Genomic DNA, 141,645 nt, shown 5'->3' on the forward strand with positions numbered 1-141,645 from the left:
AGTTGTTCGGCACACTTGTGGAGAAGACTGAACTCAGAGCAAGCGGATGCCCCCGAAAGCAGGCTCTGTCCCTTTAAATGGGTAGAGGCAGTGGGGGAGGGGAACTGGCCGGAGCTGGCATTGTCCAGTTTGAACTGAGCACCGGAAGTGAAGGGGCAGGGCCAGGGCCGTGCACTGAGCCCCGGGCCATTGTCCATCTCCGACCAGGGCAGTAGCCAACCCCCTGGCCCACCCTCTTTATCTCCTAAAACCGAGGCTTCCTCTTCAAATGAGGAGACCCCCTATTCCAGTTCTTCCGCCAGCCCCATTATGGGGACGGTAACGCACTTTAGGATGGTGATTCTGAGACAAGGAGGGTCTGGAAATCTCAGAGTGTCGGGAGTCCTGGAGGTAGTGCCTCCACCCAGCAACCCACTCAGCCCCTCTCCCTGCAGTGGATGGAAAGGCGTGGGGGTGGGGTGGGGACGGGGTGGGAGGGCACTGGTGAGAGAGGGACACACTTCCAGGCCCTTTGGGTTCCTCCCGCTCTCGCTGGGAGCTCTACCTGAAAACAACTTGAGACACTTGATTTGGAAAGGAGGAAAGAAGGAAGGGTTCTTTACACCGCATCAATTAGGAGCGCTTTCTCTCTTTTAGTTGGGGAGATCCAGAAAACTCTTTGAGTCCGAAACTCCAGGAGGCAGAGACGCTTAGTTGTAGTGAGCCGCAGGCTGACTTTGATAGGCAGCGCCTTGGTCAGGACAGGAGATCCGCGCTGCGGGATCTACAGCCTCTGCCCTGCTCCCCCATCCCCGACTTCCTAGTGTCCAGAACTCCAGGTCTATCTAAGCACACGGGGGTGGGGGGTGAGAGCGGGTCAGCGCCAAGCAGCCGGGTCAGTTCAGAGGCCTAAGGGGGAAGGGGGGAGGGGCGCTCAAGGACTGGGGGAGGGGGAGGGCTCATCCATTTCTCCCTTGACAGGTGGTTTGTGTTTCTGATTGGCCAGCGCCACCAGGCTCACACCTCCCTCCCCCAACTCTCTGGAATGTATAATTATCTGCGTGGGGGGTGGGGGTGGTGTGTGAGTGTGTGTGTGTGGGAGCAGTCACGTGGTTTTAAAACTAGCCCCCCATGTCCCCTACCTGTATCTGCTTTGGGGACCCCACTGAGTCCTTAAAGTGCAGGATCCCAAATTCTGGGGTACGCAAGATTTCCAGGGCAGACGACCCCCATCTCCAGATGTGTGTATATGGAGGGGGTATCAAACCTCAAGGTTCTGAGAAGGGACACCCCAGAGGTGTCAGAGACCAGAGCGTTGGGGGAGGGCCAGAATCGGAGCCAGAGGGAAAGGGAGGGGAGAGAAGAAGGAGGGGAGGGGAGGGGGCTGCCCGCGGGGGGTTGGGTCATTGTCTTTTAGAATTTGGGAGCCTTTGAAAAGCCGTGGGCCCTCCCACCGCTATTGTGCGGGGGAAGATGTAGCAGCCTCTTCTCCGAACCACCCCTTTGCCTGCGGACTTCTCTGGGGCCAGCAGCCGCCCGACTAGGGGCCCGGGGCCACGGGCTCAGCAGACGACCATGGGCTCGGTGTCCAACCAGCAGTTTGCAGGTTCGAGCTCGGGACTTAGCGGGGACACCTTAGGGTGCAGGGCGCCCAGGAGCCACGTAGAAGGGAGGTGGGGAAGTATCCTTCGGGCTGCCGGTAGTACCCCAAGTTGGTGCGTTTTCCTGCTTCACGGGGCCATCTCGGGAGTAAAGAACCCCGGAGTCCCAGTGGCGTGCGCGCCGAACCTGCGGGGGCGGAGGGAGAGAAGAGGAGGGGCCTGTCGGACCGTGTGTCCCCCGGCAACGTGCTGTGGGAACAGGAGCAAAACTTTCGGGGCACCTCTGGCCTCGGTGTAAGCTTGGGAGCGCGGGTGGTGGCCGGGACAGTTTTTTTCTCGGCATGCCCACTCCTGGGTGTACACCGCAGGCTGGACACTGGGGTCTCCCGGCTAGGTCCGGAGAGGGCCCTTCGTGGCCCTCCAACTGAGCGACTGGCCCTTCCTATCTCCAGGTGGCTGCACCAAAGCGGCGGAGAAGGCGCCCGAGGAGGCGCCGGCGGACGCGGCCCGGGCAGCAGACGAGCCACAGTTGCTGCACGGTGCCGGCATCTGTAAGTGGTTCAACGTGCGCATGGGGTTCGGCTTCCTGTCCATGACCGCCCGCGCCGGGGTCGCGCTCGACCCCCCAGTGGACGTCTTTGTGCACCAGGTGAGACTGATTCTGGTAACTTTGCTGTGGAAAAGGGGAACTAGGAGCGCATATCCGTGGGTGGGCGGACAAGCTCGGCTGTTGGATTGAAGATCAAGGACTCATTGTGTGACCCCATCTTTGCCCATGCACCCCAATTCTAAGGCCCCATTTACTACAACCTGGCGAGAGGGGGATGCAAGCACTGATTATCAGTACCCCCGCCCCCTTCCGGGAACCCCTCCGGCTTACCACGTGTCTATTACCTCTTTCCCCTGGGAAGAGGGCAGGGGGCAGAGAGGTGACCCCATGTGGCAGAAACTAAGGTTGTATTGTGCTTGCGGGTGGGGGGAGGGCGAGCAGGCCGGCCAGGAAAGCACATGCCGGGCCTGAGCCGGGCGCCCAGCGCCTTTAACGTCTGAATTGTAGCTCGGAGGGCGGGAGAGAATGAAGGGAACTGGTTACCAGACCCAAAGGCGTAAAGCTGAGAAATCAGCCGCGTCCCCTGTTTAAAGCCGACCTCATGCGAGAGGTCATCGGAAAACTCAGGCCCTGAGGCCTGGGTAGGTTTCACAAATTCCTGAAGGATCCATCTGGGGTCTTGAAAGCTCCTTTAGAAGATTCGTTACAGTTCAGGACTAAGGGCTTTGCTGTCCAACTCCTGCCAGGAAGGAAAACCTTAAGGAGCCCAGGCTTTTACATTCCTGGGACGGGCTAGGAGGGAGTTGGGTCGGTGCAACCCCAAGTTCTCAGTTAAAGCAGGACAGCACAGTATGGGGTGAAATTCAGTGTCGCAGGTCAGGGGGTGGAGGGAGGCTGGCCTCTGGACCTATTCTCCTCAGTTTGGCATTTATGGCCCCAGACAGCCATTGATTGCTGTCCTAACATTCCTAGCCTCAAACAAGAGCCAAAGACTTTGGTCTCCCTCCTCCCAGGCTTCTCTTCCCATAATATCCTAGAGGTATTGCAGGGATCCTGGGCCACCAGCTTAGGAGTAAAAGAAGTTGTTGCATGTGCCCATTCCATCTTTGGTTGGGACTATTTGGAAACAAAAAATTGCTAATCCCTGGCCCTGTGGGTTGACACCCAGGCCGGGCAGGGAGGGGTTACTTCAGGGAGGTTGGCTTTAGGAGCCATGGGGGAGGGGAAAGGAGGATGTGGGGATTAAGGGTTGGAGCCTGAGGGATGGCATTCTGGAGGGGGAGGGGTAGGGAAGGGAGATGCTGGGTGGACGGTTGGAGGCAGTAGAGAAGTCTCCAGTCATGAGTGAGGAGGTAGAGTAGGGGAAACTATGAAGATAGAGGATTCAGGGAAATAGGGACCCACTGGTTACTGTTAGCTGTTAGTACCATAGGGTCACTGGGCTTCTAGAACATTTGCCAAAAGGACCTGCAGGAGGAAGCTTAACTACCCTTTTGCAGCCCCTTTCTTCACGGCCCCCCAACATTAGACAGCTAGTATCTGGCTGGTGGCTTTGCCCCCTCCTCATTTACATATGTGAATGATAACCCACAGGAAGTAATTGTGGGAGAAAGAAGGGAATTGGCCTCTTTAGATCTATTAAATCACTTTATTACAGGAACCAGCTTTGAATGGCCCTCCTCAGCAGGGTGGCAAGCCTCCCCCACTCTCCCATTTATCTGATCACAAAGAGATTAAAATCTTTCCTGGTATGGGGACAGACTGGACAGCTTCCCCAATTTTGGGAGGCTGAAATAAAAGAGTCAGATCCAACATTTTCTTGTCTCCCCTCAAGGCTGCTTAGTAGGGAGGGACTGAAGGGAATGTATTCCCTGATCTGGATTTCCTTACTCATCAATTGGAAATCTGTGCCTCAGCAGACTTATCCTTAGGATCCAGAACAATTGGAAAATTATTGGATATCATGGAAGACAGCAGGGGCCAGCTTGGAGACACTCTGGACTTCAAGGTGTTGGAACATCCAGGGAACCAAGAGCTGAATGAGTTATCAGGAGGGAGCTGAGCTGGAATAAAGAATCAAGAATCTGTCCCCTAATCTCCACTCTCCCAATGGTGGTCAAAAAGGATAATAACTGGTCTTTATTTTGCCTCTGGGGTTTGGGCTGGTCCACAGACTGCACCTTAGTAAGTTAGGCTAGTAATTTGAAATCCCTCTCTGGAAATCTAATGGCAGAGGAAATTTGTAGTTGCTGGATAACCCCTAAAAATTGTTTGCTGGGGGAGGAAAGTTACTGAAATGGAGAGGATCAGAAATCTTTAGCTGTTGTTTTGGGGCATCCTGGGGTTAGGGTGAAATGGTAAGGACAATGGTCCTAAGGTAGCATTTGCCAGGAAGAGGGGATTATAAGCCCTTCTAACATCCTTTTAACTATTATTCTTATACTCCCTTCCACATACTTTATTATGTACCCTTGGAGTAAATGTGTGTGAGAAAAAGCTTATCTGTGGCTCCCCTACTCAAAAAAGATTTTTGTGACACCCCTTTTATCAGCTACAGGTCATTGGATCTAGAAAATCTCTGGAATCTGTGGCATTAGGGGAATGTAAGAATCATAATAATGGCAAACTTCAAGCCCTTAAATCAAGTTTCAATCAAGGTTTCTTGACCTCAACACTATTAATGTATTTTGAGCAGGGTAATTTCTCATTGTGGGGTTTATTTGTTCATTATAGGAAATATAGCAAGATTCTGGCTTCTGTACCTTAGAAGCCAGTTGTACCCTTCAGTTGTGACAACCAAAATGTCTCCAGATATTGCCAAATAGCCCCTGGGAGGTAGAATCACCTCCAGTTGAGAAACCATTCTAAAGAGAAAGCAGAGCAACAGAGCAAGAAAGAGCTAAACTGTTTCCTATTTCCTGGAGATTCACCAAGAATGCTAAAATCCCTGTGGCCATTTTAAGAGTTCTGGCTTAACTCATGTTTCCAGTGGTTCAAAACCCAAGCTACCAAGATTTGTAGAAATTCTTTAAGTGAGGAAAAAAATGTCTTTTCCATAGTGTCTAAGTACCCTGGTAGCTAAAATGCTGTATTAGAAGGCTGAGCAGCAAAAAGAAAAGCATATAGTTGATCAAGGAAACCTCATGGCCTGCTGTTTTGGAAGAAAATTGAGGGTTGGTGAGAGCAATCTCTGTCAGGGTCTGGGTTAGAACTATTGGGTTCAAAGGGCACATGGGCTCTTTCAAAGCCGCCTGGTTTTTTAACTTTGCACCTTTGATTCCTTGCTTTATTTCTAGTTATTGATGCATTTCTCTTATACTCTTAACCAATGTGTAAGCTCTTTGAAAAGAGGAACTTGGCTGTCTGGGTCCAAGTGTATGAGTGAATATGAAAAAGTAAAGGAGTCTTGAGCACAAGTTCCCTGGCGTCATTAATTGATTCTTTCCCATCTTTTTTTTTTCCCCCAACCCAGTACTGGGAATGGAACTCAGGCCTTGTGTTTGCTAGGCAAGTGTCTACCACCCAGCTACATTCCATTTTAATGGGAAAAGACAGGTTAAAAATAAATCACCTTGGTTTTTCAGAACACTGGTAAGAAGTCCATGTGTTAATTTGGGCATCCCAGAATCTTCTGGGATCCTTCTCTTTCTGAGTAGACATACTTTCTAGACAATGTCCCATGTAAAGTCTATACCACCATCCTGAGCAGAGCATCTATTTGATGAAAGCTTCTACTTGTTGGTTTGTGACACTATTGCCCGTCCCATAAGGGGTTTTTAGTGACTTTTACTGGGGCATTGTTGTTCCTCAAACATTTCTAATCAACCACCTACTTACCCTACTGGAATCCATGTTTTATTTTTTTTAAGAGACAGGGTCTCACTGAGGTGCTTAACGCCTCGCCTTTGCTGAAGCCCGCTTTGAACTCAGGATCCTCCTGTCTCAGCCTCCCAAGCCTCTGGAATTACTATGTTTTATGGAGGAACTGCTCTGGGTACAACCACGCCTCCCTTCTTGCAGAAGATATGAACAATAATTTTGTGTAGCACTGGTCTGAGGGGTGGAAAGAGTTGGGGGAGAAGGAGGAAACTTCCAAGAATAGTATGTAATTTTTAGCATCTTAGGTTGGAGTTTCTGAATTCAGACAGGAAACCAAAGTCCAAGAAGGGAGATGACTCTTCTATATAGCAGTGTACAAGAACTGGGTTTTTGGCATAAAACCCCAGGAACCTTTTTATTTCCACACTGAATTCCTTAAGCAAGGTGGAGGTGGGGTGAGTTCAAAATAAGCACCCTATCCTTGCAAATCCTTCATCTTAAGGATGGAGGAAGGCAAGATGAGCACAATAAGGAGCTCAGGAGGTAGATCTACACACACACATGTTCACAGTTCAGAACCCTTCAGTCTCCTCAGCCTAGGCTCCCTCTGGTTACCTTCTGCACATGCTGGTGCATAGCACCATCTGGTGGAGAAGTATTGACAGAAGCCAGTGAGCCTGGCCGCCCTAAGGCAGGGTGTTGGTAGCAGCTTTTGGTTCTGATCAACTTTTTTTCCATCCTTCTCCAAATAAACTGGTTTCTTGGTGAACTGATTGGGTTTCTAACCTCTACAAAACTCTACTTCCAGAAATGAAGCTCAAGGAGAGCTCTGATAGGACAGGGCTTAGTTATTAAAATTACTTTTATGTGCTTTGCTTCTTTTTGTGTGTGTGATTCTGGGTATTGAATCCAGGGATGTGTACTCTACCACTAAGCTACATCCCAAGCCCTTTTTTCAGACAGGGTCTCTCTAAAAATTCCTGGGGCTGATCTTGAACTTGCAATCCTTCTGCCTTGGCTTTACAAGTTGCTGGGATTTACAGGCATTATTCTATTAGAGTTTAAAATGAGATCTGTGATTTGCATTATATCAGGTCATGCTGGCTAACAGGCTGTTTGCAATCAGCCCAGCTCTTGCCTTTCACTATGACTTTTCTCAGGGTGCGTATTAACCCCTCTGTTTCCATGTGAACTGTAACATGGGGGTCATAGCTTGCCACATGAATTTGATATGGGGGTTAAGTGCTTAACCTATGGTAAGCATTAATTAATAACAGTTATTTTGGATATTAGAGAACTTAATTTGTTCAACAAATATTCGTGTACTGCTGGAAACCTAGATCTGAGGGTAGGGACATATACTGGATAACTTTGAACTGGAGTGACTCTGGGGGTTGCAGGAGAGCCAAGAACCCCTGTTTTGGGCTCCATGAGCTAGAGCAAGTACCCTGAAATTCTGACTTGCAATTTATGTGGGAAGAAACAATATGACTAAGATCAGCAGTGATCCAGTTGGAAGGAACCTGATTTGTGTCTCTCTTTTTTTTTTTCTTTTTAGGGATTGCACTCAGGGCCTTATACATGCAAGGCAAGCACTCTACCAACTGAACTATACCCCCAGCCCAGAGCCTTAAACTTTTAAAATTCATATTTAATGAGTGACCCCCAAGCTTCATATCTCTACATGTTGGCAGAAGCTGTTCCTGGAAAGGGGTGATGGATGTTTGTGGGGGAATTGGGGAGAGGCAGTCAATGAGGTATTAAGAAGGGAGCAGAAGGTGGAAGTACCACTAGTGGAGGGAAATCATACCTTGCTACCAAATAGAGATGTTTGCTGCAAGTGCCTCTACCTACCAAGGCAGCCTGAGCAGTGTGCCCAGGCAGGCTGCCCACTTCCTAACTTGAACAAATTGGGAAAGGAAGATGGGATTCCTGTCTTTCTCAACTTCTCCCCTTTAAAATATTTGTCTGAATGAATAATTAAGATTCTAGCAGGAAAGATCTGACTGAAGGCATCCTGTTGGTGGTGGTGGGGATATCCTCTTTTTAGTTAGACCTAGGAGATATGGAGTGGGCAGGCCTGAGAAGGGAAGATGGCTACTGGATTTGACTTCGGCACATTTGGCAAGACTGACTGGGGAAGAGAAGTGTTTCTGTATCTGTTTTCCCTACTGTGACCATAACCCCAACCTGGAGAGGAAGGGAAGAACTGATCCTGTCGAATGTGGGGGAAGGGGAGAGCATACTGGGGATCTGCTCCTTGGAACTCCAGGAATCTGACCACCAGAACCAACCAGTGTCAACTCTTTGTTTCCTGGGGCTGGGCTCTATTGGGGGAGCTCAGGCCATGCCCCTCCCCCCAAGGCCTTTTCTCTTTGGAGGGGATGGGGAGAGGGCGGGGCCTTGCTTTGTGTGTGGTTGGGGGTGGAATGGGGGTAGTACAAGAATTTCAGGCTCCTTTCAGATTCAGGCCCTGGGAGGCTGGCTCTGTTGGGCTGCATGCCGCCGAATACCTATCTGATAAGAGAGGAATTCAAACTATGTGTTTTGGAAAGGAACAGGGGAGGGGGGCAGGGAGCCACCCCTGGAGACCACCAGTTTAAATCTTGGCCAGCCGGTTAGGTTGAGGTGCCTGCAGGGGTGTTTTGTACTCTTTGTAAGTCTTCTTAACAGACCTCAAGTCTTCCAGTGATGACTAGACCTAGGAGGACTTAATCTTATAGTGCCTGTCCCCATGTATGGTACCCCCTTGCTTCTAAAAGTGATTCAGTAAACTGGAGCTTGCGGAAGAGATATTTTTCTGGTTTCCATAGATGGTTAGTGAGTTCATTTTGAGTCTCTTGACACTTGGTTCTCCCTGTTACCCTGCCCCCAACCAGCCTGAAGAGGTGGGTAATTGCCACTCACCCAGGATTTATGTGTGTTAGGAGGCTAAGTGTTAACTACTTTTCATGCATAAAACCTCATGGTTCCACCATAAAATTAAGTTTATGCTCCATTTTATAAATTAGTATGGAAAGGAGGGTGAATTATCTCAGACTTTTAATCCTTGTTTTTAACCACTCATTGCTGGATCACAGCTGGAATTATCTGGAGAGAAGGCTAGTCTTTTTCCTTGAATACCTTCCAATTCACTGACATATCTCTTGTCCTGGCTCAGTGATAGACAAGTCCAATCAAAGGTTAAATTTCTGTGCAACAGGGAAGAGGACAGGTCCTTTGGCCACTGAGGTGTTTTTATTTCCTGTTTGAATGCTCTTGCCCTGTGTCCACATCAAGCTGGGGCTGTGTGTTGGGAGGCATTATATCCCTGGATGTTCCCCTGAGGATAAAAACAAGTGAAGGGGATGTTTGGGATGTATTTCAGTGGTAGATCACATGCCTAGCATGTGCAGAAGCCCTGGGTTCACTCCCTAGCATCCTTATTCCTCTCCAGGGGAAAAAAGCTACAAGAATCCTGTAGCTTTGGAATATTTCTATGATGGGATAGTTACAAATAATAATACATAAAGTATTTACTGCATACTTGATATTTCCATATAATTTTCATTAGAGCCTATGAAGTTGAAAGAAAGGCACTGTTTTTTTCATTTTCTGGATCTGAGGCTCAGATGTGAGTGACTGATAAAAGGTCACAGAACCAGTAACTGGAAGGACAGCATTTCATAAAGCAGGATGTGGATGGCTCCTAAGCGTTTGTTCGTGACCAGTACCCTTGGTAGAAGTAAGTTAGCCACATGTGGGGGTGTATACATCTGTAATCCCAGAAACTGAGAAGCTGAGGCAAGAGGAACACAAGTTCAAGGTCAGTTTAACAACTAGTGAGATCCTGCCACAAAATTAAAAATAAAAGGGCCATAGATACAGTTACCATGTGTGCTACCACACCTGGTCCTTCTTGACGTATTTGATACACTCTGGTTGTTTTACCCTAATAAGTTTTAATGAAGACTCTTCTGGAGAGCGCATGGGAGATACTGTCACCTCTACTAATGTGGTATTGATGTATAAGTGGCATGGTAGTAACTGAGTTTTAAGTCAGGAACTCTGGGTTCTTCTAATGCTTGTTTTGCAAGTATCAGGTTTTTTTTCAGTTTTGGTAGAAACATGCATATTTTCATGGGATTATTCCATACAAACTGTTCTAAATATTGCTTTTTAATACTGTTATCTGGGGCTGGGGATGTGGCTGAAGCGGTAGTGCGCTCGCCTGGCATGCGTGCAGCCCGGGTTCGATCCTCAGCACTACTTCCAAACAAAAATGTTGTGTCCGCCGAAAACTAAAAAATAAATATTAAAAAATTCTGTCTCTTAAAAAAAAATACTGTTATCTGGTCACTTTAAGTCAAATAATTAAAATTGCCTCCTTATTGCCAGGTGTTTGGGCACATGTTTATAGTCCCAGCTATTCAGGAGGTTGGAGTATGAGGATCAGAAGTTCAAGGCCAGCCTGAGCTGTGAGAACCCATCTCAAAGAAAACCAAACAAATAGCCACCAAAACAACCAACATGACTCCTAGCAATAATATGATTCATCTCACACTAGTGGAGACAAACACAGAGACAAAAAACTACCTCTGTTCTTTAGTTCATCCAAAAATGTGCTAGGCATTATCTGATGTACCAACATGAGCAACAGGGCTTACTTGCATGGTATTCATTATTGTGGCTGTACCAAATTTTATTAAACTGTTCCCCATGCCCTCTCCTCTCAGAAGAGTCTTCATTACAACTTCATCTTATGAGGGTAAAACAGCCAGACCTGTGTCAAATATGTCAAGAAGGACCAGGTGTGGTGGCACACAATGATAACTGTATCTATGGCCCTTTTATTCTTAATTTTGAGACAGGATCTCACTAGTTGCTAAAGCTGACCTTGAACTTGTGTTCCTCTTGCCTTAGGTAGTAAGTTATTTACCTTTTTTGGGGGGCAGGCACCAGGGATTGAACTCAGGGGCACTGAGCCACTGAGCCACAACCCCAGCCCTATTTTTTGTATTTTATTTAGAGGCAGGGTCTCATTGAGTTGCTTAGTGCCTCGCCTTTGCTGAGGCTGGCTTTGAACCTGCAATCCTCTTGTCTCAGCCTCTCTAGTGGCTGGGATTACAGGCATGCGCCACCGTGCTCGGCAATTTACCATTTTTAACACCAATGATATACCGAATATGTCATGCTAAATCTTCCTAAAAATTAAACCTACTAATACTTATCTAGTTCTTCTTTATTTTTTTTTAAATTTTATTTATTTATTTTAAAATTTTTAGTTGTAGTTGGACATAATATCTTTCTTTTGTTTATTTATGTGGTGCTGAGGATCAAACCCAGGGCCTCACACATGGTAGGCGAGCGCTCTACCACTGAGCCACAACATCAGTCCCTCTAGTTCTTCTTTATATATATTTTTCCTTGACATTTAGGTGTTTAATTCCAAGTGGATAATTAATTTGTTTCAGCAAAATTTGACTTGTTTTCCTCACCTACTGATTTCTCCATATAGTCTTGGATCTCGCTGTGACTTTCAACTTTAATCCTCTCATCTGCGTGCTTGGATCATGCTTGGATCATTGGACCTGCTTGGATCATTATCCTTCAACTTTGAGTAACACTTATGTATAAAAATACACTCTACTGTCATGTTAGGAAAAAAAATAAGGTACCAGGGAGACGGAGGGCTTGTTGATGTTTATATACATGTAAAATATAGTCTTTGATTCTGTAAGTTTATTCTAAGTCCATGGTTATTCTACCTTTAAAATTTTGGGTTAATGTTTAAAAATCTGTGCATGTCTCCATGGTTAAAGAAAGAAGGAAAGAAAAAGATTATATAAGAATAGTACAAAAAGTTCCCATATAACCATTACCCAGATTTATCAATTAGTTACATTTTGCCCCATTTGCTTTATCATTCTCTTTATCTTTGTACCGTTTTAGGTTTGTTTGTTTATACTTTTTTTTTTTTTTTTTGGTACCAGAGATTGAGCTCAATGGTTTGAGACAGGGTCCTACTAGTTGCCAGGCCTGGCCTTAAACTTTTGATCCTCCTGCCTCAGCCTCCTGAGTCCCTGGGATTAAAGGTGTGCACCCCTGCGCCAAACTGTAATAGTTATTTTTTTAACCATAAATTGCAGTATTCAGCATCTTTGTCTTTAAATATTTCCATGTGTATTTCTTAAGAATAGGGACATTCTCTTATATCATCTAAGTGCAATGATCATAATCAAATTTGACATTGAGACATTTATCCATATTCCATATACAAATTTTGTCAGTTATCCTAATTTTTTCCTATTCCAGGAAAATCCAGAATCTTGCATTCCATTTAACTACACAGTTCTTGCTGTTTTTTCCTTCATGATCTTGACATATTTGAAGTGTGTATATCTGGTATAGAATATCCCTCTATTTGGGTTTGTCTGATGTTCCCTCAGAGTTAGATTCAGAGTGAGCAGTTTAAAGTGATATGTCTTTGGTTGGTGCATTGAACCAAGAAATAGTGTCCCTTTTCAATGTGTCCCATTATAGTTTCAGTAATGCTAAACTTGAAGAATGTGGCTAGGGTGGTGGTCTAAGTCTCGTTGGCTATTACTTCTTAACATTTTTTAATAAAGCATACATTAAAGCTTTGATATTAAATACTGCCTAATTTTGCATTTTGTTCCCAATATTCTAGTTACTTATTCTTTTGGTGGTAATATAAGAACTGAGGCATTATGTGAATACAAAATGTTTAAGGGCTTTATAGTGCTACCTTTATTTTCTTCAATTTTGTATTTGTTGATTTCTTATAAATGCTTACATTTAGACTTTTTTTTCCCTTAGGACTTTAAATTGGCTGCAAAGCAATGTTTTGGCATATACTTATCATCATAATCTTTGTTAATGTAATGTAGATTTTTGTTGTTCTTACTTATGGTGATTCTTGGTATTTAGTTCTTGTTGCTTAAGGGGGAATGCTGTCACTCTTGCTTTCCTATCTTGCAGGAACAGGTTTGTGCACTTTTGAGTTTTTTTGTTGTAATAATGGAAATGAATGGTAACATCTACCATGTTTTCCTTTACCAGAGTAAGCTGCATATGGAGGGCTTCCGGAGCCTGAAGGAGGGCGAGGCAGTGGAGTTTACCTTTAAGAAGTCTGCCAAGGGCCTGGAATCCATCCGTGTTACTGGCCCTGGTGGTGTGTTCTGTATTGGGAGTGAGAGGCGGCCAAAAGGGAAGAACATGCAAAAACGCAGATCCAAAGGAGACAGGTATGGCTTGGAAGCCAGCTTGTGTAGTCTTCTGGGTCATAAGGGGGTATGTTCTCCCAATCTGTCACTTGTATCAGGTTGCCAAAGATAAATGAAGCCTATGGTCCCTGGTAATCTTGCTATTGGATTTAAAACGTCTTAGCTCTGAGCAGATTCTATCTTTTTTATTTTTTGTTTTGAAATAGGGTATTGATAACTTACCTAGGACCTTGCTAAGTTACTGAGGCTGGCTTTAAATTTGTGATCCTCCTGCGTCAGCCTCCTGAGTCACTGAGTTTACAGGTGTGCACCACCATGCCCAGCCAATATCTGATTTTTCTAAAATTCTTTCTAAGAGTATGGTAGGCCGCCATCTATTCCCCAAGTTGCAGTCTGCAGTTGGGGTCAGTGACTCGACTCTAAGTATCTTAGTATTTTCAAATTGACATGAATCTGAAGATGACATATAGTTAGATTTGGAAATGACTTAGAGATCATCTAGTTTATTTCTTCATCTGTAAGTGGGGAAACTGGTCTCGGCAAGGAAGGTAGTGACAGTCCTGGACCCAAGCTCAGATGGTTTCCCTCTGGGGAGCACTCTAACCTCTTCTCATACCTTTGTCTCACCTTTCCCACATTGCTTTATACCAGGTGCTACAACTGTGGTGGGCTAGATCATCATGCCAAGGAATGCAAGCTGCCACCCCAGCCCAAGAAGTGCCACTTCTGCCAAAGCATCAATCATATGGTAGCCTCATGTCCACTGAAGGCCCAGCAGGCGCCCAGCTCCCAGGGCAAGCCAGCCTATTTCCGGGAGGAAGAAGAAGAGATCCACAGCCCTGCCCTGCTCCCTGCAGAGGCCCAGAATTGAGCCATAGCGGGTGGGGGCTATTCTTTTGCTATCAGGAGTTCAAGGAGCAGGCATCAATCGGCAGAGTGGAGAAAGTGGGGATAAGGGTGGGTTGGGGGTAGCTGGCAGTGCCAAGTTTCTCAGGCCGGGGTTCCCCTGCATCATCCCATCTTCCCTTTCAGTGGGGGGAAGGGGCGAGGCAAAGGAACTCCAGCCATGCTCTATCGAAATGCAAGTAAGGGCTTTGGGGCAAAGCCACCTTAAAACCTGTGTGCTTTATCTGATTCTTCACCCCAAAACCTCTAGCTTTTGAAAGTGGCCTGGATGATAGGGAGGTTGTTTTCCTTTCAAAGAAGGAAATGTAATAATATTTCCCTTGCCAGGGCATGAAACAGTTAACACAGAAGATCAGATGAATGGACCCAACCCACAAACTACCACATTCTGTGGGAGAATCTCAGGAGCAAAGCAGGATTTTCACATCTTGTTACCTTCCTCATAATCCAATCTTGGGATATAGTGCTGGAAACTGTCCCAAGTCATGGGTTGTGAGGATAGGCAAAAGGGGTGGTTGGGGAAACAGCTGCAGACCCACTGCTCCTAGCTCACTCCCACTCTTTCTGGGCCAATGTGATTTTATTTATTTGCTCCCTTGGATAACTGCACCTTGGGTCCCACTTTCTCCAGGATGCCAACTGCACTATCTGTGTGCGAATGACGTATCTTGTGCATTTTAACTTTTTTTTTCCCCCCTTAATATAAATATTCTGGTTTTGTATTTTTGTATATTTTAATCTAAGGCCCTCATTCCTGCACTGTGTTCTCAGGTACATGAGCAATCTCAGGGATAAGGCGGCAGCAGCTCCAGGTCTGCACAGCAGGAATAATTTTTGTTGTTGTTTTTATCACCATGGAGAGCAACCATTTGGAGTGCACAGCCTATTGAACTACCTCATTTCTGCCAATTAGAGCTCGCTTTTCTGCTATACTGTCCTCTTGAAACCCCCTCCACCTTAAATGTTTCATAGGAGACTAGGTTTTAATTGAGTTGCCCCATGACTTGATCTCCTTGTACTGGAAGACTGGAAATTAGTCTAAACAAAAAAAAAGTGGTGCAGGGAAGTTTGAGAGGTGGGGGCCAGGTTAACAGGTCCAGAGAGGAAGCCAAAGTTAAGTGATGGTTGTCTAATGATAAGGCATGGAACTTGCTTTATAGACCCATCCTTCACCAGATTAGCCTAGGCCTACCATGTACAACAGGGTGTATATGTGTTTTTTTTTTAAAAAGGAGAGTAAGGTTGAGTTCAAAGACCAATACCCTTATCCCACCCTGTGCTGTACTAGGAAGGCTATATGAACAAAGGGCTAAAATCCTTAACCTTCCAAAACTCTTGGCTTCCAGGGAGACCCATAGCAAGGACTCTATGTGGCGCCCAGAGCCAGTGTCCTGCCCTGCTGCAATAATTATGAGTAGTGTCAAGGTAGCTAAAAGAGGAAAGAAAGGGGGTTTCGTTTACATGCTGTGAGATCACCGCAAACCTACCTCACTGTGTTGAAACGGGATAAATGCAATAGAACGCATTGGGTGGTGTGTGTCTGATCCTGGTTTCTTGTCTCCCCCAGATGCTGCCCCCCTCTAGTTATTATATTTGTCTGGGCTTTGTAGGACTTTACTGCGTCTCTGAGTTGGTGATTGCTAGGTGGCCTAGTTTGTGTAAATATAATGTGTTGGTCTTTCTCCATGTTCTTTTGGGGTTTTATTGTTTACAAACTTCTTTTTGTATTGAGAGAAAAATAGCCAAAGCATCTTTGACAGAAGGTTCTGCACCAGGCAAAAGGATCTGAAACATAAGTTTGGGGGGCCCTCTTCTTGAAATGGGGGTCTTAAACCATCTTTTATGTTCCTCTTTCCCTGTTTGCTATTTTGGGTCAGATCTTCTGTCCTAAAAGCCTGACTCTTATCCTACCTTCTTCCTCAAAAGAAAACCTACATACACATTTAATCCTTTGAGTGTCTCTACAACTCTTAAATGACTTATGCAGAATTCCTAAAGAAGCTGGGATTCCCTGCCCCTTGTTCCTAACCTCTGGAGTCAAGACCAGCTCTTGATGCAATTCATGCCAAATACCACACTACTGTTTGCATGGATCAAACCTACTTAATCTGTAATTCTAAAGTAGAGAGAAGCAATTGGGGGCTTTCCATGTACAAAGTGGGGTCAGGAGACCAGGAAAGAAAATATGAATGTATGTTCAAGTCACTCAGGAACTTTTATTCAGGTGCAAGAAACTTATGTCAAAGTGGCCACAAGATTGTTTAATAGGAGACGGACGAATGTAACTCCATGTTTACTGCTAGAAACCAAAGCTTTGTGTGAAATCTTGAATTTTATGGGGGGGGAGGGAGGGAGGGAGGGTGGGAAAGTATGTACCTATCTGTTCTTTCCCTGATCTCTTCCCCTCATTCCTGAAATACAGGAGACTAAGCCCCCTTGGGCTTTGGTGACCCCCACCATTGGGGTGTTTTTATATTATGATTTGATTTTGCTGTACCCAGATACTTTCTTCCTTTCCTATTTTCTAATCATTTTATAACACACATTCTGACTCTTCCCTTCCTTCTCCTCTCCCTGGGAAAATCAATGAATAAAGACTTATTGGTACTCAAACTGTTTTCTCCTTGTCAGATATTTAGGGACCTTTTCTCCTCCCCATAGCCTTACCTTCTTAGATTGGGACTCAGAAGTCACAGAAGAACCATTAAGTTTTTCAGTTTACCACTTTGTTAAGAATGAATCTTGGAAAGTTCAGTCCTCAGCACCTCATTACAGTGGGTTTTTGTTTCTAGTTAGGTCTCTTGTCCTTTCCTTGGAAGCTGCCACATTCAAGAGGGGATTAGAGGCTTGGCATGCATAAGAATGGAGTTGCCTCTGCCACTGGCTGGGATGAAAGGACGGGGCCATGGCTTGGGGCATGAGACCCTAATAATACTCGTCCCTTACTCCTCAAAGCCCTTTACAAATCTTAATTAATTAACCCCTTATAGTACCCCGAGAAGGGAAATATGATGGGGAACTGGGGAAATTGGGGCCAAAGGAGAGTCGCTGACTATAAGCCAACATTTTCTTTGAGCCAAAGTTTGCCCGCCTTCTAATGAACATTGGCTTTTTAAACATCTCCCCCTAAGGGAAGGGTTTAAAAAACTTGATTAAAGGGAAACCAAGTATTAACACAAAGTTGAGGAAACAAACTACATTAAACCTCAAACCCTGGTAACATTACCAGAGCAAGGGTTAGAAGTTTCATACATCCCCTGCGGGTTGGGCGTTTGTAAGCTTAACTGTATCAAAAGTCAAAGCTAACAGTGGAAGCTCATAAAATAGCAAACTGCTGTTGAATTAGTCTTCCTGCAAAATTGGACTAACCTGCTAGCCTGCATCTCACTCCCCAGGAAGGGCAGATGAGTATTAAGACTATTCATGAGTGGGTTACTTATCTCCAGAGCTTTCTTTAATCATTTTGCTCGGTGAAAAATGACCCTTTCAGGCTGGGCAAAGCCAGCCTTAGCAATTTAGCGAGGCGCTAAGCAACTCGGGAAAACCCTGTCTCTAAAATACAAAAAAAAAAAAAAAAAAAAAAGGCTGGGGATGTGGGTCAGTGGTTAAGCGGCCCTGGGTTCAATCCTCGGTATCAAAACAAAAAAAAATCTTTCATCTGAAAAGACTAGAAGTCACAACATCTATTCCTTGCCTTGTTTGTGAAGCAAAGTGAAGTAAAACGGATTTTGTTGAACCCGGTATAGTCCCAGTGACTCTTAAGCAATTTACCAAGATCCTGTCTCAAAAAAGGGTGGGGATGGGATGTAGCTGAGTGGTAAATTGCCCCTGGGTTCAATTCCCACTACTCTACCTCCAAAAAAACAGGTTCGTTGAGAATGTGAGATTCTCTTCCACTTCAAACATTCAGATGGAAGTTGTTTTATGTATTAAAGCAACTACTGGTTACGTTAGACACCTAAGTTCTTTACTTTTTGTCATTTTGAGAAAATACAACTACCAGTTTCTTCTGTGATTCAGTACCCTAAAATTCCTGCAAGATTTGGTACGGAGCCAATTCCCTTTAATTTTCTACGTTGGTTCATTTCGGACGTCCGTTATTTTACAAGTCCTTCTTTAACAGCAAAGTCGTTTCTGCCCTTCCCTCTTATTTCCGCGGCTGTATGTGGGTTTTGACAGTCTGCAAATCACAGTCTGGGTGCCTAAAATCAGCCTAAAAAGGACTGTAATTCAGGTCGTCTGTAGGATTGGCTAGTGCGACTACCATCTTCCCAAATGATAAATCCACTAAATAAGACGCAATACGATAAAAATATGATCTTGAACACTAGGCTGAGAGAAGGGGTTCTGATGAAGCCCAGTCCTGGCGCTGCCTTACCCCAGTTCTCCGCAGCCTGCTGTTAGAGGTGGAGAAGCCTCTCCGTTTTCTAAGGTAAGGCTCCCTTAATTCTTGCCCTGTGGTACATTTCCGAAACACATTTTTGCCGAGGCCTTGGAATCTTGGGGGTCAATAGACCTCCCAGCTCCGGACGCCGGGCCGGCCCCGCCTTCCCCAGCACGTGGCCGGGAAAGCCACCGCCTGCCGCGCTCGGTCACGTGAGCTCGACTTTCGTCCACGCGCCGACGGAGCGTGCGCAAAGGGCAGGCGTGGCCCCTACCACCCTCCTCCCGCGCCCGGTTCAAACCGCTCCTCCCACTCAGCCGCAAGCGTCAGGCGCGCCCCGCCCACTGGGTGACGGGAGGGGCGTGGTCCAGCGCCCAACGATGACGTGTTCTTCCAGCGCCACGTCGTGAGGAAGTATAGGCGCACTGGAGCAGTGGGAGTACACCCAGCTGAGCGGCAAAGCTGCAGGACTTGAGAAAGAAGGAGAGAGGTGACAGCTGCGGGAGAGATACAGGTACAACTAAGGGAATAGATAATTATGGGACCATTGAGTTATCAGGAAACGGGTGTGGCAGGCGAACGGACTAGTGACTGGGATCGCAAAGTGGGAAATGGCTTGAGAGAAGGAGAAGGAAGGTATGGGGCATGACCAAGATATAGGTACCATGACGTGTCAGGAAGCAAACATGGATATTCAGAAGAAATTAGTTCAGATAATAAGGAAAAGAAAATGGGAGCAAAGTCCACAAGGCCAGGAGAATCAAGCAAAGGCTTCTTGCCCCAAAGGTCCTATTAGTTTATACAGCTGTGCATGATGAAAGATTAGAGACTTAGGCCATTGTCTTTGGATTCTGATGCTGGCTGCTTTCCACAGTCCAGGTGCATCTCTAGAAGCCAACTGTAGCTATTTGCAAATGCTAGTGACGTCTTATTCTCTTTCTTGTTTATCCAAGGTTACCTGGCTAGTGTCTTGTTCTGGGGTAATTTTTGATTGGACGAGAACTATGTCATGGATCAAGGAAGGAGAGCTATCACTTTGGGAGCGGTTCTGTGCTAACATCATAAAGGTAAGCAGTGGGCCAGTGCATCATTTGGCCTTTTGGTCAGTTGGGTAATCTTGTATTCAATCCTATTATTATTCAAGTTGAACAATCTATAGTAAAAAGTGGACTTTATCAAGGAAACAATCTTAGAATTGTAAGGTAACTTCCAGTCTACATTTCTATTAAGTTATTGTTCCAGCTGACATTTTCAGGCAGTCCAAGCTGTTCCAATATCATTGGTTAGCATAAACTGTTAGGTTTTCCTTATAGAGAGATGAAATTTGTTTCCTTGGAGCTTTGATCCTAATACTGTCCTCTGGGTTCAGATAGGAAAAGTAATTTTTCTTTGATGTGATATTACAGCATAATGGTTAAAAGAGTTTGGACCCTGGCAGGCAAGCATGAACGAAGGTCCTATTTATTAACCATGTGACTCTTAGTTATTATGCAGTTGTTATGAGGATAAAGTGAAACATACACATAAAGCACTTGGCACAATGTCTAACATTTTTTGGGGGGTTGTAGATGGACATAATACCTTCGTTTTATTTATTGATTTTTTTTTTTTTTTATGTGGTGCTGAGGATCGAATCCAGTGCCTCACACATGCTAGGCAAGTGCTCTACCACTGAGCCACAACCACAACCCATAACATTACTATTATTTGGATACTATGATTGCTATTTCCCATATCCCCCTTTGCATACCCAAGTCTTCCCTCGGCTTTTTCTCCAGGAATCACAACGTGTTATGTCCTCTGCCTAAGATAGGTTTGAGATTAGAACCACTTAGGTTGGATTTGTTTTTCAGCCATAGACTGTCAAGCAGTAGGTATATGAGTAAATTTGTGAGTCAGAAGCTCTTATTCCCACCACATGCTCACATACCAAGTGGTTTCAAGCAGGCCAAAAAATGGAAATTATGGGCTGGGGATATAGTTTAGTTGGTAGAGTGCTTGCCTTGCATGCACAATGCCCTGGGTTCAATCCCCAGCACCACAAAAAAAGAAAAAAGAAAGAAAATGGAAATTATCTCCTCGGGAAATTGTGGCAGTCACATGTTGGGAAGAATAAACTGGGGCTGGGAATGTAGCTCAGTGGTAGAGTATTTGCCTAGCATGCTGAAGACCTGGGTTCAATCCCCAGTACCCCCCACCACAATGATAATAATAATATAAAAATAAAAGATTAGAACAACACTGGGCCTAAATTCCTGTAGCAGTGTTGGCTATACCCGGGGAATGGGTACCTTTTTTTTTTTTTCCCTGAGATGAGGGGTCTTACTATGTTGCCCAGGCTGGGTGCAAGCCATTTTCCCATCTCAATTTCCCAAGAACTGGGACTACAGGCCTTTGCTACTGTACAAGGCTTGGTGTCTCTTTCATGTGAAGGATGCCATCTCCATTTGACTATGTCATCAGGGTTCTTCCTTTGCCTTCCTGTTGGAGACTCATGAAAACAAGGTTGTAGTAAAGAGCATTTGGTTAAAAGATGAACTCTGAAAAGAGACAGACCCTTATTTAAATCCCTACTTTGCCTCTTCTTAGCTGTGTGACTTGTGTTATTCACTTGACCTTTCTGAACCTCAGTTTATTCATGCATAAAATGAAGGTAATATTGCTTACTTTATAAAGTTATATGATAAGATGATGTAGAAAAAGCCCAGCATGGTATTTGGCATGTATTAAGTGCTCAATAAACATAAGTAAAATAAACTGAAGTACTTAATGCAGTTTTATTGAACTAAAAGTGTAAAATACTCAGTGACATTTTTCAGGGATTTTGTCATATAGCTCAAAGCTATCAGTGTGCAGTGTAGTGTCTCCCCTCATCCCCAGAGAATATGAGATTGGTTCATCATTTGTCTTCTTATTCCACAGGCAGGCCCAATGCCCAAACACATTGCATTCATAATGGATGGGAACCGTCGCTATGCCAAGAAGTGCCAGGTGGAACGGCAGGAGGGCCACTCACAGGGCTTCAACAAGCTGGCTGAGGTGGGTGTAGATGGCAGAACTCAAGGTGAAAATCTGTGGAGGGTTGGATTATTGCTAGAAAAATGAGACCCTGAGATTGAACCCAGAGGTGTTTATCCACTGAGCTACATCCCCAGACTTTTTTGGGGGGGTACCAAGGATTGTACTCAGGAGCACTTGACCACTGAGCCACATCCCCAACCCTATTTTGTATTTTTATTTAGAGACAGGGTTTCACTGAGTTGCTTAGCACCTCACTTTTGCTAAGACCGACTTTGAACTTGAAGTCCTTCTGCCTGAGCCTCCCGAGCCACTGGGATTATAAGCATGTGCCGCCTCACCTGGCCTCACCCCTTTTTAGCTTAGGGACTTGCTATGTTTCTAATACTTCCCTCAAACTTGTGATCCTCCTGCCTTATCCTCCTGAGTAACTGGGATTATAGCTGTGTGCTACCATGTGTGGCCAAGAGTGTTTTTGTTTGTTTGTTTGTTTGTTTTAAAGCCAGTCTCAGCAAAAGTGAGGCGCTAAGCAACTCAGTGAGACCCTGTCTCTAAACAAAATAGGTCTGGGGACGTAGCTCAATGGTCGAGTGTCCCTGAGTTCAATCCTCAGTACCGCCCCCCCCCCCCCCAAAATATGGAATATTATATCTTTGTGAAATTTTTTCTTGATGCTGGGGTTGGAATCTAGGGCCTCACACGTTCTAAACACATCTACCTCTGAGCTACACACTCACATTTTGTAACTAACTTGTAAGAAGAATAGAAATATGGTTTATAGTCCCCAGGTTCCAGTGTCCTGGCATAAGAGCAAGCCCTGATGTTAGGGCATTAATAATTTTTGCCTCAAAAAAATGGGGTATTGGGGTTTCTCCAGCACTCTTATAGAAGTCTATAGATTTACTAACCCCTGCTTCTCTTTTGCAATTAAGTAAGGCAGTTTTGCCTAGTACTTAGAAGCTTGAGCTCTGGAGTACTTAGAACTCACTGATATAGGCAAATTTCTTAACCTTGTAAAGACAAAGAACTAATTGGCACCCTTGCACTCCACTTACTGGCTTTGTGACTTGCAGTAAGTTATGCAGCTTCCCTTTGCCTCAGTAAAACAGGGTGTACAATAATCTCCATTTTAAGAGATGGATGTGAAGATTCAGCAAGATGGCATACAGCATAGGGCCTAACCTAGGGAAGAGCTGAAAAAAATTGAAACTGTTGTAGGGGTGGGTTCCAGCCTAGGTGTGCCATCCAAGATGGCTGCCTTGCAAGGTCTTCAGAGCCTGAGTCTAGTCAAATATCAGGTTATTAATGGTACTTTCCCCAAGGTATTACTGCATTTGTTTTGTCTGTGTACCTGTAAAGGATCAGAGAGTTAGTTCTACAGCTTTGTTTCTTCTTTTTTTCTTCTTGGTACGGGGAATTGAACCCAGGGGCACTTAACCACTGAGCCACATCCCCAGCCCTTTTTTTTGGGGGGGGGGGGTGCTGGGGGTTGAACTCAGGGGCACTCGCCCACTGAACCCTATTTTTTGTATTTTATTTAGAGACAGGGTCTCACTGAATTGCCTAGTGCCTCCCTTTTGCTGAGGCTAGCTTTGAACTCATGATCCTCCTGCTCACCCTCCTGAGCTGCTGGGATTACAGGCATGCGTTACCACACTTGGCTTCCCCAACCCTTTTTATTTATTTTGAGATGGGGTCTTGCTAAGTTGCATAGTGCCTCCCTTGCCAAGTTGCTGAGTGACTCTGGCCTGGAACTTGCAGTCCTCCTGTCTCAACCTCCCAAGCCGCTGGGATTAAAAGCAGGAGCCACTGTTCTTCAGTTGTGTTTGAATGTCTTTTATCCTCATCTTTAACCTCCAGCTCCCCATCTCATTGTTTTTCTTGACTCAGGATTGTTCTCCATCTTTAGTGATCTGGGTTAGAGCAACCCCAGAGGACTGAGTAAATTATGTGGTTTTTTTCTTACTTGCTTTTTTTCCCCTCCCGAGGCTGGGGGATAGAACCCAAGGCCTCATGCATACTAGGCAAGTGCTCTACTATTGAGCTACATCCCCAACCCAAGTTTTCCTTCTTTTTAAATTGAAATATGATTTCATACAGTGCAATACACACACTTCAGTTTTTAATAATTGAATTCATCTAACCCTGTAAAGATATAGAACCATCTCTGCAGAAAGTTTCCTATGTCCCTTCCCAGTCTAGACCTGTTCTCCCTTCTCCTTTCTGTAACTATAGACTGATTTTTCCTGTTCTAAAATTTCATATAATAAAATCATACAGTGGAGAATTTTGACATGATTTTTCAGCTTTACGAGTCTGTTTTACCAGGTATAAATTAGGCATGAAGACAGTTATGCCACTTTTAAGTGATTGTTTGAAAAATCAGATGAAGGGGCTAGGCATGGGGGTGCATGCCTATAGTCCCAGCAGGAGAAGGCAATGCAGGAGAATTTTAAGTTCAAATTCAAGGCTAACCTGGGCAATTTAGTGAAACCCTTTTTAAAATAAAAAAGGGTTGGGGATGTAGCTCAGTGGTAAGAGCTCTGGGTTCAATTCCCAGGACTGAGGGGGTGAAAAAAAGAAAAGAAAAATCAAATGAAATAATATACATGAAAAACATTTGCTGGGGCTGTAACTCAGTGGCAGAGCACACTTGCCTAGCATATGTGAGGCACTGGGTTTGAGCCTTAGCACCACATAAAAATAAACAAAATAAAGGCATGCTATCCATCTACAACTACAAAAAAAATTGCCAACTCTGAAATGTTGCATAATTGTCCAATTATTGCTTTAACCTTTTAATTTATTAGTCTCTCATAATATCAGAAAAATTAAGTTGTGCTGTGAATATCTTATATTTTATATTATTTGTTAGCCACCTTGTTGTAGATGGATTGTGATCCCTTTATTCAGACCAGGAGATTTTAACCCAGAGCAGTTAAATAATTTGTCTCTGGTCCCATAACAAGTCCATGATGCAGCCAAGGACCAGAACCTAGGTCTTCACACTCTCAGTGGAGAGTTTTTTTTTAGTGCACCACAGTAGCATCTATGTAGTCACATTCACTAAGACTCACATTTTTTAGTTTCTTTCTTTTTTTTTTTTTTAGTTGTAGATAGACATATCATCTTTATTTTATTTATTTATTTTTATGTGTTGCTGGGGATCAAACCCAGTGCCTCATTACATGCTAGGTGAGTGCTCTACCACTGAGCCACAACCCCAGCCTATATTTTTCACTTTCTTAAACAGAAACTTTCTGCTTATTTGGTTATTCTCACATAGCACTACTATTATTGTAGCTTTACCCAGGTTTGAGGAGAAAAGTCTGTCTCCCATCTCAACTCTGAGTCAGGGCTGAAGCATCTCTTATTTCTTTTCTTCTCTTCCTGCGTCCTAGCTCTTTACCTTCTCCCCTCTCAGACTCTGCGCTGGTGTTTGAACTTGGGCATCCTTGAAGTGACAGTCTACGCGTTCAGCATTGAGAACTTCAAACGCTCCAAGAGTGAGGTTGATGGGCTACTGGATCTGGCCCGGCAGAAGTTCACCTGCTTGATGGAAGAACAGTAAGATGCTATCTGAGGAGAGAACGTGTTCTTCCTCCACTTGCAGCCTTCCCCTGGCATTCACAGCTCTGTTATCTGAGGCTTATTTAAGGGCCTCTAAGTCCTTTTAATGTTAGATCTCTGGTGGCAAGTATCAGAAATGCAAACTAGTTTTTCTTTTTTCTTTCTTTCAAGGGGGCATTTAATGAAGGATATTGAGATATTTCACAGAATTTAAAGACAATTACAGCCAGCCTCAAGCAAAACTGAAATCAAGAATTAAAATCCATTTGGTAGAACCTCTTCATACATTTTCTTTCTCCTCTCTGCAGACCATATTTCTCTGCTTCAAGAGAACAGCCCAGAATGAGCTCGAATCTTATTTGGCTCACCTTGATCAAATGTTTGTCCTAGAAACAATAAATTGTCACTAGGGGAATGGAAGGCAATATGAAGAAGTCATTTGTTGCTGCATATAGATCCCTATAAAGTTACTATGCTCCTCTTGCATAGTCTCTTGGGAGGGCTGGGAGATGCTTGAGTCCTCTATTGGGAAGTGTCAATACTATCACAACAATAACATTACGTGTCACAAAGTTTAGGCTTACTTAGGGAGCAAAGCCAAAAAGGGGGAAAGAGGATGTTTAATGGAGATTTTTTTTTCTTTGAAACATAGGTCCCACCAGGCTCAGTGGCACACTCCCATAATCTCCACAGCTTGGGAGGCTGAGGCAGGAGGATCATGAGTTCAAAGCCAGCAAATAAAATATAAATATAAAATATAAAAAAGGGCTGGGAGTGTTACTCAGTGGTAAAGCGTTCATGGGTTCAGTCCCTTGCACACAAATAGCATGGATCCCTCTTCAGTCACAATTGCCCAAAAGTCTTAATTAGCAGCTGATAGCTGTTGTCTGCCCAGCTCATACCTAGGAGTAGGAAGATGAGAGAACAGACCCTAGGTTCCAGCAGTGATGGGCCTAGAAGAAGCTTCTGGGAAGTTGCTTTTGCCATTTCTGTCCCTTTGTGGGTGGTGGAAAGCATAGCTGGGCTTCCCACAGTCTGTTTTAGAATGGTGAGACCCTGGGCTGCAAACATTGCTCCTTGGTTCCTAGCAGAGTTCATTCTGCTCAAAGTCATCATTCAACTCAGAGTCATCATGCCCAGGTTCTGAAGATGGAGGTGTGGGGAGAAACATTCTTTTGTACTATATACTAATCTTATTTTTGTAAATGCTTAGTGTGTGCCAGGCCCTTAACCTCAGATGTCTTCTCATTTAATGGTCACATTACCTCATAAGAAGGATATTATTAGCCTTGTTTTAGAGAGGAAGAACATAAAAACCAGAGAAGTTAAGGCATATATTCTGAATCACACAGCTATCAGAAACAGGCATAGCCAAGGTGTGTCCCTGGATCTTACTGGCCCCAGAGATGAGCTGTTGTCTACTACATGTGCGCTAAAAAAATAGGAAACACCCTTATAATTCTTATAAGATCAGAACATATGACAGTGGAGGTAGTACTGAGATTGCTGTAATCAGTACTAGAGAAAATGGACATAGCTTACCATGAAAAAACAGAGAAAGTGTTTATGCAAGGTTAGCAAGGATGTGAGGGTACTAGGGCTTGAATCTAGGAGTTCTTAATTCAGATTTTGCTTTGGTTTGACTGTATGTCAGCTGTAGCTCTAGATTTTGCTTCACACACCTTGAAGAAATGTAGTTGAAGGTTATATGTGGTGGGCTATGTGGATGTGGCCTTCAGCTCTGGATCAAGGTGCTTTAAGAACTGCCAGAGGGGCTGGGGATGTAGCTCAAGCGGTAGCGTGCTTGCCTGGCATGTGTGCGGTCCGGGTTCGATCCTCAGCACCACATACAAACAAAGATGTTGTGTCCGCCGAAAAACTGAAAAATAAATATTAAAAATTCTCTCTCTCTCTCTCTCTTAAAAAAAAAAAAAAGAACTGCCAGAGATCCATCCCCATCCTATAGTGTTGAGCTCCTATTTCTGAAGAAGGAAGGATTCGGTTTCTCCATAGCATTTCCAACTGAGAGAAGCTGGGTGAATAACAGTGAATTTGTTCTCATGTGTATGGAGACTGGAAGTTACTGTGTGGAAGTGCTATAGTATGATTAAGAGGACAGGCTCTATAGCAAGACTCCCTGGATTCAAATCCTGGCTATTCATTCAACTGCTGTCTGAACAAATTATCTAATCTCCCTATGCCTCAGTCTCCTCATCTGTAAAGGGGAATTATGGTGGTATTATCTCAAAATTGTTTTGAGAATAGAATGTATATAAAGTACGTAGACTACTGTCTGATACTTAGGAAACATAATTAATGTTAGCTGCTACTTTCATAGCATATTTCACCAGAACATAACAAAACCAATAATACAACTCCTGCCCTAGAGCAGTTTGCTTACTTGTCAAAGTGGGACAGACACATCATAGAATGCATAAAATGCAACTTAATTTGCCAACAAGGACTCTTAGGTTGGTATAATGTATGATCAGAGCTTGAGTTCTCTAGCTGGGTGTGATGGTGCACTCCTGTAATCCCAGTGACTCTGGAGGCTGTGGCAGGAGGATCACAAGTTTGAGGCCAGCCTCAGCAACTTAGCAAGACCCTGTCTGAAAATAAAAAAGTAGACTGGGGATGTAGCTTTTTCACCCCTGGATTCAATCCTGGGGTGAAAAAAAGACATTTGGGTTCTCATGGCAGATAAAGCATGACATTTCAGTGCATATTAACACTTGATGACTGCATGACCTTAGACAGTCCATACCTGACTATTCTTTCTGATCCTCATCAGTGTAGTAAAAACTCCTTTGAAAGCTGTTGAAGAGAAATAATACACTGAAATAATACACATAGAACAGTGCCTGATGGAGGAAAGCACTTAGAAGCTGGTGTTTGGTTTTTATCTAAGCTCCTTGCCCTCTCCAACTGAATAGGTGCTTTGTCTCAGCACTGCCTCCTTTTTCCCAATCAGGGAGAAGCTGCAGAAACATGGGGTATGCATCCGGGTCTTGGGTGATCTGCATTTGTTGCCCTTGGACCTCCAGGAGTTGATTGCACAAGCCGTACAGGCCACTAAGAACTACAATAAGTAAGTGCTCAGATATTCCCTCAGAAACCTGTATCCCTCTTTGATTTCCTGCTGCTTTTAGGGAGACATCCTCAGCCTTTCTTGGTCTGTAATTGGTATAGGGGCAATGAGGAAATAATTTGGGATGCTAAAGGACTTCCTTCTTCCATCTGTAGGACAGACCATTGATGCTACTAAATAATGTTATTAGTGTGTATATTAATACATAGACACACTTTTTCATATTTTCCCCACCCCATCCCCAAATTAACATACATGTTTTTTTTAGACCTGATAAGCATTGGGATGGAATTGCAGCAGTCCTCATCCTTGTCTCTCTGAAGATACATCCTTCAAGAAATTATTTCTTAAGATAGGCATAGTGGCACATGCCTGTAATCCCAGCAGTTTGGGAGATTAAGGCAGGAGGATCACAAGTACAAGGCCAGCCTTGGCCACTTAAGCAAGACCCTGACTCAAAACAAAAAAGGCTGGGAACATAGCTCAATGGTAAAGTGCCCCTGGGTTAAATCCCCAGTAACACATACAGAAAAGAAAGAAATTAATTTTTAGAAATGCTTTTTCTTGCCAGGCATGGTCGTACATGCCTGTAAATCCCAGCAACTCAGGAGGCTGAGGCAAGACGATCACAAATTCAAGAAGGCCTGCCTTAGCAATTTAGCAAGGCCCTAAGCAACTTAGACCCTATCTCAAATAACAAAGACTGGGGATGCAGCTCAGTGGTTAAGCACCCCAGGGTTCAATCCCTAGTACCAAAAAAAAAAAAAAAAAAGAAAAAGGAAAAAAAAGAAAGTTGTTTGCTAGGGATTGAATTGAGGATTCTGCATACACTAGATAAATGCTCTGCCAGCAACCTATGTCTCCAGCCTAATTTTCTACCCATTCCTTTAACCCATGGACATATGATCTTGGCAGGTCATACAATTAGAAGGTGAATAGAGTAATAAGTAAACTTCATTATGTGTGGCTTTGGAATATAATATGTGCTTGGCAGTGCATTTGTTTTTCATCAGATTTCCTTTGCTGTGCTAATGTCACTGGTTCACATCCTCTGCAAGCTGGTTGGCAATAGAAGAGGAGAGGTTAAGAGGGCAATAGAGACCATTTCAAACTTTTCATCTTATAAAACTAATAAGTTTATTCCAAGAAATCTTGGAAATCACAATCCCACCTTTCAGAAGTATGCACAGTTAACATTTCATATTCTATGTCCTTTCAAGATAGGGCCACTCTAATCAGGGACTCCATCCAAGTCATCTGTCTCTGTAAATTGTCCTGTTCTTCCCTCCTCAGGTGTTTCCTGAATGTCTGCTTTGCATACACATCCCGTCATGAGATCACCAATGCTGTGAGAGAGATGGCCTGGGGAGTAGAGCAAGGCCTACTAGATCCCAGGTACCTTGAGTTCTTTCTCCTAGTGACTTACAAGAAGAACAGATCTTCCTGCACCATGTATTTGGCCATGGAAAGATTTAAAGGGATCTCCCAAATGTAGAGGTTAGAATTATTATGGCTTACTTCAGAATTTGTCTGAGTTCACCACACACCAAGAAGCTCCAGAGAAACAGCAAAACAGGTGATGAGGCCATACCATTCAATGAAAAATGACACCTACCTGGCCTCTTGGCAGTATTTTTCCAAGACTGATTGTTGTATTCCACCACTAAACACTCAAGGTCACTCCAGGTGAACTGGGCTGCACAAAATAACCACACAGAGAAATACCTTTTTCTTTGGGTCCTGTGTCAGCTCCTCCACCCTTAGGGGGTCTGTGGAAAGAGAGAGGAAAAACACATGCTGAACCCTTTTTTTTTTTTTTCTTTTTTGGAGAAGCCATTCAAATGAGGCAAGGGATAGGATTACAAAGGAACAGGTGAGTGTAGCTCAACCCCTCTGCATGCGGCCTACTCCTAGGACCACTCCCAGGGCCACACCTTATTAGGCCGAGTCACAGTTATGGCACTACCACTCCAGATCCCCATGGTGCATCAGGACTTAAAGGGGCATGCATTTGAAGTGGCTCCCCACAAATGATTTTTCAGGAATGTACTGTGTTGGGGGGAGACTCTTAGTTCTCTCACATTACAGTTTCACACAACATTAAGGTTTTTTTCAGAAAAAGAAAGTTGTTGCCAGCTACTTGGGAGTCTGAGGCAAGAAGATCACAAGTTCAAAGCCAGCCTGAGCAACTTAGCAAGACCCTGGATCAAAAAAAGGCAGGGCGGGGCTGGGGATATAGCTAAGTAGTAGAACACTTGTCTGGGTGCTAGGTTCAATACCCAATACTGGAAAAAAAAAAAGTTCCTGGGGGGCGGGGAGAAAGAAAGTTCTTAATCTTTAGCGACAGAGTGGGATTCTAATCATTTGAGCTGGGAGGGACTTTCAAAGCCATCTGTCTGATGTTAATATGAAGTAACCTTTAGTGATAGATTAGTAAACGGGGCTGGGATTATGGCTCAGAGGTTCATAGATCACCTAGCATGTGTGAGGCACTGGGTTCGATGCTCAGCACCACATAAATATAAAATAAAGACATTGTGTCCACCTATAACTAAAAAAATAAATAAATAATAAAAAATAGATTAGTAAACAAATAATAGCATTAGTAAATATTAGTAACAAAATAACCCAGACAACATGTTATAGATTTAGTCATTAACTTCATGTGTGAAAAATTCAAGTCTTTATTTATTTATTTTTTGTAATTATTGGGGATTGAATCCAAGGTTTTGTGTAGCTAGGCAAACAGTCTACCACTGAACTACATCCCCAACCCCTTTTGTCCATTTTTTGGATGAGAAAACTGACAACATTGAAGTAACTGACCCAGGGTAATTCTGCTAATAAGTGCCAGAACTGGGACCCATATCTAAAGCTGTCTGATTCTAGAATGCTTCTCTTTTATCTCTATTGTATGAAATCTTGGGACCTAGGAATTTTTCTGATTCCCTTCTCAAGTATAATTAGAAGTATAATTTGATTGACTGGAAACTAGATTAAAAGTCAGGAAGTTAGACCTGGGGATGTAGCTCAATAGTAAAGTACTTGGCTAGCATGCGCAAAGGCTCTGGGTTCCAATCCCAGCACTGCAAAATGAAGGAAGGAAGGAAGGAAAGGATGGAAGGGAGGGAGGGAAGGGAGGAAGGAAGCTTGGTGAGAGTAGAAAAAAAGAAGAGGAGAGTTTTCTTGTTTTTGTGGTGCTGGGAATGGAACCCTGGGTTTCACACATGCTAAGCAAGTATCCTACCACATAGCTACAGCCCCAGCCCTACAAAGATAGCTGTTTATTTTTTATGTGTTTATTTTTTTGCTTTGTTTTATTTTGAGAAGACAGTTACAGTACTGGGAATTGAACCTGGGGCATTCTACCTAAATATTTATTGATTTATTTTTTGCTGTTAACAGCTTTCATTTATTTTTTCATTTACTAAATATTTATTTTTGAGAAAGGATCTTGCTAAGTTGCAGTTCTGCTTCAGCCTCTAAAGTTGCTGGAATTGCAGGTGTTTACCACCACATCCAGTAAGAGAATGGTTTTTAAAACTATTTTATGAAGCTAGGTATAGTGGTGCATGCCTGTAATCCCATGGCTTGGGAGGCTAAGACAGGAGGATCTTGGATTCAAAGCCAGCCTCAGCAAACAGCAAGGCGCTAAGCAACTCAGTGAGACCCTGTGAAAAATAATGATAAATGTTTATGTTAAAAGGAAACAAGCTTTTTAGCTCTTTGGACTTGCTAGGGAAGGCAAATGATAAGTGCCCTAGGAAGGAATAAGCAGTTATCAGGGAATGAGGCAAGAGAATGAGGAGCTCCATTGGTTTCCAGACTACTGATAAGTTCCAGTAGAAAGTGACTGGATTGTGGTGGTGCTGCTGGAATGGATAGAGCAGGCTTGTCCAGAGCTACAAAGCAGGTAAAATCAAGAGGACTAGCTGGAGGTGCAGCTCTGTGGTAGAACACTTGCTTGGTATACATGAGGCCCTGGTTTTGATCCCTAGCATCACAAAAAGACTAGGAAAAGCAATCATTTTGGCCTGGGATCACAGTTCAATAGTTGAGTGTTTACTTAACATACGTTTGGCATATACAGAGAATTCAGTGGACTGACTGGGGAAGGATGTGTGAAGGGTGTATTCAGTGTTTTTTTTTTTTTTAATATTTATTTTTTTAGTTGTAGTTGGAAACAATATATTTATTTCACTTATTTATTCCTATGTGGTGTTGAGGATCGAACCCAGGGTCTCACACGTGCGAGGTGAGCACCCTACCACTGAGCCACAACCCCAGCCCCATGTATTCAGTGTTTTTAACAGCGAAGAGAGGAGCCCTTCACTGTGCTATACATCCCTGGAGATAATCCAGTTTAAGGATCAGGCTAGAACTTTGGTTTGGAATCTGCTATAGATGTTGAACAGAGATGTCAGATCAATAATTGAAGGGTTGGGACTGGAGATACCAGCATGAAGGTCATCTGTGTGTAGGGTAAGAAGGGCATTTGGTTGAGTACCCTTGAGTTTAATCCCTAGTACCAAAAAAAAAAAAAAAAAAAATCTATACGATCTGGGCACAGTGGCATACACTTATATGTAATCCCAGTGAGGGAGACCAAGGCAGGAAAGTTTCTTGCTTTCTTAGCTTCTTCTAGGGAAGCTAAGGACAGTCTCCAGTGAGAAGAGAAACTCTAGGATGGAGTTTTGAGAAACTGCCTTTACTGATTGGGTAGAGTACAATGAGCCTTAAAGGGAAAAAGAGGGCTGGGGTTGTGGCGCTTGCCTAGTATGTGTGAGGCCCTAGGTTCAATCCTCAGCATCACATTGGGGGAAAAAATTTTTTTAAAAAGATAAATAAATAAAAATAAAGTGTCTCCATCCATAACTAAACAACAACAACAAAAAAAAACTGGGCATGATGGCGCACACCTCTATTCCCAGCAGGAGGATTATGAGTTCAAAGCAAACTGCAGCAACTTTGTGAGGCCCTAAGCAACTAAGAGAGACACTGTTTGAAAAAATAAATAGGACGGGGGGGATGTTGCTCAGTGGTAAACTCCTGTGGGGTTCAATCCCTGGTACAAAAAAAAAAAAAAAAATGCTGAGGCAGGAGAACCAAAAGTTCAGGGCCAGCCCAGCCTCAGCAATTTAGCTGGGCTTTAAATAACTTAGTGATTCAATTCCCTATCTCAAAATAAAAAGAAAGGCTGGAGATACAGCTCAGAGATAAAGCACCCCTGGCTTCACTCTCCCCAAAAAAAGAGAGAGAAAAGAAAATGAGCTGTTGGAGAAAAAAATAAGATACTAACTGAATGGGGATGAGGGGGTCAGTTGGGAGGATTAGGTAGGAGAGGGATGTATGAGTGGATGCAAGTCTTTGATAATGTTTTTAGCTTGGAGTGATTTCATACTTGGTCATTATATTGTGAGGCTTTTTAAAATTTTTTTAGTTGTAGTTGGACACAATATCTTTATTTTATTTATTTTTATGTGGTACCGAGGTTTGAACCCAGAACCTTGTACGTCCTAGGCGAGCACTCTACTGCTGAGCCACCAGCCCCATATATTGTGTTTTATAATTAATGTGTTTCAAATCCTTTGCATGTATGAAATAATATATTAAAAATAACAACAGAAAGCTTTTTAGCAAGTAGATTTACTATTCATTCATGTACAGACCTAGAACTCTGATCTCATCTCTTGTTCAGTATACTTTACCCTCACACCACACTGCAGTATCCACTGACCTTACCTCCTGCTTATTGTCCAGCAAGTTTCCCCCAATCCATCTTCTCTGCCCTAGTTTGCTAAATAATTTGCCTCTGTAGGGTTCTCATGCAGACAGGGTATGTGGGCTGGGCAGTATCACCAGGGTCAGGAGGGTGATGTCTCAACCCATTAGCTCCTGCAGCTTGATATGCAGTTCAATCAGAGCAAGAGGCAGTTCTTTTTACATTATTCAAATTTAGACAAACCTGCATTTATATCAGAAAATCAGAGAATTTATTATAATTAGGCTATCCCTAATAGCTGCATTTTCCTTTTCTCTCATCACCATTCAGCTCTTTCTTTTCTTTTCTTCTAGGTATATATTTTTTTTCTCTGGCAATCAAATCAATAGATTGTTTTGTGACTCTGGAATTATAGAAGGAATAAGATTGAGTCTGAAGGATACTTCTCTTCCACTGAGTTACTTTGAACAGATGACTTGACTTTGTATAGGCCTCTATATTCCTTATAAAATAATAGTAATAAGCCAGGCATGGTGGTGCACACCTGTAATCCCAGCAGCTTGGGAGGCTGAGGCAGGAGGATCACAGGTTCAAAGCTAGCCTCAGCAAAAAGCGAGACACTAAGCAACTCAGTAAGAACCTGTCTCTAAATAAAATACAAAATAGGTCTGGGGATGTAGCTCAGTGGTTAAGTGTCCCTGAGTTCAATCCCTGGTACAAAAAAAAAAAATTGCAAGCCAGGTCAGGTGGCAGACACTTCTAGGCTCAGCCTCTTGGGAGGCTAAGGCAGGAGAATCACAAATTCAAGGCTAGCTTGGGCAAATTAGTGAGACCTTGTCTCAAAATAAAATGAAAAGTGTTGTGTATGTAGCTCAGTGGTAGAGAGCTTGTCTCACATGTATTAAGCCCTTGCCTTCAATCCCCAGTACCACAAAAAATAAAACTTAAATCCAGTTATGTCAAAAATATTTATAACAGATGGAATCACCCTGTGAACTGTTTTTATCCTGAATTCTGCTTTTTCACTTAATGTTATAATCTGAATCCCTTCCCATGTCCCATGTTTTTAATAATTCTTAATAACATTATTTTTACCAGTTACCAAGTATCTTACTGTACTTTAGCCATTCCTGTATTTGTTTCTTCTATTTGTTGTCTTGTTGTCAATGTATTCAATTTTCCAATTTCTCATTATTACAAATAATGCCACAATGAATTTTTTTTTTTTTGGCGGGGGGGTGCACTATTGAGGATTGAACCCATAGCCTCATACATGCTTGGCAAGCACTCGACCACTGAGCTACATCCTCAACCTGAAATTCTTTTTTATTTTTATTATTTCAAGACACTTTATTTTCAAAACAGGTCACAACATTAAGCTTTTGGCCCAATTTGCCATTGTATAAGCTACACATGCTTGCTGGGCAGCTGAAGGGGCACTCTTCGGTAGTTTGTTTGAAAAGTGAATAAAAATCCACATAAAACAAATATTCAAATAGTTTCCATAGGAACACAGATAAGTGTGATCCTGTTGTGGGAACAGACAGGCAAGACACTGAAGACAGCAGGAAACAGATTTATTTGGCTGTAGCCAGGTTCAGAGGGCAAAGCTTTTGCTGTAATCAATCAATCCCCCTGAACCCCAAGTTCAGGCAGTTTCAGAACTTTATACCTAGTATGTAATTGGAATGGCTCAGAAGTTCACAATCTGCAGAAGTTCACACAAAAGCAGCCGTTTCTTTCACTCTTCTGGTCAATTTAACCCTTCAAGGACAGTGCCTAAAAAGGAGAGAGCTGCTTCTCCCCTTTCTTCCCTCCCCTGCCAGCTGTTACCATGGAGAACAATAAGTAGCATCTTATCTTTGAAATGTAAACATCTCTGTGAAGCTGCAGCCCAAGGCCAGAGGCCTTATTAAAGGATCTTTCTTATTACACTTTGAATTTGCAAACACACTTCCACAAGCTATTATATATTGTTACTATACTAGATAGTCCATAAATGTTTGTGAAAAAACTAGTGAAGGGGTATTCACAACCTGGAGTGCTGATCTCTTTCAGGCCTGTGGCCAAGTAAGATAGAGCAACAGGCAATAGGAAGCTTAACTACATTGAACTCTTTTATAGAGATTATTGTGCTGATAGTCCTAAGATCAATTATGGTGAAGATTTCTGGAAAAGCTTAATTAAGATTTTCTGTGGAGGAGGGAGGTGCCACTATAATCCCATCTTCTAGTCTTCCGTGTTGCTGCATCTGTGTCAACCCTATTCTTCAAAGACATTTCAAATCTAACAGTAATTAAGGTAAATGGTCGCCCAAATCCCTTTATTCAAGCTAAACTTGAAGTTAACACCCACAAGAACGGTGTGTACACACTGATACTAGTGGAAGCACGTGCTGCTGAGAGACGTTTCATTCTGCTTTCTCAAGCAGAAGACACAGGTTGAGTGTGAGGTCCTGCTCCTCCACTTCAGGTACGAAACCGTGGTTCTGAATTTGCTGCTTGAGTTGCCATGCCCAACCTGAAATTCTTGAGTTTAATTCTTGTCTGCATTTTGGATTGCTTCCTCAGGATCTGGGTCTGGAGATCTCCATTTCATTTCATTCTTGCCAAGATTGCACTTTTGGTTGGGGGAGTAGCTTTGGTACTGGGGATTAAATGCAGGAATGCTTTAACCACTGAGATACCCACCCCGAGCCCTTTTTATTTTGAGACAGGGTGTGTAAATTTTCTAGGCTGGCCTTGAACTTGTGATCTTCCTGCCTCATCCTCTGAAGTTGTTAGGATTAGAGGTACCACCAGTATACCCACTGCAGAGATTTTTAAATGTCAACTATTCTAATTTGTTCAAAGCCGGTATTTTACTGTTATTTAATATATAGTATTTCTGAGAAGTCTTCATATAGTCAGCAAGTGCCATTCATTGGTAGATTTTTGTTGCCCAAAATCTACAGATGTTTCATTTTGATTTTGTCCATTTTATCTTTCCCCTTTTAGAGTTATTTCTTTTCTAAGAGCATTTTGCCCACTGCCTGAATTTTTAAAAATGCTCTTTTTGTTTTGTTTATGTGGTACTAGGGATTGAACAAGAGAACTGATCATTTTGTTTGTTTAGAATCCTGAGGACTAATGCCATCCATGGTTGCAATCCTAGAGATTTGGGAAGCTGAGGCAGGAGGATTGCAAGTTTCGAGGCTAACCTCAGCAACTCAGTGAGAGATTGTCTCAATAAAAAATAAGTGAAGAGGGCTAGGATTGTGGCTCAGAGGTAGAGCTCTCGCTTAGCATGGGCGGGACCCGAGTTTGATTCTCAGCACTACATAAAAATAAAGGCATTGTGTTGTGTCCATCTACACCTAAAAAATAAATATTTTTTAAAAAATAATAAGTGAAGAGGTCCTGAGAGTTTAGCTCAGTGGTAAGAGTATATACTTAGCATATACAAGGCCAAGTTCAATCCCTAGCACACATACACACAAAATCCCAAATAATATGGATGTTTTTACAATGTTTTAGAATCCATATGACTTTAAATAAGGTTTTAAAAATTCTCTTTTTGTTTTGTTTATATGGTACTGAGGATTAAACCCTGGGGTGTCTACCACTGAGCTACATCCCAGACCCTTTTTAATTTTTAAAAAAATATTTTATTCCCTAGTATTAGGTGGACACAATATCTTCATTTATTTTTTAATGTGTTGCTGAGGATCGAACCCAGTGCCTCATGCATGCTAGGCAAGGATTCTACCACTGTGTCACAAACCCAGTCCCCCTTTTTAATTTTTGAGACAGGGTCTTGCTAAATTGTTAAGGCTGGTTTTAAATTTGAGATCTTCCTGCCTCTGTCTTCCAAGTCACTAGAATTACAGGTGTGCACCAATATATCTAACTGAAAATGCTCCTGATACTGAATCCAAATAATAACAGAAGTATATAAAGAGAGATGGTCTTTCCATTCCTTATTTCTTGTACAACCCAGTGTTAATAGTATGACATGTGGCCTTTTAGACTTTCTTCTTCATATAAATGTTCATGCATGTGTTTGAGTATAGAGATATGTGTTTGTTTTTCACATTGTATATCTTTTTTTTTTTAAAGAGAGAGAGAGAATTTTTTTTTAATATTTATTTTTTAGTTTTTCGGCGGACACAACATCTTTGTTTGTATGTGGTGCTGAGGGCCGAACCTGGGCCGCACGCATGCCAGGCGAGCGCGCTACCGCTTGAGCCACATCCCCAGCCCACATTGTATGTCTTCTAAAACTTGCTTTTTCCAGGTAACATTAGACCTGGGGCATCTTTCCAAATTGGTACATTTAGATTTATCTTTATTAAAAAAATTAAATAGTTGTGTAGTATTTTATCAAATTGCTGGATCATAGTGTATATAATGTATATGCTTTTTTTTTTTGAGAGAGAGAATTTTTTAATGTTTATTTTTTAGTTTTCGGTAGACACAACATCTTGATTTTATTTTTATGTGGTGCTGAGGATCAAACCCAGCGCCCTGCGCATGCCAGGCAAGTGCGCTACTGCTTGAGCCACATCCCCAGCCTGTGTATATGCTTTTTAGAAACAAATTTTAATTGAGGGGTAACACATATTGTAGAGGGTACATCTTGTGTTAGTCTTGCAGCTAAGTGACTTTGGGCAAATTATTCATCTTCTCTGAGACTCAGTTTCCTTATCTATAAAACGAGGATGGAAATATTGAATATACCAGGCATGGTGATGCACACTTATCCTAGATACCTGGGAAGCTGAAGCAGGAGGACTGCAAATTTAAGGACAGCTTGGGCAACTTAGTGAGACCCTGTCACAAAATAAAACATAAAATGGCCTGGAGATGTAGCTTAATGATAGACCCGCCCCTAGGTTCAGTCCCTAGTACACAAAAACAAAAACAATAAAACAAATACCTTATGTAATTTTTTTTTAGTTGTAGGTGGACATAATACCTTTATTTTATTTTTATGTGGTGTTGAGGATCAAACACAGTGCCTCACGCATGATAGGCAAGCTCTCTACCACTGAGCCACAACCCCAGCCCCTACCTTATGTAGTTGTGAGGATTTAAAATTATTCATTATGATATGTCAAGAGTTTTGTACAACCAATAAAAAAATAAATAAAATTATTCATGGGGTTGGGCATGTATCTCAATGGTAGAGCACTTGCCTAGCATGTGAGAAGCCCTGGGTTGATCCCCAGCACCAATAAAATAAATAATTTTTGAATTTAGCAAACATTTGTTGAGGGCCTTCTCTGTAATAGGTAATATTGGCAAGGGTTTTTTTTTGTTTTTGTTTTGCAGTGCTGGGTATTAAACATGCAACCTCACACTCAAGACCTCACGCTTGATAGGCAAACTCTACCACTGAGCTACATCCCTAGCTCTAGAGTGTATATTTGATAGTGGTCTGTAAACTGGAACTTTATGCATGAAAATTCACCAGAAGAGTACTACAAAAAGGAATGTGTACTTCTGTCTCCTGTTTACCCTAGTGATATCTCTGAGTCTCTGCTTGATAAGTGCCTCTATACCAACCACTCTCCTCACCCGGACATCTTGATACGGACTTCTGGAGAAGTGCGGCTGAGTGACTTCTTGCTCTGGCAGGTACGTGGTTTCCAAGCACCACTATGTTTGTGTCAGGCTAAGAATTACAATTGTACCCAGACTGAATGAAAGTGGTTTGTCCCCACTCTCAGCCATGCTGGGACCAGGGAACTTGGGGCAGGGGGCTAAAATCTGGAGATGTATCTGTAGGCTATGCCTGGCAACATTTGCTTTCCCTTCCACATCTGACCCTGGCTTTGCAAACCTGTATGCTTCTTGATTTCCAAAGTGTAAGGTATCCAGTCTAGAGGGAAACTCAAGGCCACCCAACCTTAGTGAATATTTCACTTGTGTCCCTATTCAGCCAATGGGGCCTTGAAACACTGGTGACCTGCTATTTATCCTAGCACCTTTGGGCTAGATCTTATCTTGCAGTTACCAGCCTCTCCTTTTCAGAATAAAGGTCCTTATGTATGCAAGCTTGGCCCATGCAGGATTTAAACTACATCCACATCCTGAGGGTTTTGCTGTTTCCTCTTGGCTCAGTTACCTCAGCATAAGCGGTCTCCCATATCCAGTTAAGTTTGGTTTTGCTTAAAAATAAGATTGTTTTTGCTGCTACTCGATCCTTGGGTAGCACATGACTAGGGAAAATCCTTTTTCAAGGAGAGGTTGGAGGAAGACTCAACTTGGAAGCAGTTCACAAGGTTAAAGTCCAGAAATTTCAATGAACCACAGTCTACATGAACTAATAATTAGCTGCTGAAGATGCTTTCAGGTATTGGCTGCATTGAAGGAATTATAATGTACACCTAATGGTTCTGTGGCCCACTCTGCTCTTCAGATCACATTTGGAATTTATGGGCACTGAACTTTAAAAGACTACATTGGTGAAATAGAGGATTTAACAGAAGAGGCCGATCTAGAGAATAAAGAGTCTCATGTCTTAGTAGAAATGATAGGAAGATAGTGGTCTGGAAAAGGTAACAGTTTATTCCCTAAAAAAAACACAAAGTTGAGTTTTTCCTCCTTTGTGCTGGAAAGATAGCAGTGACCAAGTTAGAAATGATCCCTGCTGTTTTGAAGCTTAAAATTTGTTGGCAAAGTCAAAATTCTGAACAAGTCATTAAAATCTGTGGAATGACAGGTCTAATCTAGCCTTCAAATATTTGGAAGAATATTACTTTGAAGAAATATACTTATCCTAGAGAGAAAATACCTGGGGCCATGGTATAAGTTGTGGGGAAACAACACTATTGTTTGTGGGAAAACAAACACTATTTTAGGACAGCAGGCTAACAACTAACCTGCCATGAGGCACTGAAATCCTTACCATTAAAAGTAGCAAGTGGTAGCCATCAGAAGTTCCAGTGGCTCATGCCTGTAATCCCAGCAACTTTGTTCAAATCTAGCCTCAGCAATTAACTAAGATCTTGTCTCAAAAAATAAATATAAAGGTCTGGAGTTGTAGCTCAGTGGCCGAGTGTTTGCCTAGCATGTGTGAGGCCCTGGGTTTCATCCCCAGCACTCTGGGGGAAAAACAAAGTTTCCAAAAAAGTTCAGTGATTATTATTTAAGTTTGTCCTGTTCTGTGCTCTACTTTATGTACATTTAATTTATATAGTACCCTAAATAATACTCTTATTATCCAACTTCATACTTGAGGAAACTGAGGCCCAAAGAGGTTAAATAGCTCACCCCAGTTCAAATAGAGCCAGAATTCAGATCCAGGAAGTCAGAATGCAGAACCCATGCTTTTAATTAACCATGGTGCCATGCTGCTGCTACTTAAAAATAACAATGTTATTTGTTCATTGCTGGCTTTTATCAGACAGTGTCTCTTAGATGACCTCTAAGAGCCAAGAGCCAATAACATAATCCAGATGTTATTTCATATTCCTAAAATTGGCTCTTAGAAAAATCTTGGTGGAGATGTTGATTGAGACTTGTTTTAGTTCTGCTTGCCACAGGCTGGTGATCTCACTGCCTCAGATTACCCCTCCCCCATCCATGAGGGAATCAGGGCTGGTCAGGGAAGGCACTGCAGCTCAGGATGCCTATGCTATCTCATTTCTGGGCTTCCTGCTCAGCCTGTTCTTCCACTGGGAGAGTCACCAACATTGTAGCCCAACAGCACATTACTAAACCATACCCTTGGCTGGGGATGTGGCTCAAGCGGTAGCGCACTCGCCTGGCATGCGTGGGGCCCGGGTTCGATCCTCAACACCACATACAAACAAAGATGTTGTGTCTGCCAAAAACTAAAAAATAAATATTAAAAAATTCTCTCTCTCTCTTAAAAAATAAATAAATCATATTCTTCCTTCCCTATCTTTCCCAGACCTCCCACTCCTGCCTAGTGTTCCAACCTGTTCTTTGGCCAGAATATACATTTTGGAACCTCTGTGAGGCTATCCTTCAGTTCCAGATGAACCATAGCATGCTTCAGGTAAGAGTTTGAGGCCGGTCTGTCTGGAAGGGATTGAAGAAAAGGTTAGCACTGATGGACCACCATGCTGTATACCAACATCTTCTGATAAGCATGTTGATATATCTCATTTAATGCTCCCAAGAACCATTGAGATAGGTCTTATTAGCCTCCCGTATACAAATGAGTAAATAGAAGGAAAATAGTTTAGTCAAGGACATATATGCAATAAGAGATAGGAGTTAGGTTCTAGGTACAAGTCTAACCTCTTAAAAACCCAAGAAAATGTTTCTTAGAGAGATTGATCATAATAAGCCTTTAAAAAGAGTAGCTAGGTGCAGTGATACATGCCTGTAGTCCTAAGAGGGAGAAGCAGGAGGAATGTGAGTTTGAGGTCAGCTGGGACAACACAGCAAGACCTCTGTCTTCACTACCACCACCACCACCACCACACACACACACACACACACACACACACACACCCCAAACAAACAAACAAACAAAAAAACAGAAAAATTGTTTAACATTAGTATACAAAATCTAGGCGTTTTCCAGAAAGGGTTAAGAAGAAAATAGTATTGTCTTTCTATTGCATGGAACTATATTGTGCCAAGACTTGTAGTTCTACTTCAATTTTGATCACCAGATCTTGAAAGGGTTTTCCTTAGGAGGTAGTCACCTGCATCTGATTAGCACTTAATAATAATGGGTGTGGGTGATGGTGGCTCACATAATGGGGATTTACTATGGTGATTTCATGTACATTTTCTTATTTAACTCTTCCAAACAATTCAACAGGTTTGGTGACCTTTTTTTTTTTGGTGCTGGGGATTGAACCCAGGACCTTGTACACTGATCTTTAAAATATGAAAACAGATGGGTAAAGAGACTTTAACTGTCCCATACTAAGTAACTGCCACAGAACTAGGAACCTGAACTTTAAAATCAAAGCAGATGCTACTTCTTAAGTCTTTAGAGATAATGGACAGGAAAAAAATAATAACGTTAAGTCAGGGCTTCTCAACCTCCTTGGTCTTGGGGCCTTTGGGGAATCTAATGAAAGCTGTAGGCCATCTTCCTTAAAAAACAATTGCAGACTAGTTTTCCATGAAATTTCATTTATCGCTCAAATACATAGAATACTTTCAAGGGATTTATATAATGAATCCCAAGTTCAAAACTCCTGGTATAAGTCAATAAATCACAAAAGTTTGATCATTAGTTTGATCACTGAAACTCAAAATATGAGGAAAGAAGTTTAGAACAAATGAAAACAGGAAAGTCTCAATTATTCAGTCCTGAGGAATGAATATCAGATTTTTTCACAAGACCAAAGCTCCCTCAAAAAACTTTTTTTTTTTTAATGAGGTAACTTTTTTTTCATAGCTTTATCTTATTCATTTATTTTTTATGTGATGCTGACAATTGAACCCAGGGCCTCACATGTGCTAGGCAAGCGCTCTACCACTGAGTCACAACAACAGCCCTCAAAGAACTTTTAAAACCCTTTTTATGGAAAACTTTCTGAAATGTGTCTCGAACATAATTCATCAACACCTCCTATAGACCAGGCATTCGCTTATGATGATGATGATTAGAACAGTCACTTCTAATGATGATGTTGATGATGATAATGGTAACTGCCACCTTTAAACAATTCACTGTACAGTGATACCCTTGTAAAGTGGAACTGTGTTCTCTAAATTAGATGGTCCCAAAATATCTGGCTTCAGGATTTTTTGTGTATTCTGTGCCTTCCTTCTTTCATTTCCTACTGCTGTCAATGGCTAATTTTGACAGCATCTCTCCTCTCTTGCCTTCCTCTTTACCGTTTTAGATCAGCTATAGGCAAAGAAATCACTTAACCAAGCATGTTAGAATTGTGTGTATAAAATAAGAGCAGATTGGCTCTGCATGCAACCCAGAGAAGCTTGGTGCATGAGCTTTTATGTATGGATACTCTTGTGGATGAACCTCCAATTTGGCTGCCCAGGAGTCTTTTTTTAGTAATTTCAGGTTTCACAGATACTTTTCACAGGGTTGTCAGAGTAGTTACCTCAGGTTTCATCTATTCTGTAAATTTTTGTTGAATCCCTAGAAAGAGTCAGGCACAAAGACAGAGGAGAGTCACCAATTAGCTGGCCAGACAAGGTCTCTACCTTCATGGAGCTTATATTCCTAGTTGTGGAGACACAACTAGGAATTTATTTATTTATTGTTTACAATAAACAAGAAAACAAATAGAAAATTCCTGATTGTAATAAGCCAATAAAGAATACACAGAGTGATGTGCTAAGGTAATGGATGAGTGCAAGGTACTTACTGAAGTTGTGATGTTGGGGTCTTGGCAGAACAGTCTTAAAAAGCCAGTGTGCCTAAGTGGGAGGCATGAGATGAGACTGGAAGGAGTCAGACTTCTGATGGTGCAGAACTTGGTAAGCCATGGGAACAAAACCGATGGCCTTAATCATGGGCATGATAGGATCTGATTGGTATTTGGTAAAAATCACTTAGGAGTTTCAAGGGCAGGACTCAGAGGCAAGAGACCAAATTTCTGCTATCGCCAGAGTTGAGAGAGATGTGCCTCTAGGTAGGGTAGTGGCAGTTAAGCAGGGGAGGACTGAAGGTTAGGGATAAAAATGAACATTAAATCAAAAACAGCTCTGGATGTGGTTGTACATACCTGAAATCAGGAGAGGCTGAGGTAATTGACCATAATTTTGAGGCCAACCTGAGGGTCTTAGCCAGACCTTGTTTCAAAATTTAAAAGACTGGGAGGGCTAGGGAAGAATGGAGGTACTTCGGATTAGACAGAGGGGAGTAAAATGTTTTAATCAGCTTTTTTGCTGCTGTGACTAAAAGACCTGACTAGAGGTCAGGTAGGGGAGGAAAAGTTTATTTAAGGACTGAAGGTTTCAGAGGTATCAATCTGTAGACGGCAGACTCTATTCCTTGGGGCAGGACATCATGGCGGAAGAGTGGGGCAGAGGGAAGCAGCTCACGTAGTGATCTGGAAGCAGAGAGAGAGAGAGGTCTCCACTTGGCAGATACAAATATATATCCCAAAGCCATACCTCCATTTCCTACCTCCAGCCACACCCTACCACTACCAGTTACTACTCAGTTTAATCCCTGTCAGGGGATTAATTCACTGATTGGGTTAAGACTCTCACAACCCGATCATTTCTCCTCTGAACCTCTTGCATTGCCTCACACATGAGCTTTTGGGGCATATCTTGCATCCAAACCATAACATAAAATGAAGGGTAGGGGTTTGGGGGTAGGGATGATAGTAGAATCAGATAGATAGATGATAGAATGAATCAGACATTACTCTATGTGCAAATATGATTACACAACCTGTGTAACTCCATATCATATACAGTCAGAAGAATGAAAAGTTATACTCCATTTATGTATTTTGTGTCAAAATAAATTCTTCTGTCAATTAGAATAAATAAAAAATTTAAAGGCTGAGGATGTAGTTCAGTGGTTAAATGCCCCTGGGTTCAATCCTAGTACTGCCCCCCAGCCAAAAGAAAAAAGAGCAGAAACAAATGAAACTAAGTATATCAAGGTGACAATACCCCTGTACCAAAAGAAAGAAGTTCATTCAAGTTACCTGCATACAGTTCTCTGATGATATATCTTTAGTGAAATCTACTTGGGATTTAAACTGGAAAACAGATTTAAATATTACTTAAGAGGTCTGTTGTTAGTGCTAATGTTGATGATATAATTCTGGAAATCTTAGTTTCTTGTAAGATAAAGCAATTCAGTACAAACACTAATATTTTTAGAAACCAGGATATATAGGTTGTGATCTATGCAGTTGAATGGATAGCTCTACCATTTCCTTGGATGGGATAGAGTCAGGAATTCCATTTTGTACCTGTGAATCATAAGTGCAGACCTTCATTGAGCTCCTACTCTTACATACATCCTTTACCTAGATTCTGTGAGGTGCTATAAAGTACATACTATCATTGCCCCCAGTTTTGGAGTAAGGAAACTGAAGTTATAACAGAGACTGAATTAAGCCTTTCCAGCAGGGTCCCCAGGGTCAGGGGCTGGCCTGGCTTTCTCTATCCAGCAACCCTCAAAGCTCTTTTCTAGAAACATTTGCACATTAGCAGAAGTGCTAAGGGGTGAATCCAGACTGATAACATCCTTCTCACGAGTCTGGCCTCAGACCTGAAAGACCTTTCCAACCTTTTCTCTTAACTCCTTGTTACATACCCTGTTTTGTGGCCCAACTGAATTCTATTGTGAAAATTTGAGCTTAAAATTGATCAAATTATACTGTTGTGTGCATGTATGAATATATTATAACAAATCCCACTGTTATGTATAATTATAATGCACCAATAAAAAGGGGTGTAGAAATCCGAGCTGCTCTGTTTCTAGACCCAACCAGTGTGTCCCTGTTCTCTGCAGGAGCAGAGGGCAGGGGTAGGTTCTGGACATAGAGCAGCTTACGGGATGAAGGGCACAGCTACAAGTTGTTGGGAGCCAGACCTAGGTATCTGAAGGACCATGACAGTCACCAGTGGTCACCTACCTGATGTTGGGAGGCTGGCAAAGGGAGAAAATCTTGGCTATGACATAGTAGGTATTGTCAACAGGGAGATAGGAAATCAGGCCAGGGAAGATGGGGGCAGTTCAGAGCATCTGGTCCTCAATTTGCATGAATGTGGGTCCATGAGAGCTCAAGATGGGTAAACAGAGGTAAGTAAAAGATGTCTGTCCACCTAACTCTAAGCCTGATAGAATAGATGAAGAAGACATGTAGTCCCACAAAATTTCCTTCAGTGCACTGGTCATAGTTTAAACCAGGCTGATGGACTATTATGTTCACAGTGCTCTTCATACAGTCACTGTTTTCTCAGGAGAAGTTAAGAGCTCCAGCTATTGTCTTTGGCATTTTGAATCACAGCACTGCCTACTTAGCCATCTGCCTAACTAGAGTACCATTTTCCTCATCTATAAAATGAGAGGATTATGACAATTATAATATCTACCTCAGATATGTGATAAGGATTCAGTAAGCTAATACATGAAAAGTGCTGCATGCAGTGGCTAATATGATCTACTGCAAGTGTTTCTAGGCCCCTAATCAGACTTTTCCTGTCTCTAAAGAAGCTATATACACATAGCCCCTGCTCATCCCATCCTCAGTACAATTTCCAGGTAGATTCTAGGGGCACTTGAGATCATCATGCTTCTTGTAGGAGGTGCTCTCTGCTCTCTTTATTCAAGGGCAGCCCTCACAGGTGTGGTCCCCAGGTTGCTGGCCTGAGCATGCTGGTTGTAGCTTTAAAGAAGACTCTTCATTGGTTTATTCTTGGCAGTTCTGGGGTCTGAACCTGGGCCCTTGCGTGTGCTAGGCAAACACCCTCACCACAGCCCTTAAATGTTTTGAAGCCCAGGAACTACAGCCTCTCTCCAGGCACCAGCAAGGAGGTGGAGGACTTGAGGATTTACATCCTAGAGGGTCTATTACATCTTGTTCCTTGATTTTTCCAAAAAGAAAAGCAAAAAGGCCTAGTGTCTCTGGGGAAATTGATAAGTTAGGCCACATTTCTCAAAGTGAGTTTCTTGGAGCCCTGTGCCAAGATTGTATAAGGGCTAAACAAAAGGTCTCTGAAGGAATTAATATACTCACCCAGGTGTGGTGGTGCACACCTGTATGCTACTCAGGAGGCTGAGCAATAGGATAGCAAGTTTAAGGTCAGCTTCAGCAACTTAGCAAGACCCTGTCTCAAAATAAAAAGAGCTGGGGGTGTTAGCTCAGTGGTCAAGTGCCTCTGGGCTCAATTAATGCTTAGTCCCCCCCCAAAAAAAAGAATTAAAACTCATTTCCCTTCTGACATATGGTCAGGAAGAGAGACATTGACCTTCAGGACATGTTAGCTTTGGTTTTCTGGAGGGTGAGTACCTGAGAAGAACCTCAGTTACCTCTGAGATTAGGAGAGTAGACCCAGACCACATGGGGATAGACAGGTATCTAGAAGCAGATCATGAGCTTCCCCAATTCACCCTAGAAATTACAGGTTATCCATAGAAGCAGGACACATTTCCATCATCCTCCCCAAATGCCACCTTGGAGAATCCAAAGGAACTGTGTGACCTAGGCCAAATCCCTTCCCAGCTCATCCTTAGTGTCCTTGTCTGTGAAATGAGGCTGTAACAGATTGTGTTAGCAGTGGTCTCAACTCTGTCATCCTCACAGTGAGGATGTGATTCCTGGCAAGTAGGGGTCAGGCTTTACCTTGGCTACAGCCTCCCTGTCCAACATCCCATCAGAAGCCATTGTTGGGAGGAATCCTGAGCCTCACTAAGTGCCTTTAACCAACCCTGCATTTCTTCCCTCTAGGGCTAGGTGCCCCCTATCCTTTCTGTCCTGTCAGAACTTGGCCTGGGTAGCCCTGGCCACCAGCAGTCGTGATAAAATTGCTGATAGTTAATATAGGCTCTAGGCTGGCCATTCTTTATCTCATTGCTTCTCAAACAGTGCAGTCGGGTGGATACCATTATCCCATTTTGCAAATAAAGAAATAGCTTTTAGAAGCACTAGCCTGGCATATGCAAGGTGCTGGGTTCGATCCTCAGCACCACGTTTAAAAAATGAATAAATAAAGTAATGGTATTGTGTCCAACTATAACTAAAAAATAAAATTAAAAAAAAATAGCTTTAGAGAGGTAAATGAAGCCTTTGGACAGGAACTTCTCAAATATCCATGTTCTAGGCTGATTGACTCTACCCTGAGCAAGTTCTTCCATTTCACGGCACTTTACCTCTTATTCCCACTGAGAGGATATTCTCCTCCTTGCATACACCCTACTTCTGTCCAAATATTCTCCCCATTGGTTGAATATCAGCTCAGATTCTGCCTGTTACTGGGTGCAGTGGCACATGTCTATAAGTTCAATTACTCAGCAGTTTGAGGCAGGAGAATCACAAGTTTGAGGCCATGGACAAATTAGCAAGAAGATCCAGTCTCAAAACTAAAAATTAGAAAGTGCTGACGATGTTCCTCAGTGGTAGGGTACTCCTGGGTTCAATCCCCAGAACTAGGGGAGAAAATATAAAATTTTGCCTGTCCATGATGTTTCACTGCTCCTTGACCTTCATCAACCCTAATTGCTTTCTCTGAGCTTGTTTGACCCCATCTCTTGCCTCCCTGAGGACCTCTTCCACATTCTGCCTTGTGTTATGGTACTTTGTATTCATGGTTTTGTCCTGTGCACCTTCATACTTACAACAAAGTTTTATAGGTAGAGCCCAAAGTTCATCCTTACTAAGGCCAGAAAAAAGCCCTTTAGACAAGATGGAGAACTTCTCAAGATGGAGAACTTTATAGCTCTAGTACCCTTCAATGCCTTGAGACAACCCAGAGCCTATGGGAAGGAGATTCCTTTGTCTATTTCTTTTTTTTTTTTTTAAGCTACATCCCCAGTCCTGCCTGTCATAGTGTCGTGTGACTGGGATTACAGGGAGGCTGAGGCAGGAGGATTGAGAGTTCAAGGTCAGCCTTAGCAATTTAGTGAGGCCTTAAGCAAGATCCTAACAAAGACCTCTTAGAAAATAAACACACACACACACACACAAACACAAATAAAAAAAAAACAAACAGTTGGGGATGTGGCTCAATTTTTTTAAAAATATTTTTTAGTTGTCAATGGACCATTATTTTATTTATTTATATGTGGTGCTGAGAATTGAACCCAGTGCCTTATTCATGCTAGGCAAGCACTCTACCACTGAGTCACCACCTCAGCCTGAGGTGGTTCAATTTTAAGCCTTAGTTCAATCCCCAATGCCCAAAAATAAAATTATATTTAAAAAACAATCCCTAGTCCTTCTCTTGTTTTGAGACAGTGTCCCACTAATTTTCCCAGGTTGACCTTGAACTTGCAAGTCCTTCTGCTTCTGGAATCGCTGGGATTGTAGGCCTGGGCTACTGTGCCCTGCCTCTTTTGTCATCTTTGTTCATACAGTAGATCTTTATTGCTAAAAGATCTTAGCAAACCTCCAACAGACAGACAGCACCTCCCTCACAGCTCCATTGTGAGGGTCAAGTGAGAAAACAGATAAAGTGCTGTGTACATGTAAGACATTCTTTAAAGGATGAAGACAGGAGCCTGATGCAGTGGCTCATGCCTGCAATCTCAGCTACTCAGACTGAGGCAGGAGGATCACAGGTCTGAGGCCAGCTTAGTAACTCAGCAAGACCCTGTCTCAAAAAAAAAAAGGGGATGTAGCTCAGTGGTAAAGCCCTTCTGGGTTCAATCATTAAAAAAAAAAAAAAAAAAGGCAGTCAAGGTGCTTATAGTGCCTTTAATTAGATCAAAGACGTGACCACAGGGTAGAACATGGTAAGGGTCATTAGTGTTTGGGATACCTAGAGGTATCCTGTAGGAACACCTAGTTGCCCACTCATGAAAAAGGCTTGGCAGGAGAAGCTCTGGTGCAAAGGCTCCATAGGCCAGACAGACTGGCAGTAACAGAGAGCATCAGTGTGGCACAGCTAGGCCCGGGTTCTGCTCCAAAGGGATATTCCCCTACTGTGCCAGGAGCATCCTCACTTCTCTCCTAGGATCATGCGGTCAGCTGATTGTTTCACATGTAAAAGGCACCCCAAGTGCCAGAGGAAAAAGCACAGTCCCTGACCTCTAGGAGTTTGTGGTTTGCCTGAAGGCATACACTCAAGGTCTGAGAAGTGCTGCCAGAGACTATAATTGCCACCTGGTGTTAGAACTGGTTCCAGGAGCTCTGTGGAATCTTCAAGGGCTTATTTTCTAACAGTAAAAGTGGACTTTGGACACTAACATCTGTTCTAGGAAGATGGAATAAGTGACTGGAGAGAGTTAAACTTGCTTCTCAGTGTTCACAGAAAGGCCATTTGCTGGAAGAGGCAGGCCTGACTTCACACAGGAGAAGAGTCTGGAGCTGAAAACTCATTCAGGGAATTGGAAGGATGGCACTCCCAGAGTAATCTGGGAGACCACAGGAAGTGACCCAATGAACAGTGCCCCAGAATAGAACCCTTCCTTGCAGCAAACAATAGACAATAACAACATGTAAAATTGCTGTTTCTGTCTGAGAACCTGCTAATATGTTAAAGAGGGTTTTGCATATATTATCTCTTAATCCTTAAAACCACTCTTCAAGGTACGCACAACCCCCACTTTACAGATGAAGAAATGAGGTTAGGAAAGGATTTGCCCAAAGCCACGAAGCTAGATGGTGGGGAAATCAGAAGTCAGATCCACATTTTTCAGGTTCCCTTTCAAGAGCAAGCCTGAGAAGAATTGAGAAATACAGATTCTGCTACACAAAACAAACCAAGATGGATCCCTAACTGCCATTGCCCTGCCTACACAATGTGGGCACCACCTACTGCACACCTATTCCCAAAACTTTCCAAAGCTGGTCCAAATTCCACAGTTCCACTTCACTTGGCCTACCCTGTGCCCTACTCTACTTCCTCCATCCCAGTTCTGTCCATACCTAAACATGATCTCCCCACCCCAAACCCCACTTTTCTCCTAGCAGAAGGCCCGAGACACGTATGCAGAGGAACTGAAGAGGCACCAGCTGGAGAGGGACCAGGCTGCAGTGACAGAGCAGCTGCTGCAAGAGGGGCTCCAGGCCAGTGGGGACGCCCAGCTCCGACGGACACGCTTGCACAAACTCTCAGCCAGACGAGAAGAGCGAGTCCAAGGCTTTCTGCAGGCCTTGGAACTCAAGCGAGCTAACTGGCTGGCACGTCTGGGCACTGCATCAGCCTGAATGAGGCTGGCCACCTGCCACTTTGCCCTGCCCTCCAGCCCCCAGGGCCCCACTCCCCTTCCTTTCCCCACACGCCCCTTTTTTTTAGAAAGGCCCCTCCCTCCAAGTGATGAATTTCACTCCTCTTGGCTTGTTAGGGGAGCTCCCAATGCCAATTCTGCTGGCTATACATACCTTTGGACTGGGATAATGGCCCCTGAAGGTGAGAGTCTCATACAAGTACACTAAACCCAGTACACCAGTAGGTTTGGAGAGCAAGGAATCCCAATTCATTGGCTATTTGCTCCATTCACCTTTGCCACCACCACCTATATTCTGGATGCAGTTTTTCTACCAGCACATCCTTCAGCACACAGAATGGCAGCAAAGAGGTCTCTCCACCGCCTAGCTCTTTACCCATCCATCAGCCCTCCCCTGACTTTCACAAAAGATTTGGCTCTACCTTGTTTCTGCTGGTAAACAGCTAATAGGCAGCCAGTGTTATTTGGGCAAGGAAGAAAGGGGCGGGAGAGACAGAGAAAATTTGCCCATCTGCTGCTCCTCCCCTTGGCTCTCCACCTGGGATTTGCTATTGAATCTCTACCCCCTCCCACCACGCAATACTGATTGCTCACTGAAAGGCTCAGCGCCCCCAATGGCGCTAGGAAGCCAGGCGGGTGATTACAATCCAATTACCTATTGTCGACTCAGCCCACACAAGCTTTTCCCCTCCCCTTGCAGGGCATGGGGCCAGGCTGCACTCCCCAGTGAGACTGGCCCCCTCCATGGCTCCAGGGTAACAGGGGCCTCTAGGCCCTGGTGAGTCTAATCCAACGCTGGCTTCCTTCCTTGTGACACATCAGCATAGAACATACATATCTTCCCACCTGACTGCCTCCGGCCCTCACCATCTCAAACTCTTGATTCCTACTTCCAATATTTGAGGCTTCCCATAGCTCTTTGACCTGGCTCCCTACATAGGTCCCAAGATGATTTATTCTCAGCATGGCAAAACTTGTTCCAGATCCTCTCTGCCCATGAGGGCCAAGGTTGCCCAGTAGGAAGATGAGTACAGATTCAAGGCTATGTCCTTTTCCTTACCTCCCCTTGCCAGGCAGCTCTGCAGAGCTGCCGAGAGGATTACTGCCTTTGAAGAGCTGTCTGCCTGAGCAACTCCGTGCTTTAGGTGCCCCAGAGCAGCAAGGACCAACCAGTAATGCCGGCCAAATGCTACTCTAGTCTTCTCGTTTTATATTCTGCAAGCTGTTTCCCAGCACTTCCTTCCAGGAGAGAGGTGGGATCTTGCAAGCCGTGTTGAGTGTACTCTTTAGACCCCTAAATTTTCTATATTCTAGTTTCCTCCTCCTTTCTGTGCCTACATACCTGGCAGTGGAGACCCCTTGGCCATCATTCCTACTCCCAGAATCGAGCATAAATGCCAGATAGTGCGGTTGAGAAGCCAATCAACATACTTTGGCAAGGCCCCCTACACACCTGGCACTCCCCACTACCAATCCCTGGCACGGGGTTCCCAGAGAGCAGGTGCTGTACATTTTCCAGCTTTACAATGGGGCTGTTGACAGCCTTAATTAGGGAGGCATGAATTATGCGACCATAATGCAGAGCCCTACAATTAAGGCGGGAATGAGGGACTGGAGGCAGCAAACGGAATCTGCCCTGTGAGCATGATTGTTGGGTCCGTCTCCCTTCTCTGACTCCTTCAAGATTCGGGTAGAGATGATTAATGGGACTGGTATCTCTCCTTGGCCTGAGGTCCTATATTCTGGGAAAGGTACACGGGTGGAGTTGGGAGGAGCTGCCCCAAGAGGCACTGTCGGGGTGGTAAAGAAAGAAGCAGAAGGCTCATGACTGCCCAGGAACAAGGGCTGCAAGATACTTCAACTCGTGGTTGTTTCCTTTTCTCCTGGTATGATTTGTACAAACCAACCCTTGCCTCACAAAAATCAGGTGGGTCCTATTTATGTGTCCTCCCACCTGTGAGCCAGATCCCTTTTTTGAGGATATTTATCCTGTTCTTGTGTTCTCCTGGGTCTCAAATAGAATTTTTAAAATTCTTAGATTTAAGATGTGTTTTAAGTGCAACAGAAGAACACCCTGTTTTGCTGCTGCAATTGCCTACCCATCCTCCGGTGCACTTGGCTAGCTCCAGGACCCCTGGCTTTGAGTTTAGGGACACTGGAAGAGTTCTTTTGCCATCACAGCACCTGTTCCTCTACTTGTTTCCTAATCCCCAGACGCTTTCTGCCACCCCCTTCCTCTCTCGCAAGTGAAAGGAAACCAGCTTGACAGTGTGGAAGGAGGGATTTCGCCAGCTGCAGTGTCTGCAGCGCCCAGACTTGGTGGCCGCGTCGGGTGGGGGCAGCTGGGCTAGATGTATCTGAAACGGGCAGTGCTTAGGGGGAGGGGAGTGCTTTCAGGCCTTTTGGTGGCCATTCGTCGTCACTCAGTGCCAGGGTTCTGAGGTCTGTTCATGCAGGGACCTAAGGGAGTCAACCGACAGGCTTGGGGGGCGGCAGAGCAACGGGTGCTGAAAGGACAGCTCCTACCTGCCCCGCAGCACCCGAAAGGCATCTCTACGTGAGAAGTCTCCCCCTCGAACCCTCACCCCACCTCGAGCTGACCGCCTTTCAGGTGAGGCATTCGAAGGGCTTCCCCGAAGTGGCAGTTCGGAAGGATGCACGTCCGGCTGCGCCAAGCTGGCCTCCTCTCTTCCCACTTTAGCGTCAGCCTTGGCCCCTAGAGCAGCAGCCTGTGCCTCAAGCGGCGCGCCTCCTCCCGCCTCCAGTGGAGCAAGGCAGCGCGGCCAGACCTCGCAAACCCCTCTTCTGGGGCCCCCAGAGGGAGCAGGAAGGAAAGCGGCTGAGATGCGTCCTGAATGTCGCATGGCTTAGAGAAGTGGGTAGCTCGGTTGCATAAGGTGGAAGGAACTTGATAGTTTGCAAAAGCCAGCTCTCGGCGGGAGCAAACATAGCCCGCCGCCTTGCGGGCCCCTCCTCATTTATTGCCTTAGACGCGCGCCTCCCCCACTGCGCCCCCACCCCCTCGGCGCGCCGCCGTCCCGCGCGCCCTCCCCCCGTACCCCCCTCCTCACTCCCTCCAGAGGAGGTGAGTTTAAACCCCGCCCACGTGACCCCAGCTGGGCCAATGAGCGGCGGCGGGAGGTGAAATCCGGTTCTAACCGGTCCGGGGCTCCCAGCGCTATAAAAACTTTATAAACCCCCCGGAGCCTGAGCAGTGTGAAGAAGAGGCGAGAACGACCCCCGGACCGACCAAAGCCGCGCGCCGCTGCATCCCCGCGTCCAGCGCCTGCGTCCCGCTGCCGTCGCCACCATGCCCAAGAGAAAGGTACGTGGCGCGAGGGCCGCCGGCGCCAAGCCACCACTGCCGCCGCCGCCGCCGCCGCCGCGACTCGGGGCGCGGGAATTGGCTCAGGCCAGAACGGCGCAGCCAGCGAGCGCGGAGCTCGAGGCCGGGTGGGCGGCCTCGGGCTAACCCTGCGCGGTGTCGCTGCCCGCAGGCGCCAGAGGCCATATTGGAGGAGCGGCGTCCACGGCGGGAGGAGCCATGTTGGCGGCTGTTTATCCCACTCTCCTCGGGCGCGTCGCACCCTCCCCGCGCCCCTTCCCCCACCGTCTGGCCCCCTCCCTTCTCCCAGCGGGCGGGCGATTCAAACTCGAAAGGGCGGGAAGGCAGCATTCTGGGTTGGCGGGCGGGGGAACGCGCTGCCGCCAAAAAACCGCCGCCGCGAGGGGGCGGGGCCGATTCTCGAGAGGCGGGGCCGGTGCTGTGTGGCTCCGCCTCTGCCCGCCCACGCGCCCCGCGCGCAAGACGCGCGCCGCCGCCCACGAGTTCCCCGGGATTGCGCGCGCCTCTCTCCCGCCTTCGACGGCTGCCATAGCAACGGCGCTCGGCTCCGCCTCCGGAGGGGTTTGTTTGCACCATCTGCAGCTGTTGCTCCAGCCTGGAGCTGTGGCGCCGGCCCCGCTGGGGTTTGGCCCGCGCTACCCGGCCCGCTCCGTGCATTGAGGCCTGCTCAATACTTCAGTTCCTTGTATGGAAGCTAGGCAGACATGTGTCACAAAGTTGTGACACTTCTAGTTTTTTTTTTCCCCGGAACCCCGTTAAGTTCAAAGAATCGCCTCAGAAACTAGTTCTTTGTCTTTGTTTTATAGGCTGAAGGGGATGCTAAAGGAGATAAAGCCAAGGTGAAAGACGAAGTATGTATTATTTATTTTCTTTAGGGGGGTTCATACAAAAGTCTTGGACAAAAAAACCCCACAGGACTCCTTTGGTGATAATCAACCACATTTCTTGTCTTGAATTTGTCTTCATTCCCTGTAGTGTAGAACAAAATTGGCACAAAACTTTTATTTTTCTAACTTTATTCACTTTTATTTCAATAGCCACAGAGAAGATCTGCAAGGTTGTCTGCCGTAAGTATATATACTTCCAATTTTTAATATTTGTTCCTGAAACTAAAAAGCATTGCATCTGATGAATTATGTTTAGTGGCTGGTTTTGAATGTTATACTCTAGTTTGGACTATTGCACATATGGAGTTCACTGGTGGGACACATTTGTTTTGATATTCTGAAAGAAATCCAGCCACAAAAACTTTAGTAAGAGAAAACTTCCATCCCTTTGGTACTGATTTGGTTGTGCGTTTTCTTCGGTTTGTTGTACTAATATTCTCTTCTTCCCCTTTGCCTATCAAAATAAGAAACCTGCTCCTCCAAAGCCAGAGCCCAAGCCTAAAAAGGCCCCTGCAAAGGTAAGTAGAAAGAACTTAAGGGGTAATGGTGCTAATGTTGGAATTGATAATTTTCACAGAAAGAATTGTACTTCACTACCTTAACCTAATTCAGCATGATGGATGTTAAAAGTTGTTTTGTTTGCTTGCCTTATTCCTGATGTTGGTAGCATTGGTTTCTGTCATCAGTTCAAAAACTCTGCCCTTGGATGTTAAACACCCAAGTGTTTGACCTGGTTTTTCTATTAATTATACTTAGACGTGAATTTTTGTGTGCTGAACTTCACAGCATGGCATGGTGGTGCACACCCATAGTCCCAGCTACTTGGGATGCTGAGGCAGGAAGGTTGTAAGTTGGAAACAAGCCTCAGCAACTAAGACCCTATCTCAAAATGAAATTTAAAGGTGGGGGCTGTGGGGATGTAGCTCATTAGTAATATTGGCCTAGCATGTGCTAGACCAAGAGTTCAATCCACAGGACCTCTAAAAAATGTTTTCTAATTTAGTGTAGTTTTTGATCAGTCCTTGTAAATGGGTGGTTGGGTAGGTATACTATGTAGAACTTCACAGACTATACCTTGGTAATATGCGTGGGGAGAAACAGTTCTATTTTTCTCCCTTTATAGAAGGGAGAGAAGGTACCCAAAGGGAAAAAGGGAAAAGCTGACACTGGCAAGGATGGGAATAACCCTGCAGAAAATGGAGATGCCAAAACAGACCAGGTATGATGGTTTTTTCCTGTTGTTGCCCTGTTTTAAAAAAAAAAAAATGATTCTCATTGCAAGTACGTTGTGACCTTCCTGTTAACTTAAAGTCTCTGCCATCAGCTTAAAGGCACTGTGTTACAGTCTCATGTCTTCTTCCCAAATTATACAATTAGGCTCAAAGGGAAGATGACTAGCAAAGTTACATAGCAAGTCATTGTCCAGAGTACTGACTCTTGGTATCTAAGCATCCAAAACCCAGCCTTTGGCTAGAATGATGCTGTGGGTGCAGTAGGAACCCAGATAAATGCAACATGTGGATTTTAAGACTATCTGTTTTTCTTTTAGGCACAGAAAGCTGAAGGTGCTGGAGATGCCAAGTGAAGTGTGTGCGTTTTTGATAACTGTGTACTTCTGGTGACTGTACAGTTTGAAATACTATTTTTTATCAAGTTTTATAAAAATGCAGAATTTTGTTTTACCTTTTTTTTTTTTTTTTTAAGCTATGTTGTTAGCACACAGAACACTTCATTGTTGTTTTGCGGGGGAAGGAGCATATGTCACTAGTAGAATGTCTCTAAAGCTGGATTGCTGTGGGGGAAGACACCTTTCCCTTCTAGTTTTGAGAGACTTCCTCTTTGTTCCCAAGAGGAAGGGATTCCCTGATGTTGGCACACATAACCACCTTGGCACAAATGCCTTGTGGTATGGAAAAACTCAAACTCATCTGTATGTCCTCCTGTCCCTCTCTGCCATCGGCATAGACTTAATTCCCCTAAACTCAGACCTATTGGGACCTGATTCCCAACGATTGGTTTTACCAGTGTGTGGGGCAATCTGGACTTTCCAGTGACGTCATTGAGAATAGTGTCCCTCAGAAGAGCAGCAGTTCCTTTTCTAGATTGTGGATCTTCAGATTAATAATTTTTGCCATTTTCCTTTCATTTCCTGAAAGTCAGGGTCGGCTTGTGAAAAGTTGTTAAACAACATGCTAAATGTGAAATGTCAACCCTCACTCTAAACTTTCCCTATTCAGAGCATCAAATGAAGACTTCATTGGGTTTTATAGTGGCTTTCTGATTTTGGTAGTCCATTCAAGAAGGGAGTTTGAAAGTTGTTGTATACTGTTAACGATTGTCTGCCCATGTCCTGCCTGAAATACCATGATTGTTTATGAAAAGTATCTTTAATAAAGCTGGATACAGTTTGGCTTGGAATGCTGCCTCTGATCTTTTCCCACCAATGGGGAACCTGGCTTCTCCAAGTCTCTTGAGACTGGATGTATTCTGGTGGTGTGGTGTAGAGGTTCCATTTATTGTCCGGTAATCTTTCATGGATCTTTGTAGTCTGTCTCCAAAACAATAATGATAGGTGGAGTTGGGAAGGATCCCAGGAGTAGATGTGAGAGGCTATAAGCAGAGAAGTGGTTTCTGCCTAAGATTATGTAGCAAGCAGTCCCTGAAGTGTTTTTACATGGAAGTTTTTGGTGGTTTTAAGGTTTGGCCTGGTAGCTGACAGCCAAGAGTGTCTACTTCATCCACATATGACATAAATTTGAAAATTAATAGAAAATGCTGTAGGCTTGTCAGATGTCCCTGTGTTGTATAGGGAAGGTGACACTTACTTCTAAGGTGGTCTGCAAATAAAGATGTTAATGGGAGTTATTGGAGAATCTGCAGAGAACTTTCTTTAGTATCAGAATATAGAATTCACTGATTGTGATTTTGAGTTTGCTTTTACATCATCCGGTTGTATATTTCAGGAGAGTAAAATAAATTGGAGGCTGAACAAAATTGACTTTGGTCAGTTAAGTTTCTTATTGATGAAGATTTATATATTATCTCTTACCCTAAGGTTTGAGACAGTTGTGTGGTGTGTTAATATCTACTTATAGTTATTTGTACATAGAAGAAGCAGTGAAATCCAGTTTCAAACACCCAACTTAACCTGTCAGAAGTCATTAACACTTAGGTTTGGGGGCACTGGGTGAAATATCATTTGTCCACTTAAGCCACTTTCAATTTTACTGTTGCTGAAGATTTAGGGTGTACATGCTTAACACCTAGTTTTTACTCAAAAAGATCTTCCAGAATGGAAATAATCACAGATGTCTCAGAGTACTTAGGTACATCAGGTTGATATTTGAACAAAAATTCCAGAACTTGGGAAAGCCGCTACTAGGGTTCTTTATCAATATTCAGGTTAGTAAAATGTTGAGCTGTGGACTGCTAGAAGTTCTGCCATGTGCTCCTGTTTAATTTTTTGGCAAATCCTCTGAGATGTGGGTATTAACCCTGTTTTGTAGCTCAGATATAGTGACTGAACGTTTCTTGGTGGTAGTCTGTTTTGACTTATGTTCATTGGTCGTTTTTCATGTTGCCAAAAACTTGCATGGTGAGCTTGAATGTTTCTTTTTTCTTCCTGGAAAGTATTTATTGATTTGACCAGTTTTGGAGTATAAAAAGTCTCAAGAAGACTCACCAGTTACCTACATTAGGAACTTTAGGGCTTAAAGAGGAGGAGAATTTATTTCCTAAAATGGGAAGCTCTAAAGTAGGGCGGCTTTTTGCGCTGCTGCCTTTGGCATGTTTTCGAGCTACCTGGCCTTCCAAGTTGGCTGCTTGTAGCATGAGATACCAGTGTCTAGAAGCAAAGAGGAGGACTTATTTTTTGAGAATAATTAAAGCTAGCCATGGTGGCACACACCCATAATTCTGGCAAGTCAGAGGGCTGAGGCAGGAGGATTTCAAAGTTTAAGGCCAGCCTAGGTAACACCAGACAGTGTCTAAAAATAAAAAGGGCAGGAGATGTAGCTCAATGGTACAGTGCCCCTGGGTTCAATTCTCAGTATCAGGAGGGGAAAAAAATCTTTGTCAGAAAACCTAACAGCCTATTTCATCAGTTATTCAGTCTGCCTATTTCTAAATCAATATTAACCAGGGAAGAAATCACAGAATCTGTTTAGACCAGTCAGGATCATTGGTATTAAATAAGGGCAGGGTAGATGTTCCTGGAAGTGAAAGGGCTATGGGATGACAAACTTACACAGATTCTGTATCTAAACCTGACCTCATGTGACTTCATTGCAGCATTTGACACTGCTGTGTATAACCTCCCTCTTTCAGAGATAATACACACAACATAAATTTCACCATTCTGAAGTATACAATTCAGTGGACTTTAGAATATTCACTGTGTTGGACAATAGTCTACTGTCTGTAGAATATTTTCACCACCTGCCAAAAGAGCCCTGTACCTATTAGTTAATTCCTTATTCCTTCCTCCCCCAGCCCTAGCCAATTACTAATCTTTCTATATACGTTTTCCTATTCTGAACATTTGTTTTAAATGGAATCATTTCATTTTTTTTTTTTAACTGTTGTTTCGCTTAGCATAATGTTTTAAAGATCCATTTGTCTACCTAGTGGTATGTAATTCATTGGTGTCGCTGGGTGCATAAGCCACATTTTGTTTACTCATCAGTTTATGGACTTTGGGTTTCTACCTTTTGACCATTGTGAATATCATGTACAAGTTCTGTGTGAACATATCTTCAATTCTTTTGTGCACACACCCAGGAATGGGATTGCTGGCTCATGTGACTATTCCACTTTTGAGAAACTGCCCAACTCTCAGTAGCTGCATTATTTTCACTCCTACCAGCAATCTATGAGGGTGTCAGTTTCTTCACTTCTCAACATCACTGTCCCTTTTTTATGGTAGGCATCCTAGTGGGTATGAAGTGGTATTTCTTTTGTGATTGTAATTTGCATTTCCCTAGTGACTAGGATGTTGAGCGTCTTCTCATATTTGTTGACCATTTGTATATCTTTTAAAAATGTGTATTGAGATCGTTTTTTTCCCATCTTTAAATTGGTTTGTGTTTTTATTGTGGAAATGTAACAATTATTCTGGATATTAGATCTTTACATAGTTTGTAAATATCTCCATTCTGTGGGTTGTTTTCACTTCATCTGATGAACAAAAGTATTTATTGGGTGGGGGTGTACTGGGGATTGGGTGGGGGTGTACTGGGGATTGAACCCGGGGGGCCTTTACTATTGAGCTTTATTCCCAGGCCCCCCCCCCCTTTTTTTTTAATTGGAGACAGGGTCTTGCTAAATTGTCAAAGCTGGCCTCAAATTTATGAACCTCCTCCCTCACCCTCCCTCGTAGCTAGGATTGCAGGCATGTTTCACTAAACCCAGCTTTTTGAGTTTTCTGAGTTTGTTTCCACTACTGGGGGTCAAACCCAGGGCCTTGTGCATGCTAGGCAAGAGCTCTGCCTCTGAGCTGTGAAGTAGGAGTCCATACTTACTATTTTAAATTTATAGGCCTCTCTGAGCCTTCCAGTTTCCCAAGACATCCTTCCTTGAAATCTCCTCTTGAGTTTTTCCCTGTGAGATCATTCAGTGACTCACATTTTCATCTCTTGCCCTTATCTCTTATGAGGTCAGTTATTTTACCAACCTTTTAGGCAGTTTCATCCAGATACACCACAGGCTCCCCAACTTCAGTGTGACCAAAACGCAACTTGATTTGTTCTTCACATTACCTCTCTGCTTCCCTTAGATCTGATAAAAGCATCACCACTGAGGCTGGGATGTAAAACCAACCACCATCCATTACATTGCTTAAGAAACCTGGAAAGTAGGAAAAAAGCTAATAGTTGGTTGCACAAGGATGTAATCCCTGTGAGGCTGAGGCATGAAGCTCACAAGTTAAAGGCCAGCCTCAGCAGCTTACTGAGACCCTGTCTCAAAAAGGATTAAGGGTGTAGCTCAATGGTAGAACATCCATGAGTTCAATCCCCAGTACCACAAGGTGTAAAAAGTCTGAAAGTGACCCCAAATTGCTCTCCTACTTCCATCATAGCACATCACTACTGGGTAAGTCATGGTGACTTGACTTTAAAAATTTAGGGGTATTTTTGTCATGGAAAATTTGAAATATTTGCCAAAGTAGAATGTAATGAACCCCTGTGCACGTATCGTGTAGCTCCAGCAGTTGGCAACTGGAGCCAGTTTTATTTAATTTGTATTACTGTCCCCTTTAGCATAACCTAACGAATAGTATGATTCGTATATATCTAAAGGATGTAGACGACTAACATCACAATACCATTATACCAAAAATAATTAACATTGATTTCTTAATATTATTAAATACCTAAGATCTCAAATTTCTAATTGTCTTTTGTTTGTTTGAATCGGGATCCATACATTGTGATTAGTTTGCCTGTCTCTTCAATCTCAGCATATGGGTTCCCTCTATATCTGTTTCCCAAATGTGGATTTTGCTGGGGGGGGGGGGGGGGACTTTTCATTTCTCTCTTCTTTGGTTACCCAGAGTTGCAAGTCATACTGGAAGAAGGATAAATGCCCAAATCTCATGCCAGCCAGTTTTGCTCACTTTTAAAATGAGTTGGTTTATTAGCATATTCCAAAGGTGACTAGTGGGTGGACTTCTAGTATATTTAGTGCCATGATCATTAAATATGTTTCATGGCCCAGGGTGGAGCACTTGCCTGCTGTGTTCAGGGCCCTGGGTTTGATAGCACTGCCAAAAAGTAAAAAATAAAAAATGAAAAATAAATTTCATGTTTCATGGATTCATTGCAATTATTAAACTTTGGTGTTCACATTCTATATTTTTGTCCAGTCAAGAGCTCTTCAAGTTCAGATCCTAAATCTTTTTTTAAAAATTCAACCTTGTTGGTATTTGATAAATTTCTTGCTGTTTATTCCTGTCTTGTATGTTTTCTGTTCCAGACTTTGAGTCAGATAATTCTGGGGGGGGTGGGGGGCTTGGCGGGGAAGGACATTGCAAGACCAAAAGTTAGCTGGATATGGTGGCACACACACCGGTAATCCTTTGTATGTTGAAGGCTAATGCAGGAAGATGCAAAGTTTGAGGCCAGCCTGAGCAGCTTGGTGAGACCTATCTCAGAATTAAAGGGTTGGGCTCAGCATGGTGGCGCACTCCTATGATCCCAGCTGCTAGGGAGGCTGAAACAGGATTGCCAGCCTGAGCAAAGAGAGAGGTGCTAACTAACTCAGTGAGACCCTGTCTCAAGTAAAATACAAAACAGGGCTGGGGGTGTGGCTCAGTGGTGAGTGTCCCCAAGTTCAACCTCTGGTACTTCCCCCACACCCCCTCAAAGAGAGAAAGGGTTAAGAATGTATGTAAACAAAGTGATACAGCACCCCTGGGTTCAATCCCCAGCACTGCAAAAACACAAGACCAGAGGGTTTTTTCCTAAATCTATATATCCTCAACACCAGTTGTTTTACACAAAGTATCAGAAGAACAAAAGGCAGCTCTAAGGTTTTATTTAGGGCTTATTAAGTTATTGGAGGTATTTACTAATAGGTGTGCACAATCAGTTTATTCTTTATGGATCTGCTAGATCAATACGTTAACCTTTTACATTTTTAAGAAGTCCTTTCAATTTAATTATGTAAATATTTTATTTACATTGTAATAAGTATAGTCTACAAAACATCTTACTGGGGGTATAGCTCAGTGGAAAAGCATGTGATTACATGGATACTGCAAGGCCCTGGGTTCCATTGCCAGCCATCCTCCCCCACATACAAAAAATATATATATTCAAAGAAGTCCAATTTCTATCCCTGGGTTCTTTATCTCCATCTCTTTGCACTTAATGACTTATGGTTTTCTCTTCATTTTTAAAAATACAAGCAATATTTTATATTCTCTCTTGTGAAGATGGTATACTAAATATTTCCCTGTATTCACTTAAAGTAACTTTGGAGAAGCCATTTGTGGCACATACCTGTAGTCCCAGCTACTTGGAGGGCTGAAGCAGGATTGCAAATTCAAGGCCCGCCTGGCAGCAGGCCTCAAAAATAAAAAGGGTAGCAGGACACAGTGGCACATGCCTGTAATGGCAGAGGCTCAGGAGGCTGAGGTGGGAGGACTGCAAGTTCAAAGCCAGCCTCTGCAACTTGGGTCCTAAGCAATTTAGCAAGACCTTGTCTCGATGAAAAGGGCTGGGGTTGTAGTTCAGTGGTTAAGTGCTCTTGGATTCAAGCCCTGGTACCCAAAAAAGTTTTCTTTTTAAAGGGTTGGGGATGTAGCTCAATGGATGATAATTCTGGAGATAACAGACCCCACAGTCTTTTTTGTGTGTGATTGTTATCAATCAAAAATGCTTCCTTAATCAATGTTCTCCAAACCCTTTGACACATAATAACTCCAGAGATGCATCACTCTGTCAAACTCCACTGACAGGGAAAATGGGCAGCATCCACTAGCGAACCTGTGGATGTACACAGTGCCCCCTCCAGGGATAACCAAGCAAGCACCATGATGCCAAGTCCTGGAAGGGGGTCCAGCCACATTCTAACAGTTTCCTAAACCAAGGCCCTACCCGTCAGGCTTCTTAGAGGTGCCCAGGTTCAACTCCTTCCCCTCTGCAGTCTTATTTTGGGGTGCTGGGGGTTGAACCCAGGACCTTGTGCATGTGAGGCAAGCACTCCACCAACTGAGCTAGATCCCCAGTCCTCTACAGTCTTTTTTTACACAGCATGCAACGATGGCTTTGTTAGGCCTCAATTCCATCACATTGTGATGTTAAATTTACATGTAAGCTGGGCGTGGTGGCACATGCCTATAACTCCTGTGGCTTAGGAGGCTGAGACAGGAGGATCATGAGTTCAAAGCCAGCCTTGGCAATGGCAAGGCACTAAGGAACTCAGTGAGACCCTGTCTTTAAATAAAAGTACAAAATAGGGCTGGGCATGTGCCCCTGAGTTCATTCCCTGGTAGTCCCCAATCCCCCCAAAAAAGATCTACATGTATTATAAGTTTTGGAGTTTTTTGGTTTGTTTTAATACAGTACTGGAGATTGAATTTAGGAGTGCTGTACACTGGCCTACGTTCCCAGCCCTTTTTATTTTTTGAGACAGGGTCTTGTCATGCAAATTGCCCTCAAACTTTCCATCCTCCTGCGTCAGCCTTCCAAATTGTGGGATTACAGGTATGCATCACCCTGCACAATCTTCAGATACTTAAACATGACACAATAAAATGCCTTTCTTATTTTTGTCAGATATTCTGTTACTTGTAGCTGAAAGTAGTCCTAATCAAAGCAATGGATTTTTTTCAGTAATCCTCAAACCAATTTGAGGAAGTAGAAATCAGCGCACTTCACAGGTGAAGAATCTGGTCTTGGAGAGGTGAGAGGCCTTCTAAGGTCACACATGTTGTGATGGCCAAGCCAGGAGTCCAGGCCTATGTTGCTCTAGAGTCCAGTCCACAAACTGACCCTATTCTTCAGGTGGGCCAAGGTAGCATTTTTTGAATGAATGAATTAACCGGAAACTCGGAGCCTGGACTGGAAATTGAAGCATGACTAGCTGACAAAAAAAAAAAAATATCTTTTCATCTCCCACCAAAATGCAGGCTGGAGAATGTTTTTCTGAGTTGTTCAAAAGCCTTGGCCAGGTGTGGTGGTGCATGCCTGTAATCCCAATGGCTCAGGAGGCTGAGATAGGAGGATGGAGAGTTTGAAGCCAGCCTCAGCAAAAATGAGGCACTAAGCAACTCAGTGAGACCCTGTCTCTAAATAAAATACAAAAATAGGGCTGGGGATGTGGTTCAGTGGTTGAGTGCCCTTGAGTTCAATCCCCACTACTCAAAAATAAGTAAATAAATAAATAAATGCTGAAACCCAGAAGGGTTAAGTAACCTGCTCACAGTAATCTGGCCAAATTCCTGACCACTGTGCCACAAACAGGCAGTGCCTTAAATGCCACAGGCTTTAATATGACTCCCACAGCTGTGGTACTTCCTTAGGGGCTCCATTCTCCAAGCACAGCCCCAATAGATCCTAGACATACCCATGACCTACAGCTGGCCTGTGCCACAGCAGGACACTTCAGGCACAGGGGCCAAGACCTCTCAGACCCTAGGCCTGAAGCAGCCTTTTTGGCCACTCTGGGTCTGGGACAAAATAGCCCTGTCAGACCTGTAGAGGCCAATCCCGGGGCTGGACCCTTCCCCAGAGCTCAGCAGCAACAGAAAAGCCGTGAGAGCTGGTTGATAACTTGTTACTTGCTTCCACTTCTATCCTATGGCTGACTTTGCAACAACAGCCATGCATCCTTGTAGGGTGGGGGGTGGGGCATTTTCTTTTCCTTCTAAACATGAAGTCTGCTCACTGTAAAAATGTTTCGTTTCTGGTGTTGGTGAACAAGCCCAGGGCCTCAAGCACATTCAGCAAGCCATACCCCGGCCCATAAAATGTTTTTAAAAAACAATTTATGAGACCTAGACATAAAGCAAAAGTAAAAATCCCTTTCCTCTCTCCTTGCCCACTCTCTTCCCAGAGGCAGCTACTGCCAATTTGGTCCAGCCCATCCCAAGCTTTTATTCTGTATATTCACAAACGTAAGACATCTTCTGAGGCCCCTTTGCCTCTTGAGATATAACTGAAGCTGAGATTAGCATAACCCTCCATCTCCACGAATTGTAAGCAACCCAAAATCCCTCCAGATTTGAGCCACAAGAGATTGTCACAGGACTCAAGGCCAGCTGCTCCCTTCAACAGGACAATTAACAGACAAGGTGTGGAGGCAAGGATGGAGACTTTATTTCAAAATTCGGTCAAAAAGATGGACAGCTTTTGTCCAAGGACCATCTTGCTGAGAAGCTGATTTAGGAGTGTGTGTACTGGTGATTGATGGATACTCCCAGCTTGGTGAGCACCCCTTCACACTAGGTGAGCCAGGAGGTACACAATCTGGTCCTGAACTCCAGATGCTTTTCAGTTTCACAAATCTAAAGAACAAAAATTATGAGGAGTCCAGCACAGTGATGCACACCTATAATCCCAGATAATCAGGAGGCTGAGGCAGGAGGATTCCAAATTCAAGGTCAGTGTGGGCAATTGAGAGACACCCTGTCTCAAAGAAGTGGGGGTATAATTCAGTGGTAGAGTGTCCCTGGGTTCAATCCTCAGTAACACACAAACAAAAAAAATCCACTTTTTTTTTTAGTTGTAGATGGACACAATATTTTTTATTTATTTACTTACTTACTTATTTAGGGCAGGGGTACTCAACCACTGAGCCAAATCCCCAGACTTATTTTGTATTTATTTAGAGACAGGGTCTCACTGAGTTGCTTAGCGCCTCACCATTGCTGAGGCTGGCTTTGAACTCATGATTCTCCCGCCTCAGCCTCCTGAGCTGCTGGGATTACAGCCATGTGCCACTGTGCCCGGCTCTCCTGTTTTTACTTTAACATGGCTATTAGATTGATTGTGTGAGTGTATGAGAGAGACTGCCCTCCAACTTGCAATTCTCCTGAGTTGCTGGGATTACAGGCATTCAGCACTATGCCTGGCTAAGAGTCATATTTTAAAGACACAAATCTGTGTTTTTCAAATCTGACTTGTCTTGCCTATTGTTCCTGGCCCGATGATTGTTTTGCGGTGGCTCTTTCAGTCTATAATTATTAACCTGCTTACTGGTTTAGGTAAGAATGGAAGCTCTGAAAATTATGGCTGATTGAAAACACACACACACACACACTTATACACACACACACACTCATACACACACACACGATTTTACTCCTTCCCAAAAACCTCACTAAGACTACAACAAAGCAATTTTGTTTAAGGCATAAACCCATTAAGACCAGGAGGATGAGGGAGAGACAACAGCATGGCCCTTGGAAGCTGGCACAGATGGTTGGTGATAACCACATGGCAAACTGAGGAAAAGTGTACCCTTGCCAAGTATGGTAGCACATGCCTATAATCCCTCTAACTCTGGAGGCTGAGACAGGAGAATCATAAGTTCAAGGCCAGCCTCAGCAATTTAGTAAGACCCTGTCTCAAAATAAAAAATAAGCCAGCACGTTGGCACACATCTGTAATCCCAGCAGCTCAGGAGGCAGAGACAGGAGGATCATTAGTTCAAAGCCAGCCTCTGCAATGGTGAGGCAATAAACAATTCAGTGAGACCCTGTCTCTAAATAAGATACAAAATAGGGTTGGGGAGGTGGCTTAGTGGTAAAGTGCCCCTGATTTCAATCCCCAGTAACCCCCCCACCAAAAAAGAAAAAGGGTGCCCAGCATAGCATGGTGGTCCTGTAATCCCAGAAGCTCGGGAGACTGAGACAGGAGGATTGTAAGTTCGAGGCCAACCTCAAGGATTGTAAATTCGAAGCCAATCTCAGCAACTAAACAAGGCCCTAAGCAATTTAGTGAGACTTTGTCTCAAAAAGTAAAAAGGATTGGAGATGTAGCTCAATGGTAAAGCACCCCCCCCACAGTGTTCAAGTCCCAGTACACAAGAAGAAGAAGGAGGAGGAGGAGGAGGAGGAGGAGGAGGAGGAGGAGGAAGGAAGAAGGAAGAAGAAGAAAGAAATCATACCCTAAATTGGAATGAGAAGAAAACCCAATCTAAGTTACAGACTCCCCAAGAGGCTCAGTACCTCCTTAAATGGAGATGTAGAGTTATAAAATAAGGGAGAGTGGTTGAAAGCTGCTTAAGGTTGGCCTGCTGATCTGATCCCAGAAGAGAGGAGGTTCATTCTCTACAGAGGACTAAAAGGCATCTCTCGGACGAGGGAGACAGGTACAGCTGAGAACTGGGTGATGACGTGGATACCCCCTGCTTCCCAAGCAATATAGCAAGACTATCTCAAAAATTTTTTTAACTGGGCTGAGGATGTGGTTCAGTGGTTAAGCAATCCCCAGTACTTAAAAAAAAAAAGTCACTTCCCAAACCCTCTCTTCCAAGACACTCTTTGTGTTGGTACTCCTCTGAAAGGATGGAATAAATCTAGGAAAAGAAAAAAAAAAGCAAGACTCCAAGAACATCCAGCAGAAGAGAGGTGAAAGGAAATCCCTGGATGAAGGAGATCCCAGGATCAGAGGTAAACTCACCAGAGGCTTCAGAGCCTCTGCCTCGGGTGCCTGTGCTTGTGAGCTCTCTGTGAGCACTGAGAGGCATGAGGGATGGCGGGTGAGCAGAAGCCATGTTGCAATAAAGGAGTATTTCTTTCTTTCTTTCTTTCTTTTTTTTTTTTTGTGTGTGTGTGTGTTGGGTGGGGGGTACCAGGGATTGAACTCCAGGGCGCTAGACCGCTGGACCACTGAGCCACATCCCCAGCCTTATTTTGTGTTTTATTTAGAGACAGCGTCTCACTGAGTTGCTTAGTGCCTGGCTTTTGCTGAGGCTGGTTTTAAACTTGCAATCCTCCTGCCTCAGCCTCCCGAGCAGCTGGGATTACAGCCCTGCACCATTGCACCCAGTGCAATAAGGAGCATTTCTGTTAGGATTACCTAATGAGATCTCTAAAGAAAGGGTCCTGATTTCCTCTAAGACTTTTGAAAGTCTGTTAATTTTCTGTTATGTTTTCCCCCAGTACCAGGGATGGAACCCAGGGCCTCACACATGCTAGACAAATTCTCCACCAGAGATATTGCTTTCTTTTATTGAGCTAAATAAATTACTTCACTTTGTATTTTTTAAAGGCCTCCGAAATTGTATAAACTTTAGACTGTACAAAATCTATATATTTCCTTTCCCAATTTGATAGCTGTTCACTGGGTATAAAGGGCAAGCTCTCCAGACTGCCGCAGAACTGAGGGTTCCAAGAAAAGTGTTCAAGGTGAAATTGATAGATGATGTGATACAGTAGTCATGGAGATACACCTCCCAAGACCCCCTTCCCTGCTCAGCTGCAGGGAGTTTGGACAGCAGACAGTCTCCAGCTGTCAGTGCCTTTGGGGCTGGCCTCAGATGCAGAGAGCCACCTTGTCCAAGATCATGTCCTTCCACAGGCAGCCCACATCTAGTGTCTGAGCCAACAAGGCAGAAAGTCCTGGCCATTTCAGCTCTGCTTGGGATGCTGGTGGCAGGGAGCTCGACAAGGCTGCGGGCTTTGCCAGACCTGCACTGCAGCTCGACTTCTGCCCACTCCTGCTTCTGCCCGTTTTCTTTCACAGGTGTTGATTCTTAAAAAACATTTCTGCTTCCAAAGAAACCCACCTGAGATACCTGATTTGCCTGAACACCTTGAGAAGGAATTTAGATAAGCAGTAGAGAGTGGAATACACAAAAACTAAGCAAGTGACAAGGCCAATTATGAACTCTTGGGAAAACTGAAAGTTCTACAGGACAGGAAAAGCTTCCATATAATAATATAAACAACAAATATTGAACTTGCCAAAACTTATTCTGGCAGTCTGGGGAGATAAGGATTGCATGTGTAGTCGGGCGAGAGGTGGGGAAAGAGAGTTAAAGCCATCTTCCACAGCAGAAAATCAAGGAATAGTGTCTAAAACTGAAATGCCAAAAGCAGCAAAACAAGCACATTTATTTAGAGATATGGAGATAAATATAAAATACACCAGCTAAGAGTTGACAAGGGGTGCCTCCAGGAAGTGGAAATGTGGAACTGCCTTCTGCCTTTATAGGAAAGTAGCCTTGCCAGGCACATTGGGGCACACCTGTAATCCCAGAAATTTGGGAAGCTGAGGCAGGAGGATCACAAGTTCAAGGCCAGCCTCAGCAACTAAGTGAGGCCCTAGCAACTTTGTAGGACTCAATCTCAAAAAATGAAAAGGGCTGAGGACATGGCTCAGGGGGTTAAGTGCCCCTGGGTTCAACCCCTGGTACAAAAAAACCCCAAACAGCTGGGTGTGGTGGCACAAAGGCCTGTGGCTTGGGAGGCGGAGTTCAAAGCCAGCCTCAGCAAAAGTGAGGCGCTAAGCAACTCAGTGAGACGCTGTCTCTAAATAAAATACAAAATAGGGCTGGGGATGTGGCTCAGTGGTTGAGTGCCCCTGAGTTCAATCTCTAGTTTCTAGTACCCACCCACCCCATGCCCCACCCCACAGCCCAGAAAAACCTTGTAGTCTCTTTAAACTATGTGCCTGCACAATTTCTTTTAAAAACATTACAAGTTTCCCAATGGTGGGATCTATAAGACTTGTTATTTTAAATTTTCCCACACTGTACAGGTAGCAAGAACTCATTAAGTATTGCCGCAGTCCGGCTGGGCCAAATAACCGGGAGGCGACAAGCAACTTGAAGGTTGAAGCGGGAACTGCTTTATTATGGAACAGTGGCATATATACCCAACTGATTACACACAGCTTGACTCAATTAGCATCATCCAGATACAGTAGTCAGCCAATAAGGAATCCCCACCATCTTAATGGCTCGGTGGCGTTGCCTCACAAACCACTCCTCCTGGCAAACTGCCAGGTGCCATCTTGACTTGGTTGTGGCCCTCAACATCTCCCCCCTTTTGTTTAATTAAACAACAAGTATGTGGTTTAGGGACTGTGCCTGTTTTAGGTTGTCCAATACTACATATGTCCTTACCCGTCATTGGATGGCCTGACCTCAAATCGTCAGCCTCCTGGCTTAGGTTGGTACCATTGTAATTGGATCTTACCTGTCTCTGACTACTGGCCCAACATAGCCATACTTGTGGATAACGACCATAGTGGTTTTTACATAAACACCATGAACAACCTGCCACAAGCAGAAAGAGGAGGATACAAAATGCCACGATACCAAGCCAATTGATGGCTCCAAGTGAGAAACCCCTGGAAAAACTGTACCACAGATGACACCATCAGCAAAGATACCCTGGTACTATTACAATTTGTTGTATCAGTTCATAATACATATAAGTGATACACAGTCCAGGTAAGTTCTGCAAGCAGCTTAAAGCAGAGGAATCCATTAATATGTCTATTTCTTCTTGAAGTAAATATTGATGCAACAGTTTGTGTGATAGCTATTGCAGAAGCTGCAGTAGCAGCAGCAGAAACAGCAACAGCTGTGATGATGGTAGCTGTAATTCCTTCTTCCTGTAACTTGCATATGGGTTTGAAGGTATTCCCACAAGTAAGCCTCGAGGTTTTTTACATTTGAAATAGGCCTTAATGGTGCTCATTATTCATTAACCTCCAGGTGTGGGAGAACCATTGTCGAAAATGTAAGGATAGCTAAACTGGAGTTCTGGATATCAGCTGTTATGGATTTAAGCCAAATCATCTTCTTTTTGGTCTGTAGAAATTGCTTTAGTTAGTCTCTCTGGAATCCAAATCGGCTGCTGTTCTCCCTATGGAAACACACAAACAGACCCCCGGCTCCAGACAATCACTGGGTCAGGACCTTTAATGATAATAACTGTAAGCTGATGCAGCTGTGGTGAAAGCTGTAAAATACCAAAGCATCTGAAGGTAAATGCTATCATCATAATTGAAAACTGGAGTTCAGCTGTTATGGATTTGAGATATTGCTAACCCTGCATTTATCCACAGGAATAGCGAGGAGTCCTGTGGCAGCACCTGCAGCAAATAGGGAAAAACTGACGACTCATTAGTTATTGGCATTGGAAATGGCCAAACTTCAGGGGCGCCGGGCGTGTCCTCCGCCACTGGCTGCAGTGTCCTGCTCCCCAGGCAGCCCCATGGGGGGGGGCGCGGGAAGGGCCACCACGGCTGGAAAGTCCCTGCTGCGCCTGCGACCGGCTCGTGCACGTGGCAGCCGCCTCGCTGTGCCAAGATGAAAAGAGATTAGTAGCAGCCTCCTGATGTAACTCCTTCCCTGATAGTCCTTCCTCCTCTGAACTTTCTTCGTCTTTCTGACTAGAGTTCCTGGGCTTTTATCAACGTATGCCCTAACTGTTCTTGGTTTTACTGGGGTGCCTCCTTCCTTTAGCAATTTACTTAACACCCTTTCAGTTTGATTTTTACTAACTTCTGATCCCATATTTCCATAAAAAAGACCACACAACACACCAAGATAAAACAAAACAAAAACACACTGTATCAATCTTCTCCATTTTCTTGAAATGGCCATTTGTCCTCTTGCCCTATCTGCTGCCGCAGGGGTGAGTAGCTTTCCTCCCGTCCTATCTATTTCTAGGGACAGGCAGCTTTCCTCCCATCCTATCTATTTCTAGGGATGGGCAGCTTACCTTGTCACTTAACCCCGAGAGTCCCGGAGTTCCCCTTATGGGCCACCATTTGCCATAGTCCAGCTGGGTCAAATAACCGGGAGGTGACAAGCAACTTGAAGGTTGAAGCAGGAACTGCTTTATTACGGGGAAACTGAGCAGGAACTCAAGGTAGAGGGCACTCAAGGTAGCAGGAGCTGCTTTATTGCGGTACAGCAGAGGTATATATACCCAACTGATTACACACAGCTTGACTCAATTAGCATCATCCAGATACAGTAGTCAGCCAATAAGGAATCCTCATCATCTTAATGGCTCGGTGGCGTTGCCTCACAAACCACTCCTCCTGGCAAACTGCCAGGCGCCATCTTGACTTGGTTGCGGCCCTCAACAAAGTATGTTATTCAAGTACTTGAATAATAGTCACCTGACCTACTTAAGCCCAAAGTCACATCCCACAGTGCATATCATGGTCCTGTGAGTGTCGTAGGGTCTGGCCTGAACAAACTTCACTCCTCCTCATACTTGTGTCAGGTGCTAACATTAGAAAGTCCCTTCCTGCCTCAGAAACTTCGCTGCTGTTCCTCTCACCTGCCGCAGTCTGGCTGGGCACAAATGCCGCAGTCTGGCTGGGCACACAATCACGAGCCACCACACAGCTTGTAGATTCAAACAGCAACTCTTTATTCCCGAACTCACACCAGCCGTCTACAATCACGTTCTGGGGAAATCCACGTTCTCTGCCCAAATCCCCTCCCACTGGGCTTCTGTCTCCCAAAAAATACTGTCTGAATCCCGTGAGAACTCAAGGGGAACTCAGGCAGCAGGATACACCCTATTCCCAGCAGGAATAATCTTAAACCTGGAACGCCCTAAACCCGATTATCCTAAACCGGGAACACCCTAATCCGCCCTGGTCCTTGAGCAAGGTCACCTACATGCAATGTCACTGCAAAATGTCCTATTTCCACGAGTCCTTCCACTAAGCAACATGGGGTACGCTGGCAAGGAAATTGTCATACCTACTTGGCTAATGGCTCCCAGCATCTCCCCCCTTCTGATTAATTAAACAACAAGCAATGTGGCTTAAGGACCGTGCCTGGTAGGTTGTCCAATTCAGCATATGGTTCTTACCCGTCATGGGAAAAACTGACCTTTAGGCGTCAGCCTCCTGTCTTAGGTTGATACCACTGCAATTGGATCATACCCGTCACTGACTACCGGTCCAGCATACAGCCATACTTGTGGATAGGTCTATGCACCAGTGGGGGGGTGAGGTTCTTTGCCTCACCTCTGTTGGCCCCCAAATTTGGCCTTGGTGCCAGTGGGGGAGTGAGGTTAATGTGGCTTAAGGACCGTGCCTGGTAGGTTGTCCAATTCAACATATGGTTCTTACCCGTCATCGGAAAACTGACCTTTAGGCATCAGCCTCCTGTCTTAGGTTGATACCACTGCAATTGGATCATACCCGTCACTGACTACCGGTCCAGCATATAGCCATTGGCCCCCAAATTTTAGACCATCACTAGCAGAAGGGAGGAAGATACAGAAATGCCACAACACCAAGCCAATTGACGGCTCCTTGGGAAAAATTGCATCACTGGTGACACCATCAGCAAAGATATGTCAGCACTACCACAATTAACATGAGGTGCGCTGGCAAGGAAATAAAAATTGCATCACTGGTGACACCATCAGCAAAGATATGCCAGCATTACCACAATTCGCTGCACCAAACGATAGTTACATAGTCCAGGCAAGTTCTGCAAGCAGTTCAAAGCAGAGGAATCTATCAATATGTCCATTTCCTCCCAAAATCCGTTTCCTCCCAAAGTAAGTTGACTCCTTGATTGAGCATTAGTTGTTGAGTTAAATCCATTGATGTATCAGTTTATACAGTTTACTGTGATAGCTATCATAGAAGCTGCAGTTTGGTTTTATCTTTGTCTTCACCGGCACTGGGATGAAGATAGGAATTCTGGCAATGATGCTAAAGAGACATTATCCTGAAAAGAATTATTAAATATAATGAAAAGGAAAGGTGAAAGTAAACAAACAGATCTGTTAACCTACTTTAAAAACAATCCTTAACAGCTGTTTACCTAATTTAAATTAGTAAACAAACAGATCTGTTAACCACCTTTAAAAACAATCCTTAACAGCTGTTTACCTAATTTAAATTAAACCATTTAAATCACGTGAATAAAAAAAATAATAATAATTCAGATCCATTTTTTCATGAGCGCTCCTCATATAAGAAATATGGACATACGCACATACAGACATACAACACGAAACACAAATGTGCACACAAACGTACAACACATAAGAAAATAGTAAAGGCCTTGTAGCTTTACCTAGGTGAAATCTCCATTGCAATGTTTAAAAACTTCACAGTTAAAAAATAAAACTGATCAGAAAAACATTAACCTAGGTTTGTATGAGCTCAAAAAATAAAATAGAACTTTATGATGTGGGAAAATGCAATAATAAAATAGATATTGAAAAAAGCACCCTGGGGCTGGGGATGTGGCTCAAGCAGTAGCGCGCTTGCCTGGCATGCGTGCGGCCCGGGTTCGATCCTCAGCACCACATACAAAGATGTTGTGTCTGCCAAAAACTAAAAAATAAATATTAAAATTCTCTCTCTCTCTTTCTCTCACTTTCTAAAAAGAAAAAAGCACCCTGGTTAATCACTATCACAGATGTAAGAATGGCCAGGCTGGAGTTCTGGATATCAGCTGTTATGGATTTGAGTCAAATCATCTTCTTTTCGATCTGTAGAAATTGTTTTAGTTAATCTCTCTGGAATCCAAATCGGCTGCTGTTCTCCCTGTGGAAAAACACAAACAGACCCCCGACTCCAGACAATCACTGGGTCAGGACCTTTCCATTGTCCTGTTAGAATATCTTTCCAAAGTACTTTAGGCTTATGTACATTTTTTGGATACATATGCCTTTCCGCAGCACTAAGTCCTGATGAATCCAAATTTTTAAAAAGTTTAGAGTAAAAAGCGTTATTTTAAGTTTATCTTTGGGGGATATATACCCCCTTCCAATTCCCTCTTTTTGCTTTAATAAGTACGTTTTAATAGTTTGATGAGCTCTTTCAACTATGCCTTGTCCCTGTGGATTGTATGGGATTCCTGTTATATGAGTAATACCAAATGATGAGCAAAATTGTTTAAAAGAGGTAGAGATATAGCCAGGACCATTATCGGTTTTTAACTGTTTAGGAACGCCCATAGTGGCAAAATTTTGTAAGCAATGAGCTATAACATCTTTAGTTTTTTCTCCGGCATGAAGGGAGCCCATCAAAAATCCGGAAGAAGTATCGACTGTAACATGTAAATATTTTAATTTTCCAAATTCTGGCAAGTGTGTGACGTCCATCTGCCAAATATGGTTAGGTATCAGTCCTCTAGGATTGACTCCAAGATTAACTTGTGGTAAAAATGTCACACAATTTTGACATTGTTTTATTATATGTCTGGCTTGTTCCTTAGTTATTTTAAAATGCTTTTGTAAAGTATTAGCATTAACATGAAACCTTTTATGAAAATTTGTAGCTTCTTCAAATGTAGAGAAAATATGTATGTCATGTGTAGTTTTATCTGCTAAATCATTGCCTAAACTAAGGGCTCCAGGCAATCCTGTATGTGCCCTAATATGTCCTATAAAGAATGGATCTTTTCTATCCCAGATTAGACTTTGTATAGTGGAAAACAAAGAGAAAACAGTAGAAGAAGGGGAAATCCTACCAGCATCTTCAAGAGATACTATAGCATTAACTACATACTATCAGAAAATAAATTAAATACAGAATCTTTAAACATCAAAAAAGCTTGTAAAACTGCATTAAGCTCTACCTTTTGAGCTGATTGTTTGGGTACTAAAAATGTAAAAGTTCGATCTGGGGTAACTACTGCTGCTGTACCATTATTAGACCCATCAGTGAATATATTTGGAGCATTCATGATAGGTGTTTTTCTTGTCATTTTAGGAAAAACTACAGGATGCTTAGACCAAAAAGACAACAAAGGATTAGATGGTAAATGATTATCAAATGAAACATTAGATTTACACATGATTATTGCCCAAGTATTTAACTCATTAGCTAACTCATCAATTTGATCCATAGTATATGGAGTAATATTTTTATTGGGAGAAATTCCAAACACTCCTTTCGCTGCTTTTATTCCTTTGAGTATTAATTGTCCTACAGCCTCAGGATACCTAGTAAGAATAGTGTTAGGAGAATAAGATAAATGTATCCACAATAATGGACCTTCTTGCCAAAATACTCCTGTAGGAATATTTTTTGTTGGTAGTACAATAAATAATAAAGGCAAACTTATATCAATTCTATCCAAATGTATGTTTTCCATATATGTTTCAATAATTTTTAATGCCTTTCTTGCTTTAGGAGTTAACATGCGGGGTGAATTTGGATCTGATGGACCTTTTAGAATATCAAATAAAGGTCCCAACTCTCCTGTTGGTATACCTAGATAAGGCCTTATCCAATTTATGTCTCCCAATAACTTTTGAAAGTCGTTAAGTGATTTGAGTTGATCTACTCGTATTTGAATTTTTGGTGGACGGACCATGGTTGAGGATAATAGAACTCCTAAATAATTAATTGGAAAATTTAATTGTACTTTATCTATTGCTATCTCTAGATTATAATTTTTTAATAAGTTTGTAAGTGTGGCATAACATTCCAGCAATATGTTTTTATCTTTATGTGCCAATAATACATCATCCATATAGTGAAATATTTGTAGTTCAGGATTTTGATTTCTAAGTGGCTGGATTGCTTTGTTAACATAAATTTGACACATAGTTGGACTGTTAGCCATCCCTTGAGGGAGTACTTTCCATTCATATCTCTGATCAGGACCTTCATGATTTAATGCAGGGATAGTAAATGCAAAACGTGGACTATCCTCGGGATGAATTGGAATTGAAAAAAAAACCAATCTTTAATATCTATAGCTAAAACATGCCAGGTTTTTGGCAAAGCAGACAATTGAGGAATCCCTGATTGAGCAGGTCCCATAATAACCATCTCATTATTAATGGCTCTTAAATCTTGCAATAATCTCCATTTACCAGATTTCTTTTTGATGACAGAAATGGGAGTATTATGGGGAGATATGGAAGGTTGTATATGTCCTTCCGCTAATTGTTGTTTGACCAGATCATCGGCTACTTGTATCTTTTCTTTAGTCAGGGGCCACTGAGGAACCCACACTGGTCTTTCTGATTTCCAAGTAATTTTGATTGTCTCAGTGGCCCTTTCTGAAAATCCAACCCATGTCTGTCTGTTCCTTGATCTATTTGTATTGGTGCTGTTATACCTTGCCCTTGTTTTCCTAATCTTTTTTCTTTCCTAAAGACTTGTCTAGCCCTAGTAGTGGGCGCATTAGGATTGATGTTATTTGTTAACGTCAAACCTAATTGATCTAGGACATCTCGTCCCCATAAATTTATAGGAAGATGATCCAATACATATGGCTGTATAGTTCCTTCACATCCTTCAGGATCCTTCCAATCTAATATCATAGAACTTCTATGGGGATTAGTCGCCACTCCTAGGCCTCGAAGTGTTTGAGTGGCTTGTTGTAATGGCCAATGTTTTGGCCATTCTTGACGAGATATGATGCTAAGGTCAGCTCCTGTGTCCAGTAGCCCATTAAACTCATGACCTTGAATATTTAGTTTTAGCATTGGGCGAGAATCTAAATTTAAAGACAACATAGCCCAATCTACACCTGTGGAGCCTAATCCCCTGGAACCTCTTTCTACACTATGACTAGGAAATTTATTATGTAGGCTGGGTATTATTAACAACTGTGCTATTCTATCTCCAGGTGAAATTACTGATATACCTCTTGGAGAACTAGCTATAATTTTTATTTCACCTACATAATCAGGATCAATTACCCCAGGACTTATCATAAGTCCTTTTAATGTAGATGAACTACATCCCAATAATAAGCCTACTGTTCCTTGGGGAAGAGGTCCTTTTACTCCTGTGGGAATGATTTGAACTCCCATCTCTGGAGTTAATACTGCTCTGGCAGAGGCGCAGATGTCCAACCCTGCGCTCCCTCGGGTTTGTCTGATGAGGGATTTAATGGACAATGTGTCCTGGGCACTACCCTGATGGTGTTGCTGGGTTCCTCCACTGCCCCGTATATTTGTGGTTGTGGGCCCCGGAGCATTGGGCCCCCCTGTCCGTTTTTTGGCAATGGAGCCTGATGCCTTTCTCCACTATATCGTGGATAAATACCTGGTCTTTGTCCGTTTTTTGATAAGGGAGTACCCCCTATGGTGGTTTGAGAACAGCATTCATTAACCCAATGTCTCCCTCTATGGCATCATGGGCAAATACCTGGTATTCTATTCCTTTGATACCTACTTTTGTTAAACCCTCCTCCTATGGGGCAATTCCTTTTAAAATGTCCTGTTTGTTCACAATCATAGCATGTTTTTGGCCTGGCATCTAAAGCCTGTTGTACTGCAGCTGCCAAGACTTGCCCTTGTTCATTAATATCTCTACATAATTTAATATATGTGTTTAAATCTTCATGTCTCCATGGTCTAATAACCTCTCTGCAGCAACGATTTGCTTGGTCATAAGCCAGTTGTTTTATTAATGGCATTGCTTGTTCTGTATCCCCAAAAATTTTGGCAGCCGTTTGAATTAGCCTATCTACAAATTCAGCGTAATGTTCATTAGCTCTCTGTATTACCTTAGATAGCTGACCTTGTAAATCTCCATGTCCTTGTAAAGTCTTCCATGCCCTAACTGCATCTGCAGCAATTTGTGCATATATAGCAGGATCATATTCAATTTGTTGCCGTTGACCCTCATAAGGTCCTTTTCCTAACAACATATCTAGATTTCTTTGAGGGTAACCAGCTGCTGCATTTCGCCTAGCTGTCTTCGTGCAAAATTCCTCATTGGCAACCTTCCATAACAAATATTGTCCTCCATTTAGCACAGATTTACACATGCTAGTCCAGTCTGCTGGCGTCATGTCCAAGTTGGTAATGGATTTGACCATGCTTACCGTGAAGGGAGCTTGGGGACCATAGGTTGTTACAGCCTCCTTTAACTGCTTCACTGTTTTAAAATCTAAAGCACGGTGAATTCACTGCCCTCCTGCCTGTTCAAGTACACGGCATGCTAATCTTTGAGGTCCTGTCTCAGGATCCCATTTATCAACTACGGGGTTTGAGGGCCACTCAGCTGTCTCCATCGGTGGGGCTGTTGGTTGAATTACGCCCTCTTGTGATAAAACGGAGTTAGTAACAGCCTCCTGTTGTGGCCTTTTTCCTAACAACCCCTTTTCCTTTAAATTTTCTTCCTCTGTCTGACTAGCTCGAGAGACCTTCTCTTTTGCTTGATCTAAAATGTCTTTCTCCATGGTCTGAACCTCTAACAATTTACTTAACATCTTTTCGGTTTGTTTTTTACTAATTTCTAATCTACTATAAAGATAACGCAACCCAATAAGATAACACAAAACAAAACCGAAACTGAATGAAACAAAAACGGAATAAAAAATCGTTGTATCAATTTTCTCTTCCTCAGGGCCGACAAATTTCAAACCTTTAGTCAACCATTTTTTCCAGTTTGCCTGAGAAATTTCTAGGGATAGGCAGCTTGAAACAAAAACAAGATAAATCAAAACAAGAACGCACTGTTTTTTTTTTTGAAATGGTCACCCATTCTTTTGCTCTTCCTCAGGGACAAGCAATTTCACTTACCTCCAAGCTTCAGAAGTTCCCCGCACGGGCCGCCAAATGCCGCAGTCCGGCTGGGCACAAATGCCGCAGTCTGGCTGGGCACACAATCACGAGCCACCACACAGCTTGTAGATTCAAACAGCAACTCTTTATTCCCGAACTCACACCAGTATCCTGCTGCCTGAGTTCCCCTTGCTCACCCAGAATGCTCTTCCTCTCCATCAACTAGTTGCCTCCCCCAAATCAGCCAGACTTCAGATCAAATGTCACTTCCTCTAGGAAGTGTTTCCTGATTCTCCTTCTCACTCTGTTCACCAATTTGATGAGGCCATGGTAGGCTGATTCCAAGGGGCCTTATGGGCCATGTAAAGGTATTTATTCTTTATTTTTTTAGTTGTAGATGGACACAATACCTTTATTTATTTATTTTTATGTGGTGCTGAGGATTGACCCAGTGCGTCATACATGTGAGGCAACCACTGAGCCCCAATCCCAGCCCAAGGTATTTACTCTTTATCTGGAAGAAAATGGGGAGCCACTAAAGAAGGTTAGGATCAGATATACTGGTAGGTATGGACTCAGAATCATGAACCCCAGCAAGCACCCTCACTTGGGCCATAGGAAATCAGTGACCTCATCTTATCTCTCCAGGGACCTCCAGAAACAACTATGGTAGTGTTTTCCAGAACAGAGCACGAGGACCTAGGAGTCTTAGGGACGATTTTAGTGATATGTGATCAGATGGTTTTTAATAGTTACATACTAATCTCTATTGGTATTTGAAAAGATAAAAGTTACATATTAAACCCATGATTTTGCGGCCATTATGGCTTCATGAGATTAATAACTTGGTTGGCTGAAATCCAGAAACTCCTGCTCAAGCCAAACTCACCAAGGATCCTAAAAGTTCCTTTTTTGTTGTAGTTCTGGAGATAACTCAGGACTTCTCACATGCCAAACAAGTGCTCTACCAATGACCTACACCCCCAGCTCCCCACATCTTCGTGTGTGTGTGTGTGTGTGTGTGTAAACTCCCCTGCTGGAATACCCTTCCCACACTATATACACATTCTTAAAAAGTCCCAGTTGAGGGGCTATGGCTGTTGGCTCACTGGTAAAGTGCTCGTCTCACATGTGTGAGGCACTGGATTCGATTCTCAGCACCACATAAATAAAATAAAGTTATTGTGTCCACCTACAACTAAAAAAAAAAATTAAAATTAAAAAAAAAGTCAGGGCTGGGGATGTGGCTCAAGTGGTAGTGCACTCGCCTGGCATGCGTGCGGCCCAGGTTCGATCCTCAGCACCACATACAAAAACAAAAATGCTGTGTCCACTGAAAACTAAAAAATAAACATTAAAAAATTCTTAAAAAAAAAAAAAGTCCCAGTTGAGCTGGGGTTGTAGGTCAGTGATAGTGTGCTTCTTTAGCATGTGCAAGGTCATAGGGTTTTATCCCCACCACTGAGGATGGGGAGTCCCTGTCGAATATCTCTTCAGGATATAGGTCTAGTAGTTAAAAGCAAGGGCTTTGAAATTCATCCCGTAGCTAGCTGCTGTGTGACTTTGGACAAATTACTTACCCTCTCTGAATCTCAATTTCCTTATGTTAGATGGGAATAATAGTGCCCACTCTAAAAGTTTATGGGAATGCAATGTCATCATGTATACAAATGCACTGTGCTTAGCATATAATTCCCCACCCCTGCCCAAGGACCTCAGCACTGAGCTACATCCTCAGCCCTTTTTGAGACAGGGTCTTGCTGAACTGCCCAGGTTAGTCTTGAATTTATGATCTTCCTGAGTCAGCCTCCCAAGTGACTGGGATTACAGGTGTGCTCCATCACCACACTCGGCACAATCAGCCCATTTATTAACCATAAAGTTCACCGTTATTTTCGTGATATAAGGCTTTCTCTTTTTAATTATTCATCTTTGTCTCCTTCAGGCAATGATGCCTTATACACGGTAGTCGTTTAGAAAAGCTCATTGGTTATTGGAGGCCTTTCTACTTTGGGGATAGGTCATCCCCATTCAAGAAGTTTATTCAGTGAGGATGAAATCGGATGCTGAGTGTCCACAACCCAATTCTCTAGCGGTCCTGAGCAGGATTCACAGCAGCCAAAACCGGGCACAGTGCGTGTGAACGTCGCCATGGCAACCCAAACCCTTCTATTGGACCGCCTCCCAAGCCGATCCCCCAGAGGGGGCGCGTGCAGCGGTCGCGTCCAACTGGGAAAAGTCTCCGGAAGCATGCGCTGCCCCATCTGGCCACGAGGCGGCGACGCAGAGCCGCGTCCTGCGCCCTACCTGGGAGGTTCTGGGGAGGCAAAGCCCGCAGATTGGGTTCCCGCTCCCCGGCCCCTTTTGGGGCAGGTCACCGTAGCCATCGGGCCCAAGACTGGACGTTCCTAAGGCCTACCTTCTAACCTCCCGCGGGGCCCTGTATCGTCGACCTGACGTCGTATCGTTCTATTCTCTCTTGACTTGCCCTCCACCCATGACGGCCTCTCCTGGGGCCACCTCGCCCTCCTTGAGTCCTGCGCTGCGCACCCGGCGGGCATCAGGCCAGCCTTCCAACCCGGCTCGGGCCTGCTGGGACTCGGTTTGGACCCAGAACCGCAGCTTTCAGGCCGGCATCGCGTTTGGCTCCCGCCATCGCCAGCCTGGGAGGAAGGAGGTGGGATGGGCTCGCGTTCTGCGGCCCTAGCTTTCCCGACCTTGGGGCATCTACAGAAGCCTCTGCTTCAGTTCCCTAGGCCTGCCTGGTCCCCGAGCTTCCTTAGACACGACACCCCTCCTCAACCCCTGGGACCAGGGACGTGGAGCCCAGGGGTTGCCAGGTCGACCCCAAAAGGAGCACGGAGCACGCGCACGCACGTGCCGGGGCGGGCCCAAGGTGGGGCGGGCCCTCGGAGGGCGGGGCCGGCGGCTAGGATTCCTGCAGGCCCGGAGGGCGGTGAGCCGCGCGGGGTGACGGGAGTCGGAACTTTGCGGAAACGGGGCGCGGGAGTCGCGGCAGGCGGTGGGCGGGGCGGGCGCCCGCGAGTGGTGTGAGGGAACGCGTGGCTGCCTAGACCTGGGTGCTGGCTGGACAGGCCCGGCCCGGGGTTCGGCCGGAATTTGGGGCCCAAGTGCGAGACGAGCCCTTGAGGGGAAGGGGAGGAAGATGCAGGAACCCCGCCTCTTTTCCGGACTGGGTTCTCAGAACCTGCCAGGAAATCCTGGGTCTCAATCTGGGGGCTAGATCTGAGGCCTTGGTTTTTATAGAGACGGGCTGTTCGGGCCCCCAGTGTGTCATCGCACTCGTTTCCTCTACATTCCAGGAACTGCCCAGGCTTGTCCCCCAAGTGACTGAGGATTTGGCGGCTCCTCCCTCCACACCGTGCTGGGAGGGTTGAAGAGAAACCGCTGGGGCCACAAGCCGCATATAGATAGATAGCTATCCAGGCCCCCAGAGCCTTGGATTCCTCCTGTCCTCTTTGTGACCTCCTACAGGAAGGGTTGAGGAACAACTTCAGCTCCTTCCTCTTGTAGTCTTTGCAAAAGAGGGCTCAGGTGGGGATGGGGGGTCTGTGACTCTTAACACCTCACTTGCAGTCCAATAGTCAAGAGAGTGCAAAATGCAGAGAGAGTACTGAAGTGCAGGATCCTTGGAATCCTTTTCTTAAAACTTGATTATTTATTTGATTTTTGCAGTATTGGGAATAGAACCCAGAACATTCTGCCCCTGATCTACAGCCCCTTGCACCCCCCTCCTTTTTTTTTCTTTTTTTTGGCGGTACTAGGACTGAACCCAGAGGGAGCTATACCACTGAGCTTCATCCCCAGCTCTTTTTATTTTGAGACAGGGTCTCCCTAAATTGCCCAAGCTGGCCTCCAACTTAATATCCTCAGCCTCTCAAGTAGCTGGGATTAGAGGCATGTGTCGCTGCTTTTTGCCTTAGAGTCCAGTTCTTTCTGCCATCATCTCTTTTGCCCTCAGGCTTGGATACACCAGGAAATTGCCCCTACCTCCTTTCTCTCAAAGAAAAAAAAAAAAAAAAGATAATAATAATTTAAATGTCTTATTTTTAAAAATTAAACCTTACAAAATATAGATTTTAAAAATGAGCTGCGTGTGGTGGTAATCCCAGGACTCTGGAGGTTAAGGCAGGAGGATTACAAATTCCAGGACAGCCTCAGCAATTTAGTGAGGCCCTAAGCAATTTAGCGAGATCCTGTCGCAAAATAAAAATAAAAAGGGCTGGGGATGTAATAGTCCTGGAAAAATAAAACAAACAAAAAGCCCCTCTTCATTGCTGACATAGCCAGTGTTGAGCTGTGTGTTTTTATTTATATACTTAGATATGCATGTATAGTTTTGCAAATTGCTATTTTCATTTAATGTATACTGTAGGTATTTGTGTCATTACAATAATTATAATAAATATACTTTTTTTTTTTTTTTTGTACTGAGGATTGAACCCAGTGGGGCTTTACCAGTGAACTCCATCCCCAGACCTTTATATTTTTTTTATTTTGAGACAGGCTCTCCCTACCCTGCTGAGGGTCTCATTGAATTGCTGAGGCTGGCCTGGAACTTGCAGTCCTTGTGAGTTTCTGGGGTTACAGGTGTGCACCTGGCTACCTCATTAGTTTTTAAAGAATTAATAATATTCCTGCTGGATGTAGTGGCACAATCCTGTAATCTCTGGGATTTGGAGGCTGAGGCATGAGGATCACAAGTTTAAAGCCAGCCTCAGCAATTTAGCAAGACCCTGTCTCAAAAAGTAAAAAAGGTCTGGGGATGTGGTTCAGTAATTAAGGGCCCCTGGATTATCAAAGAAAAAAAAGTTAATATTCCAGAATATGGATACCCATAATTTTATTTATTCCCCCACTGATAAGCACTTAGTTTATACCCATGTTTGTAATAATCTTTATGCTGTTTTTGTTTTAAATTACAAATATGTGTTCATTGTAAATTTTTTTTTTCTTAAATATTGATAGAGGCAAAAAAAATAAAAATTGTTAAAGACAAAAGTTCACCACATCCCTACCAGTTGGAGATAACTCCTTTATCTTGTCAGTTGCACACCATGGAGTGCTTACTATAAGCCAGATATCACACAAAGCAATTCAAGGAATTGAAGTCTGAGGTTTGAAGAAACAGCTCTCCAGCGAGGCTTGCCCAAGGTCACACAGCTAGAAACAGTGGCACAGCCAGGAATTGGGCCCAACTTTATCTGGTTCCAAGGCTCTCCTGGCCGCTTACTGTTAACATTCCAGTAGGTTTCCTTCCAATCTTTTTTCCTATACAACAGGACAAAAATATTTACATATAAATATTCATGGTTTTTCCTCCTCCAGATTTAGTTCTAAGGAATTTTAGGAGGGCAGAGGGAAAGGGACAGACCTAAGTGAAAGCCTGATAGCAGCTGGAGGAATTGCCTGCGGTCCCACTCAGGAAAAGCAGCTGTGAGAGAAGTGAGCTGGCAGGGCTGGTCAGGAATTTGGAGAACAGAAAGCAGAGGAGCTTGGGGAGATACTCTGAAAGCTTGGAAGACTTTGGAGGATTTTGAAAAAACATCTTGTGAGGTATCCCTTTGTAAGCCCTTGCAGCAATCTTTTTTATTTTTTTTTCTTTTCCGGTACTGGGGATTGAACTCAGGGGCACTGGACCACTGAGCCACTTCCCCAGCCCTATTTTGTTTTTTATTTAGGGACAGGGTCTCACTGAGTTGCTTGGTGCCTTGATTTTGCTGGGGCTGGCTTTGAACTCTTGATCCTCCTGTCTCAGCCTCTCCAGCTGCTGAGATTACAGGCCGGCACCACCTTGCCCAGCCCCTGCAGCAACCTTTAATAAAGGCTTTTTTTTTTTTTTTTCTTTACTATTTTGCAGTGCTGGAGTAGTAAAAGTTTTTGCTTCCTATCAGTGCTTTTTTGAGTTAGATGGGTTTCAAGGAGGGAGGAAAGGATGAGCTTTATTAAGGTTAATATAAATTTTGTCTGTTTTTCCTTTTATGAAAATAGAACAGTCTCTCTGCCCCTGGTCATTTTTTAACACCCTCCTCTTAGAATGACCCACTTTCCCCTGCTGTTCCTTACTTCCTCCATCCCTGCCCCACCCCCAGTGGGTTTTTTCCAGTCAAATCAGAATAGATGTCCAACCTCCCTACTGGTATAATAGTAGGCCATGTTAAGTGATGGTTTTGATTAGAAAGTTTTTGATCATAATAAACTGTGCTGGTTTGTTGATTTTATAAATTTCTCTTTTTCTTTCTTTCTTTTTTTTTTTGCAGAGCTGGGGATTGAACCTAGGGCCTCGCACATGCTAGGCAAGTGCTACCACTGAGCTGCATCCCTTCCTATGCCTTGATTTTATAATCTCTCCGCTGGGATGACTCCTATTTCCCTCTTTGCTTTGGAGGCTAACAAGCTCAGAATTTTTCTGTATCTTGATCTGTATTTTCTCTCTTCCATTTTTCTTATTTATTTACTTTTAGCCTTAAAAATCTTTTTATTATAGAAAATAAAAGTAGAATGTAACACATCGCTGTTCACCTTCGATAATTATCAACATTTTGCCAATCTTGTTTCATCTCCTTCCTTTTTCCTCTCTTTGCAGTATTATAAAGCAAATCCACATCATTTCACCTGAATTATTTCAGTTTGTCTCTAACAGGGCCTTTTCAAACATAAACCCTAATGCTATTTTCACACCTTAACAAAATAATAAAATATTTCCTAATATTGCTTAATACCTAGTCCATGTTTAAATTTCTTTTGTCTTAAGGGTTTTTTTTATTATTTATTTATTTATTTTTAAAGAGGGAGGGAGGGAGGGAGGGGGAGAGAGAGAGAGAATTTTTAATATTTTATTTTTTAGTTATCGGCGGACACAACATCTTTGTTTGTATGTGGTGCTGAGGATCGAACCTGGGCCGCACGCATGCCAGGCGAGCGCGCTACTGCTTGAGCCACATCCCCAGCCCCTATTATTTATTTTTTAATTGTAGTTGGACACACAATACCTTTATTTAATTTATTTATTTTTATGTGGTGCTGAGGATCGAACCCAGGGTCTTGCATGTGCTAGGTGAGCACTCTACCACTGAGCCACAACCCCAGCCCTCAAATTTCTTTAATAGCTAGTTCCTTCATTAAAATTCAAATAAGGTCCATACATTCCATTCGGTTAACGTATCTAGTAATTTTTAATCTCTTTATCTTTTTTCATCCTATTTATTTATAGAAGACTCCAGATCTTTTTTTTTTTTTTTTTCAGGGCTGGGGATTGAACCCAGTGCCTTGTGCTGCTGATAAAAGCAAGTGTTTGACCATTGATCTACATCCCCCAGCCCCATCCAGATCATTTTTTCTGTTAAGATTTCCATGTTCTAGAAGATTTAGCTGGTTGCTTCCAGGTGGTATAGTTGACTTGTTCTTCTGTCCTTATGTTTCCAGTAAACTGAAAGTTAGATCTAGAGACTTGATTAGATTTAGGTTTAATATTTTTGGCAAAACTACCTTACTGGTGATGGTTCTGTGTACTTATTATTACATAATATTTGGAAGCACACAATGTCTAGCTAAATCATTTTTACTGGTTTATCAGTGGGTTTAGTGCTTTAATGCTCTCTCTCTCTTTTTGGTAGTTCTGGGATTGAAATTCTGGGATTTAGGTCAGGGTCCTTTACCACTGACTTAAATCCCCAATCCTTATTTTTTTTGTTGTTGTACTGGGGATGAATCCCAGAGGCCCTCTACCAATGAGCTAAAGCCCTGCCCCTTTTTTCCAGTTGGAGATGGATACAATACCTTTATTTTATTTATTTAATCTTATGTGGTGCTGAAGAACCCAGTGCCTCACACGTGCTAGGCAAGCGCTCTACCACTGAGCTACAACCCCAGTCCCCCAGCCCCCCAGCCCTTTTTGAGAGTCTCAATTGCTGAGGCTATCCTCCAACTTGGAATCCTCCTGCCTCAGCTTCTCAAGTAGCAGGGATGCAGCCATCACCACCACACCCAGCTTTAGTGTTCTCCTCATTAGAAAATTTCTCATTACCCTTTCACCTGCTGGTTTTAGCATCCACTAATGAACCATTATTTTATGAGGTATTGCAAAATGATGGTTTGTCTAAATTTATCATTCTCTTTGCATTCATTAACTGGAATTCTTCCATAAAAAAGAACTTTTCCTCAGTATTTTATTCTCCTGAAATACAGTTTATATGAGGCAATCAGAATAAATGCTTGATTCCTCTTATGTGTTTTTTGTTTTGTTTTCTTATGTGCTTTTAATATTTATTTACTTGTTTGTTTACTTATTTATAGTGCAAGAGATCAAATTCAGGGCCTTATTCATGACTCTGTCACTGAGACACATCCCCAACCCTTCCTGTGTGTTTGTTTGTTTGTTTGTTTTTGAGATGAGGAAGTACTGGGGATTGAATTCAAGGTACTCAACCACTGAGCCACATCCCCAGCCTTATTTTGTGTTTTATTGAGAGATAGGATCTCACTGAGTTGCTTAGTGCCTTGCTGTTGCTGAGGCTGGCTTTGAACTTCTGATCCTCCAGCTCAGCCTCCAAAGCTGCTGCGATTATAGGCGTGCGCCACTACACCAAGTTCCCATGTGTTTTTATAATTTGCCTCTTTGTTTCTTTGTGGAGGTATGGCTTTGTGGATGGGGATGTAGCTCAGTGGTAGAGTACTTGCCTAACATGTATGAGACCCTGGGTTCAAGGCCCAGTTCGTGGGGGAGGGGACCTTATAATTCATTTCTTTGTAGAAAGTAAAAGTATTTAAAAAATAAAAAGGCAGAGATGTGGGGTGGAGCACAGGCCTTGGAGTTAGACAGAACCCTGTCCTGTCTCTATCACTTTTTACTGTGAGACCTGGGCAATCCTGAGCCTGTTTCCTCAACTGCAAGATGTGATTACTATCCCTGATTTCTCTAGACCTATAGAATCATGTCCAGGCCTACATCAAGTAATTTCTTATATAGGAAGTAAAAATATATTAACTGTGAAATTTTAGAGAATAAAAATAAGCACAAAGAAGGGGATAGATGTGTTGTGAAAAGCGTCTCGTACTTGTCTGGCATATGGTAGCTATTTTTTGCAATCTCTGCTTGGCTGTCAGGTTGCCCTGTCTCAGAGAAAAAGAGGAAATTTAGCCAGGGATGACTCCAGCCTCAGCCCAAGAAGATCCTGGCAGGAGTGATAGGGGCCGCCCCAGGAAGGGAAGAGGAGCTAGGTCTCTCCGGTCTGTCATGAGCTAGTGAAAGACAGACAGACTTGGCACAGCCTTGCTGTGAGATCCTGGGAAAGTCACATACCTCCTTGCATCACAGTCCCTGTAATGTACAGGTGGTCAGTGCTGACTGGCCAGGATTGTTAGCAGGACCACATGAATGGGGGCCATAGATATGCCACCACCGTGCCAGCCTTCCGGAGGTGCTCAGGAAATAGGAGTTCGCTTAGATCTGGGCTGGGAAACTCCCTTTCTGAGCTCCCATCACATTCAAGGTCACTCAATTGTCTCCTGTCACAGAGGGGGCTGTGCAAGTTCTGGCTTGGAGCCCAGTTTTGTCACAAAGCTGCTGTGTGATTTGTCAAGCCTCTTCCTCTCTGGGGCTTGGATTCCTCCATTTGTGAAGTGAACAAATTAAAGGTCCAAATTCAGATGTCCACAAGAGCAGGCAAGTCCCTTAAATAATGAAAGGGGTGAGGAGTTAACACAGTAGGACAGGGTGCAGACTGGGAATCATCTAAAGGAGATGCCACTCTGCTCCTCATGGTAGCTACCAAGTAGAAATAGTGGCCCAGATGCCTATACTTGTTCTTTTTAGGAGGTGGGGATCAAACCAAGGGCCTTATAAAGGCTAGACAAGCACTCTACCTATACCCCAGCTTCCAAGTGGGCTTTTTATCCCATTTAAATAAATTTTATGTATGTATGTATATTTGTAGTACTGGGGATTGAACCCAGGGGCTCTTTACCACTGAGGTATAGCCCCGGTTTTTTTTTTTTTTAATTGTTGATGGACCTTTATTTATTTATTAATTTATAAGTGGTGCTGAGAATCGAACCCAGTGCCTCACACATGCTAGGCAAGCACTCTACCATTGAGCCACAACCTCAGCCCCGCCCTCCCCCTTGTCTTTTATTTTGGGACAGGGTCTTGTTAAATTGCTGAGGCTGGTCTCAAATTTGCAATCCTCCTGCTTCAGTCTCCAGAATTGCTAGGGATTATAGGCATTCACCACCATGCCCAGCTCGTTAAAATTATATTTTTTAAAAAACCAAAAATAATGACCAAAAATGTATGATGAACAAAATATCAACCTTTTTTTTCTTTCTTTTTTTTTTTTTTTTGGTTTTGAGGATTAAACCCAGCTGTGCTTTACCACTGAGTCACATCCAGTCCTTTTTATTTTTTTATTTTCCATCTTTTCTTGGGGGGGGAGGGGGAACTAGGGATTGAACTGAGGGCCTTTTTTTTTGTTGTTGTTGTTGTGAATAATTTTTTTTATTGGTTGTTCAAAACATTACAAAGCTCTTGACATATCATATTTCACACAAAAAATTAGATTCAAGTGGGTTATGAACTCCCATTGTTACCCCAAATACAGATTGCAGAATCACATTGGTTACACATCCACATTTTTACATAATGCCATATTAGTAACTGTTGTATTCTGCTACCTTTCCTATCCTCTATTATCCCCCCTCCCCTCCCCTCCCATCTTCTCTCTCTACCCCATCTACTGTAATTGAACTGAGGGCCTTGTGCATGAAAGGCAAGCACTCTACAAACTGAGCTATATCCCTAGCCCCCCATGTTTTTATTTTGAGACAGGGTCTTACTAAGTTGCTTGGGCCTCGTTAATTTGCTGAGGATTTTACTTAGGGGCACTTGACCACTGAGTCACATCCCCAGCCCTCTTTTATATTTTATTTAGAGACAGGGTCTCACTGAGTTGCTTAGTGTCTTGCTTTTTGCTGAGGTTGGCTTTGAACTCATGATCCTCCTGTCTCAGCCTCCTGAGCCGCTGGGACTACAAGTGTGTGCCACTGTGCCCAGTCCTACGTTTTAAATAAAGACAGAATCTGACCTGACATTGTATAACTTGGCCTCACTCACCTCACCGTAACTCCGCCCTGTTGAATCTTGTCTTGATGTAAAATTTAAAATGAGATGATACTCCATGTTAAACCTTAGAACAGTGCCTGGCACCTCATGGGTACTCAGTGAAAGAGTAATGATGACTGTTGTGGAGAAGGTGATGTTGGTGTCTGTGGGTCCTATTTTTGTCTTCACACCAATTTCATACCTAGTGTATTTGACACACGTGGATCATATTTTATCCCCCATTAGAAAATGATCTTCAATAATAATCATGAAATAAGTAAAACAACAGCCAGTAAGTAAACACAGTAAAAAAAAAAAAAAATGGGGATGTAGATGTCAGTGCTGAGATGAAACTCAGACCACACACATTAAACACACACTGTACTGCAGATTTTTATACAGCCCAAACTCTGTATAAAAATTAAAACAACAATAAAAAAAAACTCTTTCCTAGAACCTAGGTGCACTCTACCTCTAAGCTACATCCCCAGAACCTTTTATTTTTTATTTTGAGACCAGGTCATGCTAAGCTACTGAGACTGGCCTTGAATTTGTGATCCCTCAGCCTCAGCCTTCCAAGTTGCTAGGATTATAGGGGTGCGCCACCATCCCAGCTTCTTCTCTGTGTTATTGCTGATTTCAGAACTTCTGTTTAAATGTGGGTCTACGGGGACATGAACTGCTCCTGAAGTGAGCTTGAATGATCCCCACCCATTAGCAACTGTCAAAAGCTCAGGAGACTAAGGATTGTGAGTTCAAAGCTGGCCTCAGCAATTTGAGGTCCTAAGCAATTTAGCAAGATTCTGTCGCAAAATAAAAGATAAAAAGGGCTGGGGATGTGGCCCAGTGCTTAAGTGCCCCTAGGTTCAATTCCCAGTAACAAAAACAAAAGTTTGTAGCTGAGTCCATGTGCACTGGGGACCAGTCAGCCACAAAACAATGAGAGTTCTCCAAATTCCAAATTAGCCTCCACTGGAATGTATTATATATTAAATATAAGATGATAAATGTGTATTAATTTGAAATATATATATATTTCTTAATGTTCCCTGTAATCATAGCAGTTATTTAGAACTGTGATTGAAAGAAAGGTGTCTTTGGGCTGGGCATGATGGCACATACCTATAATCTCAGGAATTTGGGAGGCTGAGGCAGGAGGACCACACGTTCAAACCCAGTCTCAGCAACTTAGCAGGGACCTAAGCAATTTAGTGAGATAGTGTCTCAAAATAAAAAATAAAAAGGGCTGGGGATGTGTTTTGGTGGTTTAAATGCTCCTGGATTCAATCCCTGGTACCCCCCACCAAAAAAAAAAATCTCTTTTGGAAGGACAATTTTATCACCAAATCACCAACATTGTTTAGAACTGCCAGGGCATGGTGATAATAAAAAGCAGACCTACCCAGTTTCATTGACGTTTTAAAATTCTCTACAGACAATGCATACCTTATTTCTTGCACATGGCAGACTCACCACCACCCTTACCTGATTCACCTCTGCCTCAGGCCAGCAGTTTCTGAGCTCGGGCTAAGACAATCCCAAAGGCCCCTTCCAAAACTAACATTCTACTGCTTTCCATTTCTGGCTCCATATGCTATTTCAGCTATGGGACGTGGGTAAGTCAGGTCAGATCTGTTTCCTCACCTGGAAATGAGACTCATAAACCCTACCCATGCATTACCCCTGCAAGGGCTCCAGGAGGCAGACCTGTGAAGTACATTCTGTAAAGTAGCACAGCCCAGGTGCCCTGCCCCTGGCAGACCTTGCTGACAAATGGGATGATGTTCACGCCAAATCATGCAGAAGTTGCTCCAGGATCCAGGATCTGGAAGAAGGGGATTTTGTGGGTACTGGACCTTGCAAGTCCCCGAGTGTAATTTTTTCCTTCTTAGAAAAGCCTAGATCCCCAGAGGGCAGTGGTGCACGCCTGTAATCCAGCCTCAGAAACTTAGTGAGGCCCTAAGCAACTTAGTGAGACCGTCTCAAAAAAAAAAAAAAAAAAAAAGGGCCTGGGGATGTGGCTCAGTGGTTAAGCACCTTGGGTTCAATCCCCAGTTCAAAAAAAGAAAAGAAAAGAAAAGCCTAGATTCTCTTGACCTAGAGGTAGAAGGCTAATCACAATGACCTGGGCTGCCCTGCAGTGTAAGGAAGCCTCATGCTAGGGGAAGGTTGGGAGGAGCAGGATATGAGGAAATGCCCAGGTCGGTGGGCTCTCAGAGGTATCCAGAAATGAGTTTACCTGCTTGTTGGACTGTCTGTCTCCCCCACTGAGAACATAAGTTCCTAGAGCAGGGGCCAACAAACTTTCTTTTCTAAAGAGCCAACTAGTAAATATTTTAGGCTTTGCAGGCCATATGGTCTGTGTTGCAGCTACTCAACTCTGCTGTTGTGGTGAGAAAGAAGCATAGACCATACGTAAACGGAGCGTGGCTGTGTTCCAATAAAACTTTATTTATGGATCCTGAAATTCAATTCTATACAATTTTCACATGTCATGAAATATTCTTCTTTTGATTTTTGAAATTATTTGAAAATTGTAAAAGCATTCTTGTTTTGCAAGCATATAAAAGCAGTAGGCCAGCTTTGGCCTGTGGACTGGGTTCTGCCTGCCTCTACCCTGGAGAGCAGAAACCCTCTTGTCTGCTCCTTGGCTATATCCTTGGTGCCTAGGACAGTGCCCAGCAAGTGATTAGTGTCCAGTACTTGTTGATGACCACCTGCTATATTTTCTACCCCTTCTAACTCCAATTCTAATTCCATCTCTTCTTGCTATGGGGTTCTCTCTCCTGTCACCTCCTCTCCTCTCTAACTGGCAGCAGCAAAATTCTGCCTCACCCATCTCCAGGTCAATGTCAATGACACTTCCCCCTGCAGAAGCCCACTGGCCAATTCTACCACCTACTCTCCTCCACCCACTGCAGCCCTGGGACATTCTGCGTACAGGTTTCTGTTCCTCCTCTTCCTCTCTCATCCTTTCTTTGACCTCATTCTTTACCAGCTCTGTGATCACGGTCATGAGAGTTTCTCCAAGCCACAGCCTCTTCTCTTCATCCCACATCAACGGAGAATCTGCCCAGTGAACCCGATCTCAGGTTCCTGCTCTTTCCCTCATTTGCAGGGGGAAAAATATGGAGGGAAGGAAGAGTCTTTGATTGCTACCTACCATTCACAGTGAGCATGTATCATGTGACAGGCACAGCACAGCTATTTTATTGCCTGATCTCACGTAATACTCATAACCACCCCTAGTTAACAGATGCAGAAACTGAGGCTCAGAGCTAAGAGGTGGCAGAGGAGGGATTAGAGCTCAGATTTGTGCAGTTCCATCCACAAGGAAATCTTTTCTCTTTTTAAAAATATTTTCAATTGTAGATGGACACAATACCTTTATTTTGTTTATTTTTATGTGGTGCTAAGGATGGAACCCAGTACCTCATATACCCAAGGCAAACGCTCCACCACTGAGCTATAACCCCGGTCCCACAAGGAGATCTTGACCTGCTGCGATGTGTCAGGTGCTCCAGGCAGACAGCAGTAAACCAAGTAGACAGGTCCTGCTTTGTGCAGCTTTGTAAATCCTGTAGGGAAGCCAACAGGTGAATATGTGAGATGGTTGCTGGATGACAGGCAGGCCATGGGTGGGAAAAAACACCCCGGGAGATGGTGTCCATGGAGAGCTTCTGTAGAGATAGTCAAGAATGTCCTTCCTGAAGAGGTGACATTGGAGCAGAGGTATGAATGAAGTGAGGGGGTGAACTCTGAGAGCTGGAGAAAGAATGTTCCAGGTGGGGGGCACTGCAGGAGCAAAGCCTGGGTTGGGGGCTTATGGGACATGTGCAGTGAGCAGCAAGGGTGCCTGGTGGCAGGACAGAGAGGACAAGGTTGAGGTGGGAGAGGATGTGCAGAGGGAGCAGGGGCCAGTCCTGGGGGGCTTTGCAGCCATGGCAAAGGCTTCGGGTTTTATTAGTAGTGTGATAGGGAAGCTGCAGGAGGGTTGCCCCATCCCTCAGACCTAGCCGTCACCCTGTCACTGTGTCCCACTGTGAACACTGAGTACCTCTGACCCCCTTCTGGAATTAGTGTGGTAAAGTGGTAAGAACACTGACTTCGAGGTCTGAGAACTGGGTTCTCACTGCAATACTTACTTGCTGTCTGATCCGACCACAGGCAATCCCCTTCCTCTCTGAGCCTCAGTTTTTTCATCTGAAAAGTGGTAACAGTAATTTCTGTCTCATGGCCTTGTTGAGGTGATTTGATGAGCTCTTGCCCATGATACTCAGCTTCAGGCAGGCCACACAGTTCTCTCAGCCCTCATGGTACTGATGATTATCACTTAAATGAGTATTTAAATACTCAGCCCGGTTCTGGCATATTGTAATCTTTTTTCTTTTTTTGCACTAGGGATTGAACCCAGGGATGCTTAACCACCACTGAATCACATCCCCAGCCCTTTTTACTTTTTATTTAGAGACAGGGTCTCGCTAAGTTGCTTAGGGCCTGGCGCCAAGTTGCTGAGGCTAGCTTTGAACTCATGATCCTTCTGCCTCAGCCAGCCTCCCTCCTGAGCTGCTGGGATTACAGGTATGCACTACCATGCCTGGCCATAGTGTAATCACTTTTTAAAGGTAACTACCACTGTGATTATTCACCTCACCATGTCCCACCTGCTGCTAGGAGACATGTGGGGTCCCAAGACCCTCTTCTACTGAGAGGCCAAGAAAGAATAGTAATGACAGACTGGATGCCTGGGGTGGAGCCCATTCAGACCCTGTGCTCTTGAACGCTACTGCATATACGCCCAGGCTGCAGCACAGGGACCCAGACTTGGCCCTCTGCCCCTGCTCCCTGCTCCTCACCTCTTCAACAGGTATAGATAATACACTCACTGTCCAGCAAGTCCTTTCATACTCATGAGTCACCATTTAACAAACACTTCAAGTAACCACCCAGAACAGCCTGTTCTAACCCCCAGTACTATCCCTATTATTAATATCCAGCACTCAGAGTGGAGCACCCCAGAACATGGGGTTAGAGCGCCTGGGTCAAACAGCTTCACTGTTTCTCAGCTGGGTGATGCTGGACATATCACTTAGCTTAGCGCTCTCTCTCTCTCGCTCTCTCTCTCTCTGTGTGTGTGTGTGTGTGTGTGTGTGTGTGTTTTGCTGGGGATGGAAACCAGGGCCTTGTCCATGCTAAGCATGCATTCACCCACTGAGCTACACCCTTATCCCCAATTCTATCTTATTCTCTTTGAGCACCTATGTGCTGGCAAGACAATGAGGAGCCAGGAAGTACTACCCTCTCAGAGCTCAGTCTAATAGAAAAGCCAGATGTTAATCAAGGAATCACATAAAAGCATGTAAAAGCACAACTACCAGAAGCATCGTGGAGAAGTATTTGTTGCTTTGGGTCTGTGTAACAGGGGGGTGAGGGAAGATATCCTGTAGGAAGTGACTGTGGAGGAGAGGAGTATCATGTGCAAAGGGCCTGTGGCTGGAGAATAAAAGGAAAGTCAGTGTGGCTGAAGCCTAGAGATCTGGGTCCTGCTAAAGCAGTGGCAGCACTTTGAAGGCTATGGCTTTCTCTTTGTAGCTTTCTGCTGACTTGCCCAGGTGCCTCAGATATAGCCCTCTAGTATATGGGCTCCTCTATGACCCACTTTCTCTCCAACATCCTTGGGGAGAGGGGACTTAGGAGGTGAAATGTGAAATTCATAAAGTTGAAAGCACAATCAACTACTCAGTCCCTAAGTGAGATGAAGTGTTTGACAGGGAGATTTCTATGAGAGGGGGAAGGAAGAGGGTCAGGGCCCTAGGAGTGAAGGCAGGTCCACTCCAGCTTTCCCCAAAGCCTCCTCTACTGCTGCCCATTCAGCTGGCCTCCCTCACCAGCCCGCTGCCCTCATTCTCTGGGTCTCCATGTCTCCTCCTCTGTAAGTATCACTTAAATAAGGCTGGCTGCAAGATGGACATTTGGCACGTGTGTGCAATCTCCTTGAAGCCCTGAGTAGGATTACCAGACTAAACAAAACACAGGACCAGCTGGGTGTGATGGTGCACTCCTGTATCCCAGCTCCTTGGGAAGCTGAGGCAGGATTAAAAGTTTGAGGCCAACAGGAGCAACTCAGCAAAACTCTGTCTCAAAATAAAAAGAGCTGGGGGTGTAGCTCAGTGGTAGAGTGCTTGTTAGAATGTGTTAAGGCCCTGGGTTCATCCCTAGTACTGTGAAAAACAAACAAGCCCCCAACCAGGATATCCAATTAAATTTGGGTATTCACAAAAACAACCGATAATTATGTAGTCAAAGTATGTCCAAGTAGTACAATTGGAGGCCTGAGCAGCAGGGGTCAGAGCACCACAAACTGCCACCAGGCAACTGAAGTGCTGTCTGTAACTGATGGTCATGTACAGGTCCAGGATGCCTTCAGTTTAGACCTCACTTTTCCTAACTGGCAGATGGAGCCAGACTCTGGTAGTCTTTTAGCTCTTGCCTTTTCTAGCTGTGTGACCTTGGCAGGACCCCGAGAATGAAAGGCTTACGTTCTCTGTCCTCATTGTCCTCATCTGTACACCAGCTTCCTAATGTTGTTACAAGGATTGTATTATACAGGAAAAGAGCTTAGAACAGTGCCTGATACACAGTCAGTGCTATGTTAGAGTTGGCTGTATGGCTGTAATTAGAATGAAGGCAAACTCCATGTGAGCAAGGACCATGTATTTATTAATTTGTTCATTTATTTGGTCCAGGGGCACTTAACCACTGAGCCACATCCCAGTTTTTTTTTTTGTTTTTTTTTTTTTAATTTGTTATTTTGAGTCTTGGTAAGTTACTAAGGCTGGACTTGAACTTGTGATCCTCCTGCCTCAGCCTCTCAACTTGTTGGTATTATAGGCATGGGACACCACACCTGGCTAAGGACCTTGTTTTATTCATTGCTATATCCTCAGCATCTAGAAGAAGGCCTGGTTTATAAGAGGAGGACTTGATGTGTAATTAATAGCCATAAATAATTTGTTGAATTAAAAGGAATTTAGTTCTTACTGTATACCTGAGACACTGGGATCATTAATTCCTATTTCACACAGGAGAAAACTGAGTTCACAGACACAAAATGAGTTTCCCAATCTTTTTTTTAAATTTTAATTAATTAATTAATTAATTTTTGTATTACAATTCTTAATACACTATTATTTATCATATCTCTGATTATATATAAGGTATGTTGACACCAAATTCACATCTTCATATGACTTTCCCAATCTTGAGGGGGCAGAGCCAGGGTTCAAATCTGGATTCATTGGGTTCTAAAGTCCTTTCCACTCAAAATTCACATTAGGTCCGTTCAACAGTGCAGGGGTGGGGGTGGGGGGGGTCCTATCCTGGGGACAAGGAATAAGAGCATATGGATTGGGGAGAAATCATTATCCACTTTGATTTTTTAAAATTTATTTTTATTTTCATTCATTTATATTTTTTAGTGGTGCTGGAGATTGAACCCAGGACCTCATGCATGCCGGGCAGCACTCAACCACTGAGCTACAGCCCTAGCACCACTTTGATTTTTCTTTTTTTTTTGGGGGGGGGGAGGGTGGTGCTGGGGATTAAACCCAGGCCTTGTGCATGCAAGGCAAGCACTCTACCAACTGAGCTATATCCCCAGCCTCCACTTTGATTTTTTTTAATCCCTAGTGTGCTCTTGACCTGCTGGTAAGTGGCTTCATCCTTCTGAGCCTCTGGCTTAGTTTCATGATTTGCAAACCATATGGTGGTAGGCCAGGTAGGTGGCATATGCCTATAATCCCAGTGACTCAGGAGTCTGAGGCAGGAGGATTGCAAGTTTAAGTTTGAGGCCAGCCTCTCCAACTTGGTGAGACCCTATCTCAAAATAAAAATAAAAAGGGTTGGGTGTATACCTCAGGGTTTTAAGAGCCTCTGAGTTCAATCCCAGTACAAAACAACAACAACAAACACCCAAAAAACTAGACGGTGGTGAGGATTCAAGGAAATCACACGTGGAGTGAAGCTCAATGGTAGAACTTGCTTCCCATGCCTAGAACCAGAGCAAAAAAAAAAAAAAAAACAGGATATCACCTGTTGGTGGAACCTGGCCTTTTTGTTGTTTTGGTGCTGGAAGGAGCCCTAGGGCACTGCTAGGCAAGCTCTCCACCACTGAGCTATACCCTAGGCCCACAGGAGGCTGTTGATAAACATTCCCTTCCCTCCCCCCTGCCTTGGAGCAGCTTTGCACACAACTGACCAAAAGTCTATGCCTGTGAAACCCGCAAACCCATTCTTCTGCTCCCTCACATGTGAATAAGCCAGGTCACACCTGGACCCCAAGACCTTTTTATGTGGAGGCTGAATCTCTCCAGGGCGATTCCTGGTCGTATACTCCAAGTCCCAGCAAGCACCGACTGATCCTGGAAGGCTGGACCCTGGACCCGGCTTTCCTCCCAGAGCAGGAGGCTCAGACCAGCCTGAGCAGGGTCTGCAGCTGAAGAGATGTCAGACCTGGGTTGAAAGGAGCTCCCTCAAGTGACAGGGCACAACACTTTGCAAAAAATGCACATTAAGAAATCACCCGGAGGGTGCTCTGAGTCTTGACAGAAGAGGAAGAGCCTACCTGAGGCTGGGGCACGGAGCTCACCTGGAGATCCCAGTGCGGGCTTCCGTGTTGGGCAGGAACTTGTAGAGGGGATGGGGACTGTAGAGGGCTTGGTGGGGTGTGGGCCTAAGAAGGGCAGGGTCCAGGCTCCTTTCAAGTCTCCGCCTGGATCAGACTCAGGACACCCTGTGAATGTAGGTGGGTGGGGACATGGGCTTCCTCCTTGCTGGAGGAAGGAACATCTGGGTTGGGATTCCCAATGAGCTGAGTGCAGGAGAGCGGTGGCACCAGAGGGGTCTGCGCAGGGGACAAGCCAGGGGAGGGAAGAACCAGCAGGGCCTCTCGTGGGCGGAGCCGAGTGCGGGCCAGGGGCTCGAGGTGGAGGCGGGGCCCGGCTCCGAGGGGCGGGGGCGGGGGTCCGCTCCGGGAATGCCGCGCCGCGGGGGCTAGGGCGGGGCTTCATCAGCCCCGCCCCCACGCAGGTAGCCAATGGGCGCGGCGGCGCCGGGTGACGGAGGGAGCCGAAGTGCGAGTGCCGCGGCAGCGGCGGACGGCCCAGCCAGAGCGAGGGGCTCTGGGGCGCGCGGGGCTCGGGGCGCTGAGCTAGGGAACCCGGGGCCCGGAGGAAGCGCAGCCGGGGTCGCCGGAGGAGCGCGGGCGGCCCAGCGGCGGCGCAATGCCGCTCGCCCAGCTCAAGGAGCCCTGGCCGCTCATGGAGCTGGTGCCGCTGGACCCGGAGGTGAGTGAGCGGGGCGGGGGACGGGCGCCGGCGGCCGGCGAGCCCGGATCCGCACAGGGGCGGGGCGGCTCGCGGCGCCGCTGCAGCCCGGCGGACGCCCGCGAGGGCGCGAGTGCCCTCCGATCTCTTGCCCACTATCGGGCTCCACCCCCGTGTGCCCCGGGTGTGCGTGTGCAGAGGACAGTTCTGCCGAACGCTGAGTAGCTCCCTTCCTTAGCCAGGAGAGCTGATCCCTTGGGGCACTGAGATCTGGTCCCCTTCACCCCACACTCCTAGGACCCGGCATCTTTTGGGAGCTGTCGCGCTCTCTCCATTAGTGCAAATGGGCAGGGCTTGGGTCAGATGTCTTTGATTTTAATAGAGACAAGGATCATGGAACCCCCACTTATCCCTGTGCCCTCTCACAAGAGCTCCCCTTGTTTCTCTGCTGCTGATTCTAGAAGGGTTGTCCCTCTGGACCCCTGGCAGTTGTGGAATGTGGGATGACAGTACCCCTCTGGGACTGGGATTCCTGTTTCCTTGTGCCCTGAGGCCACAGCCAGAGGACACCTGTGTCACTCACCCCAGAATGTGGAGAAGGGAGGGGAAGGCCCTTAGACCTTTGAAGATTATTCCTGGAGGGGGAAGACCTTGTGTCTGCCTCCTTCCCTGTGGAAGGGTTGAGCCCTTGGGGAGTGAGGCTTCTGCCACCCAGTCTCTACTAGTGGCAGTTCCTGTCCTCTGAGGGAGGGGTAAGGGTGCTTAGGGCCAGGTCCTAAGCATTCAGAAGGCCAGTTTTTCCTTTACTTTGTGACCCCAGGATCAAGGTCAAGCCTGGAACCATCAAGCTGAAAACTTTCCCTCATGCTAGGCAGGAGGCAGGTGATACTCCAAGTTTAGGGGAGCCATTGGGGGTATGCAAAGAGGATTGGATACCTCAATTGACCCAGGATCCTGATTTGAGCCCCTGGTGCTTGCATCTGTCCCCTCCTCTATTCTCCCACCGGGGGCAGCCACAGTGTGTCCTGCCTCTCAGAACCACAGATGAAGATCAGGGTAAGGACCCCAGGTCCCCAGCACCCAGAGTGTGCTGCCCCTTTAAAGGGATGGCCAACACAGGCTATTGGAGGGTGGGCGAGGCAGGATTAGGTAACCAACCTGAAGGCGCAATTTGGAGTAAATTGCTCTGGGATCCCTGCCATGGGGTTTTTACAGGCCCTACAAGGCTGCTCAGAGGTTCTCTCGCTGACTCACCCTCCAAGGTGAGGAACACTGCCCTCTGCGGCCCCTCTTCTCCCTACCACACGCACAGTAGGACTGTGGCACAAGGGCCTTGGGGGGTGCTCAAAGGCAGGTTCCTTTGCCCAGGCAGGCCCCTGCAACCTGGGCCTGGAGAGAATGTAGAGCTGAGCGGGAAGGGCTAGGGAGGAACTTCACCCTGCAACTTCCCTTGGGTTCTCCTAGCAGGGAAGGTACAACCCGGGATTCTTGGTCCAGGAAATCACTTCCTGCTTCTCTTTGGAAAATCCTGAGGCAAGGACTAGCTTCACCAGGGGGCCCGGTATAATCCAGAAACTCCTCTAAGTTTGAGTACTACTCTACCTGAATTCTGTGAGAGAAGACTGGTGAATTCCTGAGAATGGGGGTATGCTTTCTCCAAGAGTGTCACCCTGGAAATGCTGTGTGACCCTCAGTCAGTCCTCAGCTTGTCTGGACCTCTGTTTCTGCAGTGGCAAGAGCTGGGTTCAAGCTCTGTTCTCTGGGCCTGAGAGGGTGCAGAGCTCTGCGCACTGCCGCCTGTCTCCCTCCCCCGGTTCATGGGGGTGCCAGGCGACTGGGTGTTATTGTTTGAGTAACAGGAGCCACGGGGCAGCCAGGGTGCCGGTTCCTCTGTTCTGACTGGAGAACAGGGCTTCGCTGTTCTCTTAGCCCAGGTGACATGTAAGCGATACAGTGGCCTGACCTGCAGGTACAGGCACCATTGCTGGTGGCTCCTGGCCAGGAAAGAGGCAGATGAGGGGCTGGTGGGGCCATTTGGCAGAGGCCTGGGATCTGGACTGTCCCACCCTCCCTGTGATACTACCGAAAATGAGGTACTGGGAGGCAGGGCCTGGCCGAGGGTCCGGCCCAGGCGGAGAAAACTCATTGAAAGTGTAGTTGAGGAGTCCTCCTGGGCTTTCCCTGGCCCTCCTGAAAGTAGTAGCCTTGTCCCCAGGCCTGGTCCTGCTACCTACAAAGCTTTACTATCTGCCACCCACCCTGCTTTATCTGTGTCACCTTATTTTAATTCTCACAATAATTTCTTAAGTTGGGGAATTCACCCCATTTTCAGATGGGACAACGGGACTTGGACAGCAGAACTGGCACATGAATTAATGTCAGGGCCAGAATTGGAACCCAGATTTCCTGCTGTCTTTCGCCAAGTTGGGGGAGTCAAGGATGGGGATGGGCTGGGTTCAAACCAACCCAGGTGGACAGTATTCCAAGAGTGCCTCCGGATGTTGGCAGACTGTCCTCCTCCGCAGGGCCCTTGTCCAGCCTTTGCTGAGGGCTGGCAGTGCCCTGGCACCTGGCCCCCAGCCTCCGGCCATTCAGAGGGCTGCCAGTGCTGGGCTCAGAACCCAGCTCCTGGGGCTGCTTCCTGACTCTGGGGCACGTGCTGCTGTCCTTCTCCATCTGCTGCCCGGCTTCTCTTGACATTGCCCTGAGTCCCTCTCCCCTAGACAGAGCTGCTTGGGTGGGAAGGAGGAATGTCTGTTGGAAGCCATCTCTGATCTCTTGAAAGGGTTGAGGGGGTGCAGTGGTCTGGGGGTCCTGGGCAGCTGTCCTCATGAGTGCTCTCTGAAGAAAAGGGAGGAGAGTGAATTTCCAGCCTCTAAGAGGCCCAATAGCCTTCCCTGTACTAGGCTTTTTTAGACAGTGTCCTACACTCAGGGTCAACATCATTGTCCCCATTCACTTATTCATTCATTCAGCACTTAGGTGACAAGTACTGTTACCATTCGAAGTAATAGAGGGCAGCTGTCAATACAACAGACCTGCCCTCATGGTACAGAGGAGGAACAGAGGATCTGAAAAGTGATGTAACAGACCCAAGGTCAGAGTAAGTGGCTGGTAGTTCCAAAATGAGTGGCCAAGTCTTGATGGCTGCACAGTTGTGTTCTTCCCACCATCCCAAGTGGCAATCAGGCCAGAAGGACAGGTGGCCCTGGCCTTCTAGGACCCAGGCTCTCCTGCGGTCCTCTCAGTACCACTCAGTCCTTTCTCTAGAGCTGCCGTCTCCCCTCTAGAGACCTGTGTATCAGCTCTTTGAGGCTTGGAGTCCCATGAAGATGGCAGCCAGGCCAGAGGCCAAGCCAGATGGCCTGGAGGAGGGTCCCCTGAATCATCCAGGCCAAATGCTTAAGAAATCTACAAATTCTGTTATACCTACATCCTTTTCCCATCCCTTGTTGTCAGGAATCTCACCTTGCAGCCACATGACTTTGGGTTATGGTCCCATGGCTGCTGCCTTGTAGCTGAGGGACCTCAGGTAAGTCCCTTAACTCTAAGTTTGATCTGAAAAATGGGAGTAATGCAACCTGCTCTGGCCTATTTGCTCTTGTTGCTGAGTTGACTTTTCATTTGACAAACTACATGCTGGACCCTGGCTAGGTACGAAGGAGCTGACGATGGAGAGGCCATGATCACTTTGTGAGTTAACCTGCAGTGTGCTCAGTGCATAGAGGAGCGAGGGAAGAACTTGAGACTGTGTGGTCAGAGGAGGTGGCACCAGAATTTAGTCCTGAAGCTGGGTGGTGGTGCACACATCTGTATTCCCAGTGACTCAGGAGGCTGAGGCAGCCTCAGTAACTTAGGAAAACCCTGTTTCAAAGTTAAATAAATAAATAAATAGGGATGGGGATGTAGCTCAATGGTACAGCACTCCTTTCAATTCCCTGTACAATTAAAAAAAAAAAAAAAAAAAAAAAAAAATCAGTCCTGGAAGAAGCCCAGGAGTTTGCCAAAGTGAGAAGGCAGAAAGGGTTTTCTTTATAGAGTGAGCCACTATACAAATGCTTGGGGGTGTAAAACACAGTTTTGCTAAAAATTAGGACCCAATAATAACAATTGCTTGTTTGTAGACCAATTACGTGCTAGTGTATATATTTATAGGCATTATTTCATTTATTTCTAGCATCCACCTGATGAAATACGTTACTTTTATCTGTATTTCACAGATGAGGAAACAAGCCCTAAGAAATGCAGTGACCATCTTACCTTCTTAGGCTCTAGCAGATGGTAGAACCAGGATTTGAATCCATAAGGTCGGGTTCTAGAACCACTCCCCCACACACCTTTTTTTTTGTGTGTGTGTGAAGTGGGGATTGAACCCAGGGCCTTGTGCATGTGAGGCAAGCACTCTACCAACCGAGCTATATCCCCAGCCCCCACAATATCTTTATTTTATTTATTTATTTTCATGTGGTGCTGAGGCTCGAACCCAGTGCCTCACATGTGCTAGGCAAGTGCTCTACCACTGAGCCACGGCCCTAGCCGCCGCCCCCCCCACCCCCTTTTTCTGTTGTTTTTACTGCAGATTGAACCTGTGGATGCTTTGCCACTGAACTATATCCCCAGAACTTTTTATTTATTTTTTATTTTGACACAGAGCCTCACTAAATTTGCTGAGGCTGGTCTCTAACTTGTGATCCTCCAGCCTCAGTCTTCCAAGTTGCTGGGATTAAAGGCCTGTGTCACCACGCCTGGCATGCTAGGCAAGTGTTCAACCACTGAACTCCATCCCCAGCCCTTTTAATTTTCTTTTTTTTTTTTTAAATATTTATTTATTTATTTTAGTTTTCGGCGGACACAACATCTTTGTTTTTTTTTGTATGTGGTGTTGAGGATCGAACCCGGGCCGCACACATGCCAGGCAAGCGCGCTACCACTTGAGCCACATCCCCAGCCCTTAATTTTCTTTTTATTTTGAGACAGAGTCTCACTAAATTGCTCAGGTTGACCTTGAATTTGCGATCCTCCTGCCTCAGCTTTCCAAGTGTCTGGGATTACAGGTGTGCACCACCATGCCCAGCTAGAACCTGCATTCTTTTTTTTTTTGGTGGAAATTTTTATTTTTTCCACTTTTTTATTGGTACATTATGGTTGTACATGATGATGGGATTTGTTGTTACATATACATGTGCACAAATAACAATATAATTCCCCCCTCCCTCCCTTCCTCCCACCTCTTTGTCCCTTTCCTCTGCTGATCTCTTGGATTTCATGAGATCCACCCCACACCTTTTTATCCCTTTTTCCCTCTCTAAGCTTCCTCATAAGAGAAAACAGGATCCATGACCTTCTGCGTTTGACTTATTTTGCTGAACATGATGGTCTCTAGTTCTATCCGTTTTTCTGCAAATGACATGATTTTCTTTTTCTTTATGCTGAGTAAAACTCTGTGTGTATATATACCACATTTCTTTATCCATGCATCCATTGGTGGACACCTAGGCTGATTCCATAGTTTGCTATTGTGAGTTGTGCTGCATGTATCACTGCAGCATGGTGACTTTAATTCTTTAGGATAAATACCAAGGAGTGGTATGGCTGGGTCCTGTGGTGGTTCCCTGCCTAGTCTTTTGAGGAACCTACATATTGATTTCCATAGTGGTTGTACTAATTTTAATCCCACCAACAGTGTTGAATGTTTCTTTTCTCCACATCCTCTCCAGCATTTATTATTTGTAATCTTGATGGCTGCCTTTCTGGCTGGTGTGAGATGAAATCTCATTTTAGTTTTGATTTGCATTTTCTTAATTGCTAATGCTGTTAGCAATTAAGGAAATGCAATTTTTTATATATATTTGTTGACCATTTATATTTCTTCTTTTGAGAAGTGTCTGTTTAATTCATTTGCCCATTTATTAATTGGGTTATTTGGTTTTTGGTGTGAAGTTTTTTGATATATTATATATATAATATATATATATATATACACACACACATACATACATACATATATTCAGTTAGAAGAATACCTAGCAAAGATTTTCTCCCATTCTGTGGGTAGAACCCATATTCTTTTTTTTTTTTGTAATTGTAGATGGACAGAATGCCTTTATTTTGTCTATTCTTTATGACAGACCTTTTTTGCATATTTTTCATTTAGAGACAGGGTCTCACTGAGTTACTTAGGACTTCACTAAATTGCTGAGGCTGATCCTCCTGCCTCTGAGCCGCTGGGATCACACATTTTTTTTTTTTTTTTTTGTACTGGGGATTGAACTCAGGGCCACTCAACCAGTGAGCCACTTCCCCAGCCCTTCTTTGTATTTTATTTAGAGACAGGGTCTCACTGAGTTGCTCAGCACTTCACTTTTGCTGAGGCTGGCTTTGAACTTGTGATCCTCCTGCCTCAGCCTCCTGAGCAGCTGGGGTTACAGGTGTGGGCCACTGCTCCTGGCAGAACCCACATTTTTAATCATTGTATGGACAGTTGGAGATGATGACTTTGAATTTCACGCGAAGAAGCATGAATTTTTATTCTCCAGGCAACGAAGTCTTTATTCTCTGTCACAGAAATATTTGAGGCCTGGTCCATTGAAGAGTCTCAGTAAATATTGGGTGACTGTGTTAAGTGAAAAGGTCACCCTTGATTTTGGGGATGATAAAGGTTCAGAGTGGAGCGGGCCAGGCAGGGGGCTGGTGGGTAAGCAGTTGTGATCATCTGTGGGATGATTCCTGTGTCAAGACTGGAAAGGCAGACCTGGGGAGGGACAGGGCAACTCAGGGAGGGTGCGGAAACAAACAAACAAAAAGAAGAGTCTAGAATGCTGGGTGAGTTGGAACCCAGCCTACAAATGCAAGCCTGCCCCACTCTATGCCCTGGGTTCTGATCAACCTGTCCCTTCTCCCTAGGCTGCTGGGAGGTGATGGGGTATATGTGTAGGGACCAGAACACTTGGCCCTGGGGAGGATTTAGGGGCATTAAAGGAGCTCAGGGGAGGAAGGATGTCCTAGGAGCTGCAAGGGGTACTGCTCCAGGGCAGGGAGGTTATGTAATGGGCAAAGCACAGCTGTGACTGCTGCTGCCAAGCAAGGCCACAGCTGCCCTGTGGACCCAGCTCCAGGCTCCAAAGTCCTGCCCTGCCCTAGGCCAAGTCTTCCTAGCTACTGGGATCCTACCGCCTGCCTCACAGCACTCGCCATGCCAGGAGGGCTGAGGACAGTTCCTTCAGGCCCAGGAAGGTAGTGTTCCCCAGCTCACCTCACACAGTAAACAGATGGCCTGGTTTGGTACACCCCAGTGTGCCCCGTGTGAGGGTGAAATCTAGAAAAGCCAGCGCTGCCCAGGGTGGACTTCAGGTTTCCCACCGATAGCTGCCTTGGGAGTGAGGGGAGTCTCTGCAACAGACTTCTCTGAGTACCTCTTGGATTTTGGACAAGATTTGGAATCCTTGCTTTTCAGTGGTGTGACCTTAGGTGCCATCATTAACCCCCACTTGAGCCTCAATTTCCTCTTCTGCTAGTGGGGCCAGGACCTACCTCCTGGGGCTGTGGTGAGGATTAAATGGAGCCACAGGTGTGAGGCACTGAGCCCAGCCTGGCATGTGGCAGGAGCTCGGAGGAGCAGCTGTTGTCACCAAGATCTCCTCTCTGCCCTCTCTGGACTCCCCGTTTATTAGGAAGGGCAGGCCCTGGAGTAAACAGTCCCTTCAGTGTGACAAGTGGTACAGTGAAGGAATGCAGGGGGATGGGGGAGGCAGCCATCACTCTGCCTGATGAGGAGGGAGGGGTCCCAGTTGCCACCTCTGGGCTGGACACTTGCCCAGACTTTGTCTCTTTCCACCCTGGCGGCAACTCTGGAGATCTGCGTAACCAACCCCACACTACAGATTGGGAAACTGAGACCTCTCGCCGCTGGTTGCAGTCTCTCTTGGCAGAGCCCGGGCCACACAGGCCTCTTCCTTCTCCCTGGGAGCTGAGTCTTGGAAGATGAGGTGTTTGTTAGGTGGAGAGCAGGGGAAGGCATGCAGCCCCTGAGATTGTTCTGCCAGGGTCGTGAGGGACTGTTGACAGAGGACTTGGTTCCTGTGTCCTCACTGCGGAAGCACAGGTCGAGGGGACCCACCCATAACTCCTACACCTCTCCATGGCCTCCCTGACTCTTGGGACCACCAAGGATGAGGCGCCTCTTCCTCCACTCAGGTGAGTTCTCACAATGCCTCCCCGTCTCCCTTCTTTTTTCCAGAATGGACAGGCCTCAGGGGAAGAAGCTGGACTTCAGCTGTCCAAGGTGAGGACCAGGGCCCGTGGCCTGGGCTAGGGACTGTGGGAGTTCTGTTTGTGTGGCTCTGGGGAGAGAGGCCTGCCCTTGCTCCACCTGAGAGGAGGGCCCTGTCCTCGCCCCTCTGCCCAGTTCAGCCTTCCTTCTCTCATCCCTCCTAATCCTCAAGCAGCCCTGGGCATAGAACTCACTTGTTCCAACCTCCCTGTGACATGAGGGGGTCGCAGCCCAGAAAGGCTAGGAGCAGGATCCAGCCTGGGACTCTGGCTACCTGTCACCCTGGCCAGGGCACTTCCTGGATTTATTTACTTAGGGAATTTGGGTCACTCTAAGGAGAGAGCCTACACAGTGATGGGAGAGGCTCAGACACTGTGCTGATCTCTTGGGCCTGGGGGAGTGGCTCCTCTGGCTCCCACCTGGCTGAGGCCCATTTCCTCTCCCCTGCTGTCTCTGCTTCCCGGCTCCTTCCAGAGCTCCTTAGACCCTGCTCCTGGTTCTTGTATTGCCAGAACTGCCAGAGGCTGGTTCCTGTTGTGTAACCTTGGGTAGGTCCCTTGTTCCCTTTGGGCCTTGGCTATCTCTGTAGTGGGAAGGACCATACCCAACTCATAGGTAGCTCTGGGTCAAGGGAGGCAGCTGTGGAGTGATTTTGGAAGCCCCCTGGGCTGGGGCAGAACATGGGCAAACCTGGATTCTAGTCTCAGTGTATCCCCCACCATTTGCCCAGAAGCTCCTCTCTTGAGTCTCAGTGTGGGAGTCCGTAAGTTGGGAAAAATAGTACCTTTCTCACAGGAGTGATGTGGAGGACAAATGGGGTGGTGACTACCTGGTCCCCCCCAGGGGGCATCAGCACCCTTGGTGTGAATGCCTTGAGTGTTGCTCAGCTCCACTTCCTGTGAGAAGCCCCACCTTCCTGGCCTGGGTCTGCCCATCTACTATAGGCTTGACCTTTGAGATGGAGTTGGGGTTGGTCCGGGTGTTTACCTTGACTCAGCTTCCTAAGATAAGGTATTTGAGCTGGTGGGGTGGGGCAGGATGAGAGAAGGAGGTTCCCACCCCCTCCACTGTTGGTTACTGTGACAACAGCCAGCAGAGAGGCCAGTGAGCAGTATGGTCTGGGCTCCTTGGTTTATCATTTTTAAATGATTTTTTTTTTTTTTTTTTACTGTAGATGGACATATTTTATTTACTTATTTTTATGTGGTACTGAGGATCGAACCCAGCGCCTCACATGTGCTTGACAAGTGATCTGCCACTGAGCCACCACTCCAGCCCCCACCCCTTGGTCTGGAGATGCCTCTCCCACAGAGTAGCTACTCCTAATTACCTAAAATAAAATAAAAGGGCTGTAGGTCCTGGTGGAGAGCCAGAAGTTCAGACCTTGGGGCTGAGTTTCTTGGTTGCAGGGGATTTTGCAGTCTTTGAGGAGCTTGTGGTGAATGCAGCTTCTCACCCCAAGAATTGGAAGGGTAGGCTTGGTGGTGCATACTTGGAATCCCAGTAACTTAGGAGGCTGAGGCAGGAAAATCACAAGTTCAAGGCAAACCTGGGTAACTGAGTGAGACCCTGTCTTAGAATTAAAAAGTGAAAATGGCTGGAGGTGTAGCTCAATGGTAGAGCACCCCTGGGTTAAATCCCTAGTACAAAAGTCAGAGAGGCTGATTGAGAGGAAGGAGGAGGTTTCCCAGGCAGGTAACCTCTACTGGCTCCCCATCTCCCCATCCTGTGATTTCTGCTAAAGAGGAGGAGCACCGGGTATCTGACCCCAATGCCACCATCCCTGGGTGTCTACATATCCATCTCTTGTTCCAGCCACCAGTATCCCACTGCCCACTTCCAGGCTTACTACACCAGGGGGCGCTCAACCTGTGATCAGTCCCTCATCACTGTGCAGTAGAAGGAACTGGCAATGGGCCAGTTTATCCTTCATCAGAAATTTAGTGTACCTTGTTATGACACTGGGAGACCCCAAAGTGAAGTCAACATCCCCCAGCCTCAGGGAGCTCCTGGTCTTGGAGGGAGGATGGAAACAGGAGAACTGTGTGGTGGGTGCTAGGGTGCAGCAGGAACACGGTTGTGGGCATACACAACCTCCATTCCATGTCCACTAGAGACATATACCACCTTCCAGGTGCCCATTTTTCTCTTGGTGGCAAGATGTGATGAGCACATCGTAGCCCCAGTTGGTGGCCTCTGAGCTTAGGGCTGAGAGTGTACCAGACAGATGGTCACTGCTATGTGTGGCAGAGGAAGAAGAATTGGGTGGACTCTTGGGCACCTGGCCACTTCCCTGCAGAGCTAGCATTTGGCCAGGCTTTGGACGGCAGGATCTGAGCAGCAGGGCCTTCCAAATGGAGAAGAAGCAGGGGAGGGGACTTGGAAGTCAGAGATTCTGAGTTCAGATTCCTGCCCCCGTGTCTCCATTTGCCTTGTGACCTGGGACAAAGTAACTTGCTCCTGCAAGGCTTGGATCTTTTCCAATAGAAGCAATGTGGAGCTTACCTCTCAGGGCCACCTGGAAGAGGAAATGTGATATGTATAAATTAAGGTATCCAACTGGGATGGGGATGTGGCTCAAGCGGTAGCGCACTTGCCTGGCATGCGTGCGGTCCGGGTTCGATCCTCAGCACCACATACAAACAAAGATGTTGTGTCCACTGATAACTAAAAAATAAATATTAAAAAAAAAAAAGTATCCAACAATGTTTCTAGAATAATATTGGTGTCTAATGCTTGCTTATTTTGTTTATTTCAGGCAGAGGGGAATTTGGGTTTTAGCAGTGAGGGTGTAAATAGCTGGTGCAGAGCGTGTACTCCCTGGATCTCTTCAGCACCTGGGTACACCTGGTATCTTCAGGCACACAGGGTTCCCACTCTCCTTCCCTCCCTTCCTGGGCATGGACTGGGCACCCCAGGCCCTCTCCTCTGGCCATCTCCGGAGCTGGACCCCTTTGAAGTGCCTGCCCTGCTATTTTGAGAACTGAATGTCTCCCCCCTCCCCTCCTCTCTTCCTGTTTATGAAACCCTGATCCCTCCGGATCCCTCATGCGCCCCTGGCCAGAGCTTAGGCAGGATGTGACTGTGGACTTTGGGGAGCCTTGGGCACCCTCAGGTGTTGGGAGGAACTTCCCTTGGACCAGCCACAGCAGGTCAGCCCACCCGCTCAGCACTGGGGCCAGTGCCTGGATTCTGCCCCTTCTTCTTGCCCAGCGGAGATTCTGCGGCAGTCAGATCAACTAAACCAGGGAGAACTTCTGTTTAAAATGTCTCTTTGTCTCCACGGCTCATTTTGCTTCTACAAACAACCTTCTAGAAATAACCTTCTGAGCATGGAATGTGTAATTTGAAACTTCATTTTACAGAGGAGGAAACCGAGGTTCAGATAGGGAAAGAAAGAGATTTGCCTGGGAGCACCTAGCTAGTGAGGAGCCAGTTCCTTCTCTACCAGGGCTGTCTCCCCTCCACACCCTGCTTTCTGCCTGGTCAACAATCTTTCTCTGTACCCAACTACACTGTCCTGTCTCTAGAAGATCTACCCAGACCCCGCCCTTGGCTCTGGGCGTCCACAGCACCTTGACTGCAGCTCTGGGGCAGGGTAATTGTGTTTTGTTATCTTATTTCTTTTCTGAGCTGCCAGAGGTCAAGGCCTGGGTTGCCTTAGCATCTGCTGCCTTCTAGTGTCTGGTTCCTGCCTGAACAGAGCAGGGGCCAGGAACTATCAGGGACCTCCACAGTTGGGTAGGCAGTTTGGCCTTACAAGAGGGGCTGTGGTGAGAGGTTAAGAGCACAGGCTTTGGAAGCAGTCAGGCTTTGGTTTCACTCTTACTTCTTGGCCTTGCTAGCCATGTGACCTTGAGCAAGTCACTTTCTCTCGTAGTCTAGTTTTCTCATCTCTAAAATGGAACTGAGACATGGGCTCTTAACCCCAGTGCCAAGCATACGTTTGGTGGAATTCACATCAGCAAAAGTTGAAAGATAGAATGGGCAGGGGACCTGAATGCTCAGGGACAGGAGTCTCAGTTCTCATTATCATTGACCCCAAGTCCGGTGCCTGGGAACTGGGGGCCCTCTCACCTGTCCAGAGGCATGCTGTTAGACAGAGCTGGAGACATCTGCCCCACTAGAAAGGGGAGCACCTGGGAGGCCCTGCAGATCCCTGCCAGTGGAGGAAGAACTGCTGGTGTCTGTTAGGGCGGGGATTATCAGGTGGGCTTGACCATAGTAGAGGGAGGCCAAGCATGAAGACCTTATGGACTAGGGATCCGCCTGTGCGCTCTCCCCTTCTCTCCCAGCTGCCCTGTGGGAGGAAGTAAATAAAGAGGAAGTGTGTACAGCGGAGACAAGGCAGAAACCCAGGGGTATGGGCTGGTGGCTGGCCCTTCCTCCGCCACCAGCGGCCTTAGGCCCCCCACACCCTTCAGCAGAGGCAGTGCCGAGACTGTTTCCTTCCTCTTGCCCCTTCTGGTACCCCATAGCCACAGAAGTGCTTTCCCTGCTTCTGAGGGTTGAAGGGAGTTGGGGGCCCTGAATTGGCACTGACATTAGACCAGGGGACTCTGGGTGTCCAGGCTGCCCTGCCTGAGGAAGCAACAGGGCCTCTAAGGGAAGATCTTTCACAAGCCTGTAGGCCATCACCGCAGACTGTTTGTTATCAGAGGCCCAGCGAGCATGGGGAAGGGGAAGTCCGCCCGAGGGCGGGGGAGCGTGTTTCTCTGCAGGGGATGGCTGTGGAGAGGGTTTCCGATCATCACTGAGTGTATCTGTCAGTTCCTGTGGGTGTACTGGTGTGAGGATGAGGTGAAGCCACATGGGAAGGGGCTGGGCCCACTCCACCTCCAGCCTCGGAGGCCCACTCCTCCTCGTAGCCCTCTGTGAGGTCCTGGCTGGAGTCTTCTTGCCCATCCCAGGGCCTAGGACTGGCAGGCGTCTTCAGGGCACCTGATGGGGCAGGGCCAGGCATGGTGGTATCTGTTCTGTGGGCTGCTGTTCTGGGTGGCCACAGCTGGGGCAAGCCAGTGCCTACACTGTCTGCTGGGCAGTCGGGCTCCAGCCTTTCCAACTGCTGTCCAGCGTGCTCTTGGAGGCCTCCAGGTGCATGTTTGTGGGTACTGGGAGCCCACTGTGTCACCACCTCATTGCCTTGTGACTTCTGTCTGTGACCCTGTTGCCCTCATTAGGGTCAGAGGAGACAGGGAGGGACATACCCTTGGGCTGTCCCTGGGTTATAAGCTTGGGGTCTGCAGTAGCCTCTCCTCAGCAGAGGCTCCTGACCTAACTGCTGTCCCTCCTCCTTACCAAGGGGGAAGTGAGAAGGAGGGGGGCCAGGGACCCTGCCTTCTGGGCCAAGAACACTAAAAAAAAAGCAGAAGTAAGAGGAGTAGCGGGGCCCTCTGGCCACTGCTGGAGCCCCACCATGCAGACCCCAGCAGATTTCCCCAGGGTTGAGAGAGACCTGGTCTCCTGTCCCAGGAAGGTGAGCAGAAGGGTGGCCTGCCTCCAGTAGTATCTGTCACCATGTCTTTGAGCAAGGAGTAAGTTTGGGGATGGCTCTGTCCCTTGGGGTTTCCGGGTGGCTGCCTCTGTCCCCAGGGAGTGTTCTCTGTCGGAGACAGCCTGGCAAGGTAGAGGCGCAGGTCTCAGGGTGGGTGGCCAGGGATTGCTGTGTGGTCTTGGCCCATCTCAGCCCCTCCCTGAGCTAGGCTTTCTGCCTGTCCCAGCAGAAGGTTATGCTCAGGGGCCTGATTAGCATGCGGCTTCTTTTTGTGGAGGTGGGGGGTGGAGGGGTTGTTACACCAACTCCTTTGTCCATCAGGTACAGTCTGCCAAAGATAGGGTTGAGTCTGAGGGTCAAGACCTGGAGCGGGAAGTCTCAGACTGGCCCTAGGTCTGAAGGTGAGAGTGGGCAGGGAGCAGCTCTGACCGACTTACCTGCCCGCCCTTTGCTGGTACTGGGGGCTGTGGACCCCAGGCCAGGCAGGAGCCAGAGGAGGGTTGGGTCCATGCTGGCTCTGCCACTGCTTTGCTCTGAACCTGGGAGTTACTCTCCTCTGGGCCTCAACTTCATATTCCTGAAAAAGGGGTATTTGGGATCTTTGGATGGGAGTCAAAGCTATCAGATTCTACTCAGGAGATGGCCCTCTTGGCCACTACCTTAGTCATGGGTCTCTCTCAGGCCCTGGAATATGAGGAAAAAAACTAGGTTGGATGGTTTGTGGACTTGATGGCAGAGCGCTTGCCTAGCATGTGTGAGGCACCACATATGAATAAATAAAATAAAGGTCCATCAACAACTAAAAAAAAAACCCTAGGGAAATGGAATACCTCAGAGATTGTCTGACACAGATGCTGGGCTGCTCTCCTGAGTGCTGGGCCCTGTAGGTTGTATCCTCTCATCCCTTTTCCCACCCCCAGGCACACCATCAAGAACCCACAGCTCTGCCCTTAATCTTTTGGGGATCCTGCCTTGCTGCCTGCCTGAGTCTGCCCTGGGTATCTGTCAGTCTGTGTGGGCCTCGTGATGGATGCTTCTCTGCTGTGCAACCTGTCTGTATGTGTGAGTTCCTGTCTCTGTTCTCTGTGTGATAAGTACCTCTTCAGTTGGGTACATGCCACATGTTGGGTGCCACATGTTTGTGTTCCCTTCTGTCTTTTGGGTCTGTGTCCCCTTTTGCCTCTGCATGTTGGATGCTAGTCTCTCCACCTCTGTTAGATATGAGTTCCTCTTGCCTCTGCCTGATAGGTACATGACTCCCTCCTGTCTCTGCCTGTTGGGTGTGTGTCCTCAACACATCCCTGCCTGCTGAGCCTGTGCGCCTTCCTGCCCCTGCCTGTTGGATGCCAGTCTTTATCTGTCTCCACCTGTTGGGTGTCTCTTTATCTGCCTGTACACGTTAGGTGTCTGACTGTGCCTGTTGGGTACCTTTTGCTTCAGCAGCTGTGTTGGCATGGGGCTTTCCCTTTGTGGGCATTCAGGGAATATCAAGGAGGGCCAGAGGGCAGCCCTCAGGCACTGGGGAGAGGGGAAGAGAGGGAACATGGGGAGGGTGGAGGCCCTGGGCTGGGAAACCACAGGCCCCGAATGATTGGCTGCCCTGGGCCGGCCCAGCCCCTGCGCCCTCATCCTGCACATCCGCCTTGGGGCCGACCACCTCTGCAGCAGCCCCGGAGGCTGCTTGTCCCTGCCATGGTGCTGTGGCCCTGCTGGGCGGATGGAGCAGGATCCCAAGCCGCCCCGATTGCGGCTCTGGGCCCTGCTCCCCTGGCTGCCCAGGAAGCAGCGGCCCAGGATCGGCCAGACCTCTCTGCCTGCCCATGGCCCTGGCTCTGGTCCCCAGCGGGACTTGGTAAGTGTGTCCGGATATCTAGTCCTGGCCTGGTTGTGGCCCTTGGAACAGGTGCCCAGGCAGCTGGTTTGGCTTAAGCTACTTTGGACTCCTCTGGCCCAGGTCCGTCCCTTCTGGGGGACCAGCCCTGCCTAGACTTGCTTCTTGGGGAATTGTTGAGGCTTTTTGGAGCTTCAGGGCAAGACCAGCTGATAGAACAGTAGGACCTGATGAGGGGTTCCTAGAGGTTTGTCGGGGGGGATGTTCGGGCAAGTAAGGCATAGATTCTCCGGCCTAACTCCCACCTGCCCCACACAGGCATTTACTGGGTTGAGGGGGATATCTGGATGACTCTGGGTCTCCGTGTGTCTTAGCCCTGTCCATTCAACCAGAGGATCCCCTCATCTCAGGAACAGAGGCCCAGCTCTGCCTCCCCATTATGAGAACAAACCCCACTTCCTATTGTGGCAAAACCAAAACAGCAGGGGGAGGGGAGCCCCACAGGGCGGACTGGGGCAGGTCCTTCGCCTCAGCCTGAGTCAGGTTGGCTTGGTCTGGCCTGGCTTGGTCTGGCCTGGCCTGGCCTGGCCTGGCCAGCCTGGCTGGGCCTGGGCACCTTTTTGAGCCTAAGCAGGCCAGAACATCAGGAGTGATAGGAGCAGCGACTCTCCTGGGCTTGCACCACCTGGTGGTTTGACCTGCCCAGCCTTGAACCCTGTTATATTGATGATCCTGAGGCTCCCTGACCAGGGGTGGCCTATTGGATTTGATGAATTCTGGGGGAAATGACTTGGCTGGGGATATACCCTGTGCTACTGCTGGTCTACCCACTCTCTCCCTCCATCAGGATGAGGGCATCCTCAAGGAGATCTCCATCACACACCACGTTAAGGCTGGCTCCGAGAAGGCCGACCCATCCCATTTTGAGCTCCTCAAGGTTCTGGGCCAGGGATCTTTTGGCAAAGTGAGTCATGAGCCCATGTCTGGGAGGGCAGCATTGGTTACGTCAGAGGTGGGGGTCAGGGTCACCTTGGGGTCCAGAGGCTCTGAGGGCAAGTGTGAAAGGTCACCTGGGTACCCAGGAAAAGGTCAGTGTGGGACCCAGAGAAGCAAGAGGACAGCATAGGACAGAGCTGGTGGCTTCAGCCCCCTTCCAGCTTCTCCCTGGCTTTTCCTCCTCTGCCCTCTCAGGTCTTCCTAGTGCGCAAGGTCACCCGGCCAGACAGTGGGCACCTGTATGCCATGAAGGTGCTAAAGAAGGCAACATTGAAAGGTAAGAGGGTCTCATGGGGCTTGGGTGGGATGAGGGAGGCAGCTCCATCTTCAGGAGCACCCAGCACGAAGGTGGAGAAATAGGCCTACTCTCAGCCGCCCCTGCCCTCAGGCCCCCCTCCCAAGCCAAGTGAAGGTGGCTGGCTGAAGGCTCATGTCTAGAGTGGTATTTGGTTGAATGCAGCCTGCTTGTGGCAGGGTGGGGGCATATCCCCCAGAATTCATCAGTATCAAGTTGCTCAGGCACAGGTGCTTGGGTAACAGAGGTGCTTCGTGATGTTGGAAGAGTCTCTGGCTCTCAGCTCAGGGTGGAGAAGGGCCTAAGAGAAGAGGTGGGGAGACCGGGGACAACTGGGCCCATAAGAGGGTGAATCAAGGAAGCCATGGAGGTAGGTGGCAGAAAGGTGTGGAAGGGAGCCCCAAGCCAAAGTCTAGAATTCCAAGGTTTCAAGTGGTTTGAGGACAGCTGGAAGAGGATGCGGGGCGGCTGTCACTGACTGGTGTGGCAGCCAGTGTGGCGACTGCAGGGTGGAGTCCAAGCCTAGCCCTGGCTGGGGGTGTGGTGGGGAGAATAGGAGTGACAGCTTAAGGTTGTTATCGGCCGTGTGGCTCATGAAGGGCTGCCTGTGGGGTGAAGGCAGTTTTGGGGGAGACTCCTCATGCTCCCGCAGTACAGGGCTGTGACCTGTGTGTGGCGATGGTCAAAGCTGGAGCCTGAAAGGGGGGCAGGTTGAGGGCTGGGGGGACACCTAAGGAGTAGCTATGTGAGATGTGCCTGGAGGGATGAGTTAGGAGTTTTCCAGACCCCGGTGACTGAGGATGGGCACTCCAAGAAGGAGGGACCGTTTACCTGAGGTGGTTTGGAAATGTAAGGTGTATTTGGGAAACTGTGGCTGCAATAGTTAACCTCAGAGGCACGGACCCTGCTGTGTCAAAGTGAGGGCACTAAAAGAGTTGAAGCAGAATAAAGGCCTGTGCGTGGCTTATGCCCATAATCCCAGCAGCTCAGGAGGCTGAGGCAAGAGGATCACAAGTTCAAAGCCAGCCTCAGCAACTAAGCAAGGCCCAGTCTCAAAATATTTTAAAAAGGGTTAGGGAGATGGTTCAGTGGTTAAGTGCTCCTTGATACAATCCCTGGTCCTGAAAACAAAGGAAAAGAAAAGCATGTGGCTAGGGGCAGTGGTACGTGTCTTAATCCCAGCAACTCAGGTTCAAGTCAGGTTCAAGGCCAGCCTCAGCAAATTTAACGAGGCCCTCAGCAACTTAAGGACACCCTATCTCAAAAATGTAAAAAATAAATAAAAAGATCTGGAGATGTGACTTCTAGGACCAAAAAAAAAAAAAAAAAGAAAGAAAAAGGAAAAAAATGTGGAGAAGCCCCACTCAGAGCAATCAATCAGGATTTTTCAGGATTTTAGACCCAGAAAATCTACCCCTCTAGCTAGCTCCCTAGGTTACCAAATCTCAACACCCCAGACTAGAATTTGGGAATTTTGATGGCAGATGGAGAGGGGCCTGGTAAAGGAGTGTTGCGGGGAGGTACAGAGGCAAAGTCTGGAGACCTCAAAAAATAGGACAGACAGGGACACCAGTTGCTCGGTGGCCCTCAACGGAGCATGGTGGGAGATAGGCCAGAGAACTGGTGGGGTACCATGGCCTAGCCCTGGGCATTGCCATGAGGAACGGGGGGCAGAGAGCCAGCCGAGGAGCAGAGCAGCCTGGGAAGGAAGAAGGAAATCAAGATCGAGTGTCCCCAGAGCCCTAGGTGAGGGACCGTGGGAGCTCAGGCCTGGAGGAACAAGTGGAAAAGAGCCCTTAGTTGGAACCAAGAGAGTGGCTCGGTGTGTAGACTCTTAGTGACTCCTTTCTCCTCTGGCCAGTGCGTGACCGTGTTCGAACCAAGATGGAGAGAGACATCCTGGCTGATGTAAACCACCCATTTGTGGTGAAACTGCACTATGGTGAGACCGCACACCCTGCCTGATCTCCTACCCAGCACTGGTCCATGCCTATGGTCTGCTGCATTTTCCTGTACCTTGTCCCACCTCCCTCCTGGCAGACCACGGGAGCCAGGGCGCAAGGGGCAGGTCACAAGGCCCAGCTGACCACCATGGCCTTTCCCCTCTTCCCAGCCTTCCAGACCGAGGGCAAGCTCTATCTCATTCTGGACTTCCTGCGTGGTGGGGACCTCTTCACACGGCTCTCAAAAGAGGTGAGCTGATGTCCCACTGACAGCCCCAGGATAGATCCGGGGGCATGACCAGGCCTCCCGTCTCAGGGTCTTGTGAAAAACACCTCCAACGTGGCCCTGGGCCTGGAACTTCGCAGGCCTACCCAGCAGCCCCTAGCAGGAGATGTCACCTGTCCTGGCATAGAGGTCATACTTGGCAAAGCTGCTGAGAGTTTCTCCCAAGATGGGCTGGGGATGAATAGGCCCTGGATTTGATGCCACCCTGTTTTGGGGGGTGAGTGTACCTCTCACCTCTCCAACTCCATTCTTTCAGGGCTGCACTGGCCAAGGCCATGAGCATGGGAGAAGCTCAGTTCCACCCAGAAAGCTAGAAACGTTAGCATTCTTGTCCCACATGTTATCCAAGGGGATTTGGATACAAAATAATCTGAGCCAAATAAAAAATTGGGACCATTAATGCAATTCAGCCTTTAAAGAAAACTGAACTTTTAATTTTAGTTAATTAATTTATTTTTTATTCAAATTTTATTTTATTTTTTGTACTTGAGATTGAACCCACCTGAGCTACATCCCTGCTTTTTATTTTGAGACAGGGCCTCGCTAAGTTGCTGAGGCTGCCTTCCAACGTGTGATCCCTCCTGCTTTAGCCTCCCAAGTGGCTGGGATTATAGGCGTGTGCCACATGCCTAGCTAAACTTCATTTTTAAAATATAATTTTAATGTCTGAGTAGGTAATACATGATTCAAAAGAAAACTATTCATTGAGAAGTCCTCCTCCTAACCTAGTCCCTTTCACCCCTCCATAGATGAACACTTCTGTTGGTTTCCTGTTTGACCTTCCCATGTTCCTTTTACAAACAAGCCAGATACACGATCTGAACCCTCACCTCCCACCTTCTTATGTAAAAAGCGCCATTCTGAGTACACAGTTCTGTACCTGTCCTTTTTCAAGACAGTCTACCTCCGCAATTGCTCCCTATCGGATCACAGAGAAACTCCTGTTCTAGGTGGTGGCTGCACAGGCTCCATTATGCAGGGGACAGGCAGTTTGTTCCAGGCTCCTGGACATGTGGGCTGTTTCCAGCCTTTTGCTGATTCCAAACAATGCTACAATGAGTGATTTGTATATTAGTCATTTCATACTTCAAACCCCTTTAGAGAGAGAAAGGTCTGTGGTGCTGGGTTATGTCCCCAGGGTGGACCCTTGGGACCAGGAAGCTGCTGACCACTCAGCATCCCCATTCCTGAGGAAGAAGCGGTTCCAGCTGCAGCTCCTGCCTGCCTGTTGCAGGTCATGTTCACAGAGGAGGACGTGAAGTTTTACCTGGCCGAGCTGGCTCTGGGCCTGGACCACCTGCACAGCCTGGGCATCATTTACAGAGACCTCAAGCCTGAGAAGTGAGTGAAGTCCCCCCCTGCCCTGCCCTTCAGAAACAGTCTCCAGGCCTCTTCTAGAACAGGGCCACACCAACGGGGTGGGTGTGGTTCTCCCAGGAACTTCCCTGTCTCTGGGGCTATCTGAAGGGGGAAGGGACAGCAGCAGGCTCATGTTAGGGGCTGTCTAATCACCAGTGCTGCTGTGACCAAGGCAGGTACACACACCCCCACCCCACTTTCTTGTTAATCCAGTGTAATTAAGAGCATTCCTTATTGGGGCCATTTTTAGAATTTCCCTTAATACCTAAATACAGTACCTTCCAACGATAACTTGGGATCCAGAGGCAAGTGATGGGGTAGAATGGGATCTGGCTTTAGCATTAGGCACACCTCAAGCTGGGCATGGTGGCACACAACTATAGTCCCCGCCACTTGGCAGGCAGGAAGGAGGTTCACTTGAGCCCAGGAGTTTGAGGCCAGCCTAGACAACATAGTGAGAGTCCATCTCAAAAACAGCTAGGCACACCTGAATTCAAATCCTATCTCCATCACCTACCAGCTCTGTGACTGTGGGGAGTCACTTAACTTTCCTGAGCCTTAGTTTCCCCATTAGCAAAATGGGACCGTAATAGAACCTGCTGCACACAGTTCTTGCAGGGATTGATGGAGGAGGTCAGCAGCACACCTGCCTGGCATTGCCACAACCCAGTCCAACACTCATTCATCAGATAGATCTGGGCGAGGCATCTCCTCTGGGCAAGCCAAAGACCCACTGCCTTGTGGTGTCACCAGAACCCACACAGTTCCGGCCTCTGGTAGACCCTGACTCCCATGTCTCTATTGCAGCATTCTTCTGGATGAGGAGGGCCACATCAAACTCACTGGTGAGTGGTGGGCACTGGCCCTCTCAGGCCTCTGGACTTGGGTAGAAAGAATTCCTGATAGGTCCCAGCTGAGGGCCAGGGAGGGAGTGCCAATTATTTGGAAGGGGTCAAACCCCAGGCCCCAAACTTGGAACACCTCAAGATGAAATCATGGGATTGGAGAGGTCACCTAACCTCTCTCTGGGCCTTCGCTTTCTCATGAGTGTGACGGGGCGATGCCCTCATGCTTCTGGGCAGGGGAGTTGAGTGTGCAGAGTGTGGCAGGAGGAAGGCAGAGGTCCTAAAGGGTTGTCCTGTGCTCTCCTTGCTGCAGACTTTGGCCTGAGCAAGGAGGCTATTGACCACGAGAAGAAGGCCTACTCCTTCTGTGGGACGGTAGAGTACATGGCCCCCGAGGTCGTCAACCGCCAGGGCCACACTCACAGTGCAGATTGGTGGTCTTACGGAGTGTTGATGGTGAGTACCTAGGCAGGGGTAAAAGATCCAGCCTAGAGCCATGTGTGGTGGCACACACCTATAATCTCAGTGGCTCAGGAGGATCACGAGTTCAAAGCCAGCCTCTGCAATGGTGAGGCACTTAGCAACTCACTGAGACCCTGTCTCTAAAATAAAAAATACAAAATAAGGCAGGGGATACAGCTCAGTAGTTGAGTGCCCTTGAGTTCAATCCCCAGTACAAAAAAAAAAAAAAAAAAAAGATCCAGTCCAGGATGGGTTCAGTTTCCCCCTATACAGTGAGGGGCTTGGTCATCTCCAAGGTTCTCCCCTGTCCTCTCACAGCCAAGCTGGCCTCATCTGACATGCTGCCACGGTTTCCTTTCTTGGGTGGATGGATACCAGGCTGGACCCCCCATGGGGCACCCCTGACCTGGCTCTGGGTCTCTCGGTCTCAGGCCCCCTAGCATTGTGGTTCCCAGTGGTCTGGGTTGGCAGAGGGGAAAGGGAAGGGGCAGTCTTTGCTGCAGCGGGGCTCAGAGGTCCATCAGACCAGCAAGAATCCTGGGACGGAGCCAGGTGCAGTTCACACCTGTAATCCCAGCTACTCCTGGCTGAGGCAAGAGACTCACAAGTTAAAGGCCAGCCTGGGAAACTGAGTGAGACCTGGTCTCAAAATTTTAGATACATAAATAAAAAGGGCTGGAGATATAGCTCAGTGGTAGAGGGCTTGTCTGGCATATGCAAGGCTCTGGGTTCGGTCCCCAGCGCAGCAAAAAAAGCATCCTAGGCTAGAGTGTGGTGGTCTGGGCAGGAGGAGGCCAGCTGGTGTATGAGATGGGTGGAGCCTAAATGGACCCTTGTCCTCTGCAGTTTGAGATGCTGACGGGCTCCCTGCCCTTCCAGGGAAAGGACCGGAAGGAAACCATGACCCTGATTTTGAAGTAAGCTCCAGCCCTGCCCTGGTACTGGAAGGGCTCCCCAAGTTCCACCCCATTTGGAGGGCCAGAGGATTACCCTGTCCCTACCTCTGAGGCCCGCATGTATGGGACTCTCCTGGGTTAAACATTACACTTTCCACAGCCCCCTTTCTGTGCATCAGGGCCCGTGGGGGGGATCCTTGAAGTCTTTGGCAGGTGAGTTAGTGGTTGGCTTGTCTAGACTAAGTTGGGAATGAGACCCGGACAGATAGGGGGAGGGGAGCTGTGGCTTCTGGGGCGAGGCTCAGCCCTGATGAGACCTGGGGGCTATTTCAGGGCAAAGCTAGGCATGCCCCAGTTTCTGAGCACAGAAGCCCAGAGCCTGCTACGGGCCCTATTCAAGCGGAATCCTGCCAACCGGCTCGGTAAGCAACCCCAGCTCAGGGGAGGGCATGGGGTGGTAGGGAGCAGGGTGCAGCTGCAGCCTAGGCCACAGGGACACATCTGGGGCTGAAAGGGGCCCCTTGTCCTTTGTGTGGGCAGACAATGCCCCTGGCCACCCTGCCTTCTGGCTCCATGTGTGGTGTTGGAGGGGGTGACCTGTGTGTAGGGGGAGACAGGAACTGAGTCATCCCCACTCCCTCTGAGGACAAGGACAGGGCCCCCACACAGATTCTCCGCCAAGGCTGCTGGCCCAAGAGAAGGCACGTGAGTTCAGGAGCAAGACGCTCAGTCCTCATCCCAGCTGCATCTGTCCCCGCTGCTGACACACAGTGGGGCCTCCATAAATATTTGTTGAGTGAATGAGTGCCATTTATGAGTTATGTGACCCGGACAGGTGACTTCACCTCTCTGAGCCCCAGATTCCTTGTCTTAGTGGGGATGGTGGTCCCAGGCCAGCTAGCAGGGCCCTGTGGATGAAAAACGTCTGTGCCTGGTGGGGAGTGAGTGTTCAGTGTATTTAGGGTTCCTCACTCCTGAGATCACCTGGAACATGACCCAGTTTGTGAGATCCAGTCCAGATCAGGTCCCTGGGATTGAATGAAACGACAGCCTGTCTCATGGTTGAAAGTGACAAGAGGTTAAGAAGAACAGAGATAGAACCTGTGTCAGGAGGGGTCAAGGGCCCTCAGGAGATCTCAGGATAAATCCAGCTTCTGTCCTGACTGGGTGGTCTGGGAAGAGTTGCCTAATCTCTATGGACCTTCCTCTTCAATAAGTACTCTGGAGCTTGATCATCAGAGGCTCCAGAAAGTTCGAGATGCTGAATGGGCCTCAGGCCTTGGGGCAGTGGCTGGGTGCATCTGGCAGGGTGAGCGCCTCCTCCTCTCCAGCAGCTGGTCCCATAGCCCTATGCAGCTGCTTGGCAGGCAGGGGCTGTCTGGGTTTGCGCCATCCAGGGGTAGACCCTTTATGTGGGCTCTTTCAGGCTCCGGACCGGATGGGGCAGAGGAAATCAAGCGGCATGTCTTCTACTCCACCATCGACTGGAATGTGAGTGTGTCAGGGCGAGGGGTGGGGGGCTCTGCCAATGAGGGCCTCAGGAATGGAGGAAAGGGTGAAGGCACGCTCCTGGGGTGAGGGCTGGCCTCCCCAGGGCAAGCCGTTATGCCACTGTCTGCTGGGCCAACGTGGGGGCACCGTGGTGACCAGAGCACCCACCCCACCTTGCAGAAGCTATACCGTCGTGAGATCAAGCCACCCTTCAAGCCAGCTGTGGCTCAACCTGACGACACCTTCTACTTTGACACTGAGTTCACATCCCGCACACCCAAGGGTGCGTCCCTTGTCTGGTTTGTCAGCCTGGGGCTGGTATAGGAGGGAAGCAGGGAATGGGGCGCCCTGGGGCACGGGGGTGGTTAGGATCTCTGGGAGGCCTGGCCATGTGGGTAGACAGGCCATGAGTGTCTGCCTCTGTGGGACTGTGACTCTGTCCCTGTCTCACGCCGCCTGTCTCTCCCACTCTGGGGCTCTGTGGGCCTCTTTGTGTTTGGGTGAGAGAGCGAGTTGTGTGGGTGGCCAAGGCACAATAGAAAAAGCAGGACCCCTGCCCCAGGTGCCTTCCCGCCCACTGGGAGGACTCAACACATCAGGCCTGTGCACGTCAGAGATAAGGAATCTGACCCAGCAAAGCCGTGGTGGAGACAGTCTGGCAGAGCAGAGGTGACAGCGCCCACAGGCCAGGGCCAAGCGTGGGCATCAGCTTTGGCTGTCCTGATTGCTGGACCTCAGTGTACTCATCAGGAACATGGGCTCAGCCCCAGCCCTACTCATTCCCAAGAGTCGCTGCAGGAAGCCAGAGGGGAGACTTTGGGAGGGGGCCTGGTAAATTCTTGGCCAGATTTCTGCAGTGAACAGAGGGGAGGGTGTGAGTTTTGAGATGTTTGAGCAAAGGGGGTGCTTTTCTACTCTAGCCTGCACACTGCTGGTGACAGGGAGTTCAGCACGTCTTTGGGTGATCCACCTCATCTTTATTCACTTGTCTGACAAATCCATACCAGGTGCCTGCCATGTGCCAGCTGTGGGGAATGGTGGTGAAAGAGACCCACCCCGCCTGCCTCATGGAGCTCAGGCCATTTTTAGAAGGGAGGTTCATAGGAGAAGGGGCCGGAGGAGCAGCGACAGCCAGGCTTTTTAGAGGGAGGCCGTGGGAGCTGAGCCTTAGAGGGCGGATGCCCCCTGACAAGGAGCATCTGGTCAGAGGGACTGGCACGCACAGAGGCACAGAGACCCTTTTAAGGGTCTGGAGACCCAGCATGGCAGTCAGCAGAAAAGGGAGACAGGAGGCCAAGACCACCAGGGTCTCAGCTGCCACACTGAGGAGTTGGGGGCAGCAGGGACATGTGAAGGGTGCAGGCAAGCTTGTGTTGGAGCCCTCCCTCTGGCTGCCGTCCAGAAGATGGACCCAATGGGGCGGACTTGAGGCCAGGAGGCCAGGGAGGAAGCACTCAGGATCCTTGGCCTGGGCTTGGCGTGGGCTGGAAGCTGAATGAGAGAGTCTTAGGTCCCCCATGCGATGGGACTGGCTGCTCTACACACCTGTGAACAGATGGGCTGAGGCCTGGAGTGGGTGGGCCCCTAAGGCCCACCATGGCTAGCTACTGCGACTGGCAGGACCTCCATGGTCTCCCTGTGCTGGGCTGCTCCAGGGTCATGGGTACCCCCTTAGGCTCATATCCTCCTTCCACCCCTACAGATTCCCCAGGCATCCCCCCGAGTGCTGGTGCCCATCAGCTGTTCCGTGGCTTCAGCTTCGTGGCCACTGGCCTCATGGAGGACGATGGCAAACCTCGGGCCACACAGGCCCCCCTGCACTCGGTGGTACAGGTGAGGGAGGCTGGGGACTGCTGCTCAGTTGTTCTTTTCCACCCAGAAGACACAGGGCAGAACAGCTAAGGGCACAGCTGTGGAGCTGCACAACCCTGGGTCAAGTCCCAGTGCCCCTGGGTGAGCCAGAGGCCTGCAAGCACCTTGATCTTCTTCCCCATTTATAAAGCAGGGCTGATAAAGCCGCCTCACACAGTGGCTCTCATCATTGGATGGAAACATGAATATATAAATTTCCTAGCACAGACCAGGGTCAGGGCAAATGCCAGGGGATGCCCAGGGTAGAGTTGGGAAGTGGTTGTTGAAGCCCTAGTTGATTGGGTGGCAGGGAACTTGCCTGTCCACATTTATCCCTTGTTTGTATGTTACGCTGCTTCATGGGAGTTTTAGACTTGAGAGACAAGAATGTAGACTCTGGCCAGGAGCCGTGGTGCACGCCTGTAATCCCAGTGGCTCAGGAGGCTGAGGCAGGAGGATCTCAAGTTCAAGCCAGCCTCAGCAATGGTGAGGTGCTAAGCAACTCAGTGAGACCTTGTCTCTAAATAAAATACAAAATAGGGTCGGGGATGTGGCTCAGTGGTCGAGTGCCCCTGAGTTCAATCCCAGTACCCTCTCCAAAAAAAGAATGTAGACTCTGGGTGGGGGCACGGTGGCATACACCTGTAATCCCAGCTACTGGGTAGGAAGAGGCAGGAGGATCACAAGTTTGAGGTCAGCCTGACAATTTAGCAAGACTCTCTCAAAATTAAAAGGGCAGAACTGGGGTTGTGGATCAGTGGTAGAGCGCTTGCCTAGCACATGTGAGGCAATGGGTTCAATCCTCAGCACTACATAAAAATAAATAAGGGGCTGATGTTTTGGCTCAGCAGTAAAATGTTCGCCTTGCATCTGTAAGGCTCTGGGTTCGATCGTCAGCACCACGTAAAAATAAATAAAGGTATTGTGTCCAACTACAACTAAAAAAATAAACATTAAAAATAAATAAATGTGGGGCTGGAGTTGTGGCACTTGCCTCACATGTGTGAGGCCTTGGGTTCGATCTTCAGCATTGCATATAAATAAATAAATAAATAAAAATATCCATTTACAGCTAAAAAATATAATTATAAATAAATAAATAAATATTAAAAAAATAAATTAAAAGGGCCAGGGATATAGCTCAGTTGTAGAGCACCCAGTTCAATCCCCAGTACCAAAAACAAAGGAAATGCCAACTCCAGATCTTATTGCCTGGGTCTAGAGCCTCCAAGGTAAAGGGACTTTGGCTGGGACACTTGTCTTCCCAGACCTCAGTTTCCCATCTGTAAATGGAGGTAATGATAGAGTTGCTGTGAGGATTACCTGAGCTAATATAAGTAAAGTTAAGATGACTGTAATTTATTATCCAAACTGGGACATCTTTGTCCAAGACAAATATTAAACCAGACTGGATATGAGAGCAACAGGTGACACATGGCCACCTGATGTTTGTGCTTGGAATAGTGCCCGGCACACAGCACACGGGGGACACTGTGTGAGCATTTACTATTGTTAAAGTCTCAGAACCTGAGATACCCCACGCCGAGGGCTGTGACACCCTGAAACAGGAGGCTCCCTACCCAAAGCTGCAGAAAGTGGCAGAGCTGGAATCCAGCTCAGCACTTCTGCACCCCCTTGGGCTTGCCCAGGCTTCTCAGAACCATGCACCTCTCAGTATGTGTTCTGACTCTCTTGCCCACCCTTCCACCACCCTCTGACTGTAGACCACCGTGGGCCAGCAAGGAGGCAGTGAGTGTGTCCACTGTATAGAGTAGAAAACTGAGGCCCAAGGAGGGGCAGATCCTTCCAAGGTCACACAGCCAGCACTGCCCCAGGCTCCTGGCTCTTCCCCTACTCCATCTCCATGCAGGAAGGCCTTGGTACTGGGGTGACCCCTGGCACTGTGGAGCTAGGGATTAGCCTCGTCTCTTGGTCTCTTGCAGCAACTCCATGGGAAGAACCTGGTTTTCAGTGATGGCTATGTGGTAAAGGAGACGATTGGTGTGGGCTCCTACTCCGTGTGTAAGCGCTGCGTTCACAAGGCCACCAACATGGAGTATGCTGTCAAGGTGGGCCTCCTGACCACATCCTGGCCAAGGCTGCTGGGCTGGGGGTGAGGCCAATGTAGGTGTGGTCCTTTGGCGGGGAAGGTTAGTGCCTGAAGCTCTGGATGGTTGAAGGAGAGCCCCCAGGGCAGGGAGATATCTTGGAGTCTATCCCCCTGACATGCCATTGGTTCCCACTTTCTTCAGGTCATCGATAAGAGCAAGCGGGACCCCTCAGAAGAGATTGAGATTCTCCTGCGGTACGGGCAGCACCCCAACATCATTACCCTGAAAGACGTGAGTGGAGGTCCTCGAGGCTGGGCCGGGGCCTGGCATCCTTGACGCTAGGATTTGTCTGTGGGAGGTCATGCCTTGGTTTCTCACCCTCCTCCCAGTGCACATAGAGGGGCAGGGGCACTCTGGGTCCCAAGTGTCCTCTCTTTGAGACTCGGACATTCTCTTGAGAGCTTCCCTGCTCATCAGGGACCAGGGCCGGCACCACTTCGTCCAGGAGGACAGGGTCCGGATGGGTGAGGGTCCAGCCAGGGCAGAACACTGCAGGAGGCTCGTGTCGTGCTTCCCTGCTGGGCGCTGGTGACTGAGCCCCCAGGCCTGGCACTGGGGACAGGGGCCTGATGGCGAGGTCTTCCGCAGGTGTATGATGATGGCAAACACGTGTACCTGGTGACCGAGCTGATGCGGGGTGGGGAGCTGCTGGACAAGATACTGAGGCAGAAGTTCTTCTCAGAGCGGGAGGCCAGCTTCGTCCTGCACACCATCTGCAAGACTGTGGAGTATCTGCACTCACAGGGGGTGAGTGTGGACTTGGGGAGGGGCAGAGAGTGCCTAAGGTCATGCCATCCACCCAGTGGAAGAACCATGGTCTGGCCCAGGAGTGCCAGTCTCCACCCAGCCAGACAGACAGAGGGGACGCGAGGGACAGGTGTGTAGGTGAGTGGATGGATGTTAAGGGAGACAGAAGCCGAACTACAGAAAGGAACAGTTTGTTCAGTGCCAGTTGCTATGCCAAGGCTTAACGTAGGGTGAGGTTTCCCTATATTACCTCAATTCACACCCCTGAGTTAGTTGTAGTTATTGGCCTGACTTTACAGGTAAGGTGACAAGTGTGAGGTCATTTGCCCAAGACCCCACAGCCAGAGAAGAGTGGAGCCAGGATGTCAGGCTGAGGAGTGGGGGTGGAAGCCGCGGGGAAGAGTGGGCTTTGAGTTGGGAAGCAGCAGGGTCCCTGTAGGGAGGTGCAAAGCCTTCCAAGGGGTGAATTTGGCTGCGGACCAGTTGCTAAGACAGGAAATGGATGCAGGAGGAAATGCTGCTGGAAGCAGTGGGCGGAAGAGGTGTAGGGCCAGAGAGCAGAACGTGGCCTTTATTGCTGCACACAAAGCAAGTAAACACTACGTGGCTCTGGGCCAAGGCGCAGAGCGGAAGGTAGAGAAGTTCTGTATGACTGTGAGTTAACCGAGTTTCTCTTTGGATGGGGTGATGTCTTGGGGTACTTCTAATCAGTCTGTGAGATTAGGAATGTAGGCTCTGAGCTGAGTGAGATGGTGCACACCTGGAATCCAAGTGACTCGGGAGACTGAGGCAGGAGGATTGCAAGTTAGAGGCCAGTCTCAGTGACTTAGTCTCAAAAAAATGTCTATATAAAGGGCTAGGGATGTAGCCCAGAGGTAAAGTGCCCCTGGGTTCAATCCCTGGCACCAAGCAGGAAAAAAAAAGAATGTAACCTCTGAAATCCAATTGACTGTGCTGTGGTCATGGCTTCTCATCTTACTTGCGCATGTAGTTGGGAAAGCCATCTGGCCTCTCTGAGCCTTCGGTCTTCTGCAGACTTGTGGGAGCTGCCTTATCGTGGGGTGGTTGTGGGATGAAGCAAAGTACTTTTCTTGAGCGTGCAGCTTCCCACTCTCAGGGCTGGCTAGCAGTAGATGCCACATGTAAGCGGGGAGGCAGGACCCCAACACACGCGCAGGACTAAGAAGAATAATGTAACCACCCGAGTGCTCGACACCCAAACTCAAGATTTGTCAAAACCAGCCCAGTGGAGCACACCTCCTAGCACTAGGGAGGCTGAGGCTGGGGGATCGCTGGAGTCCAGGGGTTCAAGACCAGCCTGGGCAACTAGCCCCAGTACTTAACATTTGCCACTTCTTTCTTTTCACCTCTCCCTCCCTCCTTTTCTCTTTTTCAGTGCAGGGCCTTGTACATTTTAGGCAAATTTCTACCACTGAGCCACCTCCCCAGCCCTCCTTTGTTTCTTTTTTGTTGCTGCTGAAGTATTTTTCTCAACTTTTTTGAGAAGAAAGATCAAATTTATAGAAAAGGTCAAAGAATAATATAATGAAATTCATTTTCCTCTAGATTTAGTGTATCTTTTTAAAAATTTTTTTATAGTTGTAAATGGACAAAATGCCTTTATTTGTTTAGGTTTTTGTTTTTTCTTTTTATATGGTGCTGAGGGTCGAACCCAGTGCCTCTACCACTGAGCAAGCGCACTACCACTGAGCCACAACCTTTAATTTATTTTTATTTATTTTTTTGTACCTGGGGTTAAATCCAAGGGCGCTTAACCACTGAGCCACGTCCTCAGCCCACCTTTTTCTTTAATTTTTTTTTTTTTAAGTTGTAGGTGGACACAATGCCTTTATTTAATTTATTTATTTTTATGTGGTGCTAAGGATCAAACCCAGGGCCTCACATCTGCTAAGCAAGTGCTCTACCACTGAGCTATAGCCCCGGCTCCCCCATCCCCTTTTTTATATTTTATTTAGAGACAGGGTCTCACTAAGTTGCTAAAGCTGGCTTTGAACTTGCAATCCTCCTACCTCAGCTTCCCTTAATATATGTATTTTGGAAAATGCATTTGAAAGGAAGTTACAGGCATTTTGACATTGACCTGCAAAGGCTTATAAAGTCTTGCTTTTGCTTGATACTGGAACATTGAACCCAGGGATACTGTATCACTGAGTTAAACCTCCAGCCCTATAAGCAAAGTCTTTTAAAGCATGTTTTAGACTTCACATCATCTTAGTCATATATCTGTAATTTTTTATACCTTTATTTAATTTATTTATTTTTATGTGGTTCTGAGAATCAAACTCAGTTAGGCAAGTGCTCTACCACTGAGCCACAACCCCAGCCCATATATCTGTAATTTTAAAAACAGTGGACATTATTTTTCAACCAACTAACAAAATTAGCAGTTAGTTGTTTTCATATAAATTCACAAAAACATTTTCCCTCCTGTTCTTTCAAAAATGTCTTTTCATGATTGGGTATTATAATTGAAATCCTGATCTCTTTTCATGATTGGATATTATTGAAATCATAATCCCTGCAAAGTCCACACATTTATTTCATTTAGTTGTTCTATCCAAGTCTTCTTCTTTTTTTAATATTTATTTTTTAATTTTAGGTGGACATAGTATCTTATTTTACATTTATATGGTGCTGAAGATCGAACCCAGTGCTTCATGCATGCTAGGCGAGCATTCCACCACTGAGCCACAACCCCATCCCAAAATTAAAGCACAGGGATTTTTTTTTTTTTTTTTTTTGTGATGCTGGGGATTGAACCCAGGGCCTTGTGCGTGCAAGTCTTCTTTTTAAACTGAAGTAAAATCTGCATGAGGTAGATGTTCTGTGAACAATTTGATGAGTTTTGTTAAATGTGTATACCCATGTCACCTGCATAGTAAAAACTCCCTTTTGTAAGCCACTTACTTGCTGAAGAGATCAGTTGTTCTGTAGAATGTCCCACATTCTGAATAAGTCTTTTACTTCCTGGTGGCATCATTTATGTTATTTCTCTATTGCTCATATTTCCTGTAAACTGCAAGTTCCTCTAAAGCCTTTTTTTTTTTTTTTTAATTGCTGGAGATTGAACCCAGGACTGTGTCACACATGCTGGTCCAGTGCTCTACCACTGAGCCACACCCCCAGCCCTTTTGAATTTTATTTTGAGACAGAGTCTTGCTAAGTTCCCCAGGTTGGCCTCAAACTTGGGATCTTCATGCCTCGGTCTCCTGAGTTTCTGGAATTACAGCCGTGCGCCACCATACCCAGCTTGCTCCAGAGTCTTATTTAGATGTAGCTTCAAATTTTGGTGGGATGGGAGAAGTTCAGAAAGCCGGGATCTGGGATCCCAGAGAATCATGTAGAATACTTAACTATTATGAATCATTGACCTTCAAGGAATTCCAACTGTGTTTATCTTGGCCAGATCATGTCTGTAGAGGACTAAGGAAAAGTCTAGAAAAGGGACCTATTGTGACCATGTTCGATCATTGGCACCTATTTCCATACATTGATTACTGGCAGGGGTGGGGGGGTGGGAATCGTGATATCATTGCAGGTGCACAGGGAAGGCTGTTCCTCCATTCAGACCTGGAGTCCAGATGCCATAGGACCTGAGTCGTGTTCAAGTGTTTATTCAAAACAAAAGAGTCATATGTCCCATTGGCACTTGTACACTAACTTCTCTTGTGCACAACTAAATATCTGCAGTTACCTAATAATACATTGGCCATTCTGCTACAAAACAATAATAACAGGATAGGGCAAAACAAAACAAAACAAAATCAGCAGGAGGCCACTCCATGAGGTGCAAGTGCTTTGAGCACATGACCTTGTGTTGCCCCCCATTATTCACGCCAGGTGATAACAGGCCTATCTCCTCATTGTAGAGAGCCTCACGTAATGGCTTCCTCCTTTCAGGGTTTTTGAATCAATTATTTCACTAGGGTGTACAAAAATGGTGCTGTCTGACTAAGTGTGATTGATTAGCAGGAACTCTTTTATAAAAAGGAACTTTACCTCATACTCAAAGCTTCAGTTTGGTTACCACATGTGCTTTTAATGGTCCTGTTTGAAGTGGCTTTGGTTTCTGAAATGGCCAATGCAAACAGACTAATGATCAAACATGTGAGATCAAAGAGTGAGTGTGTTTCCTTTTCCTGTTTTGTTGTCAAGTGAGTACTAGTTAAAGTTACCTCCAAGAGGGTTTAGGAGACAAAGCCATGGCAGTGAGTTACCAGTGGGTTGCCCGAAGCTCAGAGCAAGGAAGAGTTTTCTAGAGCAGGAGATGCCTCCAAAGGGAGTCCCTTCCACAAGGCAGGTTCCAAGTATGAGGAACCACTTGAAGGAAATTGTATCTTTCCCAAAGCTAGGAGTTGACTTTAGGAAACTGCAATGTGTCTGGCCCTCTCCAAATATCAGAGACAACTGATGAGGAAATGGGCAGCTGTTCTTTATTTTATTTGTTTATTTTTATGTGGTGCTGAGCATCGAAACCAGTGTCTCACCCATGCTAGGCAAGTGCTCTGCCACTGAGCTACAGCCCCAGCCCCTGGGCAGCTGTTCTTATTGAAATATTTGGAGGGCATTCTCTGGGTTGATTTGGCATCTGGAGTAGCTGTGGTCTATAAGATGGGAATCCAACAGAAACTGAGGGATGGGAAAAGGTGACTGGGGCTCCAGATCCTCTGGGATCCCTATGTGTGTGTGGCGGGGGTCACTGGAGATTGAACTCAGGGGTGCTTGACCAGTAAGCCACATCCCCAGTCCTTCTTTTTGTTTTTGAGACAGGGTTTTGCTAAGTTGCCCAGGCTGACCTTGAACTTGCAATTCTCCTGCCTCAGCCTCCGGAGTTGCTGGGATTGCAGGTGTGTGCTACTGTGCCCAGCAATGTTTTCCATCTTTTAAGTCGTCATTCTGATAAGTGTGGATGGTATCTCATTATGGCTCTAATTGACATTTCCCTGATGGCTGGTGAAGTTGATGCTTCTTCACATGCATATTGCCATTTGAATGCCCTCTTTCCTGAAATGGCTGATCCCATCTTCTGTCCATGTTTTAAAATTGGGTTGTCTGCTCCTTTCGTGTTATTTTATAGCCATTCTTTGTTTAATGTGTAAAGCCTATTAAAGTTCAGACTACTAGGCATGGTGGCACACGCCTGTAATCCTAGGAGCTCATGAGGCTGAGGCAGGAGGATGGCAAGTTCAAAGCCAGCTTCAGCAATTCAGAGAGCCCCTAAAGCAACTTAGAGAGACTCTGCCTCACAATAAAAAATAAAAATTGCTGGGGTTGTGGCTCAGTGGTTAAGCACCCCAAGGCTCAATCCCCAGTACGAGAGAGAGAGAGAGAGAGAGAGAGAGAGAGAGAGAAAAGTCCCCAGAGAGAGAGAGAGAGAGAGAAAGTCTCCAGACTCCATCTTGTCTGTTTCCATAAGGTCCCCATTATGCCAGGAACAGCCTTTGAGATGCAGATTCAATAGAGCCAACACCAGGCTTTGGCTCTGTCTTTTTTTTTTTTTTTTTTTTTTTTTTTTTTAGTTATAGATGGACATAATATCTTTATTTTGTTTATTTATTTTTAGGTGGTGCTGAGGATTGAACCCAGTGCCTTACAATGCAAGGCAGGCACTCTGCCACTGAGCCACAACCTCAGCCCCCTGGCTCTGTCTTTAACCAGATGATTCACACAGAACAATTTGTCAGGGGTGCCCGAATGCACATCTGCTGGGGATACTGATGGTGATAAAGGTGCTGGGGCTGTCGGGCACAGTGGCACACACCTGTGATCTTTGTGACTCAGGAGGCTGAGGCAGGAGGATTCCAAGTTTGAGGCTAGCCTTGGCAACTTAGTAAGACCCTATCCCAAAATTAAACTTTAAAAGGGCTGGGAAGGTAGCTCAGCGGTGGAGTGTCCCTGGGGCTGCTCTTGGCAGTTCACGCCACTTGCCACGTTCTATAGGCCAGGCAGGGTTCTGAGCACTTTGCATATTAAACTCACTTAATTGTTACAAAAAAGGAACTGATGAAGAATGTGTCATCGTGATCTTTACTTTACAAGTGAGAGGATTGAGGTTTAAGTAACTTGCCTGAAGCCTTACAGCTAATCTGAAGTCTGGGCTCTGAACTCATGAACAAGATTGGATGCTCTGGACAGCATGTCTTCTGATTTTGTTTTGTTTTGTTTTCCGTGCTAAGGATCAAACCCAGGGCCTCATGCATGCTAGACAGATGCTCTACTACTGAGCCTCATCTCTAGCCCTTACCCAGGGATTTGATTACTATTATCATCCCCATTTTACAGTTGAGAAAAGTGAGGGCTAGAGAGGTGGACCACACAGCTATGGAGGGCAAATCCAAGACTCACACTCCAGCCTGCCCGACTCCTTCCTGTGACTGCCAGAGGTCATGGCCCGTTGACCTCTGGTTGCATTTAACCTATAAAAATATTTTGTTTGGCCAGCACGATATGGGATGACTTTTGTTTGGGGTTGGTTTGGTAAGGTGTAGTGATTTGGCTGCTTTTAAAAAACCAGGCTCTACGGTGACTGTCGACTGGCACCAAGAGCAGTTGTCCCTTTAGACTGCTATGGTTCCTACTCAGCCTGGCCTCCCTCACAGTCACCCAGCCTGCTGTGACTTCCTGTACCGTGAGATGGGAGACCACATCATCTCCCTACTCCCCACCTGAGGGTCGGGTCGCAGAACCACCTGCAGGGCTTTTTCAAGCTGCCCCCCTGCCTCCCTGTTCTTCTCTTACCGCCATGAGACCTGGTGGAGTTTGTCATTTCTCTGTGTTGTTGGGGCAGGATAAGATCACAAACATCCATGTTCCTGTTTCCCAAAAGTGTTATCTGTGCTGCGCTCAATAGACCATGGAATTACAGTCAGACCTGGGTCTTGCCTCTGCCTCTTACTATACAAGCAAGGCCATTCTCATCCCAGAGCCTCAGTTCCCTCCTCTGTAAAATGGAGTGGTGGATAGCCCCAGTGACATCATGATGAGGAACCCTCTTAAACCAGGAATATCACCTGTACAGGTGTCCCAAGCATCCCTGGCCTCTCAAGCATGGCTGGGCACTCTGGGGAAGACAGCCTGCATTCTCTGGGGGCCTGCACTGTGGTGTCATGTGACCGTGTTGGAAGGAGAAAGTCCAAGGGCCTCCTCCAGTGCTTGGATGCAACTCACAGTGTATCACCGGGGCCAGCCATCTGTCTGGCCCTTTTCTTCTGGAGGCGGGCTGTGCTGGGCCACATCTGTTCTCCAGTCTGCCCTTCCCATGGGCACCTGCCAGAGTGCTTGGGGTTCAATTGGAACAATGAAGCCAACCAGTCTGCAGGACTCAACTAATGTCACCTGCAAGGTGACTGCATGTTTCAGAGGTGTGATTCCTTCATTCATTGCACAGAGCTCACTTAGCACTTGCTCTGTGCTGGTCCCTGGCTGGGTACTGCAAGGTGACTAGACATTCCACAGGCAGGCATGGTTAGGACTCCTGTGAACGGAGCCCGCGTGGCCTGAGCTCAGAGTGCCTGAGACAATGCCATGTGTGATGAGGCCAAGGCAGGCTGAGCCTCCCAGGGCAGTATCTTGCTGGTACTAGGGAGCCATTGAATGGTTTTGTTTTTTGGTATTGGGAATTGAACCCAGAGGCACTTAACCATGGAGCCAGATCCCCAGCTCTTTTATTTATTTATTCATTTATTTTTAAATTTTGAGATAGGGTCTTGCTAACTTGCTTGAGGCCTCTCTAAATTGCTGAGGCTAGCTTTGAACTTGCCTTCCTCCTGCCTCAGCCTCCTGAGTCACTGGGATTACAGGCGTTCGCCACCACACCAGGCCCATTGAAGGTTTCTGACATTCCCCAGGGAGTCCATTAGCTCATGGGAGGAGGAGCAGGAGGGTGAGAACATGATGTCTAGCATTTGGAATAGGTTGAGTTTGAGACTGTGAAACATCCAGCAGTTGCCTTCTGGTAGGAAACTGGATCTATGAGCCTGGACTCAGGAAAGTTCTGGGCCAGGGCTAGAGATCTGAGAATTGTAATTAAGTGGTAGAGGTTTGGCTATGAATACAACCATGCAGAGGGGGAGGAGCATGCAGAGTGGGGTGTTCGGGCCCCCTTGGGTTACAGAGGAGCACACGGGATCCAGGGGAAAGTCATTTGCTTATGGCCTCAGGGTAAGTGCTATCCAGTCATTCCTTCAACAGAGACGCATGGAGTACCTGCCCTGTACCAGGAGCTAGTGTGAGTGCTGGGATCAGTAGTGAGCTAAATGCTCATGGAGCTTACATTCCAGTGAGCAGACTCAGAAAATAAATGAAATATTATGTCCCATGGTGTTAAATGCTACTGTGTGACAAAAGCAGAGCAGAGTAAGAAGACTCAGGAATATTGGGTGGCCGGGAGCTGTTCTGTGGGGATGTTCAGGGGAAACCTTACTGATAAGAACAGAGACCTGAAGGGAAAAAGAGAATTAGCCAGGTAGATGGATGAGGGAAGAGTGTTCTAGAAAGAGGCAACTGCAGGTACAAAGGTCCTGAGGCAGGTGTGTGCTTGGCCTGTTGAAGAAGAGCAGAGAGACTGATGTGGCTGAAGCAGATACAGCAAGGGGGAGCCCGCAAAGAGTGCAAGAGACATGGGGGAGGGGCGGGGAGAGATCAGGGGGGCCATGTGGGCCATTATAAGGAGTTTTTCTTTTTTTTTTTTTTAATTGCGACATACCTGTGTGTGTGTTACTGAGGGTTGACCCTAGGGGTGCTCTACCACTGAGCTGCAACCCCAGCCCTTTTTATTTTATGAGACAGGGTCTCATTAAGTTGCCCAGGCTGACCTTGAACTTGCAATCCTTTTGCCTCAGCCTCCCAAGTCTCTGGGATTACAGGCCTGCACTACTGGGCCTAGCTAGTCATTTTTCCTTTCAAAACAACCCCCCAGGTTGGCCTTGAACTCCTGGGCTCAAGGGATCCTCCAAGCAGTCAGGACTATAGCATGCCACCACACCTAGCGAGGACTTAAAAGGGAAAGGCGTGGAGGGTTTTGAGCTGGGATGACACGATCTGACGTACGTTTAACAGCATCGCTGCGGCGTCTATGGTGAGACGCATTGTAGGGGGAAAGGCAGAAGCAGGGAGACCAGTTAGGAGGTGGCTGCCCTAATCCAAGGGGTAGGGGATGATGGTGGGGAACCAGAGCCCCGCCAGTTGAGGAGCTGAGAAATGACTGGGCTCTGGAAATATTCTAATGGCAGAGTCAACAGAGTTGACCTGTGGGTTTATTAAGGAATGTAAGAGGAAAAAGAAAAAGGACCCACGCAACAGGAAGGATGTGACTATGTGAGGAGCAGATTTGAGAGAACTACGGAGTTCAGTGTTGGGCAGGTTGAATTCCTGCCACCTTAGAGGGTGCTCCATTGAGATTTCAAGCAGGCAGTAGTAGCACCAGGAGAAGGGCTCCTGTGTGGTAGCCCTTTTCCTTCTTCCTGGATTCTAGATTTTTCCCTAGCAGCCTCCCCATATGGAGGCTGACCCCAGCCCTCTGCCCCTAGGTTGTGCACAGAGACCTCAAGCCCAGCAACATCCTGTACGTGGACGAGTCTGGGAACCCCGAGTGCCTGCGCATCTGTGACTTTGGCTTCGCCAAGCAGCTGCGGGCTGAGAATGGGCTCCTCATGACGCCTTGCTACACGGCCAACTTCGTGGCGCCCGAGGTGAGTGGGGACAGCAGGAGGCTTTGTGCCGCACCTAGAGGCCCACGCTGTCCAGGCCTACAGTGTCTATAGCTTTGACTCAGGGACCGAGGGCAGATCTAGCCACAGCGGGGACTCTTGTCCTATCTTTTGGGGAGTGTGTGGCCACTTCCTACTGCCCCTCGGACTGACCACCCTCCCCTGCCTTCCTGCCAGGTGCTGAAGCGCCAGGGCTACGATGAAGGCTGTGACATCTGGAGCCTGGGCATTCTGCTGTACACCATGCTGGCGGGGTGAGTGCCCCGGCCGGGCCCTCCCCACTCCTGTCCTGGGATCAGCCTGGGCTGGTGCTTGTCTCAGGGGAGATCAGCTCTGCCTGGGGACAGGCCCTGCCTACGGGAGCTGCACCTTGAAGCATGCAGTCTGAGCAGGAGGGGCAGCCTCCCGTCTCCAGGGCAGAGGCTGTACCCAGCTGTGTGGGCTTTTCTCCAGATACACTCCATTTGCCAACGGACCCAGTGACACCCCAGAGGAGATCCTGACCCGGATCGGCAGTGGGAAGTTTACCCTCAGTGGGGGAAACTGGAACACGGTTTCGGAGACAGCCAAGGTGAGTCTTTAAGCTCTTGGAGGAGGGGCAGGGTCCATCCCAGGGCTTTTCGCAGTTCAGGTGTCCTGTAGCCTTTCTCCCAAGAGGAAGCTTCCTAGGCAGACTGGCCCTTTTTTTGGGTAACTTGGTGACTGATCATTCATGGTCCTTTCCCTTGTGGGGGACAGAGGACTGCACAATCCCAGCCCCTCTCTTCTGGAAGCTCAGTGGAGGGGAGCTGTAGGGCTGCAGGCCTCCCCGGGGGTCCAGACACAGAGCAGAAGCAGAGCAACTGCCCATGGAGAGGACCTTCCCAAAGAGGGAAGAGTTTTCAGTATTGGTGACAGTTCCTATCACTGGGAGCCTCTGTGCGAACAGAGTTGAGCCCTTCATAAGCAGCACCACTTCCACCAGCCTGTGTGGCAGTGTTGTTGCCCCCATTTCTCAGAGGGGACATTGAGGCTCGGGGAGTTGAAGTGACTTGCCCAGGGCCCTCAGCTGATGAGAGGAAGAGCCAGGTTCTCACCGGAGTCTGCCCGGCCTCAGCCCTTAGGCTCTTGCCCCTTTCCACCATGGAAGGCAAGCGGGCTCCTGGAAGTGCACGGAGAGCAGAGGCCCCCAGAGGGGAACGCCCTGGCTGCGCCTGGGGAAGCCGTGGCTTGTGGAGAAAGGATCGCAGGGCAGGGGCAAGGGTTCAGGTGGGAGATGGTCAGTGCAATTGTCTTCCCCTTCCCCATCTGCGGGACACAGATGATTTCTCCCCTGCTGCCCCTCACACCTCCCCCTTGCCCCTGTGCCGCTAGGACCTGGTGTCCAAGATGCTGCATGTGGACCCCCACCAGCGTCTCACAGCCAAGCAGGTCCTGCAGCACCCATGGATCACCCAGAAAGACAAGCTTCCCCAGAGCCAGCTGTCCCACCAGGATCTGCAGCTTGTGAAGGTATGCCAACCCAGCCGCTGGCAGCCGCAGGGTGGCAGGTTACCCAGGCCAGGGTGTCATATGTGCAAGGACTTGGGGTAGTGGAACCAGGAGATCCCATGTCTGTGCCCAGGACCAGGAGGTGGGACAGAGGAAATGAGACAGTCCTGTTTTCAGGGGCTCTAGTCTTCTGGCGGACACAACTACCAACCTCTGAAGCCTCCATTCTGATGGAGGAGGCAGGAGCAATGACCATGAAGGACCACCAAGGCTGGAAATAGTGGGCTGTGGGGCTCTGGGAGG

General features: G+C 46.2%; 4 protein-coding genes and 1 non-coding gene across 9 annotated transcripts in view; all 5 read left to right on the forward strand.

Moving 5' to 3' along the window:
* Positions 1 to 1,554: 1,554 nt before the first annotated feature.
* Lin28a (lin-28 homolog A) lies at positions 1,555 to 14,046 on the forward strand. Its single transcript, XM_027936943.1, has 4 exons — positions 1,555 to 1,585; positions 2,033 to 2,229; positions 13,012 to 13,196; positions 13,827 to 14,046. The coding sequence occupies exons 1-4, from the start codon at positions 1,555 to 1,557 to the stop codon at positions 14,044 to 14,046; spliced, it is 633 nt and encodes a 210-aa protein (XP_027792744.1).
* Positions 14,047 to 18,862: 4,816 nt separating this feature from the next.
* Dhdds (dehydrodolichyl diphosphate synthase subunit) lies at positions 18,863 to 53,702 on the forward strand. The gene is made up of 9 exons (XM_027937467.2): positions 18,863 to 18,979; positions 19,419 to 19,532; positions 21,388 to 21,504; positions 24,908 to 25,050; positions 28,025 to 28,141; positions 29,435 to 29,536; positions 39,367 to 39,481; positions 41,763 to 41,870; positions 51,409 to 53,702. Exons 2-9 carry the CDS (start codon positions 19,470 to 19,472, stop codon positions 51,643 to 51,645), a joined length of 1,002 nt encoding a protein of 333 aa, XP_027793268.1. The 5' UTR covers positions 18,863 to 18,979; positions 19,419 to 19,469; the 3' UTR covers positions 51,646 to 53,702.
* On the forward strand, positions 20,591 to 20,662 carry Trnaa-agc (transfer RNA alanine (anticodon AGC)). Its single transcript has one exon. It is a non-coding gene; the product is annotated as a tRNA-Ala (tRNA).
* Positions 53,703 to 54,780: 1,078 nt separating the features above from the next.
* On the forward strand, positions 54,781 to 57,580 carry Hmgn2 (high mobility group nucleosomal binding domain 2). The gene is made up of 6 exons (XM_027937528.2): positions 54,781 to 54,990; positions 55,818 to 55,862; positions 56,049 to 56,078; positions 56,366 to 56,416; positions 57,022 to 57,117; positions 57,448 to 57,580. The coding sequence occupies exons 1-6, from the start codon at positions 54,976 to 54,978 to the stop codon at positions 57,481 to 57,483; spliced, it is 273 nt and encodes a 90-aa protein (XP_027793329.1). The 5' UTR covers positions 54,781 to 54,975; the 3' UTR covers positions 57,484 to 57,580.
* Positions 57,581 to 101,211: 43,631 nt separating this feature from the next.
* The window catches only part of Rps6ka1 (ribosomal protein S6 kinase A1), a 41,445-nt gene continuing 1,011 nt past the window's right edge, over positions 101,212 to 141,645 (forward strand). The window contains exons 1-21 of one of the 5 annotated variants that reach the window (XM_027937131.2): positions 101,212 to 101,289; positions 109,505 to 109,549; positions 117,710 to 117,826; positions 118,054 to 118,135; positions 120,015 to 120,095; positions 120,267 to 120,346; positions 121,617 to 121,723; positions 122,549 to 122,586; positions 122,900 to 123,042; positions 123,895 to 123,965; positions 124,278 to 124,366; positions 125,371 to 125,435; positions 125,616 to 125,718; positions 127,138 to 127,268; positions 129,230 to 129,355; positions 129,539 to 129,628; positions 129,986 to 130,144; positions 139,693 to 139,854; positions 140,050 to 140,126; positions 140,326 to 140,443; positions 141,226 to 141,363. In XM_027937131.2, the coding sequence (XP_027792932.1) occupies positions 101,227 to 101,289; positions 109,505 to 109,549; positions 117,710 to 117,826; positions 118,054 to 118,135; positions 120,015 to 120,095; positions 120,267 to 120,346; positions 121,617 to 121,723; positions 122,549 to 122,586; positions 122,900 to 123,042; positions 123,895 to 123,965; positions 124,278 to 124,366; positions 125,371 to 125,435; positions 125,616 to 125,718; positions 127,138 to 127,268; positions 129,230 to 129,355; positions 129,539 to 129,628; positions 129,986 to 130,144; positions 139,693 to 139,854; positions 140,050 to 140,126; positions 140,326 to 140,443; positions 141,226 to 141,363 (2,085 nt within the window). In that variant the 5' untranslated portion in view covers positions 101,212 to 101,226. Of the gene's footprint in view, positions 101,290 to 109,504; positions 109,550 to 114,906; positions 115,072 to 115,352; positions 115,433 to 116,665; positions 116,884 to 117,709; positions 117,827 to 118,053; positions 118,136 to 120,014; positions 120,096 to 120,266; positions 120,347 to 121,616; positions 121,724 to 122,548; positions 122,587 to 122,899; positions 123,043 to 123,894; positions 123,966 to 124,277; positions 124,367 to 125,370; positions 125,436 to 125,615; positions 125,719 to 127,137; positions 127,269 to 129,229; positions 129,356 to 129,538; positions 129,629 to 129,985; positions 130,145 to 139,692; positions 139,855 to 140,049; positions 140,127 to 140,325; positions 140,444 to 141,225; positions 141,364 to 141,645 lie in introns of those variants that run through there. The other 4 variants (XM_027937132.2, XM_027937134.2, XM_027937135.2 and 1 more) reach the window with 4 other exon arrangements.

The sequence above is a fragment of the Marmota flaviventris genome, chromosome 10 (assembly GCF_047511675.1).
Source record: "Marmota flaviventris isolate mMarFla1 chromosome 10, mMarFla1.hap1, whole genome shotgun sequence".
Classification (NCBI taxonomy): Eukaryota; Metazoa; Chordata; class Mammalia; order Rodentia; family Sciuridae; genus Marmota; species Marmota flaviventris.

Coding starts and splice junctions, on each gene's coding strand:
- Lin28a (XM_027936943.1), top strand. CDS start 1,555: ATGGGCTCGGTGTCCAACCAGCAGTTTGCAG. Junction 1,586..2,032: donor GTCCAACCAGCAGTTTGCAG/GTTCGAGCTCGG, acceptor TCCTATCTCCAG/GTGGCTGCACCAAAGCGGCG. Junction 13,197..13,826: donor CGCAGATCCAAAGGAGACAG/GTATGGCTTGGA, acceptor GCTTTATACCAG/GTGCTACAACTGTGGTGGGC.
- Dhdds (XM_027937467.2), top strand. CDS start 19,470: ATGTCATGGATCAAGGAAGGAGAGCTATCACTTTGGGAGCGGTTCTGT. Junction 21,505..24,907: donor GCTTCAACAAGCTGGCTGAG/GTGGGTGTAGAT, acceptor CTCCCCTCTCAG/ACTCTGCGCTGGTGTTTGAA. Junction 39,482..41,762: donor GTGACTTCTTGCTCTGGCAG/GTACGTGGTTTC, acceptor TATCTTTCCCAG/ACCTCCCACTCCTGCCTAGT.
- Hmgn2 (XM_027937528.2), top strand. Junction 56,079..56,365: donor GATCTGCAAGGTTGTCTGCC/GTAAGTATATAT, acceptor TATCAAAATAAG/AAACCTGCTCCTCCAAAGCC. Junction 56,417..57,021: donor CTAAAAAGGCCCCTGCAAAG/GTAAGTAGAAAG, acceptor CTCCCTTTATAG/AAGGGAGAGAAGGTACCCAA.